The sequence below is a fragment of the Sparus aurata genome, chromosome 3 (assembly GCF_900880675.1).
Source record: "Sparus aurata chromosome 3, fSpaAur1.1, whole genome shotgun sequence".
Lineage (NCBI taxonomy): Eukaryota > Metazoa > Chordata > Actinopteri > Spariformes > Sparidae > Sparus > Sparus aurata.
This window is the reverse complement of record NC_044189.1, coordinates 20,076,579-20,215,111: the sequence shown is the minus strand read 5'-3', so window position 1 is coordinate 20,215,111 and position 138,533 is coordinate 20,076,579. Positions and strand designations below refer to the sequence as shown.

Sequence of the window (138,533 nt, the reverse complement as noted above, 5' to 3'; positions counted from 1 at the left end):
TGCTCCTTCTTCTCCCTGTTTTTGGAGGATGCATCGCTACGATCCTTCGTGGCCTCACATATCCCAAGATTCTTTGCGCGCCCTTAAAAGAAGAAAGAAAGAAAGAAAATGGCGACATCGCGTGGCGTAGATCGTCACTTTTTCGGATCTTATGCAGACTAGACACCAAAGCCACATGGCACCAGGTCAGCCCAACCAGGATTATATATTCCTTAAAGAAGGACATTGCTTCCGGGTTCACTTCCTGGTTCTGCTGGCTGGTAGAGTTTCTCCTGCAGACTGTCTGTTGAGTTCCTGCTCGACTCGTACGCACTTCACTTTGTGACGATGTCACAGATTCTTAAATCATTTTGTCAGCTCGGCAAAAAGTAAACAGAGTCCTTGTTGAGCTTGCTTGCAGCCTGTGACGTGGTCCTGATAATACATTTATGATTTTACTCCAAATGGGGCCATAACTTAACAAAATGAACATCATGCTTCATTGAAGAAGATTGCAGTTAGTGATGAGACCATAAACTCATTCTGAATCTTTTTATGAAGGTACTTTATCAAGTGAGAAGTAGATTTATTGTCTCGTGATCTTACAAACAGTCTGAATCTGGTTTGCCACATAAGCAGGTTCTGATTCACCGTGTCTCTCTCTCGTGTCCCTGCAGACAGACGCCGGCCTCCCGGATGACGCGGCAGCTTTAAGCTTCAGTTCTTTTGTTTTTCTTTTATGCACTACACAACATGCACACACACTATAATTACCATGCATGCACATCCTACACCACTGATTATACTGACTCTCACACCTCATGTTGTTATATCCTCTGATTTATCTTTATTGATTTAAATAAACATGTTTTTGTTATTCCTTTGAATCGGTGCGTCTCTTTTGTTTGTCCTGGCCTGAGGCAGCTGTGACATGTGATCAGAAAGCCTCACGCAGATCATCGACATCGGTGAGCTCTTCAGTCCGCCCAGGGCTTCAAACACATCTCAGCAGATAACCGTCCCAGTCATGTCTCACTAATAGCACTTGTTCCCTCATTATACACTAATGGGATTTATGAGGCGACTTATTAATTAGGAGAGCCCCCTGATAGACTGCACGCTGTGGGGTTGCAACCATTCGTCTCTTTCTGTATCTGGTGCTTTAACTTACATCTTGTTTTTCTTACCAGAGGACAGATTTCTTTTTAAGCACTCGAAACAGCAAGAATGTGATTATTCAGAGTTGAAATAATCTCTCATACGATGCCATTTTCAGCATCGTAGGGAGGCAGAACACATCAGTACACTTTTCCTCGTTAGCCTGCTCGTGTATCGACAGCGTTAGACAAATTCACACATTTACTCCTCGCTGACATTACTCAAGCTCTGATTAATCTGCATATTTTCCCTCTATCCTTAAATGGTCTTGAAATGCAGAAGCTCTCGCTCAGTGATGTGGAATGCTTCAGTATAAACATTTGTTGTACATTTACACAAACCAGGAGCCGAGCGTTCTGACATCTTTCATTAGGAGGAGTCCATTAAGAGGGTTTTCTTTAAGGATTGAGAACAATGTGATGTAAAATCAAACTGAGGGAAATCACACCTCCTGCTGAGAGTCTCCACAGAGGTGCTCTGAGCACATTCTTGCACAACATGGTCGATTGACGCCTATTTTACAGCAGGGTGTAACACTCAGACTGAATATCTGTGTGGGAAAACGTTCACTGAGCTGTTTCAGTCTCCTTTAACCTCTAATCCCAAACAGCTAAACTACAAGCATCCATTACCTTTGAGCCACAAGTTACGACATCTATGGTCGGGAAATACGGATACGAACCAGCGTCGTAAATCTTTGACCCGCAGGGCTTACAGTGACACGGCCGAAAAACCAAAGTGCTTAAAGTTAAAGGACCACGGAGCCTCGTTACACGGCGGGTAAACGGCCAAAGTTTCCCCTCCATCCGAGGCTGTGTGCTCGGATTTTCCACGGTACTCAGAGCATTTTATGAGGGGTCCCGGCACAGCGGGGGAAGCACTAACTTATTTCTTTTTACAATCCCTGTGGTGTGAATTCAGTACGGTTTGAAGAAATACAGCTTTGATAAGTGTCTGGAAATAAGAGGCATGCAAGTGATTTTCTTTGAGAAGTTGTTTGCTCTGGTGCTCTTCCGTAAGCTGCCATGAGAAAGTTGCAGGAGGTATGTAAAGGTGTGCATGCCTCGCAGGTGCAAACGAAAGGTTTTCACAACCTCTGTGTTACATGTGATTCAAACACACTCCGGTACGTACGTCCCTTTGGAACCACAACAGGATATTGTGATTGTGACTTTAGCAAGAATTCAAATCATCCAGACGACGCTAATATGAGCCTGCAGCCGTCTCAGTCACATGTTGGTTTTATTGCTGGTGTTTCGTCTGGGCACCAAACCTGAACACAAGTGCCAGAAGTTAACCGCAACACAACACTTAAACACTGTTGGTGGGAACACAAAGAGGGAATTTGTGACTTGGCTCGCTCAGACTGCTGAAGCCTCAGTTAAGCTTCCAGTTAAAGAGAGGAAGAACAAATGTGTTTGTATCTCTCATTTCTTAAACTGCTGGAAAATAAAACAGACTCTTACAGGAATGATTTGATTATTGAAGAATATGATTATTGAGTGAGAAGAGCCAGGCTGCCGTGAGCATGTCCGCGTGCTAAGAGCTAGCATTTTGTTAACTTAGCATTAAAACTGAATCAGAGGGAACCAGCTGGTCGAGCTATGACAAAATAACAAAATCCACCAATTAGTCCTTTTAAACTCAGTAAAAACATATTGACACAATTTAACGTGTCAGGTAGCGAGCTTAAGAGGTGCTGGCTTAGAAGGGGCTAGTTATGCTAAGCTAAGCTAATCACACGCTGGCTTTAGAGCTATATTTTGTGCTGTCTGACATAACAGATATATAATAATACATTTCATTTGATGGTGCTTTTCATGGCAGTCAAGGTCGCCTTACATCAAGTACAAACACAACCAATAAATAAGACATACTGAGAGTTGAGCTGCAGCTCTCTGGTCGACTGTCTGTCAGCGAGCTCCAGCCTGAAATTCAACAGCTAGATAAACATAGCAAGCCTGCAGACTGAGGGACAGCCGGGCAACATGGAGCGGTGCAGATCCCCGGAAAAAATGTGTTTCATCCCAGAGGAAAATTTTATTGCTCAAAGCTTGCTCAATTCATGGCTCAATGAGAGTTCTCATTTCAGTCTCGTTGTCGTCTTTTTTGGTCTCAAACATTTCTCATTTGTTTCTCCTAAAATTCCTTAGGAGCAACAGGTGAGACTTGAGACTTTACAGCTTAAACCTTGCTCCTTTCCAGCACTGGGGAGACATTCTAAAACTTCATTGAGAGCTTGATGAGATCTCCTTTTAAACTTACAGGAGCCCAAGTTGAGATTTTCTGCACCTGTTTCTCAGGAGAAAACAGCCACAGCCTCACTTTGGTCTCACATAGTCTCAACACTACTGAGATCTCTTTTCCAATTTTCATTTCCTCTGGGATGGCATGCAAGATCTGATTTTGTCTTTTTGCTATTGTTCCTACGGTAGTTGTTCCATTAACCTGAATAATAAAACTATGAAACGCTGTAACATGTTCCAAACAGGATACAAACCCAGAATCCATCCAGCCACGTCAGCTCGCTGTAGCTGTGGAAGCTTCTCGCTCTGTTGAAACAACACTGTCGATTCTGTTTTCTTATATTTGTATTTTCTGGGTTTTGTGGTGTTTTTGTATCCGGGGTTGCACCTGCACCTGCACACAATATGCAGGATCACCTCCTTTGTTAGCCGAGCCGGGTGTCTATCAGCTCCTCTATCAGCTGCGTCTTCACTCTTTGCCAAGTTCTCTATTGTGTTCTCCCATTTGTCAGTGTGCCGTTGTGTTTGCCAGCTCCTTGTGTGTCCATGATCCTGAATAAAACACTGTCCATCTTCTCTTCTCCGGTGTGATAAACACAAACACGCGTGCAGAACTATGACATCACATTGGTGGGAGTGGTCAACAGCAGTGATGGTCCTGGAACATTGTGAAGTACGTGGAACAACACGCCGACATCAGATACACATTACGAGTGCAGTGGTGCCGTTGTGTTGTGTCTGACGTATACACATACGTCTTTAGCTGCTATTAACTGTCCATTTACATTATATATCTATTAACACAGAGACAATAACTCTTGCAGCACACTGGCATGGGAGTCTTGTATCAACTCATCCTTTTAAACGCCTCTTAACTTGAACAAGCTGCCCTCCCAAAACATGCATTTTAACTTAGACCAGCCCAGCAGCCAGATGTGTGTGTGATATGCTCTATTAATAAATCTATCTGATAAATAATTGTGCATTTATGTGAGCGCTAATACATCTCATAGCTGCTTCACCATAAACAGCCCACACACTCAGATACTTCAAGGCACTTCATGTGCTCAGGCTGTATGTCACGCACTTAAAAGGAAGTGTGTGTTTCCCCCTCAGGGATAGAAACTGCAGCAGGTTACGAGGGGACAACGACACACTTTCCACCCCACAGACGTTGTTTAGCGTCAATCAGTGCTGCCTGCAACACCTATCAGGTTTAAATCAAGCCAAGAGGGCACTGATCCGTCTCACTCCAAAGATCGTCCAATGTGTGCTGGAGTGGAAGATGAACATCAGCGAGCGCCACACAAGCAAACAGCTAACGCTACCGTGGAAAGTGAAGCTGAGGCGAGACAGAGCGCAGCATCCTGAAACATTAGCACGGACGCTGGAGACAGGACTGTGTTCAGAGGAAGCCGTCCGACAGAGATAAAGCTCAGCAGGATTTCCTCGTATTCATGAAATCCTTCTCTTGTGTTTTTGTCTAAATAGTGTCATTGGCGGTGTGCATGCAAGCAATTTACTCACAGCGGCCCACGACAGAATAATAAATTATAATTCTGATGATGAATGACCGGAGGAGGCCGCTGAGACACACAGAGATAGAGCGGCAGGCTGAGCAGCAGAACTGAAGCTAAACACTGTTGCTTTGTTCTGCCCCTTGTTCCTCAGACGGAGGCTGCCACCATCGCTGATATTTTATTAATTGAGGTAAAATTCGAGCACATGCACGAGACAGCTGCATCATGCATCCACTTTAGAGAGTTCACACAACCTCAAGCTAATCCTGAATATAAGAGCCAATTTGAATATGTAAATGATGCCGGCTGAAGCCCCAGTGGATTGGATGTGATGATGTATCAGGGGCAGCTCTGTCTCCGCTTCCTGTCATCCTCTGGGTATCCATGAGAGGAGATCCACAAAACCCCGTCAGAACTCATTTAGCCTGCGCCAAGCTCAGCCCTACCAGTCTGCATATAAGCCTCATTCCCCGAGCACACACCTAAACCCTCAGGATTATCAACGGCAAGATCAAAAATAGAAAATCCTGAACGCAACATTACAGGGGCAATCAAGAGGGCTGATGGTCATCGTGTTCAAAGTGCTCCAAGCTGCTGTGAAGTCAGAAAAGGGCACAAAACTTCACGTCCTCCAAACGGACCGCAGTCAGAAAGTAAGATCGTCAAGAGCGCTGCTGCGTGTGTGTTTCCTATCTTCTGCTTTTCTTCTTCTCTATTATTAAAATGATGATTCTGTGTTAAATTCTGGATCCTTGACCTCTGAAACAGCATGTAGACCTCAAAGTCAACATGGAGGAGAATTTCTAGTGGTGTTCAGATTTAATGGAGACCTTCACCATCTGCACTTACGAGATCATTTAGACAACTGAAGACTCTTTGTGTCGAGATTCTTCACCATTTATAGCAAACATTTGCAGATAGAAATGTCTAAAAAAGGCTCGACTCGTTCTTCTTATCCCCTCTTAACAAACACACATCAACATTACAGCTTAGTTTAAACAGCAACACCAGAAATAACACATGAGGAGGCAGTATGCTTTGTATCAGTAACGAGGAGCCAGCGGTGGTAAAGCATGAATGAAACAACTGCTGCAGCTCCGGTGCTTTGCGTGAACTAACTCTATGTTTACATCTGTCTGTGTGATGGGTCCAGAGCTCCAGGGCCGCTGCTGAATGGATAAGCAGTAATAACTTTGTACTGACTTCATGCATAGCTGAAAAACACTGGTGCTATGAGGATCAAACAGGTGAGCCAAGAGAAGGATGAATGAAAGACAATAATATTACTATTTCATCATCACGCTGCTGCTCCACCACTCACCCATTAAAAGTTGTACTTTAAGAGTTCAGTGGGATTTACTCGACAACTTTGCGACTCCTCTGGCTGCCTCAGCTGAATTTTAAGCTCTGTGTTGTGGAGCCGACACATTTCGGTCTGCATACGAATAACACAACTTAAGAATCGCCCGCAGCACCAACACTAAAGGTCAATTTTGCACGCCGGTGATACGCTGATCCTTCCATCGAAGCATTTTAACAACAGCTGTATCCAAAAAGCAGACGACGGTACTGTTGTGTTTTCCACACGTTAACACACGTAATGTAACTTAAGGGTTCTGATCGAATTCACTGCACACAGAATGAGCGTGAACACAGGCTGCACGCAGAGCGAACGTGAACACAGGCTGCACGCAGAGCGAACGTGAACACAGGCTGCACTCTGAACGAACGTGAACACAGGCTGCACTCTGAACGAGCGTGAACACAGGCTGCACTCTGAACGAACGTGAACACAGGCTGCACTCTGAACGAACGTGAACACAGGCTGCACTCTGAACGAACGTGAACACAGGCTGCACTCTGAACGAGCATGAACACAGGCTGCACACTAAACGAGCGTGAACACAGGCTGCACTCTGAACGAGCATGAACACAGGCTGCACACTAAACGAGCGTGAACACAGGCTGCACTCTGGACGAGCATGAACACAGGCTGCACACTAAACGAGCGTGAACACAGGCTGCACGCAGAACGAGCATGAACACAGGCTGCACACAGAACGAGCGTGAACACAGGCTGCACTCTGAACGAGCATGAACACAGGCTGCACACTGAACGAGCGTGAACACAGGCTGCACACAGAACGAGCGTGAACACAGGCTGCACACAGAACGAGCGTGAACACAGGCTGCACTCTGAACGAGCATGAACACAGGCTGCACTCTGAACGAGCGTGAACACAGGCTGCACACTGAACGAGTGTGAACACAGGCTGCACACAGAACGAGTGTGAACACAGGCTGCACACAGAACGAGCGTGAACACAGGCTGCACACAGAACGAGTGTGAACACAGGCTGCACACTGAATTAATGTGAACACAGGCTGCACACAGAACGAGCGTGAACACAGGCTGCACGCAGAACGAGCGTGAACACAGGCTGCACGCAGAACGAGCGTGAACACAGGCTGCACGCAGAACGAGCGTGAACACAGGCTGCACGCAGAACGAGCGTGAACACAGGCTGCACGCTGAACGAGCGTGAACACAGGCTGCATGCTGAACGAGCGTGAACACAGGCTGCACACTGAACGAGCGTGAACACAGGCTGCACACTGAATTAATGTGAACACAGGCTGCACACAGAACGAGTGTGAACACAGGCTGCACACAGAACAAGCGTGAACACAGGCTGCACACTGAACGAGCGTGAACACAGGCTGCACACTGAACGAGCGTGAACACAGGCTGCACACTGAATTAATGTGAACACAGGCTGCACACAGAATGAGTGTGAACACAGGCTGCACACTGAATTAATGTGAACACAGGCTGCACACAGAACGAGCGTGAACACAGGCTGCACACTGAACGAGCGTGAACACAGGCTGCACACTGAACGAGCGTGAACACAGGCTGCACACTGAATTAATGTGAACACAGGCTGCACACAGAACGAGTGTGAACACAGGCTGCACACTGAATTAATGTCAACACAGGCTGCACACAGAACAAGCGTGTACACAGGCTGCACACTGAACGAGCGTGAACACAGGCTGCACACTGAATTAATGTGAACGCAGGCTGCACACAGAACGAGCGTGAACACAGGCTGCACGCTGAACGAGCGTGAACACAGGCTGCACACTGAACAAATGTGAACACAGACTGCACGCTGAACGAATGTGAACACAGGCTGCACGCAGAACAAGTGTGAACACAGGCTGCACGCTGAACGAATGTGAACACAGGCTGCACACTGAACTAATGTGAACACAGACTGCACGCTGAACGAATGTGAACACAGGCTGCACGCAGAACGAGCGTGAACACAGGCTGCACGCAGAACGAATGTGAACACAGGCTGCACGCAGAACGAGCGTGAACACAGGCTGCACGCAGAACGAATGTGAGCACAGGCTGCACACAGAATGAGTGTGAACACAGGCTGCACGCAGGACAAACGTGAACACAGGCTGCACGCTGAACGAGCTTGAACACAGGCTGCAGACAGAACGAGTGTGAACACAGGCTGCACACTGAACGAGCTTGAACACAGGCTGCAGACAAAACGAGCTTGAACACAGGCTGCAGACAGAATGAGTGTGAACACAGGCTGCAGACAGAACAAGCTTGAACACAGGCTGCAGACAGAATGAATGTGAACACAGGCTGCACACAGAACGAGCGTGAACACAGGCTGCACACAGGTGTATGAGACCAGGTTGGTTTTGGCTCCTGTCTGAACTTTAGCCCGTGCAGTTTTCCTGCAGTGACGGATCATTACTGCGGTGGTGTAGAGACGCCTGCTGAACCGTTGGCCGGTTTACAAACTGCACCTTCCTCAAGCACTCATGTCTGAGGCCCCATCACTGAAGACTGTGGTGAGTACACCCCATAGGAAGAATGACAAAACTATGAATATCCAGTTGAAACTCATTGGAACGTCCTTTAACGTCCCACTTTGGTCCGGCAACAATCAGACAGGGCAGCTGGAATAGAGTGTGTGTGCACCACACAGCCTCTATCATCTATGTTACGTAGCTGCACTATATAATACATTACAGGTCTATAGTGTGTATTTCTGTCTCAGAATCTCTCTAACACACATACTTACATGCTGTCAGTCAGGGGGCAGAGCGAAGACAGTGTGTAATTGCCATTTAAAGAAAAGCTGTCACGGTTTGAGGTTAGCTCAGGTCCTGTTAAACCTTCATTCGGACTTCTTTAACTCTCTGATCCACAGCCTGCAGCTTTCCTCTGGGTAATGAGAAGCAGGGAAAGGCAGGAGGAGTGTGCTGCTGGGCTCTATGATAACCAAATGATTGAAATAGAAAGTTCAGTATACAGATGCATTACTAACAGCAGCCGCCAACAAATTGCTGTGTGAAATATTGGTCTATATGGTGATGGCGGTGGTGAAACACATTTTCCGCAGAAGACAGAGAATGTTTCTCCCGGTGTGATGAGTCGCTCTCAATATTTCAGCAGTAATTCACTGAGATCACGTCCGGGTCACTGTGTGGACTTCTCCTGGCAGCAGCATCGTTTCTACGCTGGCAACGTCGCTGCTCTTTCATTATGATTGATTTCTCTTTTTATTGCTATCAAAGTTGTGGACCTCCTTTACCTGATGTGAATGACTCATTAATGCAACGATAAAAAGAAAACAGTGCGATCAAATGATGTTCTGTTCTGTTCTGTGTTATTCAAAGAGAGAAAATGATCAAAACCCTTATGATCTGAGCTCAGCGGTCAGTGTTTGCATGAAGTCAACAGTACAGTTAACACACATCCCTCCGTGAGCACGATGAGATGTGTGAGATGCTGCAACTGATGAGAAACAGACTCTCTCATGTGTTATCAGCATCACGACTCAGAAGTCCTTACTCTGCTCTGCAGCGCTGTCAAAGAGAAGACGCAAGAGCCGAAGAAATGAGGTGGAACGATCTCCTCAGCCTTTTGGTTTGTTTACCAGAATAAATACGAGCCTGTTGTGTGAGTCTCTCCTCCACTGTGTGTTTGTAGACCTCGTTCACGGCCAACTTATCAGATCGTGTGGATGTAAATTGTTATTGTTATCAGGGGTGTGAAATTATGCCCATGCGAGAATATTAAATTCCAATAAAGACTCTGTGCCTGGGGTCACTCCCTGTGGCCATCAGACAAATACATGAGAAAGAAGGAATAACAAGGACACAGACTGTCGTGATGCAGAGACGCAGAAGCATCAGTCGGTGCTGAGTTAGGTGGGAAGGCTGCCAAGCCAGTGACCACTGTCTGAGACTGAGTTTCAACATGTGTAGGTGTCAAACCACTGGCTGTTTCTAAGGAGACCTCAGGAACTTGGAAGAAGATATTTTAACCAAAAGATGATCTTTTCCAAACTCTAACCAAGTGGTTGTTGAGCCTGAGCCTAACCAGACCACGAGCACAGCGCTAACACAACATGGAAGAAATGTAAAGCTTGTTATTTAGTTTTCGCCAACATTTATTCTGCCACTGTTTTCGAGAAGCTGTTCAGATCTGCAGCGTCAGACGTGTTGATTTCATCAATCAGCATGAAAGTAGGACTTGCTGCAATTCCAACAACCACCAGCCAACAGTGAGGTTTTGTAAATAAAATGTATTATTATTATTATTATTATTATTATTATTATTATTAAATCTGTGACTGTACTGCTCAGCGAGGTCACTGTCAGCCTACTGGTTGATCAGCTGGTTGGTCAAACACTTTGGCCCTGAAGGAAATTGTTTGAGAAACTATTGTCTGAATCATGAGGAGTTTCTGGACGGATAAACTTCCCACAGGACAAAAGTTCAGGGAACAAATGAAGAGTCTTGTCTCATCTTGAGTGTAGAGTTTCAGTTTGTCCAATACGTCTAACACTTTTAACAGAACACCTGCTTAACATCAGCATCCCCACACTGTTGTTATAAGCCTATTGTATTATATTACCACTACATATATGGAGGAGTACAATGTTTACCTGCAGCACCAGCAGGTACCTCCTGCCCTCTGCCACTGCTCATGTGGGAGGACAACACACCTGATTCATCCACAGGGAAAGTACAGTTTGCAAAAAATACAAATAAGTCCTCAGCGAGGTGAAGTCATCTCTGTGAGGGCCTCGACACAGACGCAGTGACCATCAAGATACGTCATTCTTCAGTCTGCCCTCTGAATGAAAATGTCCCAGCAGCCATCACTGCATTAACAGGCCAGTGGCTCAGGACAGATTATAAAACACTGATAAGCACAGAATGTTTTTCCTGCCGCCAGCTAACTGGAATGAAACCGTATTTTCATCAAAGTCAAGCTTGAACACTTCTGTGGACAAAAGAAAGCCATCACCTTTTAAAACGAGCGTTCAGAGACACACGAGAAACTGTGAAAACCAGGAACTGACTCCAGAACACAAGTCCAGAGCAGAACAATCAGTCTCCATCCTCAGGGATGGAACAGACTTGAAGGTATTTCTGAGCACCTGAGAGTTCTGCTGATAAGACAGTTTATTATTACATAAGGTGAACTGGATGGAAGGTACAATATGGAAGAACTGACCTCCTGTTAAGTACATACTCAACATGTCACCACAGCAACTGCTAATTGCAGTTAACTGTTTTCTATTTTAGCCAGTTAGCTGAGTTAGCCGTGCAGCTAGAGGTCCAGACTGTGGCTGTGTGTCAGTTCAGGGTCTGCATCCTCTGAAGGACTCGGCCTTTGTGGTCTTTGAAGGCGAGTCCTTCAGAGAGACCTTGTTAACCTGGTCAGCCGTTGTTAAATGTGACGGTCTAGTCTTTGGAGCATTTCCTGGTTGCGTCACCAGATTTTTCACCCTTCTGTCACGATTTCTGCCGCCCAGGCCCGCGAAAGTGACGATCTACGTCGTACGCGATGTCGCCATTTTCTGTCTTTCTTTCTTCTTTCTCGGGCACGCAAAGAATCTTTGGACATGTGAGGCCACGAAGGATCGTAGCGGTGCATCCTCCAAGAAGAGGGAAAGAAGGAGCCTCTGGTGGAGCCTTCACATTGGGACAACCTTCACATGGTGTTGTGATGTTATTGGCCTTCAAATGCTCCTCTGAAGGATGCACACCTGAACTGAGACACAGCAGGTGAGCTCGGGGCTCCGGGGGAGTGTTGGTGCTCACACCGCTAACATGGACCGTTGTCAAAACTGATATTTCTTCACATTGCGTTGATAACTTTTGGACACTCTTATAAATTGCATTCTTTTATAATATGTGATTCATCAAGTGTCCAAGGAAGACTGTGCACAACTCTGTGTTTGACAGAAACACGTCTGCTTGAGTGGAAAAAGCAGATTCTAATGTGACAATGTTCATGTTTTGTACAGGTCACCGAGTTACCTATCCTTATTTACTGCTTCTTCACCTGAAACCAATTTAACTTCGAGTTGCACTTTGCATGGGTGCCGTTGTGCAGAGTACCAGCCTCTAATCCCTCCACTGTGCTGTGCAGCTCTGCTGTTCCTTGAGAGGTTTCCCTGCCCTGCTCATGTTTACGACCACACACAACATTTGTTTCGGCTCAAGCGCAGCTAGTCAAGCAACAAATTGGCAGCGACGGGTGGAACAAGATTCTCAGACGGCCGTCATGAAAGTTTATGCAGCGGAGTCTGACATCCAATTAGCCGCTTCAATCTGTAATGCCAGTCAATAAAAAAAGGAGAGAATTCTGGCATTATGTTTATTAAATACTGGAAAATAACTGAGCTTATTGAATTATTGCGCGCTTTGAATGAAATGTAAATGATCCTTTTAATGCTTTCTGCAAGATGTAAAACTATTTCCCAACACTAAAGAGCTCATATTTGCAGTTGGCTGATGCCATTTTGTTTCGGTGGCTTCAGTTACGACCTGGCTGAACACTTTCGTTAGCGTTACCAATTTGAGCCGCACGACATAAACATTAATGAACTCCTTCCTCTGCACGGACACATCTGCCGTCTCTAATGGAAGCAGACCTCTCTCGCTCCCTCGCAGGTTTGTTTGGTGATGGTGCTAAATCAATAATCCCGCTTTAATGAAAAGCTCAGTGAATACCCTCTGCTGTCATTATGAGGGAGGGAATAGGTTTGTCTAAACGGTGCACAGTTCCCCAGTTACAGTTTTCGATTTTCTGCTCTTACAGAGTGAGACGACAGGGATTAAAAGGTCGTCGTGTGTGTGTGTGTGTGTGGTGTGTGTGTGTGTGTGTGTGTGTGTGTGTGTGGAAAACAACCTGAATGTGTTTTCTACCCCTGATATCTCTCCAGAGATGAACCCTCGATCTTTCACTCTCTTCTCTGTCAGATAGGTGACAGCTGACCTGAGAGGGAGGAAAAGCTAATCAGCCTCCTCCAGCCTGTAGCGTCTTCATCATCTTCATCATCTTCATCGTCTTCGTTTGTTGTTTATGGCTGAAACCACTGAGAGTTCCAGTGTGGAGGACTGAGGATCTATTGAATAATGACTCAAATGCATGTTAATTGATTGCATGTATGATGAAGAATAAGAATTTTGTTTTGTTTTGTTTTTAGCCTTTTCACGTCATTAGCAGCCACATGCAGGAGGTGAGGGATATTCAGCTGGTCGCAATCTGCAACCTCACCACTAGAGGCCACTAAAGACCGCTCACTGGGCCTGAATTTAGGCTAACGCAGCTCATGTTAGCATAACCACAAAGTTAGCATTATGATATTACGGATGATAAATTAACAGCATTGCCTTGTGAGGGTGGCAGCCTGTCCTATACAGTGACTTACTGTATACGTGAGCGAAGGCATTGCTGCAGGCCTAGTACTGTGTACTGATAGCATGCTAACTCTTATGCTAGCTTTATCAACTGCATATAAGAAGCAAAGCAAGCATGTAGCATTAAACTAAACGGTGTAGTTTAGATTAACTCCAAACCTGTTTGGACTTTAACCTTTCGAAAGTTATTGTTCATGATTTATAAGAATTTGGATGATGGTTAAAACAACATTAGCATCAAACTAGCATGATCAGCTTGCAATGAACCTTTTTGCACTGGTAACACAAGCCAGAACCATGATTCAAAAGGTCGCCCCAGACATGACATGGTCAAAAAAAAATTCAATTGTGGTCACAATATAGCTAAAACGTGCGCACGAAATACTATTTAGTGGCCACAAAATACTAATTCGTGGCCACGAAGTAGGTATAATGTACCCACGAAATACAAATTAATAATATTATCATTCCTGGACAGCTCGCTAAGCAAATCCAGCGCACCTTCTCTAGAAACCGCAACAGCCTACGTGATGTCCTTAAGTTGAGCCACTTTTCTTATTCTGTTCTCGTCAATATCTTGTTATCCAGCATTCAGGCAGTTATTTTTCACTGATCATCTCCTTTGAAAGTAGCATCATGTGTGTCAGACTCTCAGCTGAGGGAATACAGACTCTATATGAGCCGCAGCGTTTAATGATGCCACTGAACGCAGCCGTGCAGTTACAGTAGCGCTCACTGTGTATCGCGTTGCCAAGGGAACCTATAGCCTATCAGTGATCAGAATCTAGTTTGTATTGATTTGCAGGTTGTTGTTGCTCTGACTGAACTACTGAAGGTGTCTGTAGTGCTCTCTGGACATTTGTCCTTCAATAAAATCACAGACGATAAAAAGTTCACTGTATTATAGGCCTACTGAAATAACTGCCTAAATGCGGGATAACAAGATATTGACTAGAACAGAATAAGAAAAGACACTCAACTAAATGACATCACGTAGGCTATTGCGGTTTCTAAGGAAGGTGCGCTGGATTTGCGTACCCAGCTGTCTAGGAATTATATTAATATCATTAATTAGTATTTCGTGCGCACATTGTCCTTATTTCGTGGCCACAAAATATTAAATTGTGGCCACGATTTAGTAATTCGTGGCCACGAAGTAGTATTTCGTGTGCACGCTATAGCTATATTGTGGCCACAATTAAAAAATGTTTTTACCATGTCATGTCTGGGGCTCCGTAGATTGTTGGCATTTAAAAGAAGCATCGACAAAACATTGTGAACATTGATATAATTTTCTGGATGCTGGACGAAAGAAGAAACAGAAGAAACAGAAGAAACTGTCCCTCGTCTGAGGCCACGAGTATCTCAGCATGTCGAGGTGAAACTCTTAAAAAAGAACGGATGTTTGAGATTCGTGTCCACAGTTGAGACAACATGAACGATTCTGAGCCTCCTGCGGTTCGTTAGCTTCAGTGAAGCTTCAGGTAGCTGCAGCTTTAATGCATACATGGAGTTTCATCTCTGTTAATTCTCAGCCTGCCGCTCGTTTCTGAACTTCTCCTTAATAATAATAAATTTAACATACAAGTCCAAATGTACTTTGGATACGTTTTATCAGTCGAGGAGAGTTTAAATTGGTATCTCACAGCTCAGGACCTCAGAGAGAAGTTGTTATCAACAGAACTTCTTCTTGGATGACACAGATAAAAATCAACTGATCTACAGACAGTTTTTACTAAATAAATACTGACTGCACTCCATGTGGGCAGAATCTCTCTGCTAATGTTTGAAACCATCGTCCACTGTCACAGTTTGCCTTGTCAATCATCCAGTGAAGTAAACAGTGCTAACAGACTCTGCCAGCTATTGTTCTCAGTTTCAGATTTATGAATAGACGTGAATTAAGTGTGTGTCAGTGCTTATCAGCGGACAGGGAGAGAATGGAGGCCATGTAGGTCAGTGATAGTGATTTGAATGGGCTTGGCTCGTAAAGTTCTGGCAGAGGGGCAGACATGCGGGAGCAAAGAGCGCCTGGTCTTTTATCTAAAGGGTAACTGGGCCACGGCCTCACAGGAGGGGTCCCATCCAACTGGGCAACCTAATGTGTCATGCGAGAACATCAGTGACAGTGGTGCTGGATCGGGAGTGTCTGAGGAACAGCTCTGCAGGAGAGGGCGACACCCAGAGACGTCATCCATCTGAGTCCTGCCACGTGAACCCCCTCAGTGCTGAACCAGCAGGGAGTGGATCCCACAGCTGGACGCCCTGATGGACCCGGCTGATGATGACAGCAGCACACGGAAACAGCAGAGACAGAAATGCATCCGTTTATGTGGAGCAATGAGCAGACTCACCCGAGTTATCATCCAGGACATGACGCCACTCGACCTCTGATCTTCTGGCTGGATGAGCTCATTGTCCTCGCTCCATTTACAAAACACTTCATGTGTTTATCTTCTGCAGCTCGGGCTGCAGAGTGCCGAGCAACTGAGGGACTCCAGTAATAAAATGTGTAAAGATAGAAGCAGCTGAATAATAACAAAGACAGAGTCTTTAAAATAAGTTTGAACATGTCAGGTCACAGTTTTTTGGCCAAGTGACTCTTTGGAAGCTCTGAGGGCTCCGAGTGTCATGAAACTGTTCCCTCGGCTGTTTCTGACCCGAGAACTGGTGAAAAAAGGTTTTTCCAGGATGATATTTCTAAATTCTGAGGGCCAGCGTGGATCCAGTCTTATATTTAAGCCGTCTTCCATCGATGAAACAGACACAAACTGGATGTTGAGGTCGAGGCCGTTGAGTTAAAAGGTTCACTTCGATTATATTACTAATGTGTAAAAGACCCAGCAGCAGTACATGGTCACTCAGGGTCCCTACGGAAGCCCAGAGGGCCCAGTGACAGAACTCTCCTCTCTTGTGATCCATTTTATACGTCTGGTCCAAAGTGTTTTCTCTTCAGTTTCCCTCTCGTGTGAAAAAGTGAAAACCAAAAAAAACAACAATTTATTTATTTTTCTCCTGTCAAAACTTTTTTTTCAAAAAGAAAATAATAAATAGATTTCACACATAATTGTTCCTACCCACTTCGTTTCACACCACGAAAACAATGTTTTTGAAACTGAAGAGAAACACTTTTGACCAGACGTATAAAATGGATCACAAGAGAAATACATTCTGTCACTGGGTCCTCTGGGCTTCCGTAGGGACCCTGAGTGACGATGTACTGCTGCTGGGTCTTTTACACATTTGCAATAAAACTCAAGTGAACCATTAAACAGAACAGCCTCGACCTCCACATCCAGTTTTGGATGACTGGATCCACACTCGACCTCTGATCACTGCTGGAGATGTTTGGTGGCTCAGTCCAAAAAAAGTTCTAGAAAACAGCGAGTCATCAAAGTTTTGAGTCCAACAGAGTCCTCTCAGCTCGTACTCAGGAAGTCTGAGGGCCGGTCACCACACAGGAGGCCACAGTAATTACTGACAGCATCGTTAGGACGGACGGCAGCACTGCTGAAAGCCAACACTCGTGAATTTGGATGAACGGCTGAAAGATTTGGATATGATTTATAGATTATGCAGTTTGTTTGTGGCACCGTTAGAGAGAACAGAGACAGTAAGAGTCCATTATTAGTGTGTTTATTATGTTAGAATCATTTTGGTTCAATCTACAGTTCCAACACTGATTACTGATTTTCCACTATAGTGCACTTGACCCTTAACATAACTGGACGATGTTTAAATATTTGTATTAGCTTCAGTAGATAAGCTACAAGATACTGAGAGGTGATCAATGACAGCACACATCCTGCAGTTATCATAGAAAAACCCCAAAATCCAGACACAAAGCCAGAAATAAATACAGACATCGTTCAAAACATTCACATTTACAGTATTCTTCTTGGAATAGATGCACACAAAATATGAAACTGTATGAAAACGTATTTCTTCATTGTTTTTTTTCCCCCTTTAACAGTAAATCAATCTGCGCTCTTCAGGTCAGGTTAAACTGATGGAGCTGAAGGAGCAGAGCTTTAAAGCTGCAGGGATGAACTCTCATAGCTGACACAGTTCAACTTCTAACTCATGAGACATCACACGATCAGCGCCTGACGCACCCAACAGGAAAAATACATTTCCCTCCTCGAGAGAATCACAACGTCTTGTAAAACCTCAGCGCAGCGCAATAAAATCACTTCCTCCTCAGATCTGACAAATGACAAACAATCAAATGCAGCTGGTGCAGATGTTCTACACTTTAACGCTAACTACAACAATTTATATTATTTTCAGATGATTATTATATTAGATTTATGTCAGTAATGGACAAAACAAACAAAACAGAGGAGCAGAACATCCAGTCAGGCACTGCAAATACCCTGAAGTCAAACAATACACAGACAACACACACACACACACACACACACACGGCTGGAATGATTCATAATGCTGCAACAAAAAACCCAAATCTCTCTGCATCTCATCAGGGGGCACATTCAATCATGAGACAAAGCTGATCCACCACAGACTGTTCTCGGATCAGTTACCACAAAACTTAACATGACAATCAAATTCAGCAGCTCGTAAATGTTCATTCTTTGTTTTCTTTTTATATTTTCAAGGTGGAAGTCGTATCAGAATCTGACCACACAGTCGCGGCTACACGTTACAGGGAGTTCCTGTATCTGAAGTCTGAAAGTTATACTCAACATCTGTCCCTCTAAAGCTGCTGAAGCTGCTGAAGCTACTGAAGCTACTGAAGCTACTGAAGCTGCTGAAGCTGCTGAAGCTGCTGAAGCTGCTGAAGCTACTGAAGCCTCTGAAGCTGCTGAAGCTACTGAAGCTGCTGAAGCTGCTGAAGCTGCTGAAGCTACTGAAGCTACTGAAGCTGCTGAAGCTGCTGAAGCTGCAGGAAAACTTCATAAGCGTCGTGTTTGTCCAGTGAAAATTTGACATGCGTTACATTTACTGTACAAGACGAGTAACTGCAGCATGCTCGCGTGAATGTTTTAGTATTTATGTCCATCAGCACGACACGAGGTGCAGTTTGTGTTTCTAACCACATGAGGAGTGTAGATTAACAGATAATTAGCATTTGGCTAACATATTAACTGATGGATACAGTTGCTCTACTTGTGTTTGTACTGTACAGCTCTGCGAACACACCACGACATGAACGCTGCACACTGGAAATGAAGACATTCTAACGCTGAGCTCCTCTGCTGGAGTGTCTCTGTGGCTGGCTGATGCGTTCAGGGTCTGCTCCGGTCATCAGTCTATCTCTTGGGTCTGTCGATGTCGTCGATGGCCGCCAGAAGTTTCTGACGAGCCTTCTTGTTTATATGGGAGCCCAGACAAACGTTCACCAAGTTGGCTAGCTGCTTCATGGAGTACTCCTGCACACAGACACAGCAAGCCAGTCGGTAAAACAAGAAATGCAGACAGAAACAAAACGGACGATAAAATAAAAGGTTCATTTCCGTGCGTCCTCGTCTCACCCTGTGATTCTTGATAAACTGCTCCATGTCATTCTCCGTCAGGTAGTACGCCTTGATGTAAGTCTCAACAAACTCTTTATCGGGGATGGGTCGAAGGTCCGTCAGCTTCTCCAGCTTCATGAGGAACTGTTGGAAGTCCAGCTGCATCAGAGCTCGACCCTCGTTGCTGCATTTCTTCACGTTAGCGTAGCTGCAGCAGAGGAACAGACGAGGTTAGTGCAAACTGAGACAGAAAACATGGTGAGTTTGTATTTCATGTAGCATGAAAATATCTTGTAATAATATTGTAAAAACATGTTGTAGCTGTCTGGAAGTTGAGCTTCAGATCAGCGTATGTTAATTATTAATCAACTTGTGAGTGAAAACAGGAGAAGTGTCAAAACTCCAGCAGACGAAGGGAAACTCCTGATCACCTCGCTTCTACAGACAAGGGATCAATGTTTTTATTGATAAAAATCAAAAGATTTATATTTCAATAAACGTACTATTTGTATGTTTGAAACCTATAATAGTGAAATTTGCGTATCACAAATATAAAATATGAACTAAAACTGAAAGAAGAAACTGTAGATATTTGTGAGTCCTTCAGTGTGTGTGTGTGTGTGTGTGTGTGCATGCGCATGTGTGTGTGTGCGCGTGTGTGTGTGTGTGCGTGTGCGTGTGTGTGTGTGTGTTCTATTAAACATGGTGTCACATCAGTCCACACAGCTGTCAGTACACGTGTGTGTGGGCCAGAGTACACATATATTTCAGTGTGTTTGTGTTTGTTATGATTGTGTTTGGCAGGGTCAGAGTGTGTGTGTGTGTGTGTGTGTGTGTGTGTGTGTGTGTGTGTGTGTGTGTGTGTGTGTGTGTGTGTGTGTGTGAGAGACGTCTCCCGTACATTAACACACCACACACACAGGTCTGCTCCTTGTAAACTGTCTCACACTTCAGCTTTTCTCTCCTCTGTTTCCATTTTCTGCCTCTCGCTCCCTCTCTCTTTCATCACCTCTGTCATCCTCCCCCTCCCTCTCTGGTCGGGCCGGCCCGGGTTCTGTTCTGTGTGTGCTGAGTGTTTGAGTTTGCCTCAGAATGCTAACAGAGCCATTTCTATGACTCTCTAAGGGAAGTCGAGCGCTGGACAGAGCAATTGAATAACAGGCTGAGCGAGTCGGAGTACAAACAAACAAATATGACCACTCCGTCTTGGCTCGGCCAGAGGGACGGGGGGAGATTTGTGTTTTTGGAGGGAGAGCAAAGAAGAAGTCTGCAACAGCGGCTTTAATTTGCACGGTGCTGCAGTCGTAAAGAGCCATTTGTGTGTTGGAGAGGTTTCAAAAGTTCTCTTACACAACGGGAAGAAAAGTGCTCAGCAAAAGTGTTGGGAGCTAAACTCTCTCCCTTCTCTCGGTGGGTGAGGGCGAGTCTCCCACCTCTGCTAAATGTCCAATGTTCTTAAAACACAAGAAACAAGCCACTTAACCAGCTTTTGTTTTTGTCCTTAATCGTTTCCTGCGTCTTAACAACCCCACCAACGCTCTGACATGGCCTCAACACAGAGACGACCGTCCGGCCGATCGTCCACATGGAAACGCTTCTTGTGTCTCGCCGATCGTCCACATGGATCCTGTAAACGCACTTTTTGGAAACCTGGTCTCGCCCTTGCGTTCCCGCATGGACGGCGAATCCACATACTTTGAGTATCGATGACGCCATCACTCCACCCCTCGACCTCTAGCCTTTGACCTCTTAACCCCCTGCCGCCTCATAACAACAACAACAACGGCGGACTACATGCTCGTGTTCTTGCTGCAGAAGATATTGAGCCTATCAGGGTAACTAGGGTAAAATATTCTGCTCCTCTGCCACTACGCTGAGTGAAAAAGCATCATCGACGTCTTCTTGTTGTGTTCGGCTTCTTCTTCTACTGTCTGTTCGTATACAGTGTGTAAGCTTTATGCACATGCTCCGTCTCTTCTTCTTTGTATTAGGTCAATTTAAAGCGCCACCTATAGGCCTGGAATATGAACTACAATGGATCCATTTGGACGCAAATCTTTTTGAAACAATGCCGAGGAAGACGGAGGGAACAAGATGGTTTTGGTACGCGTGGACGTGGCCTGAGCGTCGCTGTGCATCCTGTCCATCTGATTGGAGGTTTTTTTAAAATCACACCTTCCTTCTAAAAACCCATTTCACACATTCACTCAACATACTGAGTGAGGAGACGGCAGGGAGGCACTCTGTGGTTCTGTCACTTATCACGACCCATATCTCCCGCTTACAAGGGAGAAAGTGGAAAAATGCATTACAGTTGATGTGTCAAGAGCGTTTCATGGTTCGAACGAGGAGTGTGTCATGTGATTCCCTGATGGGGGTTCGGTTAAGCTGGAGAGATGCAACACCGACCGACTGCCAGCATGAGGAGAGATGGAGCTGGCAGGATTTTAGAGTGGTTTTCTCCAGGGATTACTCCAGAACCTGGCAACACAGTCTTCAGATCTCTCATGTACTGCAGGTTCATCATGCTCAGGAAAGAATCTTTCTTTTGTGAATTTATGATGTGCAGATGTCCACACTGAGGGATGAAAAGATTCCACCTGGCCGTGATCAGTGTGTTCTGAGAGGATGCGATGGATGAGATGGCGGCGGGGGCGCTCAGATCCCAGTGATGTCATAACTCACGCATGCTGGTTGGTACGTGTACGTGACACAAGCTCAGGGACGGCGTTCACAACTCTGGGAGACGTTTGTAGCCACAATAGCACCGTACCAGCGGCCGGCACCGCGTTTAGCTCGCTGTTGTTACTGCTGGAAATAATTCATGACTGTAAACTGATTCATTCCAGCAGTCTTTGTGTTCTGTGCACATTTCCTTTCTCCTTGCAGCACAATATCATGCAGCATCATCATGAGTCGTGTCAAACTGCTTCCTGAGTAGCTGCTAAAAGATATCCTAAATAAATATTTAATACACAAAGCTTCCTGCTGACGGAGCCTTTTACTACACTGGAACTATCAATAATTTATACTTCTATTCGATGGTTTTGGGTCTATATTCAAGAAAAAAAAGTAATGTAATCAGGTAGGAGCTGCCGTCACCCTCGATTCAAATATCTCAACACAGCACGGATGCATTAAAACATGTTGACAACATTTGACCTTTAGACCTTCAGACCTCTTACTGCCTGAATATCTGCTAAACATGAATATGAACATGTATTTGTAGATCTGAAGAGATGGATGCTGATTGCATGGGACAGCCTGGTGTGACAATATCAACCGAGGGCAAACTGGACGAGCCAGTCTGACACTAAGAGCTTTTAGCCGGAGCAAGAAGAAATAAACTAAACAAGACTGACACACAGCGTGCAGTCCGCCTCGCTCAGGTCAAACTACAGGAACTGAAATCCAACATGTTCCGACTCCTCCTGCTTCCAAGTCTCACTAAAATCTCATATCTAAAATCTTTTCATCAAATCTTACAGCGCAGACGTGCTCGACTGCGGAAATACATAGTTACTATTCAATATCACATCAAGGCCCTATCATCCGGCTGCACACATGTCGTGACGCTGAGGGGGTTTTATATGACTCCTTACCCCTCTACGAGAGTCCTGTTGGCCAGGCGGATGCAGTGCTCCCACAGGACGTTGGACACGGGCAGAGGGATGCGCACGTGTCTGGAAACGTCTCCCAGCCGCTTGTTAAATTGCTCAAACTCCTGGGAAGGTGGAGGACAAAGCACACGAGAACCCGTTCATGAGTTAACAGGAGGATGATAAAAAAAAAAGTGGCAGAAATAAATGATGCTCAAGAGATGGATTGCTTTAAAATGAAAAACTGTGAAGTTGCTGTGGAACTTGTTTTATTAAGACAAATCTGTAATATCTGAAGGTAAACACATTTATCAGCTGCAGGCAAAACTAGGAAACGAGTCACGCTGGGACCAGTTCTCAAGTCCTCATGAAACACAAATCTTTCCTCTGACGTGCTCTCAGCTGTGTGGCTGGATGATGCCCAACATCCCCACAACTACATGGAGAAGCTGAGTGAGGAGATAAAATACCTTCTACTGTGAACTGCACAGCCTGATCATGGACAGTCTGTCAGGTTTCTGACTGGTCCATACAGGACACACTCTACTGGTGATGTAAGTAAATCTGAAACTCCACTTTAACTAAAAGCTAAATGATTTTACAGTCTGGAGTGATGGACACAGCATCCTGATGGACTCAACAGACAGAGGAAGGAAATATGAATCCCCCAAACCACAAATCATCAGTTACAACAAATCAATTGAACGCTGCTGAATACTTTACTGGGAACATCCAGGACGGATTCATTCATTCACTTCTTCAGCTCTCACAGTCGTTCACACGGCCGCCGCTTCCTTATGACGCCTTCTGTCATGATTAATACACTCACTGTCCACCATTACATTAACTGACCACTATTTTAATAACTGATACGACTGAACAATATTATAAGAAAACAAAATGAGCTGATTCTGGCTTCTCAAATGTCGTAGTAGGAGGAGAGGAGGAGGACAAGGAGAAGAAGTAAGAAGAAGAAGGAGAAGAAGAAGAAGAAGAAAAAGAAGAAGGAGAAGAAAAAGAAAAGAAGAAGAAGATGAAGGAGAAGTAGAAGAAGAAGAAAAGAAGAAGAAGAAGAAGAAGAAGAAGAAGAAGAGGAAGAAGAAGAAGAAGAAGAAAAGAAAAGAAGAAGAAGATGAAGGAGAAGTAGAAGAAGAAGAAAAGAAGAAGAAGAAGAAGAAGAAGAAGAAGAAGAAGAAATCCATATTTCATGTCATGTTTTGATGCAACTTGCAGCCATAAAATGTCAACAAGGTTGTGAGTTGTGCAGAACATGTGACATGTCCTCACTGCACTCTGTTCAATTATGGATAATTTTATACCATTATGATATTATGTTGCTGTGTATAGTGAAATACATAAGGACTGTACAGAAACATGACGGATGGATCTCAGGAGGTGTGCTGGCTGCCATTAATTCTGCAGCCAAGAATGAAATGACGTTCATTCACAAACACGTCCCACGATTGTTTCTGACGGCAGCATTTTGTCAATGAAGTCATTCTGAGGCTGCTGCATTTCCTCTCCACTTTATATGCAAATCAATGCCATTGTTGAATGCCAGTGATCAACCTGAATTCATGAATAAAATATTCTCCTGACTGCAGCGCAACAATACGTAGCACAGCCTTTTCAATCAATGCACATAACACGATCCATATGCGTTATGAGCGTCTGGCAGCGGACGCCATTAGGGCCTGATGGGGGAAAGTACATGCTAGTTGTGATGCATCACGTCCGTCCATCGGCGGGAACCCTCTGACACGGCTCGCCATTTAAACCAGCAGGTGAGACGGACGCTTACAACTTTTAGAAGCTCAGAAGGTGAGTTTGGTTTCACTCTAACTGTGACCGGATGTGTACATATGTATTCATGTAATCCAGCAACATCTGTGATTTAAAGTGTGATGTAATTAACAGCTTACTAAGACATGCTGATGCATACATGAGGATTTGTTTTACTTTGCTGCCCGTCTGTTCAGGATTTCACGGAGCAGCGAGCACGTCAGACGTCTCTGCCTCCGTCCACTGCTGAGTGTTCAGTTCCAGCACATGCAGCATGTACGAGTGAATAAGTGGCCAGCGTGCATAAAGACGCACATTTAGTGGAGAACCTCCACTTCCAAAAATAAGTCTGCAACCAGCGAGCTCACATCTTCAACAAAGCTGAAACTTCAGGCGAGATCTGCATTCAACTCTTAACAGCTCAACTACTAAATTATTCAGCTCATCCCGAATAATTGATATTGAATCATGAATTTAAACTCAAGACAGGCAACAAAGAACTTTAAGTGGGCTAAAGGGGAATGTTTTATGAAGATGGCACGGTTGTTAAAACAATGCACAACAAAAAAAAAATGTGTGCTAGATTAAATTAAATCTATTTCAGCAGCTTTCTCTGTTTACTACTTTTTAATATTGTGGATGTTACAGGACACAAAGAGGCTGCAGGTGACGGGAGAGTTAGTATGTGATTGGGACAGTTCTGAACTTATATTCAACTGAGAAGAGTTTTAGTGCCATAAGTGATGCAACAGTCTAAATGAGGAGATGTTTTCATATTATCTCTACGAAACGTGAGAAAGAAATGTCCCAGTGAAGCTTCCATCTTCATCTTACCTTCAGCAAGACGTCCACATAAACGTTGTGCTGTGACATTATCTCCCTAATGTCCCACTTGACTCCAGCCATCAGGAGCAACATCTGTTCATAGTCGATGGCCTTGGCTGCAACAATCCAGTATATTGGTTTTCGTAGTTCACTGGCTGTGGACACCGTCTGAGAGAAGAAAGGCAGAAGAAGTGTTTGTATGTTCTGCAACGTTACATAAGCAGAAAACAGAAGTCTGGTCTCCTCTGATAAATGAACATGCTGTGCAGGTGACATGACGTAACTGCTTTCACAATATTTCCTGGAGTGAAATTAAAGGACGTGACATTCATTTGATGTTTTGTGAAAACAGAGTCGTCTGTGTAGCTAACATTTCAAATGTCAAGCTGACCGACACAAAAAAAAAGACAGAAAAGAAAACACTGGGAGAGAGCCGGCGTAGTTCTGTAGTTTAGTTTCTGAACAGGACTGAAAACTGGGTGCAGATATATTGTTATTCTGTCTTAGAGAGATCTTAACAGAAAAGTAAACTGCAGAGTGATGAACACCGAGTCACCGAGTCACCGAGTCACCAAGTCCAGACTGAACACAACGGGAGTGTTTTTTCAGAGCGCATCAGATGAAAGATACTGCTATCATCTCTCTGGATGTTTTATTTAATGCACAATGACTTTATGAGTGTTAGAATTGTAGGATTAAGTCTGAAACTTGATATTCAATTAAACATTGGTGATTAAACTCAACTGGGCAACAACAGTAGAAGTTCTACACAGTTTATTAACGGAGATTCGTAGAAACATTCTGACTGTGTGACACAGCGACCCTCGTCAGGTGTTTGGTACAACCCTTCCTCCAGCTGACAGTGATGACATGATTATCAGATCCTGTAATTACATAAACTTCAGAGAGAAGGTGTGATCATACCTGGGAATAAAACTGTTGCAGGAAAGGCTTCTTGGCTGCCGGCATCATGGTGTCCAGGTGGGACTGGAGGGATTCAAACTGCTCAGCCAGAAACACACTGAAACAAACAGCAGAAACAGCTTTTTAATAGAGAACGGAGCGAGCATGTTTCTGGTGCTGCACATGACAGTTAAACATCAGCTGTAGGTAATCACCACAGAAACACGGCGTGGTCACTCTGTCTTTGAGTTTGTGTGTGAGGTCTTTGAATTGGAGCAACTAACGATTAGAGATCGTCTTCATCACAGAACACCTCACATCTTTATGCCACACAGAACGTTTGATCCACTCAGCTTCTTTTATTACAGCTCAGAGATTACAGCAACATACTTGACAGGACAGAGAAACCACAACTGGAGACTTTGATTCCTTTAGATGTTTCCTATGTTAATGTGATTATGTGAACGGAGACGCGTCAGTACAGAAATCACCCTCTGGGCATTTTCTGTTGCACCTGTCACTTCTCAGTCGCTGCAGTCTAATTTCTCCCTCTTGTCCATTACAGTTTAATGCATTAAATAATGAATATAAACCCACTGCAGTGCTGTGACAACAGAAATGATCCTCTGGACACGGTGCACTTTGTCCAAACTAGAACGAGATCTTCAATTATCACCACTCAAGGCAAATTATCATTCATGTCCAATGAGTCAGGGAGCAGTTTTCAAAATAAATAGATTTCAATCATCTTTGAAGAACACAGAGGCCGAGTCCAAACAGCAGAAACATAAATACAAAACAAAAAAAAGGAAAAAAAATCAATGCTGACCAAAGTAAAAGCCCGCCTCCTCTGTGCATCCAGCTCTGACTAAATACTGACCTCCTGACAGCGGCTGATCGATGGCTCTCAAGTGTCGCACTAAATAACTAAATAAAGCGAGCGAGTCGGACTGAAGTTCAGGGTTGTGTCCGGAGTTTAACAAGCATGACTGCTGCAGCGCAGCACGGCTCACATACTGATTCTTCACTGGTCCAGGTCCAAAACAACACACACGATGAGATCTAACAGGACCAAACCTGGCGCTCCACATTCTGCACAGCCCCTTGAAACCAGATTACATTCGAGGTCAACAATAATCAGGTCAGTCGGGGTGAAAACGACCTGTCGCTCTGAGCATCGGACCTCCTGGTCCTGGATCAGCACCAACAACCTGGGAGTCCTGATGGTATCATCACATTTAACATGTAGAAAGAAACTGTGTGAACTGCATGTTTGTTCAGAAGTGATTGACCTTTTCTACAGATCAACGTAAATTCCACTTGTAAATTGACATCATGGCAGGAGAACAACGTTCAGCAGAATCAGATGTGATCAGCTTTGCTTTTTCCTCCACCAACTTGGTGCATGAGATCAGAGCATCTTTGTTCCTCCGCATGTGATTCTACATTTTCACATCAACCCAGTATTTTTACTTGTGAACTGAAATTGTAACCTGTAAAAATATAAAGACACATGTTTACATATCTAAATGAAAACATACAGTTTCATGTGTTCATGAGCAACATCGTATAATAACTATCATTAATAAATGTTAACTTATAGTTGGTTAAACTCTAGACTCTAAACTCTAGTTAATAGTTCACAATGTTCTGTAGATAATTAATAGAGCAACTTTTTACTGTAAAGTTACAACTAATGTTTATAATAAATGCAGATGTATGTAAACATTATTGGGACAGTTATGACTGATGTTTATAATCCTTTACAAATGCTTTAAAGATGGTTTATAAAGCTTTTTCTGGTCAACTTAGAAAAAATCTGAAAATCATGAGCCGTAGGTAAAGTGTGTGCAATTTCCAATCCCAGCACGGCTGATTTATCCAACACCAGTAATTAAGTTAATGAAGTTCAGGATCTGGTCACACTGCTGATCCACAAACAGGCATCTGTACTGATGCTGCACGGCAGAGAAACTCCAGCAGAAATCTGTATATTAAAAGCAGGACTGAATATTAATAAGAGCCGTCTGGTTAAAAGGAAAGCGAGAGCTCTGCACTAAACACAGCCGGCAGCCGCACGTACGAGCGCCCAGTGGACATTTGTTCTTTTCGCGGAGCAGAGAAAATCACATTAAGGTTTGCTGGAACAGCTTGTGTTTACCTCGGCAACATGCTGCAGTACGAGGGACACGAGCACATCCTGCAGTTCACACTTATCTGATCACACTTCTATAAATAAGAGAGCTGAACATCAGCGAGGGGAAAACAACAGCGAGGGGAACCTTAAACAGACCCCATCCATCCTTCTGATAGGATGATGTTAAACTGATATGTGCTGTAGAAGTCAGAAGTTCTCAGCATCCACACTGAGGTGAGCTGCCTCTTCTAACAACACCTTTCCAACAGGAACTCTTCTCATGCTGTTCTGCTCAGAATAAAGTCCGTCTCCTTCCACCCCGCTGAATCTTTCCTTTCAAACTGTACCCAAGAAATATCTTCACCTCCGCACTTTGGCTCTTTCTCTTTCTTTATTCTTCGGAGCTCGTCCTCGCGCATGATACATGAAAACTTTGTGTGAGAGAGAAAGTGAGCCGACTCAGCATCTTTGCAGCGGTGTCATCTGGGCCTTTACAGACCTTAATCATAAAGCTGATGTTCACTGCAGACTTTACAGGGAGCAAGAGATGTCAGCACTGACAGCCGTCTGGCTTCATTGTGTAATTATGGATGTTTGTCACAGACAAAGATAAAGTGGAAGAATAACCACACAGACGGGCCAAGAAATTCTATTTAGGGCTGAAAGTCTACTTTCTATTTCAACAATCCTTTTTCTAATCTTTCTTAATTCAAGCTTTATTGATGTGAACATTAAAAACAGAAATGAAGCCACACAAACACACGCTGCACGTAGCACAAATCTTTGATGGCCAGACTGCGTTTCGATGCCTGATGAGATTATGAGCACCTTGAGGCGACGCAGCGAGCCAGAACCACATCCTTAACTTGATCAGATTAAACGCTTTGATGAACATAACTGCCGAGTTACATCCCGCCGCCCGGACGCACGAGTGACGACATGAAACAAGCCGAGCTGTCATAATCTTTCCCCCACATCACACTGATAAACACCAACACCACTGCAGAAGTTCTGTGATCGCATGCTTTATGATTGTGTGATTATCTGTTTTCATTTAGTTTTTCCCTGGAGTGCAGAGAGACTCACAGAGACTCAGTGGCCACCACCCTCTGTGCCAGCCCGTACAGAGTCCCACTGTTGGTGAGGACCACCATCTGGCTGAGATGTGGGCTGGGCACCTTCTCCTTCCTGTCCTCCGCCGGGCCGTGGACGCCTGCGTTCTCCCCCGCCGCCTCCTGGAAGACAAAGAGGAGGACGGGAGTGTTATCATCAGCCTCACACACTCAGTGCACTCTTACCTTTTCAGTTTTCAGAGACAGTGACTTCACTTTTGATACCTGAGTGTGTGGGTGTCTCAGACTGTATCCAGGTTTAGTTATTATTATCATTACAAGCAATAGAGACGTGTTGAATAACCAGAGATCAGAGGTAGCAACTCTATGTATCATAAATATTACGTATAAAACTAATCATGAAACTGTGCTGCTGCTGTGAAGACCTCTGTCCTTCTGCTTCTCTAACAGTCAACCTCGCGTAACAAACATTTCACTCGCAAAATGGAGACAAATGTAGATGTATGCTGGAAGGTAAGCATAATCTAAAATCCAATCAACCTCCAGGAACTCGGGTTACATCTAAAGCACACACACTCTTAGATTCTGCTGACCCGACACTCCTCAGCACCAAACATTTATCTTCCTTTTCATATTTTCCTCTACACCTCTGCATCCAGCGGCCCTTTTATCCCTTCATTTGAAAAACAATTGAAACAGAAAAGACAGATTTCTACCTAAACCCCAGCGCATCAATCACACTAATCTGTATCATATACCTAGAGAGCCATTAAGATTCCAAACAGGAGGCAGATCATATTAGTTTCTGTAAGGCGTGTCTGCATGACATGATGTATCACACTGGCATGTAGAGCTCTGTGGCTGTAAAGCCTCCTGAAACAGCCTCAGGCAGATCAATAGCAATCACACAGGTAATGAACGAATAGGAGCTGCTAATGCCGTACCACATCATCCACTTACACACGGCGCTCCTGTGCACTCTGTGGCTAATATCGTCTACCAGCGCCATTATTCCACACGCCCAGCGGAGTGCTTTTAGTACCGGGACGGCACCAAGTACAGAGGAGCTCTTTCACAGTGAGAAAGTATGTAAATCAAAGCAAACGGTTACATCACTTGTAATTAATCTGAAGAACCGACAAGAACATTCATACAACATGAAACCTGCTGTGATAAAGGCTTTTATGTCTTCAGTTTATCTTCACAGAGAATGAGAGAGAAGGCTAAAAAGTGCCTGCTGCAGTGAGAAGATGACTTCTGACGCTCCTCTCACACCAATCTGTCCCCCAAAATAAGATATAAACACAGCATACAGAACAAAAATGCACAGTTTGCAGCCCAGCTGATAATTTATGGGTCGGACCTGCTCGACTGATGGCGCCTCCTCCTGTGTGAAAACTGCAACCTTTCCAAATCCGCCAACTTATCTCCCTGCATTCAATCAAACCTTCACTGTAGCAGAAACCATTAACAGTCTGAAATCAAATTGTATCACTTCCAGAAGACTAACGCTTGAATTATATTACGTTCAGTGAACAGCAGAGGGAATCTAACGGCTTCTCTGTGCTGGCTGCAATTCATCTCTCCCGGAGTGTAAATATGAACCCTGCTACTATTTAAATAATAATCATGAATACAATACACTATTGGATGAAGTGAAGCTCCTGAGTGCAGAAGATACAATCAAATATCATGAGCTTTAATTAATAAGCGTTTTTTTGTTGGTCCACTGCAGACACGAGGCTGCAGAGCCTCATCGCCACTGAAACATCTAAAAACAGCCGAAACTCCTGCAGGAAACTCAGGGAGAACAACTGGAGCTCCAAATCAAAAGAAAAAGAAAAAGCACTTTGTTGCTTTAATAAACATATTTATGTGATGATTAAAATGATAAACAAGGACAGCCCTCAACTTTTCAAACGCTTCCCCGCACATAAACATGACAAACATGCAGCAGTTGTGGACTCGATCCAGAGAAGCCATTAGTGCCCACGTGGTGACAAATCAGGAAAGATCTGGATCATGATTCAAATAAAAAACAGCTGGTAGAAATTCACTGACACACACAGACATGATGAGCACAGTGCAAGCAGGAAATGATCCTGTTTTTCTTTTTGTGTTATTCTAAAATAGTTTAGTTGAACATGTGAGACACTTTGGACAAACATTAAAGCTGCACGCGCAAATAAATCATTCTTCTACATTTCTGCTGGTGGACGATCAAACTGAAGCACGCTGAGAAATGCCTCTTCATTTGCGAGCCGGGCTACGAGTGCATCCCGAGGACGAGTTCTAATGTTCCATTTATATGTACACGGTCGCTCTGAGTGTTCTGTGTTTGAACACAGCTGACAGGTTATGAGAAAGTCATCTTCACCGAGCAGCGGCCGCGCTGCCGAGCACACGTCAGCTCTGTCGCTTCTCTTTCTAACATCACACCGCGTGCTTTCATTCTGCTGTATCACAGACTTATCGTGTCTGCTTTATGAAAGTCGTGCTTATAGCTGCAGATTCTGCTTTGACTTATTCAGAACAATTAAACTTTGGTTGTGTCAGTCTGACATTACAGCAGAGTTGGTCTGGTCTATTTTTAATGGCTCCACATGAGGCGTAACCTTTCAGTGACTGCGGCCCTGCAGCATAAACACCACGCAGAAAAACAAGAAAAACAGGGAAAGAAGGCTTCTGAGAGACTGTCAGGTTTCTTTTCCAACTGTGTACAACTCTGCAGGGATTCTTCAGGTAGAAGCAACGGAAAAAAACATCCATGACATTTAGGAGTTTACGTCATCTGGTTTCCAGCTCGGCGGTGCTGAGCTGAGCAGAACAATCTCAGACGTGCGACAAGCTTCAGCAGTTTGTGACGAGCTGGACAGGATTCATCAGCGTCTGTGGTGACGTGCACACTTCACATGTTCAGGACGGCAACTGATGAATATCTTCATTGTCAATTCATCCTTCAGTCTATTCAGTCCATCGCTTGGTTGTTTAGTCTGAACGTGTCAGAAACCAAGATGACGTCATACACTGTGTCAGCCCAAACACACACAGTTTATAGCAACAGCAGAAAAATATTCACAGTTATGAAGCTGAATATGAACATTTGTCTTCTACTCAAAATTATTTCAAGTATGAAAGCAGTGGGCCATTAATCTAAAATGACTAATCGATGAGCGGACTAATTGTTGCAGCTGTAATGTGATGCAGCCTTCAGCCATCACCTCGTGTTTATTGGTTTATTAGATGCTTGATCTACTTACACACTCAGAATGGAGGACACCATTTTGATGGAATCACATTAGCATAATTTCCCGTTGTTGTTGTTGCCCTTTGGTTCCCTGAATATTTAAATGATGTTTGGATGCAAATCACATCTGATACAGCCGGCGTCCAACATGTTAATGTATCGGGTACAAACAGAATCTGAGTGTTTGTCTGTTCTAATCTGCAAATAAACCTACAAAAGGCTCAAATTAGAAATGAATTCATTCCTACAAATGAGAGACTGAACTTCTCAGCTCAGTGACACAAGCAGTGATGTGAAACCTTCAACCTCTGATTCATCAGAAAACAGAATAAACGTCCTCACCTATAAAGACGACGACAGCTCCTCCATCATCAGTACAGTATCAACCTACTGTAATCAGCTGCACTGTAACATGCTGCTTATTTGACATCCTCAGAGATACGTCTGCAGAAACAGTTATGATTTCACTTTTTATGACGACACTCGATCAAAATGACGAACGACTCCGGGGAGATAAAAGAAAACTGCCTCCACGCGGCTGCTGCGGCGCCAAGTACGTGCAGAAGAAGAAGAAGACAGCCGTACTGGACAAATTAAGCATCAGTGATAGATTCTTCATAGTCATAAGAGAACCTGAAAAACGTTCCATATAGAATGATTCACGGCGAAGAGATCAGACATCTTTTGATTTACATCCTGCAGCTGCTAAAGATATTTAGAAGAGGCTCAAACCTGAGCAGCAGTTTCTCTGCTGTCCCACTGTGAGAAAGAGTGATACAGCTTTTCCATAGTGGAGTTCAGTAGATCTGTCATAACGACTGATGATTATTGTTCCGTGGTGACCACAACGTTTGTGACGATACGACAACTGCTGAATAATATCTGGCCTGCTGGGAGCGAGCAACATTTAAAAGTGCCTCTATGTTTGTATATGCAGTATTCATCTGCTATTATACTGTGTAATGTAGAAGCACATGCAAATATTCTAGTAAATTAAAGATTATAATTCACAGGAGCTTTGCAAATGGGAATATTGGAGCTAAAACTTTGTTTCCAGTCACTCTAAAAAGAGTTTCACCTTCTTCAAGGAGAGTTTTCTGCTCGTCTCTTAAATCTTTGGTTCAAGTAACACGACCTGTGAAGACGTCTTGAGGTCTTTTTACATTTCACAAACAAAAAATAGAAGAAAATAAAAGACAATTAATTCATAACAGAAATAACGCTTGTTGCAGTCCAAGAAAAATATCTGCCAACTGCTTTAATGTCACTAAATCAGTGACATACCTGCAGTCGTGCTCGTTAGCTTCAGACTGACACGCTGACATCAGCTGTGACATTAAGTCCCTCACAGAGTTCATGCATTGTTAATGCTTTCCTGGTCACGACATGGAAAAAGAAAATAGAGCAAAAGAAATGGAATATTTGGCAATCGCAAACTAAATATGAATCCTGTATCATCAGCTGCGAGACTCTGCAAACACCAAAACATTCCAGCGTGGTCGAACAGGATCAGAGCCGACACACTCCTCACTCAGCACAGATTCACAACACAGTCGGTCCTTTCTCTACCACTGACATCAATCTGGCAGGTTATGGGTCGGAAAATATTCTTGTTCCTATTTCTCACCGTGAAGAGATTCACCTCAGAGTGCTTTCTGTAAAAGATCATCAACTTCTGACAGTTGAACACACAGAGAAGCTGAGACGGGAGAACAGCGAGAGGAAACCACTGGAAGGAAAGTAACAAGACTCCATTTTGGCTCTATAACTTCATTAAGCGTGTCATCTACTATCAGGGGAATTAATCGCTCACTAACTCACGTCTCACAAACAGCGTGACTGCATGTTGCTGTATGAAAATCACATGATGAACAGAAGTTAAAGGTCATGACAATGAACTCAAATTAAACTTATAACTTGGTATGACAAAACTACCAAAAACCTACCAAAATAACTGACTTCAGAATATGATACAGTGAGCTTACACAACTAAAATTAAATACAAAGATTGTGGAAACTGTTTGAGTCTTTGGTCTCCGTCAGTTTGGTTGAGCAGACCCGAGGATGTGTGTGGTTCTGGGACGCGTCCAGGACTGTGAGGCCGATGCTTCAGTTTGTTTTATTGTTTGTAACTCTACACTTCTACGAAACAAATTACAACTGAACTAAAACTGAACCATATAAATACAAGAATAACAATTTAACTGAAACGAGCCATCGCACTCCTTAAACGGAATAAAACATAAAAAACCTAATTATAAACTAATGAAAAATACATAAATCTACGATAGATCTGGCCCCAAGAATTAAACATGCCATTACTTTTATTTTGAAATGTGATCAGCCTACTCAGACACAGTAGCACCAGCTGATGAGGCTGTTTCCATTCTGTGGTTTCTTAGGCGCAATTTAAATTCATTTAGTTATGGAATAACCAAAAATGTGAACTAAATGTTTTGGTTTTGGAAAAGGCTGATTATCCTAAAGTTCGACAGGACTGTTAGCAAGAGAGGCAGAAGTTGAACTCGAGCCCTGCAGGTAATAAACACGGCTGGCATCCTGTGAGGAGGATTCACTGCAGGGAACACAAATGTTGAACACCGGCAGCGAGGAACAGAAAGAGTCCACCGATGAAAGATCCCAAATCAAGTTACTGCCTGATAGAAGCCAGCAGGCCGCCTGAAACTGTGAAACATCAGTGGTTCTTAAAAAATGGCCCTAAAATTACAACAGTGTGGCTGATCATCCACATTCTCTCTCTAACTGCTTTATAAGAGAATAATTCAAGCGGCTTTATTCAAACGAGCTCTATTAAATGGTACAGGAGCAGATTGATGTTTAATTAGTGAATGCGAGGTATTTTCATCAAACACTTTGGGAGTAATCTACACAATTATGTAAATGATTTAATCAGGATGGAGGTAGGAGGAGGTCGTCAGTGATAACACCATAATTAAGATTTCTGTTGCATCGTTAGTTGAAGCAAATCTGCCCTCATTTAGATTATTTGTTTGAGACCAAAGTAATGAAATATGAATGTGTTACGTGTTTTAATCCAACACCAACACGAGGATGTATTCAATATATCTAAAGACTTAAAGATGAACTTTGCTGACATTACTGTAACATTTTAATATCTCAGGCAGTGCAGCTGTCCACACCGCCTCAAACTGTGAACATGATCATCTATTGAAAAACAAACATTAGAAACAACCGTTCTGAGCAGTGTGTGTATAGATCATGTTGTTATTTAGTAACATGAAGATATTTGGGGCGTTTTCTACACACAATGCTCAAAATGAATCTAGTGACTGGAAAGCAGCATTAGTTAGAGTCTATGAGGGACGATAAGAGAGAATATTTTTACAGGATATGAATGTGCAGATATCTTCAAAGATGATCATTAATAATCTCCTTGCAGAAAGACATGGAAATCATTTTTAGCCAGTAAAACTGCTCATGGCCCTTTAGCCTGTCTGAATGTTATTTTTATTTAATTCTTTGTTTTTCATTTTAAAATATGATTTGAACAAACGATCTGTGTTGTGCTGGAAGCTGGTGGTTAGCTCGTGTTAGCAGACTCATTCTGTCTAACATTAGCTACTGATGCTGTCTGTTAGCAAAGTGGAGAGAGGCACTGGGATGTGCTACGCTAAGCTAAGCTAAGCTAAGCTAAGCTAAGCTAACCACATCCTGACTCCAGCTCCATCTTAATGCAGAGAACATGAGCTTGTTAACCGCCTGTTGCTTTCCAGCCTGGATGCGATGCTAACCATTAGCCCTTTAACAGCGTGGTCAAGTAGCAGCTAACAAGCCTCGCATGCTAACGACTTCAAGGAAGTCCATATCAAAACACTCCACCTGCCAGTCTCCTCCATCTTATTGTACTTTGAATGCCTGATGTGAAAAATGATCTTCAAAAATAAACTTCACTCAGGAGGTTTAAACAAAACTTCTGCCCATTGTGTTAGAAAAAGGAACATCTGTGTGGGCGTCGAACAGCCTCAGTATAATCTGAACTGAGCTAACAAAAAGCACGACCGGAGGTGGAGAACAATCCTTTCCTTTGTGAGCTTGCCGTGTTTTAATTATGTGTCTACTGCCGGCACTCACACTGAAGTGGCCCCTGAGTTAATGAACCGTTCTGAGACCTTTGTACTAATGATGAGTCAAATCGAGACTGAAACGTCGCGGTGACGGACAGTTTTAGCGTTTTGTTATTCTTTGGAGAAACCTCTTCTTACACTTAAAGTAATTCAGACTTTGACACAAAGGTGTGTATACACATCTGTAAGGGCACTTTAATGACTGCAGTTACACTTCAGTGAAGAAGAAGACACCTACTCACAGATCAGTCTCTAACACTGTGTCTATACTGACATATGAACAATGATGCCCTGAATCTCCTGCGCTGACATTCAGCTTTGAGAAGATTCTGGCACTCATTGAACACATTAAGTGTGACTCTCACTTTTGTTCCTGACCTCTCTTTCTCTTGCTGTGAGTGACAGCAGAAGTTAAACCATCAATAAAGTAAGGCAGTTAGGATTTACACCAAGTTTAAAATGTAGGAGAAAAAGGAAATATGCTTCTCTGAGGCAACTATATTACAAGAAAGGAAACAAATGGATGGAAAACCGATGAATCACATCAACAGGTCACGTCATTTCTTGCTTTATTACCTTTTTGGACTTCGGCTTAAGCTCATATTATCTAAGCATAATACAGTGATACATACTTAAGGCCCTTGACCAAAGTTTGGCCTGTGTTGTTATTAATATTGGCAATATATTGGCCTCGGTCCTCAGACTTCAACAGATCTGAGAAGTTTATTTGTGCTTCTGGTTCTGCTTTTCATTTCTGACCCAAAACATCTTTCTTTCTGTCAGCTGAGGTCAAACTATTCTCCTCCAGTCTTTGCACTCTTGTCATCACTTTTGGAACTTGTAGTCCAGATACATCAGACTTCATCAGTGATCAATAATTCATTTGAATGGTACAAAAGAGAAGAGGGAGTGAGAATGTGGGAGTAGCGGCGCCGTTCAGCCAGAGCTACATACATTCATATATAACCCTAACCCTACATAAAAAGATATTCTCAGTGTTTATCTGGAATAAAACGCAGCTTTAAGGAAACCTGAATGGGAATGTCAGCGCTTCAGGAGACATTTCCTCACAACTGCAAGTATCTGAAGCCAAACTATAATTTGATTAAGTATTTTGGAGAGCAGCAGCATCCCGAAGCCTTTACTAAGAGTTTCTGTAGCTGATTCTGTCAGCTCCACTAACAGGCAGTCACTGAGAGAGAACAGCTTGCCTATCAGTGCAAACATCCACTCCAGCGTCTTTGTGCACGGCTGCATTGGGAAAACAAGCTCCGTTTCTGTGTGTGAGGTATTAACGCCAAAATGGTTTCCAGCGTTGTTAAGTATGAAGACATCAAGCATCAAAGCCAGGCAGCTAATTGACCCTGGTGTAATGATTAGAAATTAAGCCCTGGAATTCCCAATGAAAAGAAAACAGATAAAAATGAGCATCAGGGAGAGAACGCTTTGAATCAGACTGAACAACAGGGACAGAAGAAGCCTGATGAAATGAATCCCTGCTGTTTAACTCAGAACAAAGACGAGATGCTGCGATATAATCGGCTCTTCTTTAATGAGGATAGACAGATGTAAGTTCTATATATACAATCACTGTGTGTGTTCAGACTCTATAATGACATCATGCTATGCTTCACAGTATTCAGATGGGACATGCAGTCTCCATCACAGCCTTAAGGAGACGGGGGCACTTTGGTTCGGTATCAATCAGAATGAAGAATGCAGGATTCAGGGTCCAGAGGGACCAGGTCTCATCCCTCTGTAGTGCAGCCCAACTTAACATAACTTCTTCTTATTTAGACGAACACAAAACGCGCCAGCAGCTCAGACCCAGCGCTCCCTGCACAACACTCCTGCTCAAGCAGAGCAAACTAGTGTTTCTCATTCCACCTCAGCGACCACGGTCGCACTGCGGCCATCAGTTTCAATGCCTCGTACAAACTCTGTTTTTCTAAAGTGCTGAGTCAGGGCAACATCTGCTGGAGAATCTATTGTATCATTGGGTTTTCCCCACACGTCCGCTGGGTGATTTGTTGTGTGCAGCTCAGATTTAACAAAGAGCCTGAGGTAGTTCTGAGGTGGAGGTGGTGGGAGGCCCTGTCAGCAGCAGCAGACACCTGAGGAGAGACGGGAGCGCCCTCTCTGCATCATCTCTGCAGGATCCATCATTTGAGCTGTGTGAAGGAAGGTGATATGCACCTGGGGGGCAGCAGGAAGTCGACCTCATCACAAATGGTTTGCATTAAACAAATGATTAAGAACAGCTTTAATGTGAGAGGGTTCTGTGTTGAGCTTTTGTCTGTTGTTGTCTGGATCACTGTTGGATCAATACATGGTCCACAGTGGAAATCATTGGTTTGGTTTTGTGGGGATAAGTCAGACTGCATGTCACACTGGCTCTGGATTTTAAAGATGGTAGTCATCAGCTAGTAGTTGGTCCTTGGTCACGATAATCCCAGCTGTATCCACTGACTATAGCAAAGTAGTTCTTTGTTCTAGACCAGCAAAGTGTTGCTGCCGACCACAAACCAGTTTTCCCGGTCGAGAGCCCGTTCTTTGGTTGTTGAAATGCAATGACCTGGTTTGAGAATACACGCCGGCTCTGAACCAGCCCTCGAATGGCTTCGGTCGAAAAGAAAAGCCCTGAAAAGACCGAAAGGCAGCGGTGACCTTTTCTCAGCTGTCCCTGACAGAACCAGCTTCACTCTGTGTTAACATCTCCAGTTGTGCATGGAGAACTCTGTGCTCCTGTTTCACTGTGGAGGACAGAACATATCCAACACCTTTGTGAGTCTGTGTGAGGCAGGAAAGATGCACCATCGGTTCTCCACTACAATGCACCAGATAAAACGATCAATCGTCTTCCCCCATCCGTTTTTATTCCTGATCCAATACAGCTGTTACTGATACTGTGAAGCATGAATGCAGTATTATTTTGTTAGGGGTGTCAAATTGGTCCAAACTACACCGAACTTTAACTGTAATGAACATATCATGTTGGAAAGAAGCATTTTTGTTAAAATGGATGATTTCCTAAGCTTCAAACAACAAAAGGGTTAATCTATTAGCTGATTGATCGATCAACAGAAAATTAGTCTCCATAACTTTTGATAATTGATAATTTAAGAGATCAAGAGGGAAACAAATGGTTTCAGTTCACCAAATGTTCCTCCTCTTCTCCTTGAGGAGTAAATCGAGTGCTTGCTAATTTAAAAGTCTCAACAAACCAATTTGGTTCACAACCTCATAATAACAGCATGAGAGCTTCAACCTCTGAATCTGAGGTTTTTTTAGAAGCCAGAACGTGCAGGCAAAACTAAAAAAGCTTTCCAACATTACTCCCTGGCAGAACTGATCTCCCGTCGCCCCTCGTGGCTGCCAGCCTCCGTGAACCCGCCACGCTGCTGTTCCTGAGCTGTGGTGATGAATAATGACCCCAGAAATCTGTTTGCAGGACACGATGATGTCATGATGAGCTCGTTACTTCGTCATCCTATTGGACATTTCTGTGAAATGTCATCATTAGATATGAATTGAATTCTTGAGTTAATGCCAAAACTGTGTTTTCTGGGATCACAGTGACCTTGACTTTGACTACCACAATCTAATCAGTTCATCCTCGAGTCCAATTCAATCCTAAAATCTTAGAAATTCCCTCAAGGTGTTCCTGAGATATCACATTCACAAGAACGGGATGCCAAACTTAAATCAGATCATCCTTGAGACCAATCGGACTTCTCAATTCTTGAGATAATCCAATCACAAGAAGTGGGCGGACAGACAGAACATCCCGAAACAATCACTGCTGGGGAGGCATCAAAATAAAGTTCCTTAATTTGAAATCTTCAGTAAACTCTGACAGCTTAGTAATTCTGTAATCACCCTTGTCGTGAAGCGAGCGTCCAGCTGGGGGAATTGAAAAGTGATCTCTCAGCTGAAGTGTCTCAATCTATCGTGATTGACTGCTTACTCCTCTCCAGTCCGTTCCACAGAGATTTACAGCCAAGTTGAGTGGACTGGCTGCCAGGCAATTACCAGCAAGTGGATCCTATTGCACCTCTTTGTCACTTTAATACTAGAAATTTGGTTCTCATTAGATAAATGTCAGACAGAATTAGGGCCTTCATCTATTTTGTGTGACACCATCTGACACCTCTATGTCTATCTCTGGCTACTTGGTTTCCCAGGAGCGCTCGTCTGCTCACCTGCTTGACAAAACATGCCAAGACACAAGAAGGAGAAGGAAGTTAGGAGAGCCGAACACGAATACACCAACCTCCAGTGCACAGAGGAGAATGCAGAATACCAAATGAATGGATTTCAACTAAATGCACATAATTTTGCTTGTGGCCACATTTTGCCCGTCACACTGGGAGATGTGATGAGTCATCGGCAGGAATTGATGAGAAGCTGCAGACAGGAAGCAGGAGTTACTGTGTCCGCGGGGATCAACGGCCTCCTCGTCACAGCTGAGGAGCACAACCTGCAGCTCGGCCAATCGACGGAAGTTTGCGCGTGTGTTCATCGACACCCCGAGAAAACGTCAATACATGCGATACCCTGACGACCGCAGCATCAACAGTTACATGATGGAGCTTAATTATGATCTATAATCGCTGTCAAGCGGCTGCTCCCTCTGGCTGAGAGCAGCATTCACAGAGAGGCCACAACACAGAACCCAGTCTGGACAGTGATGTGCCCTCATGAGGGATGCAGAGCTAATGACTTGGTTCAGAGTGGAAGAAAATGTAGTGAGTGTGACACTGTGTGTGTGTGTGTGTGTGTGTGTGTGTGTGTGTGTGTGTGTGTGTGTGTGTGTGGCAGACCACAACCACAACACATGCTGAGGGATTATCACTCTGCCACTGGGAGGGAGACAGGGAAGAGAGCATGAAGAGTGTGTCAGAGAGCAAATGTTCACTGTGACGGTGACAGAGTGGGACTGCAGTTCAGCTTGTGTGTTCATTTGTGTAAATATGTGTGTCGTCCTGTGTTTGTGTAAGCACTGTGGTCTGCCAGATTACTGGTGCCAACACAGAAAATACCTTCTCATTCTCGCTTCAATGGCCGGTGTGAGAACGGCTCACTGAATCCTTCTCTACACTAAACACACGTCTTATCAGCTCACAACACAATTGTCGGGTGATTTCAGGATTGTAAGGCTCAATTCAAGAATCAGAATCATGCCTGGACAAATGGTGAACACTGGAGACAATACACACACAGAGGCACGGCGCTGTGAGCACCGTCGGAAGGGCCAATAAACTGGGAGGAAGGACACAAGCGGCTGTTTGTGCCGGCAGTCGAGAAGCATGTAATCACTGGCACACAGCTGCTAAAGAGAGGGAGGCGATAGGACAAACAGATAAAACAGAAGGAGGGAACAAATGCGAGGAATGAGAGAGAAAGTGTCAGAAAAACATGTGTGAAAAATGTGCTTGCTGACTGAAAGAGTAAATACTGCTGGTTTGAGTACTGAGAGCAGTAAAAGGGCCGTGAAGCGGAGGTGGCCGAACAGCGGCTTCACTTCACAACGTTGATGCAGCAAAGGCTCACAACAGCTGTCACAGCTGAACTTCCTGCCAGACACAATATGGCAACAGATGAGGTTCACAGCATTATTTTGATATGCTGCTGTCGTCTAACCCGCCCTGAGCAGTACCACCAGAGGATCAGAACTTCATCTAGCAGAGGACTGTGAGCCAGTCGTTATTTAACATGACAGCAGATTCCTTTAAATAAACCAATTCAGTTCAGAGCGTCACGTTCGCCGTCGCATTCGAACTCGTGAGCTGCTGCTGATGACAGCGCTTGTGATTAAACATGATGTCAGTGTTTTGTGGAGAAATGTTGAAGGCAATTACATCTCTGCCACTCTCAGAAGTTTCTCCCCAACCTCACCACCTTCTGAACAGTCGTGATGAAAAATTCAAAGTCATAAGTGAGTGAACTCTGAATGGAGGCCGTCAGACTCAGACGAGCAACGGAGGTTTCGGAGAGGTAATCAAGAATTACGGAGGCAGAGAAATAGAAAATCAACGGGCGGATGATCTTTTACTTTTATTCCCCAGTGGAGCTCCCAATTTGAGCTGAAGCCACTCAGCACCTGAGACGAGATGAGATGGAATCTCGCCGCCGCTCATATGGGACTCGAAGTCATTAGCAGCACATTGGTTTCAGGATCAAACAGTTGTGACGGCAAATCAGGGGAACAAAACCGCCAGGATTCGGCGGCTCAATTGAAATGCAGTGTGCAATTAACTTTATAATCTGTTTACAAATGAGGTCTACCCTGCTGCAATCTCTGGAGTGTGTGGGTGTGCATATTTGTATGCAGGTGGGGGGAATCCATGTGTGTACTCGACATGACTGCATGCACACTCTCGCTGTGGAGTGAAGTCACCTATATTAAAAAAAAGGAGGAGGTTCATAAGCCACATGCCTCCACATCTAATCAAACCCTGAAAACTGCATATAAATTGTTCTAAATATCCAAACAGCAAATTCTTCCTCTACATATTCAATATGTATCAACACTTTTAATGGAAGAGTGCGTTCTGGTGAGATTTCTGTGCGCCGATCATGATGCGAAACACAGAGCAGCAGAAAGAGAGCGAGACGGAGAGACGGAGAGACGGAGAGGGGAAAGAGGTGGGAGTGCTGCTTCAGTTTGGAAAAGAGGGCATCTTTCCAACATTGAATGATTTATCGAGATGAGCTAAAATAGTTTTGCATATGAGAAAGGGCAGACTAAAAGCATTTGCCAATACATTAGAGACAGGATATGTGTAGCTACAAAGCCAGAGTGTGAGGACACAGCATGCGGTGATATAATTATACTCGTGTGTGTGTGTGAGCATGCACGTGTTAAAGGTTTCACACACATCGCAGAGCGCTGCACTCTTCTGCTCCGTCCATTTGTCCGTCTGTGCCCATCCGAACAATTCAGAGGATGAAGACATAATTCTCCTCAGACGGCAGCCGAGCACCGAGCTCCTCTGACATCTGAAAACGGCTCACAACTTCAGAGGAAAATCACTGTGGTGTAAAAAGTTTCTATAGTTCCCGCTGAAGGAAGAAAACATGTCGCTGTATCACACTGCTTGATACAATTTAAAGTTTGGATCATTTGATTTTCTTTTATGGGTTTAAAACTTCTCCCTGTGTTCGTCTCTCTGCCTTCCTTCTCCTCAGTCTGACCCGTAAACATCACATCCAGGTAGCGAGCGACGCCATCACAGTCGATAAGACATCACGCTGTCAGATAAAGGTTTGTTTTTAAAAGGTGCTTCAGATTCTGTGAACAATTCACTCCATTCACATTCTGATGAGATACACAGTAAAGGAGACACTGGTGCTGATGGCTGAAATGGACGCTTGTCATTGGACGATTAGCCTTGACAGACCGATAATGCTCATTTCCACCTCAGTATTCTTGTTGTAGAACTCCACTAGAGAAGCTCTGTATGATTCAAACTGTTAAAAACAATCCTTGTCTCTGTTGTACTGACCGTTCATGCAGCCCCTCAGTTCTGATAAGTCAACCTTCCAGAACCCTGCTGAGGGGCAGGAAACAGTGCTTGTGAGTGGAGGGGAAACCAGGAAATACTTTGTCTATAACATACGATCCAGAGTCTTGGTCTGAGCTGCTGTAAATCACCTCAGTCTGAAGAGAAGGACTGAGCAGGTGGACAGGTGCCTCCTGTGCTCTGAGGCATGCTGTGTCTGCAGCAGATGAGCAATAAAGAAAGGTTTTGTGGTTCACAGGGCCTCATTTTATAGGTTCAATATACAAATCTAAGATTGTAACGTTAAATACATACGACAGAGAATAAGAGAAAGCCAAAGAGAAACACACATGTAATAGTTGTGGCCTGGTCTGTGGTGTTCTGTGATCTTACAGATGAAACGATGACTAATATTTGAGTCTGAGATACTGAGAGCTCCACAGAATCTCAGAAAATGAAAAATGGAATACATTAATCAGGCTATCAATGTGGGAAAACATATTCTTTTTCATTTTCACAGCTGGTGCATTATAGAGAGTCACAATTTATGACATAAAAATCTAATTAATCTATGCATCGGCAATATTTGCCTCGTTATTTTCCAATACAGGGTTTAATATTAGTCTGAAACCAGCTGAACCACTGCTGTTTGGTTTATGGATCTTCAGGACCAGACACTTCTGAACAGTAGTGTACACAACGGGGATACAGTAGAGTATAAAAAAGTACATTTCTAAATGAATAAAAGTTGAGTTTCCATATTTGAAGTCCAGGCAGAATGACTCAAATTCAGCAAGCATTCACTCGCACATCTACTATAATTAGACTCAAGAGACACAACTTGTTTTTTTGTTTTTTTTCCTGACTAAACAAGCCAAAAACATCAACAGAATTTCATATTCGCCTGCAGGGAAGCCAAACTTCTGTGGCACTGCAGATTAGGGCTGCATTAAAGTCCAAGCATGCTAAAAGACAGGCTGTCTGATAGGGAGACAAATGAAAGGCAGAGGAGAGATATGGCACTTGTATTACGGCGCAGCACACTGGGGACAGATACACTATCAGACAGAGGAGCAGAGTGTGTGGCCTGCAACGGACTAATTGTCACTATGTAGTATTACAGCAGAGAGTCGTGATTGAGGCTAATGGAATAACACACATCCAGCCTGGTGTGGCCACTTAAACAGAGGGAGGTGTGTACGTGTGAGTGAACACTGGCTGGATAATGATGACCCATAATGCATTTTGTGGTGACACGGGCTGTAGGCACACATGTGGTGGGGACAGATAAAGTGGACGGACAAAAAAAAAAAAATACAGAGGCATAAAGAGGAGAGAGGATGGAGGAGCCGGACGAGAGAGAGCGTGTTTGTGTCAGGGAATGAGACGCGATGAGGTAACGGGGGATGGTTAAAGAGAGAGAGAGAGAGAGAGAGGGAGACAGATGAGGAGAGAGAGAGACAGAGAGAGAGAGAGAGGGAGACAGATGAGGAGAGAGAGAGACAGAGAGAGAGAGAGAGGGAGACAGATGAGGAGAGAGAGAGACAGAGAGAGAGACAGAGGGAGACAGATGAGGAGAGAGAGAGACAGAGAGAGAGACAGAGGGAGACAGATGAGGAGAGAGAGAGACAGAGAGAGAGACAGAGGGAGACAGATGAGGAGAGAGAGAGACAGAGAGAGAGAGAGAGGGAGACAGATAAGGAGAGAGAGAGACAGAGAGAGAGACAGAGGGAGACAGATGAGGAGAGAGAGAGACAGAGAGAGAGACAGAGGGAGACGATGAGGAGAGAGAGAGACAGAGAGAGAGAGAGGAGACAAGATTATAGGAGAGGAGAGAGAGAGGAGAGAGAGAGACAGAGAGAGAGAGAGAGGGAGACAGGTGAGAGAGAGAGAGAGAGAGAGAGAGAGAGAGAGAGAGAGAGAGAGAGAGAGGGAGACAGATGAGGAGAGAGAGAGGTCCAGTCTTACCATGTCAATGAGACTCTCCTGGATCCGGTTCAGTGTGGTTCTCAGTCTGCTGCTGATAAGGCCCAGACCCGATGACTCATACTGTAGAGTACACACACACACACACACACACACACAGTTAAGTGTCTGCACCGTGCACAAAACGTTTCCTCTATAAGAACACACACTTCAGAGGAGTGTGAGAGCACACACACACACACACACACGGCAAACATCTGCTCTCGTCTCACGTAGTCGGAGACGGCAGGATTTTGACTTTACTGCTTCTAGTCAGTTGCTCTAATCCAAAAAAGGAGGAGGAACTGGGAGGAACAGACATCAAATATCAGACAATCACGCCGGCTACAGCTGATGACAGATGAGAGGTAGATGAGGAGGGCGGGGAGGTGAGAGCACAGCAAACTCAACATCCACATGATTCTGAAATCACTTTCAGATGCGCTTGATGTCACTTGAAAGAGTACATCACGCACACCTTGAAGGCTTCAAATCAACCACACCACGACAAGCGCTGACTATGTTTTGGTCTCACAAGGTGAGGACAACCTTGCATGTTAGTCATATTCATTCCAGGGATCTACTCTTACCAGGCAAGCAGGGCCAACCACCCTGGTAGTGCCCGCCTCTCTGCCACCATGAGCGGGCAAAGATGGGCTTGGGACGGGCTATGGATGACAGATGGACAGCAGAAAGGAAAAACAGGAAGCAAAAGTGAAAAAAAGACAGCACAAAGAAAGAAGCACACAAACAGGCTCAGATATAATGGAGGTAGTGGGCAGAACACTACAACTGCCTCATATTTAAATGGTCTTTAATTTGGGACTACTGCTCATCAGTATCTGATTACTGTCGACGGCTGTAAGCAGGATACTTTAAAGCTTTCTTCTTTGCGTCCACGTGAAAACTTTTTACATCTGTCACACGTGATGCTCATCAGGAGCTGTTTGAGAATTAAGTGTCATTTGTGTGTTTGTCCTTAATGCCTGTTTCAGACACTCAGACAGTAAAAGGCAGTGAGAGAGTTCAAAGCTCCTCAACATTCAGCTTCAAACATGTTCTAATGCTTTCAAGTTGGATCGACTATTTTTAGAAACTTTCGAATTAGCTCTTGAAACCTTTGATATAAATGAGGTCACACTCAGCTCAATGAGACATCTTATGCAGCGAAGGCCATTCAAACTGACATAAATAAGGACACGATACAATAGCTGTTTGTCTCCCACAATAGTACAGTTGCCATGGAGAAGTTCACTTATGTGCACCGTACAGATGTGCACATGGTAAAAGACCACTGTTACCAAATCAACACATTAAATCCCATCCCATAGATTCTGAACACAGAGTTCAGTTTAATCATTACCATCAGTACCTGACAGCCTTTGAAATAAGAGGTATAATTTATGCTGTGTGTGTCTAAAGCCTGATTTATGCTTCTGAGTCGCGGCGACGGCGTAGCTACGTCGTCGACGCAGACCCCTACGCGGACCCTACACCGTAGCCTGACGTGCGCCTCCAAAAAATCCTGACTACGCATCACGTCGACGCGTCGAGACGCGAACGGCAAGGACTGTGATTGGTCCGCTCAGAACATCATTTCCGGCAGTTGCTTTTCCGGTCAACAGTATCACAACACCGCCATTTTTAAAGTTTTTGTGGTACGTGTAATAACAGCATTTGTTGTTCAATATCCACAAGCTCCATCTCCAAAAACACCCGCTCCATCTCAGTTGCCATTGTTGACTGTCTGACCGGAAGAAAACCAAGGAATTGCGGTGAATTGCAGAACAACGCGTTCCCTCGACGCAGAACTTCGAATGCTCAATGACGGCGTAGGGTCGACGACGTAGCTACGCCGTCGCCGCGACGCAGAAGCATAAACCAGGCTTAAGAAGGGAGCTTTGTACAGTTTGTTAAAATGAGCCCAGCGATGTCGTCAGGTTAATCTGAGCGCGGCCATAAAGCAACAAGATGTAACGTCCTGGAGAGAGACTGTTGATGTCCTGACTCATCTCAAAGTTGTTACATACGGATCTCTGAGCTTGTTCCTGACTGGATCTGCCAACCCAACCTGTCAGTATTTGATGACCCGGGGGACTTTAAACAACAGGCAACATGTGAGACGCACCTCGTATGAGTTAATGCCAGCTGAAGGAGTCAGGGGTCGAACTCTGTGTGGTAGCTTCCTCAGATTCAGTATTGGTGGGAACCATCAGAAAGCATTATTAAGTAGAGAGTCTTAAATCTGTTGACGTCACGTGTGTGGTTGTGTGTTGTGGGGAGCGGCGATGCTGCGACATATCGAGCTTTTGTGTTGTGTTTACTTTTAGTTTGTGTTCTCACTGATATTGTACAGACTACTACCTCAGAAGTTGTTTGGAAAGACAAGGTTGGACATGTTGGGGGAAGGAAGCGTCCGTACTGAAATATGCCACTGAGGTGCATTATGGGAGATGTAGGATTTAGCGTTTTTGCCGCATTTTGCCTTGTACTTGAGACGAAAAAGTAAAATATCTCCACCTCTGCTGCTCCAGTTTTGACGATTCAATTCTAAATCTGTTTCTTTTGTGTTTGCAAACTTTTGGGAAGTGTGATACTAAATACTAAAATGCTGGAGCACCCCTTTAATTGCCCTCATCCTAAAGTGCATTTAATTACGAATCTCTCTCCATCTTGCTTTCGTTTTCTTATAAAGTCCTTCTACCGTCAATTTATCACTTTTCCCAGAAACTTCCGGTAAACCTGCCTCTGTCAGTCCGAGGAGCATAAAGGTTTGGTTATAAATGTTGATGGAGAATCCGTTTGCACGGCACATAATGAATCTCTAGCACGTGCGTGACAGAGTCAATAGTGCAGCTTGACTTGACAGGGCCAATATACACAGATAATGGGGTATTTATCCTTTTGAATATTAATGTCAGCCATTACTGTTCAAGCGTATAAGTTGCAGCTCTATCTTGATTCCAGCGGTGTAAAGAGAGCAGATCCTAGGTCAAAATACCAGCATATGTGCATAGCAATTTCCATCAGCTATTTAAAGATTCATGGGCACATTAGCATTTTTTTCTGTAGGTGCCTCTTTGAGCGAGACTGTTCATGAAACGGGTGGGTTCATGAAAGTACACTTAATGAGGTCTGGTGGAAAAAAGGGAAAGCGAGAGTTTAAGAGAGATGCAGACGGACAGATAAAGAGTGGCAGGGGAGTAATGAGAGGAGGAGAGAGGAGAGAGGAGGGATGAGACTCAAGCAGCGCTGCATGAACAGCACTGAGATTAGGGAAATTGTACGGCACAAAAGATGAGGAAAAAGAGGGTTTAAGAGCACGCTTGACTGAGAAAAATGACACACGGTAAATGTGTGATGTAGACGGTGATACAGAGAAAAGAGTGATGTGAGTAATGTCACAGAAACACTCTCTCATACTGTACGTGGACCCGCGGTGGCAGATTGAGATGAGAAAAGTGAACACTTGACAAGTTGTCAGCGCACCAGTGTGTCACCTTCTCACATCTCCCCATGACACACACACACACACACGCACGCACGCACGCACGCACGCACACACACACACACACACACACACACACACACACACACACACACACACACACACACACACGCACACACACACACACACACACACACACACACACACACACACACACCATGTGTAGCGGCGCGGCCCCCGCGGAGCGTTCAACCTCTCTATCTCTTCCACCTTGATGGGACAGAAGTCATTCTGCTGCCATCATTAGCTCTCCCCTGAGGGCGATACTGACACAAATGCTGTTTTTTCCCTCCTCAGCGAGGCGCAGTATAAATGACATGATAGTCTTCAGATGGAGTGGGGGCGACTGGGCTCACTGACTGTAATCATTCAGTTGAAATCTTTACTGAGGCAGACAGCAATGAGGAAAGATGGAGGCAGAGGTGATTCCCCGTCTCACTGTATATCATCTAATCAACATAAATTATTCAGAACTCTGGAGTCAGAAATAAACGCAGGCAGTTTGAAAGCACCAGAAGTAAAATATTATGTAACTGCAGCACCGCATTGAAAAAAAAAGTTTAAGATGACTTGTGGGGCACGGCTGACTCACTTCTTTATTTTTAGTCGCACTGTAAGAGACAAACACACTCTGACCTTTATTTCTGTCTTGTTTATCGTATTTTTGTTAAATATTTTATGGCTTTACTTAAAAAGACAACACAGATATGATCCATAACGAGGGGGCAGACAGATGTGAAGAGCTGGACGTTTAAACCTGGAGGTCAGCGGAGCTCTGCAGGTGTTTCCTGTGTCAGCCTGCACGAAGCAGCATCATAACGTCTACGGACACTTCAGGATGTGTCAGCTTCCTGTTTCCAGGCATCAATCTGTCAACGCTCCAGGAAAGTAAGAATTCTATCACCCTGGTTCACATTTATCAAGCAACTGTACAGGTTTATAAACATGAGTTGCGACTTAATAATAAAGAATGGCTTAATGAGAGTTAATAAAGCATTTCATTGATTATTTGTATTTTACAGATGTCAACAGATGTGTGTGAAATAACACGACACTGATGGACTGATACCTTGATTAAAGGTTATGAGTTGTGTCTGTTTTACAGTTTGATGACAGTCATGGATGTAAAAACTGACAAGAACATTTGATCAGCTGCAGCAGAAACAGCCGACACTGATTCAGTGATTCAGTGAATCTGTCTTTAAAGAGTCTGTTCAGCGTTTCTTGTGTAGTTATTTGTTTTACAATCTCTATATTTGGCGTAAGTTGTATTGTTCTCTCCTGCTGATTCAGTGTGATTTTGATTTGTACTTCTTTTATTTAGGAGGATTAACTCTAATCCAATCCAACTTTATTTGTTAAGCACTTTAAAACAACCAAAGTTGACCAAAGTGCTGCACAGAAGAATAAATAAGACATCATAACTAAAAGACATAACAGCTCACATTAAAGACTAATGAGGATCCTATTAAACAATAAATAGTGAGGCCAGAAGTGACAATATGCTTTTGGACAGCAGCGATGTACCACAGCAAGATAGCACTACGCAAAAATACTGTACCATGTCATTGCGTCCAAAGAAGGTGTAGACGGCGTACAGGTAGTAGTCAAAGAGCTGCGACACACAGTGGATGACGTCGAAGGCGATCGGCTTCAAAATGTTCATCATCTGCATGTACTTCCCTGTGAGGAGACGAGAAACATGTACGACCAACAAGAGGTTGGGAGGCGGTCGTGTAGAATACAGCACTATGAAGTGTTTCATAATGAGCAAAAAAGAGCAATTATGCTACTAATATGCCTTCTAATAAGCAACAGTTAATGGTTCATATGCGAATCCTGATAGAAAGTGTTAGCAACTACATTAATACAGTATTAATAATCATAATATGATGTAAAGGCAGGCAGAAGTTGGTGTTTGGTAGACGAGGGAAACCGGTCTTTCTGCGACAGAGAGAGGGAGTGTGAGGAGAGGGGATTCTTCGCCTCATTTTAATCACATCACATCTGTTCTTAAGTACATCTGGTAGGAGATTAAAAGAGTTAAACTACAGTTGGTTAATCGCGGTGGAACCACATGCTTTAGGGAAGAACTTTCGCAGGAACACATTGCATTTGCATACACTTGAGGGCAAGGATTTAATTTAGCAGCAAGGTAATAAAAGCAATGAGGAGAGAGTACAGGGCTGTAATAAGGTTATCATTGACTCAGAACTGATGAATGGAGGCAAGAAAAGGAGAAATAAACTCAATCTAGCTGGCTTTGCCACTGAGACAGCACTATTTCTCTCACACTCTCATTTTTCACGCCCCTTCGCTTGAATTCTGCACCATGAACTTGGGGAGCAATCTAATTCCATCGAAGGGCTGCAGAGACTGAATTAGAAGTGATTGCTTGGAATCAAACTTCTGGCTTTTCACACAGTTTTGCAACATGGCTTTAAATCTATATTACCAATGGTGTAAAGAGGAAAGAGAACAAGGATTCTACTTCATCCTGTTTGAGCAGGAACATTTTAAAGTGTGACTAAAAAATGCAGGAACAAGTTTTTTCTGTATTGTTTGAAATCTTAAGAATAGTAACAGCTCTGTATTAGCCTGACATATGAAACCAATCCACACTGCATTAGACTTATTCAGCCATACAACCCACACAGGACAGACGACTGCCTCGTCTAATCCCTTTTCACATATGAAAATCACATCATAAGAGCCACAGCGTGCCAGGGAAGGGCCACGACATTTTCATAGACACGTCAAAGAGACGTGTAAGCTCTCGGGAAGCGAAAGGTCAGCGCTCAAGGCAAAAGGCTAATTATTATGAGCATGGCTCAGTCACACAGGTTACCTGAGCGTGCTGATTGCGTCATGTGTGCATAAATTGTATTCTCAGCAGGCTAAAGAGCCGCCCGCTGAGGCCGCCACTCAGAGAGCTTAGTGTTGGAGGCGTGGAGGCGTGCAGGACTCACCGACGAGCCGGATGACGTTGAGGGTGGTGTTGGTGAGGATCGGTGCGTTGGTCTTATTTAAGTTGTAGTCAGACTTTTTCTTGCTTCTTATGGTCTCACGGGACACGCTGGGGAGAGAAAGTGGGGCAGAGTCATGAGAAACGAAGCGACTCAGTATGTTAACATCACTTATCCTCAGCAGCGATCGGCAGGTTCAGAACCTTAGTGCGGGTCAGAGGCTTGTAATTGATCAATCAGAACCCATTACACAATGCAGGAGACAAAGAAGGGCCCAGGTGGTGATGTCTTTGAACTGCTGATCCTGGAGCGCCAGACCGCCTGACTCTTACCGTCCAGCCATATTAGCCGGCAATCATTACGCGGGCCTTCTGATTTCTGGATGTGACCATGAGACCCATTCAGTAATTATCTATGAGTGATAGCTGCTTATAAGAATGGGAAATTAGCATTTAAGGGACTATAGGCTAATGTCAGGTTAATACACACGGCGAGCAGGAAGGTGAATGTGGCCAGAGCAGGAACAAAACATTCACGTTTGTCAGACCAGCGAGAAAATATGGCTCCACACTGAACAATGATCATAATACCAGCGATAAGACACTGGATGACAGGAAATGATTGTTTAACAATGTCTCTGTAGTGAAAAAGTAACTTTACTGTGTGTGTTGTTTTGAGGACAAATCCTCAGACATGCACTGACACAAGCACACACAAAACTGAACAAGGAGGATTATGAAATTCAAAAAATCTTTCATGCTGCATCAAATGCATTCATGTTCATGGCACAATATCTCTATTTTAGAGTACCAATAATAATGACCGAAAAATGTGTCAACTGCATATTTCTTTGACAAATGTTTGCTTTTCATATTTTTCCTTTTTTATATAATGTAGTTGGTTTATTTATTTATTTTCCTTTTGTCCTTGTATTGATTTGCTCTGTATCTGTTCATTAAAGCTCAGGCCTGTAACAAAAGATAGAAAAAATGATTAAAATGGTAAAAATATAATCATGAAAGAACCTTAAAACAACATTACAGCTCTAACGTGTTAATTTCGGCATTAATAACTGGATCTAATTCTAACTAAAAATACAACACTTTCCTCAACTGTATTAAAATTTCTGGTTGAATTGAAATGAATCCTTTTACACGCGGTGCAGAAGAGCATCACCTTTATTAAACTGCAGCTCACCTTCATTAGTCAGCCATTATGTAGGCGGAGGTGAGAAGAAAGAGAATTTTTTTATTGGCAGACAAAAAGCTTTGTAGGAGCTTCACGAGCCGAGGCAGAGGTGAGCTAAATGATCAAAGATGAATGAAACTATTAAAATGTGGGCAGATCATATTATATTGTGTCTGTTTACATGAGCTACATTTCTGTGTCGTTTCATGTTGTGTTTTTATAAAAGAGTGAAGGTGCAGGGATGAGGGACACCTGGATAAACTCTGTAGCCGTGTGTCTTCTGCATCTTGTAGAACGGTTGGACTCGTACTGACCTCTTGAGGGGGACGTCGCCCGTCTGCTCGTCAACAAAGTCCTGCTTCAGCTCCTCGGGGACGTCGCTGTCGCTGTCGTAGTCTTGATACACGCTCTTCTCCAGCTCGTCTGACTCATACTGGAGAAACAGGCAGAAGTAAGATCAGATGGAAGTCACGGGAGAGAGAGGCCAGAGAGAGACAGCACGGATGAGTCGAGTAAAAGTGACAAAACTGAGTCAAAGTCTCAAGTGTTGGAAACTGATGCTGTGGTGAAACCGTGTCACTGTTGTTAATCAGATAACATGTTTCAATGAAAAGTCCATGAAGGTTTTAAAATAACAGGAAATACAAACGTGTTTTCTGTTTCGAGAGCTGCGACTGAATCTTGTGACATTTTACTGAAAAGAAAGTGTCACATCTGCATCTTCCAGCACCAGTGGGCGCATTCACCATGAAACGACTCGCTTCAGGAGGAGAATGAGAGATTGGTCAAAGCTCCTCTGGAAGACAATATTGTCTTTGTCCTTTACTTCAAGCTCAGGCAACACAGCAGCCATATAGAGAGGATTACAAGCTTCAGAGCGATGCAGGCTCGGGCTCCTGCATGCCTAATAGGTTAGATATGTTAGATGCAATATTGTGTTTCATGCTGAGCCTGAAAGGAAAATATACTGGCATAAAAAAGAGAGGGTGGTGTGTTGGGCCTCCTTTGTTATCTCTTCTTTCCATTCTTGAAGAGAAATACTGTTTCAGAAATAAACCTTGATGGAAAAATGGATTTGGGACTTTTCTTAGTCGGAGGAGGAGCACATGGGTACAACACCCACAGTACAGGACAATACTGTGTGCATCACTGTAACCCCGCTGTGGCTAGATGAACCTACAGAAGCTTTAAAAGGATACGTTGGTTTGACAGTGGTTGGTTGGTGTGACAATTTGTCAGAAACTTACAAGTAATTCAACAGAAGTTTTTCATTTCAACCCTCGACTCAAGGCCATGAAGTCAGAGTAGTTGGTGCAACAGGTCAGACCCAAAATCTCCTTGAGGACCGAGAGGACCCAGACTTTAGACAACCGGAGATGCTAACAGGACCTTGCTAACACACAAACTGGGACGTTTATAATCCTCCTCAAGACAAGATCCCCTGTTGGTGTGTTGCTCAGTGTCATGGTTCCCACAATGCCCATTATGTTCTCACTAATAGATTTTGTCAGGCAAGCCAAAGTGCTTTTTACAGGTGTTGGATAAGACAAGAGGCTCACACTGCCTCCCAAAATCAAGCTCGCCTCGTCTCTTCTTGGTCTGAAGATGAAGTTGCACTAAGTATACTGATTAATGTGCAGTGAAACCTGCTCTGGGAGACAGTTATAGAATAGAGATTGCTCCTCTCTGTCAATTATATATGGTGCTAAAGTGGCAGGCCGAGCTGTTTGACTGGACTACATAGACTGGCTGTGAAAGTGAACGGCAGCAAACGTTTCTTTTAAGGTCAACTGCTGCCTTTTACATTTAACTCCTAACAGAGGAGAAAATGTGACTCTAAGAAATAAAAAAAATATTACAACTCTGGAGCGATGGTTATAAATACTCCACAGAAAGAGCATGCTGAAAAAAAAGACTACATGAATATGAAGCTGTGTATCACACACATCTCTCCTCTCAGGTCATCACTCATCCTGTTGCTTGATCTACACACAGCTTACATCTGCCATTTAACAGTTTATAATGCACGTCAGACAATGTGTCAAACTGCTATAATAATCATTTATGGTTCTGCACCGCTGGTCCTACAAGCTGTTACGGCCCTGGTGAGGCTCCTGTAACCCCATTAATGACCCACAGTTATAATGTCTCAATCCATCAACTCGTTTGGTGACAGCAGGCGACATGTAGCCCGGTAAATTAGAAGTACTTGTGCACAATGATGACATGATCTGTACACAGTCCACATAACATTACGTTGTATGTGATGAACAACAGTAAATCAACACAAATCCCTCTGTGCTTGAGCTTTCATATGTTTCTGCAGCTGTTTAAAGGGATATTCCGGGGCATCTAACCTCCGCTAGCTTAGCTGGATTTCTACTGAAAAGCTGACTAAATTTACCACTCTTCTGCAGCAGCTTCCTGTTGACGGGAAGTCCCGACGAGTCGATTACCGAGTGCAGTAGAGTTCCGCGGCTCATGGATGAAAATGTATGATTATGACTCCATGGAAAAGCAATCAAAGTTCATATGTGTCTTACCTGCCAGTTTATAACAGTTATTATAGAGAGCGGACAGGGAAAAGAACGGAATTGAGCATTTCTAACCGCACTCGGTAATCGTTGCGTCGGGACTTCCCCGACCCGGAAGCTGATGGAGGAGAGTTGAAATCTGTTTTTAGCTTCACAATAGAAATCCAGCTAAGCTAGCGGAGGTTAGATGCCCCGGACTATGTGCTGAGACCCTATTTGTACTGTTGCTGAAGTTTGGTGCTGTTCTGAGCATTATTTGTGGCTTTTTGGTGGCGGTTTATATTTGGATCCATTTACTGCAGTGTATTGTTGTCGTGCGGTTGTTTCTGAGGATGATAAAACTCCGTAAATTAGCGGTCTGCTAACTTGATCTCTGGAGAGGGAGTCTAACACAGTTTCACGGTGATTTAGACCATGGATTAAACTTACATCGGAATATCCCTTTAAGTGACTGGGCAGCACACATCCAACACTTCAACATCTCACCATCTCACACTAACACCAGTATAAAACTAGTTTTTTAGCAGTAATCAATCAGAAGCATGTTTCCTGTCTCTTACCCCGTTAGACGCCAGCACGTCCTCCGTTTCCTCCTCTCTGTGCTCGGCGGGCATCTCAAAGGGGTTTCCCTCCTGAAGGTACTGCTGGAACAGAGACAGCTGCTCCTGAGCCGGGCCGCTGGAGGACGCGGCCTGTCTGCTCGGGGAAACGGACGGAGAACGACACTGACCCATGAACTTAAACTCCTGGATCAGAGAAGATGGGAACAAAAAGTTGCACATTATTAATGGCCGCACTTGCAAATTAGCGATCGTGAATGAGGCAGAAAAAATTTTTTGCTTTTGGCTTAAAGTCAACAAATACAAGCAAACTGTTAATTTTTCTACTTGTTCCCTTTCAGGCCAGTGACCTTCAACAACGAGCTGTCCTTGAGTTTGTAAATGTGACGCTGTATCAAACCACCCTACATATTTTATTATTTATTGGAACATTTTCCAAGTTCATTACCAGAAAACACTTGAGATGGATCCTTCGTGCACTGTGATGAACAGACTGACAGACAACGACGCTGACAGGAGACGGACTCAGCAATCAAAATGCGAGCACGACTAACAATTCAGAACACAACAACATGATTACAATTCCAAAGCGGCAAGAACTGTATTGCTCTGATATCAGCACATTCTAACCCATTTTCAACACAGTGGGAATTGATGGGTTAGAGACCCAAATAACCAACGTCTCAGCTGGATATCTGAGTAAGCTTTGTGTTTTTCTGTTATTACATGTTTTTACAGGCCTGTATGTGCAGCGCCTATTTACCATCGAGTAATGCAGACCTACAAACTTCTGATGGCAGCAGGTTTTATCATGAAGATTCTCTGGCATGTGTGTTTGCTGCAAAATGTTTCCAAGCATGAAGGGAAAAACAAGACGTGTTTATCTTTTCTCCATTAATCTTTCTGACATTTCTTTCTTTCCATTTATCATTTCTGCCTCTAGGTGAACTGAGCATGAACATGTGGTGAGCACACTGATCTTCCTCTGAGCTGCTGAAGTACACATCCCAGGAATACCTACAATAATTTGGCTTGGATTTGCTGTATATCATCTATTTTAGGTTGTGATGTTCAAGGGTTTTATTTTTAACTGCTGCTCATCCGTGTGTGAAATACAATCCTCAAACATAGACGCCACGCGGGAAAAGAGCCGTGTTATCTTCTTCTGTGTTATATAACTTTCTATGAGCTTCCCTCCTCTCATGTTGATACGCAGGCTTGCACACAAACACTCCCACACTCACACACACAGACATCATTGATCAGGATTGCCTGCGCTTCATATCCTTATGCAAATGTCGAGGTGGCGGGGGTGGGTAATGAGTGACAGTGTAGAATAAATGAATGCTGGGGTGCTTCGCTCTCTCTCCTCAGTGATGTGGCTCTTACTCACATGGAGCTGGGCGATGTTAAAGTTAGACTTCACCGGGCACAGCTCCCATGTCTCGTTTTCTAGAAACATCCTCAGCTCTTCCAGTCGGGCCCTGAGAGGTTGAGAGGAGATGAAAGGGAATGGGGGATGACAGAGAAGAGCAAAGAGTCAGAACCAAGAACATGAGTCCATTCCTGACCCGGTGCCATTTCATATATTCAGCATCTCCTGTGTTCTGAGAGCCCTGATGAAATGTGCTGCAAAGGTCACTGATGCACAGCGAAAAGGAAGAAGTGTCTTTGTGGTGTGAGCGTGAGATGGATCACAGCTCGCGACAGACACCCTGGTCATAAACTGGGCCTTTCTGTGTGAAACGTCCAGGATGTGTTGACATCAAACACTGTGCTACTTCTTCCTACTTGTCTCAAAAGGTGCTTGAAAAATGAGGAGTGACCGAATGTGAAACAACACTGAGACAGAGCAGTCCTGTGGTGCAGACATGAAGAAGGGACATTAAAGGCTGAGCTCACTGCTGAACATAAGGCTCAGTGAACTTTAGTCACGCAGTCCATACTGCATCATTTCTCTGGAGTTATGTTGCTCCAATGTGATGCATCAACAATTAAAGGGACATTAAAACTTTGAAAACATTTCAATCACTCAGAGACAATGAGCATTGATGGCACAGCTCTTAGATATTTATCATATCTGAACCCTGACAATGTCATTATGTCCTTCACACCCGCAGGCCAACAATACACCCACTGCGATGACTGAGTGTGTAACTGCTGGCAGATGACAGACAAAGTTCACTGATGGGTAATCTCTTTGGGAGTGACACCCGGGTGGGAAATGAATCAAACGTAATGTAAAGATAATGCAGGCTGGAAGCCTCCTGGCCAACAGAGTGGCTGTGTGTGTGTGTGTGTGTGTGTGTGTGTGTGTGTGTGTGTGTGTGTGTGTGTGTGTGTGTGTGTGTGCCTTCATTATGTTATCTGGTGTAAACCGCCTCCTCTCCTCTCTGTCTGCCACCTCCTACTCTCTCCTTCACTTCTGATATCAATCTCACACAGAGATCACCTTTAATCTCAGTATGTATCCCATCATGCCTCTGTGTCCCCCTCCTTTGCCACTTTGTGTCACAGGCACAAAGCTTGTCAGAACTGTGATATTTAAGAATCTTATCAAAGCTATCTGACAGGCAATCACAACAGTGATCAAGAGCAAATCACCTCAGATGACGTGTCTGTGTGAAAGCACATGAATACATATTCATGTGCTTGGCAGGGGGTTATGTAATCAAGAGGTGATGTGCTCCCAGTTCAGTGAGGGTTACAGCATAATTACATGTCTTCTCAAAGAGGGCTACGCTGTGATCAGGGTACAATCAAGACAGACGGTGGTTGTGAATATGTGCAAAAGTGTACATCAAGTGATGACAACCTGCTGTAAAGGACTCAGCTTCATCCAGCACATGTCAGATCCATGTATCCCACATGTCAGCCAAGTGAGTGAACAGAACTGACATCTAATCGTCACATGACCTGGGTGAAGATCCAGGGGCAACACAAACATTTTACCTGTGATAGTTTTTAAAGTAGTTGACACTCTGGCGCTTGATGGACTCCTGCAGGACCTCTGACTTACTGCCGCAGAACTCCTCACCCACCTGCATTAACCTGGAAGAACGAGCATCAGCCAATTAGGCAACTGAGCAAAGAATGTGTCTTGGCATTTGCTGCACAACATGGAAAAATAAACATAAATAAATATCAAAATTTCACAGCAAATAGATAAAAACTGCATGTACTGAAAACAAAATCAATGAACCGAGAATGTGTGTGTGTGTGTGTGTGTGTGTGTGTGTGTGTGTGTGTGTGTGTGTATATAATTTGAGTCAGTGAGTGAAGGACTGAGAGAGAGTGTACTGTGAGAAACGAGAGGTGAGTATGAGCCTGCATGTGAAAGTAGATCCACCTGAAAATGAGAGCAAGAAAAGACAAGAAGAAGAAGAAGAGAGATGGCAGCAGCAAAGATAATGAAGACCAATTAACGGCTGAGGATGAGCTGGGTCCTGCGGCGTACCTGCTGATGACATCCAGCACCACTATGAAATCGTCGTATTTGAAGTTAGACATGTCGGTGCCCAGGATGTAGGCCTTCACCTTCAGCTGGACATCCTGGAGAGAGAACGGTGAAGCAGAGGAGGATTGAGGAGGAGAAACTGTGACTGAGTTGAACAGGAAACTAAAAAAAGAAAAACTGGCAGAGGCGGAAGAGACATGCTCAGACTAGAGAAGCCAGTGATTAGCTGACTGGTCGATTTATGGATTACACTGTGCTCAGGTTTGACTGTTTTCTGAGTCTAACTTTAAGATTACGTTTAAACAGCAGGACAGGTACTTGTTAGGAACATCTCTGGCTCAGACGGACCAGACACAGACACACAGAATTCTTTCTGACCTGCCAGATCCGCGTCAGTCCGTGCTCGAGCTTCTTTTTCACGTAGCTGCGGTCCACCACCGACTCATCAGACTCTGCAGCTGCTGCTTCACCTACGAAGACAGACGGATTAAAATCTAACAAGAAGAGTGGAGACCAACAGGCTGATGTGCCCTTAATCCCATATATATCCCTATATATCAAGATAAGTGTATATTATATCCACTATTGTGATATGAAAACTATTTTTCACAGATTACAATGTTGAAATAGTTTTGGTATAATATTAATATTAGTGTCAGCCCTGATCATCCAGTATCACTCAGGCAGTAAACAAGACCTGATAAAATCAAACATTTTCTCCCTCTATTGTTTGACAATTACATTTCAGCATTAGAGAAATTATTAAATGAACCCATTTCTGATGCATGAGCTGACTGCATCCAAATATGTACCGACGTCAAATTAGACAATTCTTATGTTTGATGAGGGAGAAAATGAAAAGTATCAGTTTGATAATGTAACTTGTGATTCCTCAGGTGTATTTTAATATGAATCGGGGGATGTGGAGTAGCTGACATGCAGATTTAAAACACTGGGACGTGTCAGAGACCAGCGCTGTTGATTTGACCGTTTAGACAGGCTGAGTGTAGCTGGAGACTCTATGAGACTTTCTGCTCAGGCAGCGTCGGACACGAGTGCAGGTCAAAGACTGACAGCGACCAGGAACACAATACCACAATACTGGAAGCCACTTTAAAAGGTATTATGGTCCTGTTCATGGTCAGGCAGCCAGAAATGAAACCAACATCTCCAAGTGAACGTGGTTCCTCCTCTAACATCACCTCACCATCCTCTCTTCTGTTAGTTTGGTTTGTTTCTTGTCAGCGGACAGATAGAATAGCTCACAGCACAGAGGCAGCAGAGGCTGCAGAGGCTACAGAGGCTGTAAAGTCACAGCAGCTTCAACACTTTCCCTCGGCAGAAAATTGCTTCAATCAGTCTCAGGCTGCTCGCTCTGTTTGAAGTGAATCTCGAGGAAAGCCGGCAGCAGTGAGCCTGCAACTAAACTAGCAGGTGGCTTTCAATCCAATATTACATTCCTTCAAGGTATTGAGAAGAAAGATACGGTGACTCAGCTCGGTCACATATCACCTCACTGGTTAATCTTGGTTTGTCGTTTGTTATTTGGTTTAATATGTCGAGAAAACCCCTTTTTTAAACGTGCCACAATTCCATCATCAACAGCACCACCATGTAACTTTCTGCTGGAGGATTTGAGTTTCTTATCATCCATCATCTGTAACCATTTATTCTTGGAGGGTCGCAGGAGGCTTGAGTGTATCCACGCTAACATTAGGCGGGTGGCGGGGTACGCCAGTCCTGTGCCCAGGTCGCTAAGCAATCAAATTTAAATACCAAATTTGGTCGTTGGCATAAGACCTGAAGCATTAACCCAAAGCATTGGTATTCAGATCTGGGAATTAGCCTCAATAACTAACTATCTTTCTTTTAAAGTTACATAGTGTTGCTTTAAATATCTGTTTTTTGACATCTATATACTTCCTCCTTGTTTATTTTCCTACAGGACATCAAGAACATCTTGGATGTAAAAATTAAATTACCTGTTCCATGAAAAAAACACTGACTCTTGTATAACGTGATGTTAATTTTGTTTGAGTTCAGGAAATTCAATTATTTTGAATTTCTCCGCTCTACAAGGAGGCAAGCTGCCAGGGTCAGCTGCAGGGCAACTGTCCTCTGAGGGGTCCAGAGTCTCCAGGACTGTTAGAGGACTCGATGCTCGCAGAAAGACCTTAATCCTGCTGTCTCTGTAGGAAGAAAGGCCTTCCTACCTGATAACGACCTCAATCTTTACTGAACCACATTCACTGCAGCTACTTGCATTATACCCCAAATGTCAAGTCAAAGTTAGGGCTGAATATCAAAAACAAATCATTTACATTGATTATTTTGACAGATATTTCTAAATGAGTCACAATCTTAGTGAGTCAAAGTCATTTTCACTGAGAAAATATCTAAAAGTGATGAAAATGTCACTTTTCCTGCATTCTATATCAAACCAGCACGTTGTTCTCAAGTCTTAAGAATCATTTCTATTGACATGCTGGGACACATTGTACCTTTATCAAAGCACTGCAGCTGCTGCCATTTGGTTATTGCAATTTCAATAACATTCATGACAAACTGCCATGATCATAACACATAATCATGCCTTTGTAAGCAGGAGGAAAAACTGTGTCTGTATCGACAGAAGCCTGAGCTACAAAATGCTTCACTTCTGCTGCAGCATCTGTTATTATTCGAGTTCTTCTTCACTTCAGGTGAAAAGACATTCTCTTCGAGTATGAGACAAAAATGTATATTTACAGGCAAACAAATATGTCAAATTCATCAAATCACAGACAGGGGAACAGACTATTGATGAGAAAGACATTCGAGCAGCAAAAATTTCCAGGATTCAGTCTTCAGCACAAAACATAAATGTGTCACTGACAGAATCTTTGTGGATCTCGTTGTGTTTGAGATCACACACGCTGCCCGTCATTAACCACTAAACCAGATGATGGTTAGACACATTAGTCAGAGAAAACAAGAGAGGCGGGCATGAATCACGGGCAGTGTTTTTCTTATTTTGAAGCAGCGGGATGGTTGAAAAACCAAAAGTCTTGAACACACAAACACATAATTTAACTCAGCGCGTCTCAGACGTCCCTGAGCTGCAGTCAAAACAGAGTCATCGTACACAGAACCTGCTGGGCCAGACGTGTGTTTTATGAGCGTTAGACATTTTGTCTGTTTAAAAGCACGTAAACTATTTAAATATGCCACATTTTCAGGAAAATAAAATGATTTTCGATCACAAGACTGCATGGCAAATCTTTAAATTTTTGGACCTGACAAACGATGGCAGTGAGGGTGTTCTCAGAGTCGCACACCACGGAGCAAAAACACACCCATTAAAAAAAGTACAAACATAAATTGTGCTGCTCCCACACGCTGTGTACTGTATATCTAATTACATAAATAGATGAGAGAGAGAAACGAGAGCGAGCCGCACCAGCTGGTCAGAGTTTCCAAAACTTAAAACTTAAAAAGAAAAAGAAAAGAAAAAAGAAAAGGAACATCCACAACCCAAGACTGCTGCACTCGTGTTCAGTGGGGATCAGTGAACCTGGATCAATCAAAGCTCTGCTGGAAGCGTTGAGTCTGCGCAGGGATTACTTTATGGTGATGAAGACGAAAAGGGACAAAAAGAGAAGCTTTGAAAGCAGCGGGGTGTTCAGGTGTGACACAACTATACAGGAGGGTAATCCCGGGATTACACAACCAGATGTTTGAGCCAATATTTCTGGAGGAACTACAACCTGGATTCCCATAAAGTTGTGACGCTGTGTAAAACGTTAATAAAACAGAACCAACCTGAGTCCAATTAGCAATATCCTTTATACAATCATGTGTTTTACAGGGTGGTAAATCCTCATCCTATCCTCGCTCGCCAATGTCTGAACCATTCAAGGATGCTGCTTTCATGCCAGCCATGATTCTATCAGCTGGTACCAATGAACCCGTTTACCTGTAGAATGTTCCAAACAGGGTTTTTGAGCATTTTATAACTTTCCCGGTCTTTTGTTGCCTCTTTAAAACATTTGATAAATTGTCTTTGTTCCTCTACCCAGCTTTTTGGAATCAGGATTGCACACGACGCTCTTGACATATGAATCATCTTTCACAGCATGCTCACAACACACAGGCTCCTATCACTGCTTATCACAGTGCAGTTATATCGACTGTATTCTATACAGGTGAAAGATGGAACAGACAGAAGTGTCCGTGGGTTGCTACCTTCATGTATTATCAAATCTGTATTCAATTGCATTCTGAAAGGGCTACTACACCCATCTAAGTGGATCCAACACTGTTCAAAGAACGCAATAATAACTTTGACGGAACAGTTTGTTGACTTCAGCTAAACATTAAAGACAATCTCATCCATTCAGTGAGAGATCTGCACAGAGCCCGAGGGATACTGAAAGGAAACACCGGACCACCAGGACCACCAGGACCACCAGGACCACCAATACCACCAGGACCACAAGGACCACCAAGACCACCAATACCACCAATACCACCAGGACCACCAGGACCACCAGGACCACCAGGACCACCAGGACCATCAGGACCACCAGGACCACAAGGACCACCAATACCACCAGGACCACCAGGACCACCTGGACCATTAGGACCACCAGGACCACCAGGATCACCAGGACCACCAATACCACCAATACCACCAATACCACCAGGACCACCAGGACCACCAATACCACCAGGACCATCAGGACCACCAATACCACCAGGACCACCAATACCACCAGGACTACGAGGACCACCAGGACCACCAATACCACCAGGACTACCAGGACCCCCAGGACCACCAATACCACCAGGACCACCAATACCACCAGGACCATCAGGACCACCAATACCACCAGGACCACCAATACCACCAGGACTACGAGGACCACCAGGACCACCAATACCACCAGGACTACCAGGACCCCCAGGACCACCAATACCACCAGGACCACCAATACCACCAGGACCATCAGGACCACCAGGACCACCAGGACCACCAGGACCACCAATACCACCAGGACCACCAATACCACCAGGACTACGAGGACCACCAGGACCACCAATACCACCAGGACCACCAGGACCACCAATACCACAAGGACCACCAATACCACCAGGACTACGAGGACCACCAGGACCACCAATACCACCAGGACTACCAGGACCCCCAGGACCACCAATACCACCAGGACCACCAATACCACCAGGACCATCAGGACCACCAGGACCACCAGGACCACCAATACCACCAGGACCACCAGGACCACCAATACCACCAGGACCACCAATACCACCAGGACTACCAGGACCCCCAGGACCACCAATACCACCAGGACCACCAGGACCACCAGGACCACCAGGACCACCAATACCACCAGGACCATCAGGACCACCAGGACCACCAATACCACCAGGACTACCAGGACCACCAGGACCACCAATACCACCAGGACCATCAGGACCACCAGGACCACAAATACCACCAGGACCATCAGGACCACCAGGACCACCAATACCACCAGGACCACCAATACCACCAGGACCACCAGGACCACCAGGACCACCAATACCACCAGGACCACCAGGACCACCAGGACCACCAATACCATCAGGACCACCAGGACTACCAGGACCACCAGGACCACCAATACCACCAGGACCACCAGGACCACCAGGACCACCAGGACCACTGAGCAGCATCTTTCCGGGGTAGCGTAACATTTGCTGCTAGTAGCATAAAACATTGCACTTGCATTGTGGGTAATGTAGGTTTTTACAAGGACAAATAATGTATGGAAGAAAACAAAGACTACATCTCTGGTTCGGTTTCACTGATTTTTTGATTTGTTTTTAAATGTCCATTCGATGCCCAGTAATGTGAAGCGAGTGTGATACTTACTGGAACACTTCTAGCGGTAGTTCACCGATCATCATTAGAACATTTACCTCACTCATCGCTGATCACCTTTGATAAGAAAGTCCTCTGCAGCACAGAACATCTTATTAGGTTCAACCTACTCTGTTGTTCTTTTTTAAAGCGTCTGCATGTAGTCCAGCACTTTACCCACAGGGTTTGTGCTAATCATACTGTGAGACAGACAATTAGCAGCAGAGAGGATCTGCTCAGCCTTACCATGGATCCTGACAGATGGCTCAATACACCGAAGAAGACAAAAATTCTCAAGAGGAACTCGTGTCAAGTTGTATTTGCTGCAACAGCTCGGAACAATGGGTTTCCCTTCCACATCATTAATGGGAAACCCCATGCTTCAGACTGTCCAACGTGTTTATTTAACACTAACTTTAGCTGAGCATAAGTCTAATCAATGCATCCTATTAAAAGTGAAAAGAAAACTGCTGACTGTGTCATTAAATCATCTATTTCAAGTCAACAAGCTGCTGAAGATGTTTTCTAGAATCAAGCACGTTTGACTCAGCAGCAACGTCTGCTAGTGTCGAACAGTTTCACGCCAACCTCAACCTCACAGATTCATACATTAATAATGAGATGGTCAAGTGTGTCTCATCCCGCTGAGGGGGGCGGCTCCTGTCCAGGAAAGGATAGTGGTCGTTTAGGAGCACCAGACCGCTGAGATTCTATAGCGGACAAAGAGATACCGCTTTCACAACAGCAGACTGAATTTCAATCCTGGCCAGCAAGAATATCTCTGGACCGGGACTTATCAAGGACGTTCATCTTCTCCTCCTACCGACTGATCGTTATCATCACACTCAGACATGGACGCGACAGTGAACGACACACCTCAGGCTTTCCCTTGGTGTTTGAAATATAAGGTGCTGTGGTTCATCTCAGATTCCTCCCTTCACCGGGACCGTCCTCATGACGCATTTTAAATCCTAGCTCTTCCCAGCTTTGTAATTATACCTCCACAGCCACTTGTGTCATATTATAGTCATTACTAGCCACGAGCAATAATTTCATGGTGGAAGGGTTTAATCAAACATGTGTGGGAAATTCACTCAATGCTTTAAACTGGTGTATTTCAAAACCCTGTCCTTGAACCCCAATAACACTGGTTGTAATTTGAATCATTGATAGGGACAGAACTGGTGCATAGAATTGCATCATTTGCTAAAAGACAAAAGAACAGAGGGTTTGGGAAACATTTTGAAAGCGTAACTTGACATATCTTTGTTCTATTTAATGAGCACGGGGGAAGCAGGACTGAGGGGGTGGGTGGACAAAAGAGTGAATACATTTAGATCAGGTAAAAAGGAGCTTGCGAAGCCTGGGAGCCCTGACGCAGCTGAGACAGTCATGACCGTGACCTCCGTATGGATACGTAAACAGGAACGAATTGAACACGTTTCAATACTAGAACATTAAAGCTGCTGTAAGCGTCTTTCTGTCCCTCCTGTCCGTTCTGCAGTTAGCATCCCCTCCCTCCGCTACCTCACAACACTCGCAAGACTATTTTTCTTTTCGTGGCAGCTCTTTGCCTCTTTCTCCTCCTCATGCATTTTTCATCACCTGGCCTGTTTGGTAGTAGAAGCTGTCAGCGTTCTCTTGGTATTCCCCGGGCAGACTGGACCGCCTTCTTTATGGAGTTCTCTGTCCTGATTGGATAAAGTGAGCTCGGATACCAGAAACCTTTTTTTCTCTGTCAGCACAGTTCTGGCATTTTAAGTCACATTCTTTAAACTATTATTTCTAAATGGTGGACAGTGGATCTAACGGCTTCCTCAGAAAGTAAGTCACACTGAATCTAAAAGTACAGAGAACAGTTCAGATTTAATTTCGGATCTTAATGGATGTAAAAAGTTAAATCTCATTGTGACGGCAACAGCCAACAACACACAGTCTGCCACTTAGAACACATGAACAATTCGGTGTATACTGATGCTTTACATGATATTTACTGAATTTATTTTCACCATTTGTTCTCTTTACCACCATATTTTTAAACGTTGTTTATTAATTCCTTCATCCTCTGCAGCTGCTGTCGGTGCTCCACTGTTGGACCTGTGCGGGTGCAGACAGCCTCCTCGGGTTTAATACTTAGAAATCCTCCATAATGTTACTAAAAAAGTGGTACTACAGAGAGGGAGGAAATAAAAAATGACACTCTGCCATCCGTAGGTGGTAACCAGTGTTGACCTTTGGTGGCATTGTATGCAACAGCCAGCTCAGTGACTCACCGGACAAACACACACAGAGGCCTTACTCCCCTGCTGGTTTCAAATTATGACTAATAAAAGAGCAGCATGCGCATGACTTTGAATAAATCTGTAAAGGGTTAGAACAGAAAAGCCAAAACACAGCTTGTAGTTTCAGGATGTTATAACACAATCTAAACAGGAGCGAACAGTCACAACAGTTTGGATAAATCACAGATTTTAGGGGGTTTGAGGGTCTAATTAAGTACACAACTCAACAAAACACAGCTTTAGTCTTTTATAGACATTTTAATACATTTATTTTATATATAATGTCTTTAACCTGTTCCTATTCCTCAGTCACAGTCATTCCTATCACAGTTTAGCCCAAAGCATGTCCAAAGTTCTGACGGTTCTGATGGTTTTGGGCTCATTGAAAGGTTATGAGATGAATTTTTCAAGCAGTCAAAAGCTCTGCGAGTGCGTCTGGTATTCTAAAGGAGATTTAAATTCTCTCAGCTAAATTTGTCAATGTAGAAAAATCCTGCAGATGACCTGTAACTGACTCCATTAGCTGCAAACACAAAGGGCCCACGTCATAAAGTCTTACATGGTCCAAGTTAGAGAACAATGCCACTGACGATCGACTGTTCATCTCTTTTTCTGAGCATATATCCACAAACCTGGCTGATTACATTTCATGACCTCAAAATACCCGTCTGAGAGCAACACGGGTAAAAACTCATTAAAGCTCTTTATTTTCTTTTATACACTATCTTTGCACAAATAAAATAAAACACGGGTTAATATATTACCGTATCTGAAATCTCATCGCTCCATAATACATCAATCATCATCGACAAATTCTGTTTTGTTTTCATTCACATGCTTCCCTTATTCTGCTGAAGGGCTTGCAAATAAATCGAATTACAGTTTACATGTTTTATGTAAGCAGACTGAAAACAATGAGGTCAAACCTGGATGAGAGTGGTGCTCACACAGACGCGGGGGAGAGGAGGAGGTACGCGTGTATAAAAAGTATGATTAACTGGGTCAATCAAAGAGGAAAAACTGCAATATGTACTTGGAGAGGGGCGATTTCACAGCTCGCTCTGCAGGTTACTTTATATGCTGTGTTACTGCTGAACATAATGAGGTGTGAAGGCCAATTCTCACCGCTGAAAACGGATTCTTTTCTTTATCATAGCAAAGCAGGCAGCCTCCACACAAGCTTAATATTAGTCTCTGTGGTTCATGTCCGTGTTCTGTATGAGCATGTTCCAGATACACAGACTGGCGGTGGTTATTCACCCCTGCGCCTGACAGCCGTCACCAATGATCAAACATTGGTGTGTGCTACGGTACAGCAGCAAATCTACTCTGGCTCTGGCCCGTATTACTTCCTAAAGCAACTCATCCTTTCATCAAGATTAACTACTGAAACAATACACTGACCAGCTCAATGTATGAAGCGGTCACGAGCTTAAATTCAAAGCGATGCTCTCTTTCTGCTGACTGGATGACGGGGAGGTGAGACTGTGTACGCTACAGAGAGAGAGGTGATCTTCATCGGGTGTCACCTGACCTCTGAAGTGAGACGGGGGTCACTGTTCGACAAATGAGACTAAGCCTGTGCAGTAAATCACTACTCTGAAGGACCCCCACCACACACACACACACACACACACACATTAGGATTAAGACAAAAAGGTGAGAAGTGGGACAAAGCCAGGGTCAGGGACACCTTTCCACAGAGGACAGAGGTGACAGCCAATCAAACAGTGGGATGATAGATGGGCATAATGAAAGGGAGTGTGGTGTGTGTCCTTTCCCCTGCCAGGAGGATGGTGTCTAATGAAGGATCCTGAGGATTTAGCATGTCACCAACCATTCAGGACACACTCGTGTCCTCATCCATTCCCCTAATGAATTCTCTGCAGAGCGGGAAATGGAAATGAGCTGTCTGTCGGTACGCAGTAGGATGGCAGCAGTTAATTTGACAGTTCTGTATTTGCAGTTAATATCTAACAAAGCTTTTGGCAAGATACATGATATAAACAGTGATGAGTTGAGAAGTGCTACAAACCGAATCCAGTATGGTTTCTCTTCTGACGCCAGTAAGACTTTCTAGTGGAGCTTACTGCTAAAACCACAAAGTATGTATCGCCTTGACAACTGAGCTTTCCGAGGCTGATGTTTTCACATCTGGTGGAGTGAGGGCAGGATGGAGAGACGCAGCGACACAGGCAAGATGTTTCTCTGTGGATCCAGACCTAAGCTTTGGCTTTGGACAGATGTGGTGTTCAGTCAGCTTGCTGTTCTTAATGGGCTGTAACTTAAGCGCGCCTATACTGAGTTTCCATTGGAGAGTCGGTGTGCTTTGAACTGTTATTGTCACAAAATGTACCAAATGTACAAAAAGAATGAATTTCAACATCTGTTCAACATCTTAAATGATCAAACATGTTCGGGACCAAATTATTTCAGAGGGTCAACAATGTGACTGAAGACAACATGAAGACATCCTACATGTCATCATCTTTAAAGTTCTATACACATGTGCACCACATGTAAACAGAACATACGCAGTAATCACAGCTGGATCTGAGAGTCTCGTCTGTATCAGGATGAAAACAGAGAACATTCAAAGTCATGGATGACACATTTCCATCAGAAAGAAATGCATCATTTATGGTTCACCAGCGCTGCATTTATTTATCCTTGAGACCGCATGACTGGGTCATATTAATTCAACAGTGTAATCTCAACATTGTGTACGTGTAATATATAATCATGCAATTACGGCAGACTGTCAATCCAATTAACACAATTTAACACAATATCCTTTTTTATAATTGCACCACAAGGCTGCAGTATTTGTTGCACTGAGGTTTTTATTTCTTTCTAATGACAGTAATTATTTTCCTGTTGACTCATTCAATGGCCCTTCAACCAAAGGGGACTCAGTAATGCTGAAAAAAATATTTGCCACTTCAGAACCACTTCAGTGGGCGCCGCGCTGACACACCGCGACACATTCAGTACTCTCATCTCCTTTCAGACACCGAGATGTAATCATTCCTTTCTTTGAGCTACAAAGCTTATAAACCTACTATAGGATGACAGTGAGGAGAAAGCCAGCCTGCTCATACAAAGTCTGTGGAAACTGAATATGTGACTCGCTTTTTCATCTGCGGGTATCTGGAGCAGATTTAGTGTTTTATGAGTAAATTTAAAGTCGAACCTTGGCCGAGGCAGCACGTGACACAGAGAGGTTTTTCACAGTTTAAATAAAAGTAGGATGAAGAGTTTGAAGCACCAAATACGAGTTTATGACTGTAAGAACGTACACAGTCACGGCTCCCTCTGTGGGTTGTGGTGCGTTCTGTAGCTGCACAGAGACAATGAATGTGTTTGTACAGGAAACTGCTCTTTCAGAACAAAAAGCATATTGTGTCTGAATATAAATAGATTCTGTCACACAGGTATAATCTCTTACCTGTGGGTGAGGCCTCCTGTTTGTCATGCTCCTCGTGCCACTGCATGGTGCGGTGATAGCTCAGCATCACCTCCCACAATGCCTTGCACAGGTCTGTCAGGCAGGGAATGTAGCTGTCCAGGGTGATGTGCTGCAAACAGGAGAGCGATGAAAACAAGGTCACTGCTGCTCTTTTCCACAGGGTATGAATTCTTTGTCATCTTGTATCTTTTGTATCTTTGTGTTCGTATTGCATCGTGTTACCCTGAAAGAAAAAAGGAATACTTCCAGAGTTATTGAACACACAGTTCTGGACTACTTTAAATAAATTACCAGATTCAGCAAGAGGAAAAAAATAAATAAAAAATCCGCTGTCGTCTATGATACATCCAATTAAAGTCTGCTTATACTTATCATTCAAGGACACCATGCTGGAAAAAAAATCCTTTTCTGTGTCAAAAGAGACGCTTTCATCTTATATAAGAGCTAATTAATGTGAGTGCTGATGAAAAACGGATGTCATTAAGATGATCTCTTAATAATACACAGGATATAAATGTAAAAATATCTCTGCCGTGCACATTAGGACGGCTATTACACCCTATTTTACCATCGCAACTTGAGTTTGAATAGTAACACGACAGTTGAGGATGATTTTCAGTTGTTAGAGCAGCATTTTAGTGACATTAGACTCAGTTTTTAGGTTATCTGTGAGGAAAGTTTCCTTTGAGGCAGTCATGTACAAAGCAAATGGATCTTTGTGTTTTTAGCTCTCAGGACATTAATGTACTGCATGGTTGTCGTGGTAACAGCAGCTGTGTCAAGTTCATATTTTCAATGTTTTCTCATATGAGATTTTTCATAAAGTAAAAGGTCACAACACCTGTTGGAAAAGTTCCATAAGGTAGTTACAACATGTATATTCAGGTGATTTTATGCAACATCAGCTGGGATTTAATGTTCAGATGCTTCAAGTGTCTTATTGTTTTTATAAAATGGTGACTTTATCATTTCTGCACATTATGAAACATCAACATAGAAAAGACATGTTAAGAGAACAAATCAATGATAATTCTGTCACTGACATGGTCGTATGTACGGATGACGTAATGTAAAGAACTCTGAGGATGCTCATGCATCCATCAGATGAACACATCTGATCTGAGCTCTGAGGAGTCCAGACAGCCTGGAAAAATCTGTGTCAAATTAAAATTTGGCTCGTCTATGAAAGGTGCATCTGGCACAATCGCAGCCCCTGACACAGTTCAAGGCTCCCCGGCTCAGCTCGCCTGTCAACATGTTCAGATACAAATTAATCTCTGGCACATGAAACAGTGCTGTGGACAGCAGCCGCACTTTGCTTCGGTTAAACCACTAAAATGAATAAGTGTTTTGTAGAACCGAGCTATCTTTCATGAAAGCATTGTAAATTACACACCGCCGGCCTCACACACTGATGGCTGCTGAGAAAGAAAACAGCGCGCTGGAATAAAGACCCCAAACTGTGCAAAGAACCAACATAAGTGAAATTCCACACTTTCTTCTGAGTCTCTGAGTGACAAACCACCAGGACAATCTCTCAACAGAACCTTTCTTACTGAGACATCTGAAGTAGGATCGCGACTGTAAGTCATCACTAAAAGATGTTAATGACCGCGCTGTTGCCAGAAGCAGCTCCACTGCACCACAGGCACCAATCACTGCCGTCACAGCCATGTTATGGATAGTGTGTCATTAATTCAGTGACCATTTTTCAGATATATATCATAGTCAACATAATCAAAGTAGAGAAATTGTTAATACATTATATTGTATAAAGGTGCAGCATAATAAAGGTAACGTGATGCTTTCACACACATACATCATCCGTCCAACGGCCTGCAAAACCTCCAAAGATGACAATTATACTTTCACTAATGTAACAGATGCTCATGAGGTTTATAATAACTTTGTTGCAGCGGACATTAATCACAGAGGATGTTTTTGCACACACTGTCAACTCAGCTGTAAATTAGCATCGCTACAAGAACTGAACAATCCTCTTCACCACTATGACCACAACTAACTGCTCATAGTGGTGAAATCAGTGGCAGTATTTATTGGTTATGGCTCCAGTAGTAAAAGGAGGATGTGCAGTCAGGTACGAACCACGAGGAGAAGTAGATCATCCTCAGAGTGACACACTGATACTGTCTGTCACTTCAGAGCTGTGTTTACAATAAAAACTGTGCATTACCTGTTACTGGTATCAGCCAGCCATTAGCTAAAACAGGGAACCAGGTTGCATCTCATCTGTACAGTGTTTTGCCCTCTGCTGGTTCAGCATAGAGCTAAACAGTTTGACTTCATATAGTAACTCTATACATCCGGATGCCTGAACAACAACGACATCATAACACTGGGCTGCTAGATAATTACACAGAGACAACCCCAATGTTTTTCAATATCAAAAGTACTTACAGAGAATAAATCTGTATCCATCTGTTGTGGAATCTCATTATCATCATCCAGACTTTAACGTGTGTACAAGGCACGTATGACCTCTTATTGTACAGAGACATAATGTCCAGGGAGAATTATATTATTTCCCCAACACCATCTGCCTTTACTTACTTTGCCTGTATCCATTAGAGAATATGACTGTTAATACTTGCACGAAGAGCCTAAGATGTGTATCTGTTTGAATAAAGTAAATCTTAATAAAAAGGCCATATGCACATGGACTGTAGGGGCAATCTAGGGTCAGTCTGGGATATTACAGGGTCACTAATCACAACAGCAGCAGCCATTTTTCCAGCCAAGTACAAGAAAACAAACTACTTCTGTACAGTATGCTTTTTAAAGTTAGTACTCATATGAGAAAAATGTTCACATACAGACACAGAAGATAACTGTGTTTCTGAGACCAACCTGAAATAAATATACATAAATAAATGTAGCTGCAGACAGACTTCAGCACCAGCGGTCACACAGGACAGCTAATGAACCGGCACAAACAAAACAAGGCTTACATTTGACATTCCATGTTCTCCACCAGCCAACTGGATCATAACAGCATGTTGCCAGGCAACCGGGGTGAGGCGAGGCGACATGGGGGTTGTGTGTGTGTGTGTGTGTATGTGTGTGTGATAGCATCTTTAATGGGTTTGATGAGAAGACGTAACCTCTGCTACCTTTACTACCTAAATATAAATCTTTTGCTGGAACCATTGTTGCAAAAATGACAACTCACAGGAGGCTCGGGATGTATTGTGGAACAGCCAGTCCTCTCCAGACAGACACCAATCTTTATGCACATAACGTCTGACGAGTTGTGTCAAAGTGGTGTCCACCGTGTGTGTGTGTGTGTGTGTGTGTGTGTGTGTGTGTGTGTGTGTGTGTGTGTGTGTAGAAGTATGCATGAAAAGAAACGTTTTGTAAACTAGATGTGGAGGAATGTGCAGGTACGCTTCATTCAGCTGTTTTGCATTCTAGGAGGAGACAATCAGATCCCCTCGTCTTTTAAACAAGAATAAACAAACAGATTAACTGCACGAGATCAGAAACGCATCAGCAGTCTGTGGACCTGCTGTGCCAGCACGGAAGCAGAGCACAGGGAACTCTGCGAAAGAAGACCTCATAACTCATTTTGTTAAAAAGTCATAAAGACGTCAACAGCTAAAAGCAACATGCGATTTATACGTTGGTTACATCTGCATCAAAGTGAAGAAGCCTTTTTCTCATGTTTAATGAGGATGAATACAGAACCCTGTGGCACACCCTCCCCTTCTGCTGGAGTTCAGACCACTTAATGATGCTACTAGCAAAACTACAGTACTTACAGTACAGTAGAATAATAACTGCTGACACTATGAAATAAAAGCAATACTTCTTTTCATCATCATCATCATCATCATCATCATATGCACTATGTCAAAGTGCTTTAAAGGTGCAGTGTGTAGTTTTGGTTGAAGAAAGAAGAGAAAAGATCTTCACTGACTGTTTTTTTATGCCTAAACAAATTAAATAAACAAACATTCTTCCTTTTCAATACAATTTCATATTGTCAAAGTGGCGGACCCTGCCTCGGGACCTGATCTTCCTCTGAGAACAGTTTGTTTGTCCAGGAAAAATATTAATATTTGCTTTTAGTGTTGGTTTTATTCAGTGAGTTTGTATAATCACCTTATTGACATTCTAAATGTTAAAATTCAGAGTTTGAATCTGTTCTTCAAAACGACGTAGTGCCCCTTTAATTAGCTTTACAACACACTCACACTACACCATCAGTACCGTGCCGGCCCGAGCACTGTGCGCCCCTAAAGTCCAGTTTGTTAACTAGTGTGAGTTTGAGCACGGAACACTTTCCTGGCTCTGGCAAAGTTGGAAGAGGAGTGCTTCGGCACGCTTAGGTCGCTCATGCACAAGCACGGGTGTGCAACGTGGACATGAAGCATAATCATGTGTATTACACCGTCTTGCATCATCAATAAATCCAGGAATGTGAGAGGGCCGTCCACGACCAAAACATCTAGTAATGTGAGTGCAGCTGAAGAGGAGTGAGTGCGCCCTGAAACCTCCGTCACACAGTAAAGAACCAGGTTGACATTTCGCACAGGAACATGTGTTCGACCATTTGTTCCCTTGTTCATGTTGTACTTCATATGCATCACCACAAAAACCTGCCATATTCAACCACAAGTTCCTCTGCACACGTACATTCTGAATAAGACACTGACGAAGGCTCTGTGGGATTCAGAGGGAGGCTTTTCTGCTGCTGTTCAAACCAGAGGCACAGAAGCATGATCCAAGAAACTAAAGGGATATTTTTAATGAACAACAAAACACTTCTCTGGGGGTGAGGAACAAACACTTGTCATGAGAAATAGCTGCAGTCTTCAGATGTCGAGCACTACAGTGGCAGAGCAATAACTACAAACTACACGAGACCAATTTCCATCCATAGGAGCTCGGATGATAATTCACAAACTGTTTGGCAACAAATTAGTTTCATTTTGTAATTAATCTATCTCCAACCGCAGTAAACAGCCTTGGATGAGGGAAGTGTTTAACATGAAGTGGCAGCAGTGACTGCATCCACTCCACAGCCTTACAAAATGTCCCGTCCTCTAGATATACAACTGAACTAAAGGTCAATCCATTTCAAAATGATGGGGCACTGAACAAAACAGGCTGGGATGGATCTCTGTGGGTTACTGATGAGCAGTTATTTCATATTGTCGGGGTGAGTTTTGTGCCATCAGTGGAGCTAATGGCTTCACATAACACAGCTACAAACACAAATAAAAGGGTAGAGCCTCACTAGCAGCACAACAATATTTCTATAAGCGTATTCCATAAACATCACAACTATAACTTCTGTGGGATATACAGGATGAAGTAGGAGTTCATCAACAGTGTTGGCAGGTTCAGTTTATCACCCAGCCTTCACAGTCACCTCCTCTTCTGTGAGAACTGGATTCTGGGAGTGAACCATCCTTTTTCCATCAGGAGAGAAGTCAGACAGACCAGGGGATGGATAAGAAGGGAGGCTGGCCAATAATGATGAGATGCTGATGTAAAATTAATAAGACCCCTCCACAATCAGAACTGACCTTTCTGAGTGTTCCCATTTCCCCTGAATTTTAAGTTTCATGACTAACAGACGAGGTCACAGGGTAGACGGTGCGTAACCTTTATTTATCAGGGGACCAGCAGCTGAATACGTGTCTCATCTCCACAAACACCACAGATACATCCGCCAACAGCAACACATTCTCTGCAGAGAGGCGGCACTGGAGCAGGTACTGTGAGGGTTCCATGCTCTGCTCAAGAGCAAATCCACCAGGTTTGTTCAAAGAGGAGAAAGTATTCAGTGTTTAGTTCAGTTGGTCTTGTGATTTGAACCAGGACTTGTCACTAGTTTATCTTTTATACCAATCAGAAACAGTCAGCGAGCGCCCCGCGCTGCAAAATCACAAGTAACCTCAGAGAGGGACACAGAAGGACACTTTGAATGGACATCTAAGAAAGAACATGTAAAGTGCATCTGGAGCTTTTTAGCTCTTCAAAACAACCCCACTCCAGCGAGGGTGCTCCACATAAAACAAGTCACTTATTTCAAATGATTTCTCTGGTTAGTTCCCCTTTTGATATTTTGAGTCTGGCACATGCCACAATAATCCACCATGTTGCCTAAAAGCAGGAAAAAAACACTTGATCTCCCCATAAAAGTGTCTGCACACAGCCACATAAATTACCTGCGTGTTCACATACCTCTTCATCTGCGTGAGCGTCTGTGTGTGTGTGTGTGCTGCTCTATCAATCATGATCACACAGCGGAAAGTCTAACAACAGTGTGTGTGTACAGACTACGTGTGCGTTTGTGGTGCACGTGGGATCATCCAGGCAACACTGCGTGCTGAGAGGGAATCCATCAGACACAAATAAACATTAGGATGTGTGTGTGACCACTGTACAGCTCATAAAAGTAAGGTCAACAGAAGTTACTTCAGCTTAAGTGAAGAATGTTTTGTTTCAATGAATACAGAATGTGCTGTATAAATATACCACTTATAACCACACAAAAGCATGTGAAGGAGAGCTAACATGTGAAAAGTTTTCCTCTGATTTACACACTAAAAACACTTCTAGAAAGACACAACAGCAGAATCTGTAGTGGAAACAATAAGCTGAAAGCTGACGGCAGACAGAATCCAGTGTGTGTGGGGATGTGTTGGTCTGATATCTTATCTTTTAAAGTGCATTGAAGGTGACAGATTTAAAACAAGCATGAGTTCTATATGGAGCAAAACTTTATTCTATATTAGATTTTTTTTCACCATAACTTCCATCTCAAGTTTTGATTGAGGAGAATTATTCCCACACATTCTCACATTACAGTCTATAATAAAGAAATGCCAATTTATTCAACATGAAAGGTCAGAAGATCTTTTTTTATCTAGACAAATATTTTTTTTACATAATACATCCACAGATATGTAGAAAGGTATTAAATGTTTCTTTCAGAACATTATTATGACTGTATCAATAATATAAAACATTTTCTCAGGTCAAAAACAGTAAATCTGTGTGTCTGTAAAAAAATCGGCATCATGAGTCTTTGTTGTTGCCAGTTTGTAGAGAAAAACATACAAAGGCTCATTTTCGCAGTATGCTTCCATTACTGCTCTAACGTTGGCAAAAAGCTCTTCTTACTGCAACTAAGTAATAAGTAACAGTTAATTAGCATCACTCAATCACATCCACAATCTAGTTGTGTTTTGTATCCCTATCCCTACACATTCTACCACCTACAGCTACGTACGAGCTTATCCTGGCCGGATATCAAATCTAAACTTTTAGAAGTCCCAACCTAATGTTTGATTCAGCTCTTGCAGTAAAAGAGTCGATTAGCATTAAACCCTCAGGATCCAAACCTAGGTCCACATAAAAGTAATCCTGACATGGAAATTCCAACTTCATGAATTGGATATTGCTCCTTCCAGGCCACTTACCAGCTGGGTTATGTAGGAGGAGAGGTAGCACCAAGGTAAGAGGTAAAGGGCAGGGCTTTGTGGATATGAGCACAGTGGGAAATGCCTCTGGTAAAAGCTGTGCAGTCAAACAGAAAGCACGGAACACGGAGGTAGAGGTCTGGGAGGAAAGGAACTATGACAGCTGACATATTGGGAGTGACTGCAAAGGAAACAAAGTGCCCCCTCTGTTCAGCCAGGTGTAACCTTTACCTATGCCTCCATATACCCCTCCACACTGTAGGTCGACTGTCACACAGCCCCTTGGGGGAGAACACTCATCCGCACCAAGTTCATGATGGATCGACTGTGTTATGGCTTGCTGGCTATGCAAATGTGATTTATTTTGATCTGAAGGGGAAAGAACAAGACGGAGAGGGACCCGGGGCGTGTGGGCCGGTCCGAAAGTGCTGCTGCTGCTGCGCTGCACTGGTTCTGTTACGTGAGCAAGATTAATTATCTCATAGTGAGGGGGCTACAATACACTTTCTTTTCCCCTTCTCTCAATCACTTTCTCCTCGCTTGACTCACCTCCTTCATTTCACCCTATTATGGAGAATCTGTAGAATCCCTTGTCGTGAAATAAAGTGTTTCTCACTTGGCTACAAGGCAATAAGAAACCTAGAGGGGTAACAGAGTGAGTGAGTGTGGGCACAGCAGTCCTCCCAACACGCTGCAGGTGCTGCTTTTATTAAGATTTCCACTGGACTGATGAAGTAAGTCTTCACACTGGCTTCTAACAGAGGACTGAACCTCTCCCGGTCAGAAAGCCGTTCCATGGCAGACCTGCTGTGTGAATACTGGTGGAATAAACTGACCAAGCTCTTCTCCTTACCGTGCACAAATCCTTGTACTGCATCTTCTGGAACTTGGTGTCAGCGTTGCCAGCACACAGCTCCACATATCCCAGCACCACTTGGAACACCGTGTTGTGGATGGCCTGGGTGAAGTGCATGTGCAGCTGGTCCATAGCAGTCTGTGGAGAGAGCCAAGCACATTGTTATTAAAACTATCACATCAGGATGTCGGCGATGTCTGCCAGCGTGGATCTGTGAAAAGGAAAACCACAGGGAATTTTTAAATTTAACTTCTTGGACGACACATGCTGTTCCTGATATTTTGAATGATTTGCATGCAGACGTGTTATAGTAGTTACACAAGGTGGCAGGATGGAAACAGAGGATCACCGTCTGCGCTGGGAAGAGCAGAATCCCAGAGAAAAAATGCATTTTGTATGATTCACACCTCTGAGCGGGTTTGGTTTGCTGTGGAACGTCCATTAATAAACCAATATGGGCACGAAACAAACAGAAGCACTGTGACAGAGACATATTAGTGACATGTGTGGTTATGTAGCGCAGCTAATTACCTTCTGCTCGGTTTACCTACAGCACCATTTATCTCACAAGGAACTCCAAAAGTCATTTAATCAAAATGAGTCATTGTCACCATGACTTAAAGGAAAATTCCCCCAATTACTCTTACACTGCTGAGCTTGGCATACTGAACATGGTATAATAGTGACCCAGCCAGATTCTTCCATTTCTACTTTGACTTTGTTTTATTTAAACTATTAACACAGAATTTCATTCCTTAGTTGTGGCAGCTTGGGGCATCACAGCCAGTTGTAATCACCACACTGACACATTATAAAGTGTCGTATGTTAGCAAGCAGCGGCTCTCTGAAACATCACATTTAAATACATTTAAATAAACTACTGACTAGGAAAGCTTTTAAAAATATCAAACATTACGAATAGCACGAGTTTCTATTTGACTTTATTTATGATGCAAAACACCCAAAAATGATGATGAAACAAGGATTTCACAAAACCCATCTGCAGTATGACCCTGCTACACGGCACTCTGCACTGTTTGTGCCATTTGGAGTCTGTTCTCTCTTATTCTCTCAAAGTTCACTTACATTTCCCATCATTTTGTGTATTGCAGCTCCCACCCACAGCCTCGCGATGGGACCCTGGTGAGTTGGGGACACGTGGGCGCAGCTTTGAGCAAAGCTCTATATGTAGGTAATGCATGTTGCAATGCAATTAGCTTCCGTTACCGCTAGCTCATGGCTACAAATGCTGCTCCCATTCATCCTGACAGCCTGCTGCCACAAAACTAATTTGAACATTTTCTTCCCTCCATTCTGAGTTTCACTGCATCTGCCCTGCAAACAGCAAGATGATTGCCTGCTGTACAAAGTACAGACAAGAAAAGGAGTCGACAATGAAAACAGACATCACAATTACCATCCTGCTCTCCAGCCACGAGTCTTCACACATAATTGTTGATCAATCAAAGGAAACATATTCACACTTCCGCAACTACGTAATTCAAACAAACTGATGTTTCAGACAGACAATTGTTGGAAAAGCAAACTTGATGTTAGGCTCATTAGGCTGTGAGCTACCAGCACATCTGAGACCGGTGAGAGAGCCAGAACCAAGAGATCAGTGTAAGGAGGAGTGGTCTGAGGCGCCGTGCTCACACTGCCTCCTGGATTAAAAGTGGGAACTGTGGAAGATGCTGTGACATAGAATGAAGGAAAAAACAACAAACACAAGAGTCCGTCAACAGCAACACAACCTGTAACTGCTCGTTACACAGAACATCACAGCTGGTAGAGAAGCATTGTTCATCCCACGATGGTCACACTGGGAACTATTAAAAAGGGCACAGCAGCAAATTCTTTCCTACAGTTTGAGAACTGTTTAGAATTCATGTTGACATTCTAGAAGAACAAAGTTTATTATGACTACTTTATTTGATGTTTTCATTATTTGCCTTCATTCATGTATACTACCCATGGAGCAGAAAGAAAGGAAGAACGTGCGTCTTAATTGGGTTTATTTTGTGTTTTGTGTTTCTGTATGTTGGATAATGTGTTCTGGATTTGCCTGCTTGGCTTTCTCTGTCTGACAACGTGGAGCGTATTCTCACGTCCTACATCCTGAAATCTTTCTTTAATGAAACACACTTGACAAACACCATGAACACCGGCTCCGGTGATGGCGTGCTCTGTTTGTTGTTGCACGAGTGACAGGATGAGGACGCGGCTCATTTGGTTGCTATGGTGATGTGGTGATTAACGACTACACTTCCAGCTTCTACTGTAACTTACACATGCCCTTCACACATGAGCACTGCGAGGTAATGTGGAGATATAATCTTATTCTTTAATGTCTATCCCTTTAATTAGCAGGATCTCACTGGCGCTGTAACAGCTGTATGGTTAAAATGCCATGCTTAAAGAACATAAATTCCCCCAATGTAAATCAATTTAAAAATGGCAAGTATCCACACAATGCTGAGTACAGTCTGGCCGGAGTCCAGCATCCACCATAAGCCCCGATCCTCACAGACTTTAATCACCGTCAGCAGGAGGCTCAGTGAAAAGCAGCGCAGCAGCAGTTGTGGAATCACAAAGGCAAAAGAAACTTGGAAGAAAGGTGTTAAAATCCATTTTTCACACAGCAGCCTCTTCACTGTTTATCATGATGCTGTACAGTCGGAAGGCGTCTCACTTCAGCACTGTCCCTACTTGTTGAAGTAGGAATGTAACAAATACTTCAATGATGACAATGATAATGTGAGCACAAAGAATATAATTCTCCATTACAACTCAAGCACTGACTGATGGTTATCCTTACCAGACAGCCCTGGTATAAAGGAGTGGAAGGGAGGAAAGAGAAAAAAACTGTTTTGCACCCAAGCAGTGAGCATAAAGTCAGGAGGGAGAGAAGAAGAGATGTCAGTGAAGATGTGAGAAGAGATCAGGGATGATGATGGAGTGCACGGGTTATGAAAGAGAGAGGCTGTAGCATCACGGATCAACGTTTCTTCACAACAAATAACACGCTGGGAGCCGGACATGTGGAGAAAAGTGTGAGACAGAGAGAAATAACATGCTTAAAATAAAATAAATTGGGGTCATTTGAGCTTACAGTCTATTATTTTTCTCTGCAGGTACTTTAAGAAATTACAGAATCTTCCTGTTGCTTCAATGAACTGCGAAGAAATGTCACATACAAACATGTTGTTGTGACAGAATGGTCTCGGCTGTTCTGATGTGCTGACAGCTTATTTCATATTATCCAGAGATTATTTTGGAAAATTGTTCTTTTTTGCTGGCACACTTGTTGGCATCAGTTGACTGACAGTAAGTGAGGAATAATCACAAATGATGATTTCCTACTGCCAAAGACCCTGAATTCACTCACTGGAGTGAAACAATCCACTCCGGCTGGGTGACAAAACACTAACCATATCTATCGCGATAGACACCTGATCAATAATATAAAAACACGTTCAATAGAACATACGATAGTTTCACTGAACTCCGTTAGAAACAGGTGATCTGCGAGCGGCGAAATACAGTGTGAGGCCCAGCTGCTGGACGAGAGGTTTATGCACGAAACTGTTTACTTTCAATCAAAACGAAACTTAACAATTTCAGACACAGACCGTAGAACCTCTGTATCCCTACGCGTTAGCACAACCGCCCAGTTGCGCTAACGCGTAGGGATACGGAGGTTCTACGGTTGAGAAAATGTAGTGCCAAAAGAAAAGCCGGTCTGACGGCGATGTAAAGCGATGTGAATTTTCTCAATATAACGTACACTTGCAATAATATAGTTTTTTAGGTAGGCCTTGTTCTAGTGATTTTATTTTTTGTTATATATAACAGAAAATGAAAATCGAATCATTTTTAAAATTTCGTTCATCCCTTTTTGACCATGAAAAAGAAAAACACCTTGTATTTCAATTTTTGTATTTTAAAACGAAATTCAAATAACCATTAGTTTTTTGTTTTTTAATACCCGTTTCTGAAAGGAAAATCAAATGACCAAAAGATACCCGGACCTTTAACCAGCCTGTCTGTGGAGGAACTTGTTCTAATGGGGGCGCCGTTAAGCTCAGTGGGCAGAGCAGCGTCCGTGTACAGAGGCTCTGTCCTCGCTGCAGCGGACCCGGGTCAGAGTCCGGCCTCGGACCATTTGCTGCGTGTCACTCCCTTTCTCTCTCACCCTGTTTCCTGTCACCTTCCTCAGCTGTACTGTCAATGAAGCCATAAAGCCCAAAAAAATACTTAAAAAAAATGTTTTTCTAATGAATGTGGTGAATCATCAGAGTCCGGAAACAACTCTGCTGACTGAATGCACACAGCACTGAAACACTGTTCAGGAGAGGAACAAATAAAGGACATATGAAGTGAGTACAGGCAACAAGCAGATCGTATGTTTGACCATTCCTCCCTGACCCTGCAGACGAGTCACACCACTCACCTGTGTCTTTCCCAGGAGCGTGTAGGCCAGCTGGACCTTGGTGTAGTGCGAAACATCAAAGTGCTTACAAGTCTTTGACAGGGCGACATCAAGCTGCTCCTGGAGCCAGAAATAGATGGATGACAAAGGAAAAAGGGAAGGAGAGGAGAAAAGAAAGGGATTATCAACGTTAAGACCAGGGATTTAGATATAGATGTGCAGATGTATAGCTTCCACACAAGTCCAAGGGCAGGTAATTAGATGTGGAAGTGGGTGTATAAATGGGAGTGTGTGTGTGTGTGAGGCTTTGGCCGAGATTAAAAGAAGACGGGTTAGAAAGTAAGACAAAGTTAGCAGAAAGTAAGGAAGCGTAACCCTGACACATAAGCCGACCTCGGAGAATAAAACTCTGGCAAAGGCTAAGTGATGAAACAGCTCGCTTCACCAGCTTCTTTATACACTAAAGCTACACGGGAACATAACTATGACTACCACTAACAACATGCTCCATTACTGAGGGATGACAGAGAGAAAACTTATTGGTCTGATTATATTATATGCTGTGGCATTTTAACAGTGCTATGTCACACAGAGTGATCGTTCACCTGATAATTAAATCCACCGCAGCGTAATACCCGCTCAAGCACACGGAGAATGAATGAGCAGCGCAGAGGCTGCACTACTTTTTAGTGGGGTGGTCTATTGTTCTGCAGTATTCATACAGAAATCCTACACATGTGTACATTCTGTTTAAACTATTTTACCCTCAAATAACAGCTTCAATAGTGCACACCGCACAACAGCAGCAACATGACTGACAACACGTCATCTGGATTTCTACTTTGACTTCTGATGCCAAGAGAGCGTTTGAGAAAAACAGCTTAACTCTGTTGTCTGGCTGGTTGCTTCTCTGTAGACCGTGCTGACAGTGGGGGACGGTAATGTTTATATTTCTGGTTTAAGTAAACTTATACGAGTGTGATTGTTTCTTAGCACTCTTAAGATGAAGGTGTTAGACTCCAAAATCCTTTGTGCAAGTGTTTACCTTTATGATTTTGAAAGATTTTGCTTTGCTTAATCACAAACTCATACTGACAGGAAAACAAACAGGCAGCTTGGCGCATGGCTGCGCGTGTGTGTGTGTGTGTGTGTGTGTGTGTGTGTGTGTGTGTGTGTGTGTGTGTGTGTGTGTGTGTATGCACGCCTGTTTCTTGTGTACAGACAAAACTGTAAGTAATTAATCAGCTGAGGCGCAGCAGCGGTGGCGGTGCAGAGAAAATTGCTTTGCATACCATTTATCACACACGAGTATCACGACTCAGCGAGAGATGAAACAGATATAATTTACTTTGCTTGTACACTCAGTGATGAATTTCTCAGAGTGTCAATATTTGGCAGACCAAGAATGAGAACGGCAAACTATCAAAATGTCAAAATGAAGTTTAAATTGCTTCTTTCAGACGGGGGCTTCTGGAAAATAACAGGGTTAGAACTAAATATTATTCACTGCTGAAGATCATTTAGCTTATATTGGTTTTGAACAATGGAATTTGAGATAAAGCAGGGAAGCACGTACCTCTATTTGCTCCAGAGTGTCTTGTAGTTTGGAATTTAATTCACTGTGGGAGACAGAGGAAGATGTCGAGGTTTATTTTTATCCATATATAAGCAGAAAATGAAATGCACATACATTTAATATCAGTTAATTGACTGTTTTTTTAAAGAAGACAAATGTGTTGTAAAAGTAAATTTAAACATTAATCTCAAAATTGACTCAGATGTTTAATGTCCCAAGTTTCTAGAGTTTGAGCAAATTCCTGAAGTTCATTGTTTGACTAACAGACAAAATTCTAAAAATGCTTCAGTGAAACAAAGAAAAACAGGAAAATCATCACGTTTGACAATTTGTGACCAGCAAGTGATTTGTATTTTTGGCAGGAGAAAGACTTACTGATAAATACTATCATTCAATAAAGAAAAGTGCCCAAATTGTTCTATGAACCAACTGAGTTTCTTTTATTTGACTCACAATATGGCGGCTTATATTTCCACATAAACACAGTTATCTGAAAGAGAACCGCTTCCTCGACAAGCTGTCGCCACGTGTCTTAGGATTCTCTGACTTCTTATCAACAGGACAAAAAAGGAGAAAGATTTATTTCCAAAAAATATTCTTGGAGGGCGATTTTTTTCCTCGTATGATTCAAATGTTTCAGTCTCTTAAAGTTGGACGGTGGAATCTGCTGCATAACAGACTGTCACAGATACAAAACGCCTCCACATCCTTGGAGCGTTTGCTTGGATTTCTGCCTCATCCTGGGAAATGCTTTCAACTGAAAAGCTGCAGAGGTAGCAACTGAAATCACAACTGTTGTGCGATCCCAAGACACCAGCGATTCCCTTGTGACTCCCTTCTGCACTGCACTCATTCATAATCAGCCTCTGTTCCACCGTTTTCCTTCCCTCTGCCCCTGCTCTGCTTGGGGTCTTTTTCAGGTCAGTCCCGCTCTTATGTTGTGCCTTGTGAGACCACAGTCGCCTAAGGGAGAGAGTGTCCTTAACAAATTGCTAATTAAGCATCTCGGCTTCAGTTGGGGATGGAGTGGGGAGGAGGGAGCAGAGGCACTGAGAGGAGACTGAGATGGCGTCCCACAGGTTGTTTGCAAAACAGGTAACTAAATAAGCGCACCATTTCAGAACTCGATGCACTATGACCCTTTTTTATCGGCCTGTGTGCCCATGTGTGACAAATAATATGGACAAGTAATAGACAGAAAGCCACACGATGGAAAACCGACAATTAAGAAGAAAGATGAAGAAGATGTGATGGAGTACAACCAAACTGTGACTGAATCCAGCACCACAGCAATGATAACACCATAAATTCACAAGCTTAGTGAGACAAGTCACAGCCAGTGTCCTCTATGGAAACCACAATCGGATGCCAATATAAAGAGAACACAAAGTAGTACGTGAGCTGGCTCAACTACAGACGGGTGGGCAGATCAATGTCAGGTCCTGGCTACTGAAGAAACACATCTTAACGCCCGTATGCAGCACCCAGGAGAGTGCTAACAAAGGCATACAACTCTGGCAGCCATACTGAGGAGATGCACCAGAGGAGCAGAGGCCAACAGGATAAATGCTCTGTTCACCGCAGATTGTTCTCGTATACTCCCCCGCTGCAGTGTCATCGAGTAACAGAAGCTAAACCACAAACTGAACAGCACTGGGAGAGCGTATGAGACAAGACACGCATCCCACAAGACCGGCGCTCAGGGGAAACACACCTGAGAGCACTACACTAGTTTAGCTTAGCATAAAGACCTGAAACAGAGAGAATCAGCGAGCGTTACAGTGGCACCAATCTTCTGTGTCACTCTTAGAAATCATGCAAATTAACCTATTAACCAAAATGTCAAACTCTTCTATTAACATCTGTAGATCAGTTTCTGGACCTCATGCCGACACAACACAGGTCAAAGTAGAACCATCGGGCTCCTTTTTCATATCGTTAAAGATGCTTTTGCCCAACATAACAACTGAGCTACACTGATTTACAACTGTGCACTAGTGAAGTCTAAAGTGGGACTGGAAAACCAACCAGAGCAATCAATGCTGGGCGTATTACAAGATGAAGAACCCACAAAGACCCTGGATCTGCTTCCAGACCTCCGGGCTTCTGGAGAACACTACAAGAGGTCAACTCATCCTAATAACGCAGGCGACTAATTCAGTCTTTCTGTCATTGTGTCTATATTACTATAAATATCCACTGAGTGTGGATGCACACGCTCCCTCCCACACACTGCCTCCCCCTCTATGATCAGATAGAATGCATAAATAACAGATGAGGGGGAAAAACTAATTAACAATCTGTTCCCTGCAGGGAACACAAGGATTTAAATAGATTTACGTGAAAATCAGGGTTTTCAATTACCACTGGCATTCAGTGTCCACAGGGCCTCGAGGCTCGTTCCTCCACAGTGACTGCTGACTTGCTAAAAAGGCAGTGTGTGGACTCGTGTGCTTTCGGGGTTTTGCCGGATGATCAGATTTTGTGAGAATGTCGTTTTTGCTGTCGTCATGTTAGCCACTGGTGCACGGGAGCCAGAGGGGCAGCAAAGTGCCGGGAGGAGGGCTTTCAAGAGTGAAACATGGTTAGCTAGAGGGCAGCGAGAAGAGGAGAGTTCAGATGCATGAGCACTCACTGTTCTTGTGTTGGGCTAATGCAAGGTTTGACAAAACACTCAGATATTTGGCTCTGGCTACGGTCATTCAACTCAAGATTACAGGGGCCTTTTCACAAACAGCTGATCTGAAGCTGGAACAGGAGGGACACTTTTATACCAATCCACCAGATTCCCGCGTCCCTCTGGCTTTTGTTTGGATGATGTAAAAGTTGGATACAGTTAAGAAAACTGGAATGGGTTTCACATGACTATAAGGGTCCATTGGCTCCATTGAGATTTACAGTAGCTATAAAAACATTCAGCTCAACAGTCCAGAAATAGAATATTCACACCTGTTTCTGAATGTAGGTAGGCACCAAATATCTTGCAATGCTTTAGTTGAAGCAGATTCTGTCAATGTTTTTGGTCCTAATAATAGAATAAGCAGGGTAATTACTCTGTCTGCTATACTGAGTATTAAGTCCAGCAGCTTATGTGAACATCCAATTAAATCCACACATTGAGAAAGTAGCAGATAACATGTCTGACTAAGGCGGGTTTGTTGGAGAATTAAATGCATGCAGGCACAACTGGAGCTCATCATGAAAAGGACTGTAGTTGCAAATAAACAAATATAAAAACCTTCCTGCTTCCAAGCAAACAAGCGGAACAGAAAAAGCCATGCTGACAAACAGAGAGACAGATAAATGCACTCCAACTGGTTCTCTATGTGTGAAACCAGAGAGGAAAAAACAACCTGGAAACATTCTTGTTGGGATCAAAGTAAGTGACCGGAGAGCTGAGGGGCTTTTAAAGCCAGCAAGTAAATACAAGTGACACACTACGGCAGCGTATACACATGGAGATCCTCTTAAAAATGTGCACTTCCACGCAATCGCACAGCCTCCAAAGAAACGCACAACAACCACAGAGGAGGCGCCGACATTCTGAATAAATCAAGCGCTTGTTGTGTCATTAGAGGCAGCCGGCACACAATTATCCTCGTATCTCAGAAACAGGAATTAATGTGTGAGCCCTCCGACCCTCCTACACTCTGCTCCTCTGGAACATGCAGCTGAGGTGCCCTGTCCTCGGCCTAGATTAGCACACCAAACCAAACCGTCTCCCTCAATGCCAACATGGCAATTAGCTGAAGTGGAGATTTAGCGGGGCTTCACCTAGAATGACCCACTGATCATTTTTATGACAACTGGTGCGGGACACCCAAAATTGTGTTGAAAATAAGATATTTACACCATTTCTGAGCCAAAATCATCACATGGTTTTACTCACAGCCCATCAGAAGTTAGTGCACAAGCTCAACTTCATACTTTTCACTTTGATATGGGACCTCAGGGACTCCGGAGACTTGGATCACTCCTGACTATCTGAGTTGACTTGTTTTTGTTTCAGTGCCCGTCCACTTCAGCTGCTTCAGAGAATACTGCAGCAGCGTTTAGCTGTGAAGCTCCAGAAACGTTTTGCGGACTGGACCTGACTTTCCATCAGTAGCTGGCTGATTAGATAATGACTGAATTTTCATTTTTGGGTGACCTGTTCCTTTAAGGCCTCTAAATTAGGATCCCGACTGGAAGCGATGAGGGAGTTAATGCATGTCTGGGTAGATGCCTCAAGTGTTCTGCAACAATACACTCACACTAGATAGCTGATTGCCTCCGTATCGGCTCTAACCACAGAGTATAACAACGAAAATTAAGTTCTATTAAGAAAAAACTCTCCTGCTGAGAACTTGGGCACTTCATTCTGCGAGCTGTGAGTCGTTTCTGTCTGACTTCTCACTGGAGGTTTAGTATTCTTATGTAGGTCATATAGAGGCCTTGGTATTAAATTGAGACGGTTTCATAACCAGTTACACATTCTGGTTAGCCATATGATACAAACATGTACTTATTTTCCAATTCTCTTGTAGTTCTGAGGCTAAACATACCACAGAGACACTCCGGGCTTCAGTAAATCTGTCTGTCTGAAGTCACAGTAGAGTCCACAGTTTATGAACACTGTGCTGTCATACAGGGAGTCTTACATCCCAACAGCTGCCCAAGTGGACTGCCTGATGAAAATGGACTGAGACGGAGCGCGAGGCTGATTAAGTGCCTTCCTGAGAAAACAGCATTGGCTTTGAAAAAGGGTTGGAGACGGGGACAAAGAAAGGTCAGGCATGAGGCGGTGCCTCATGTAGGACATCCAGCCGGGCACGGAGAAACATAGCTACAAGGTCGAATCAAAGAGCAGCGGACCGGCAACTGGCTGCTCAGGGAGGGCAATGCTGCAGTCAAGGTTTCAGCAAAAGTACTGAGTGCATGCTGATGCAACGTGTGACAGGTGTGTGATCACTGCACCAGTGTTAAAAACTACGACATTCAGGAAGTGCTATTTGCATATTGCAAAGGAAAGCACAGGTGACGAGGGCAATCGGATTTCTCTCCAGCTGCCACAGACACGTTTGAGAACACATCCGGTCTGTGCGGGTAAAGTGACGCTGACTGGTTTCAATATGTGGCATCATTGTAAACCACCATCCCAACACATTCAAATGACAGCAGCAACAGTAATGTTGGTGTTACGCTGGTGTGGGTCAGGGGCACCGTAACACGTTCATTCCCACACTACTTTTCATTACATACTCTTGAGTCTGTGCAAGTCACAGGAAGAGAGGGAGCCAGAAATGGTCTCTGATCAATCCTTAATCAATACACAGAAAGGAGCCCTTTGCCGCCCACCTACCTCCACAAATTGAGCACAATTACATAGGAAATCAAAGGGACAGAGATGATTGCACAATCTTCTACATGTCCTATACTTTCAATCTTCAATAGGGGAAGAGAGAGTAGAGAGAGGAGAGGGTTCATCGTGACGGTCATGTCAAAACATCCGCGGATGCTCTCACGTGTCTCATCGAGTTTATCTGTTCGATGAGGTGCTCGACTGCCCAGACGCCTGCCTGTCTCTCTGCGTCTTGTAGCTGGGTATCTTTCGATCCAAAAACAATTTTCAGCCTAAAGAACGAGTCATTATATGGTCAGAGCTGGCAGCTGCATTCCATACATGCCTCTTAAAGACAACAGTAGACGCAGCGAGCCTACACTCATATTACAGCCACGAGAGAAACACACTGAGCAAAACAAGACGAAGTAAACAGCCTCTTTATCCAACCCATCACCATTTTAAGGGAGACCACTTTCCTAGTTCCATTTGTTTAAGCAGGGTCGACTTCAGATTATTCTAGAACAACACTTCTCAGAATCATCATATTTATATCGTGTTTTATTCTACCATGATGGGAAAACTTCAACCTCAGAAAATAAAGTCCACGCCTGGTTCCATTTGGATACAACTAGATATGACTTCATCAGTGTGTTGGTACTGTACCTGATGCAGCTGTAGTGTTTGAAGGTGCTGGCAGCCTTTTGGCACTCCAGACAGAGCTGGATGGCACCTGGATAGTCTTCCTCCTGCAGGAACAGAGCAGTGACGACATGTCAAAACTATTACAAAGGTAACACGAGAGCTGGGATCAGTCTGTATGATGAAGCTTTATCGCCTCCATTTTGATCTCATCACATCACAAGGTTGTTACAGCAGTTACTCTGCAGAAACTGAGGATTACACTCAGTGGAAGTCAAATCTATTCAGTGTGCCACAGCTGACCTTCACAACAGACAGGCATTTGTCTCATGTTTGTGTGGGTTTGGCGGTCAAGGCAGAATCCCTGCTGATGTTTGACCTTTTGAGTCAATTATAAACATATCTCTGCATGTGTGTGTGTGTGTGTGTGTGTGTGTGTGTGTGTGTGTGTGTGTGTGTGTGTGCAGTGGATAACAATACCTCGAGCATCTCGCTGAGTCTTACATCTGTTCTTTGCTGTGAGGGAAAGAATGCCAAGAGGAAGAAATGAATACAGCGTAACGTCAATAACAGGACACAGTGTGCAGTGATAACCAGTTCAGCACTCATTACATGCTCTCCTGCTGCGACCACGGCGGGGAAATCTTTTAATGATCACGGTAGGAGCCAACGATCAAAGCACATTATTACAACAGAGTTTGTTAAATTAACTGTAGGCTACATAGATCCATGTCTCAACAGTGGCATGATTGGTTTGTTTAGCACTGCGTGACAGCTCACTGCGCATTAGAAATGGCCAAGTTTTACACAAGTAATCCCAAAGATTCCCGGCACAGCTGTCTGAGTTTTCATTAATTCAAACTGACATCTCGCTGGATGGTGCAGAGGGCACGGCTCTCATGCTGGCAGGTACTAATTTGGTCCTGAAAGTGAACTAAATCAGAATGACAATCCATGTAGGGGTCTAGCAAGGACCCAATACAAAAACATGCAATTACTTGGAAGAAGGGAGAATCTTTGATGGAAGGTCAGAGGCGGGACTTCCAATTGTGGACCAGATGGAGCGTGCTCAGGGTGGTAAGGCTGCAAGTGTCACTGCTGGAGCCTACACACACTTTACCTGTTTACATTTCAGCAGTTGGTGGCTTTTCAGGTCTCTTTAGAGGGAATCATGATGCAGCTCACGACTGGATTCCATCCAGAGGGCTGAACCAACATCTCTGACTCGTTTTTTTTAACTGTGTGACTAATTGCTACTGTTTAGATTTAGCATATGTGAAATGATCATAATCAAAACACTTCCTTTATCTTTGCTCACACTCAGCCATCTGCCCCACAAAGGTACAAGCATACACTAATCAAAGGGCCAATTAGCCTGCTACAGAATGATCTCAGGGCTGCAGTGAGGCTGTTAGAGGGACGCCCGCTGCATGGGGAATGCTTTCCACTATATGTTGATCCAGTCTAGGACAAAAACACAGTATATTGTGGGTAAACTTCACCAGCGTCTTGATGGTCCTCAGTGATTTAAGCAGGCCTGTCAGCAGTTGTCGTCTCCTCTGATTGGCCAATAAACCGAGGCTGGCTTCTGTGAATCCCTCCTTTGCCACGCTCAGTTGCCTTCACACAAGACGTGGCAGTAAAGAGACAACACAACATCAGTAATGTGCTATATGTGGTCTTGGATGTTTTTAACTTCGGTAATTATTGCAATTAATGAAGGAGTGGCAGCGTTATTGCAGAATCATGTATGACAGCACAGTTCTGACTTTATTTCAAGGTCAAACAAGACAGAATGATTATTATAACACTTGTCATTTGTGACCATATTAACAGGCTGAGAATATATGAGGGGAAGGAATGTTATCATATCTCAAGTTATGAAAAGAGCACTTAGTATGCAGATGCAATTTGAATGGGCTATTTCAGGAGCGACTTCATCCAGTGAACAGACAGCGTGCAGCAGAACACATTACCTCCTTGCGTTCGTGCAGATGACCGCTGCCAGCTGCAGGTTCGTCTGTAACGCCGTCACTCGCTCCAGTTCCTGTGAACAAGAAGCACGTTTAAATGACAGTATATATATAAAGCATCTACAAACACTGGAGCACTTCATCCAAGGAATTATCAACCACGCGAGGAAACATCCCTGTGATCTTATTCTAGAATGTTTAGAGCTTTTATGACACAAAGATGTTGTTAGACTGGATCATTTATGCTGCTGTCAGTGAAATATGCCTGAAATAATGTAATTTACCAAGAGAAACACACACACACACACACACACACAGTGTATGGGCTGCTCATCAGTAAGAAGTGTCCTGCTGTGAGCCTTTATGAAGACAGATTTTATAGATTATGCTATTTTGGCGTGAATCCTCCATGCCGATGCAAGAGGTAGTTCAAGATACGCAGATTTCAGAATATACAGAACACGACAGAAGCCCGTTCTTTCTTCAGAGCTTTGACATTCAGACAGGGATCATTGAGCACCCTGCTGTGAGAGATCAGTTATTAGGCCACCTCAACGACTTCTGTGAGCACAAACACTCCCCAGGCCAAAGTGCACCTCGGTCATATTTTCAACTTTTCTCTCTTTCACTCTTTGTTTTTGATTTTCTGGATCTGCCAGATGTCATGCCTGAGGTGGGACATGCTTGTTCTTTGATCTGATGTTTTTAATGTGGAATCTTCTGCTGCAAAAGAGGTCCAGTGTTCACAAAAAAGCCCTCGTAGCACTGTCAAATGACCTCTCACCAGCAGAATATAGTCTGGAGAAATCAATTTTCAACGGTAATAAAAAAAACAACAACACTATCAAAGTGCCACTTCAGCTGTGGTTATGTGATCAATGATCCTATTCAAACTAATCTGCCCTCATGATCTTGAGTGCTGACGAAGCCCTTGAGAAGTCCTTCTTGCAAGAGCCGATTCAAGTTTTCTGCGAAGAGACGTGCACCATGCGACTGTTCCGCTTTTCTGCTCAGAGCCTGGGAAATTTATGAAAACAAGGACGTGGACGTCTTTCAGAATGTTCCAGTTAATGTTAACACTTCATTGACAGAGAGATCAATATTCTACTTACACCTTCAATTAACCACGCTCATATACGTAGCTACTCTTGATATGAAGCTACAGCCAGATAGCTTCGCTGTTAGCTTGTGTTCTGTGTTTCAACAGAGACGGGTGAGCCGTGTTCACTTGATTCCAGACTTTGTGCAAACTTCAGCTAACCACCTAGCAGTAGCTTAGTTTTTAGCACAAAGATATGAGATTAGTACAAATGTTTCCTCCAACTCTTGATAAGAAAGCAAATAACAGACTGTCCCAAAATGAAAGGAGCTGATGTTGGTGCCAAATACCAGTAAATATTCTGAACAGCACCACAGTCAAGGAAAATACAGACATTATATTATTCATTCACACAAAATGCAAACCGCAACCAACTGAGCCCCCCTCGCCTCGTTCTCGCCTGCGGTGGCGGCTAAAGTCGCCCTCTCTAAAGCCTGCGCTCAGTTTGTCCATTCTGGGCTACAGTAGAAACAAAGCAGTACAACAGGACAGTCTCTGTGAAGGAGGACAAGCTCTATGATAACAAAAAGGCAGCGAATATGCCCTTGTGAAAACACAATTCTGAATAATAAATTCCATGTTTGGTAATATAACAGGTTCATTAGCACTGGTCAGAACAGTTTCCTAACACATGAAAGTGCCACCGGGGCCTTGGTACATTAAATGTGTCCTCAGAAAAAACGCCCTCTCACTCTAAGCAGCAGGAACTCGATGACACCGGGCCGACTCACCCGGACCGCTGAAGAATCATTTAGCATCCAGCAGATTGATTCACATAGTGAGAGCAAACAGCAGCAACTATATACTGTATAAAAGAATAAATTCACCAAAGCCAGACTCTTCAAAATGTTCACAGTGAAGGGGATCGAGCTGTACCGGCACATACAAATCTCCTATTTTCACCTGATTTCACCTTTATCATGAAAGTGATGGAAAGTCCTTAAATGAAATAATGACTGACAGGTTCAGAATATCAGGACATGGTTAGTAATAGTCTTCACAGGGCAAACGCAGAGAAGGAGGGAGCAGTTCTTATTTCCAGTGTCCAACAAAGATGGATCTTTCGCTTCACAAGATGAACACACACCAGCTGGCTCACACTCTGCAGCCCTCGTAAAGACGCCATCATCAACACACAGGTGGAACTGCAGAACTGCACACAGCAGGTGTACCTACAGATCCTCACACATCCAGTTACACTCTTAACAGAAAAAGACAAAAACCAGCTTGAATACACTCGAGCAGCTTCAAACAGATTTTCTCTCTACATCTCTTTCACTCACACACACACACACTCACACACACACACACACACACACACACACTCTCACTCAGGTGGTCAGTGCTCAGTATGTAGCCTGAGGCTCCAATTTGTTGTCCTCCCGCTGTTCTGAGCATCTCTCCTGCCTGTGAGCCACAGTTAACCTGACAGACAGAGGGCTCCATCAGCTGAGCAACATTCACTGGAGGGAAGAGGCTAGAAGGCTGGTATGCATGAAAAAAAGAAATAACTGGAATAAGTTCAAATGCAGAACATCTGAATTCCACCATACATGCAGATCTTCACTGCACACACAGAAAGGTAAGCCCACACAAGTCCAATTAAACTCTCCACAGCGACTCCTACAATGTCCACACACAAACAGCCTCTGTTGTGGGAAGTGAAGGTCAAGGAGGAGAAGATGTTTAGTCGTAGGGGAGATTTCATTCCAAACTGTTTTATTCATATATTCATAAGGGGTCCTTCATGTGACCCCCGAGCACATTGACTATGCACCAGCTCCATGTTCCCGTCCTGCCTACACACTGTAACCGTGCTCCTGTTTCAGCCCAGCCAGTCGCTCCTTTTGTACAAGTGAATGAAAAACAAAGTTGAGTGAATATTTACACCCAAGTGAAGAGATTCACAGTGAAGACATGCCAGCTCATTTTGTTCTTCACACATATTAACAACCCTGCTTCCTCTCAATCCTCCCAGATGAAACCACCTTGAGACCCTCGTGTAATTGGCAGGTAGGACCACAAAAGGTAGCACAGATTACCAGGAGCCCACTGGGGAGCACAAACAAAGGCACGAGCAGTGGCTGTGATGAATAAGTGTTTCCAGTGGAAAATAATTGAATACCAGTCCCAGACCGTTCCTGTACGCTGGTGCCGAGTGACCCAGTCAGGGCTACCTGCTGCAAATTCATTACAACTCCAACTCCCACAAGGCAATCCTTCTTCCTGACAAGTAAGAGTCGTGCAGCTCGCCACTCAATTTATAAACTGGCAGTTACTCACAGTTACGTTAAATCCTCACACTTCCTTACCTATTCATCGATCCAGCCATTTAACCGGGTCACGCCTTGAACTAATGGAAAATATGTCAACAGATTCAAATTGAGACGTAGACAAATAAAGCAAAGGGGCAGCAATATGGAGGCAACCGAAAAATACACATGAACAACTGTAAATCAGTCAGCGATTACGAATCTTCCACACGATAAAACGCAATCACACTTCTGACCCTTTCTAAGCGGAGGCCACGTGTCACTCGAGGGCGGCCACAGTGATCAGATACAGCTCCCAGCAGACGAGAGGTTAGTCACTACAGAGCTATGAATCACATCAAACGCTTACTGGGCCGTCCTTTCAAGCTCGGAGGCACGAGTGTACGTGTCTGCACAATTTATGTGTTCACCGATGTGTTTTACACAGCACGCGAGCACTCTGGGAGAAGTGGCGTTTTGCCCCAAGGCTGCGTTTGTGCAGCAGGATGTGTTTCTGCGTACGTGTTTGATGCAGCAACACTCAGCGGAGATAACGAATGAGGGGGAGAAAAGAATTGAGAAGAAAACCGATGAAACGCAAGAACACGGCAGAAAACACAGAACAGTGAGAGAAGCCACAAAGATGTTCCCATTTCTCAGCCGCCTCTCACAGTCGAAGGGAGTCGTGTTTACTCGGCTGTACGTGATAACAAATGTGACAATCAAGAAAAAAGTAGGGAAGGGCATTTCCATATGTGAGTACTCGCATTAAATCATTATTGAGTGCTACAAAAAATAGCTACTGCCTCAGGGTTGTGTCTGCCTGTCCAGACTCATAACAGGCATTCTCAAAGATCACGGTGACTTCTGACCACCATTTCTAACCACTTCATCCTCGAGTCCGAGTGGACATTTGTGCCAAATCTGAAGAGAATCCCTCGAGGCGTTCCTGAGATATCATGTTCACAACAATGGAAAGGATGGACGGGCACATGTGGACAGACAGAAAACCCAAAAACATCACCGACGAGGAAGCATAAAAATCTAATGAAGAACAGCCACATCCCGACATGTAAACTTTAATACAGAACCGGCTCATTTACATTCATATTTACTACATAATGTGAAGGTTTTTCTCTCTACTACTCGTCCTTAAACATAAGCACCTAGTGCAGCACTGGTCTCGGTTTCTTTAGGCCTCGAAGTCTTTCAGAATACGTAGGAACGATGCAGTCAAACTCTGCCCTCCTTCTCACTGTAACATTAATGCAGCAGAAGTAGAAACTGAAGAGCGCTCTGAACCCCACAGGGCATCTGCAGACCAAGTGAATGTGGGCCGGGAGGGGTCAGTCAAAGTGCCCCGAATCCCCAGCAACGCCTACTAATAAGCCCTGCTGTCATTCTGACTCTGCAGAGTCACACGGAGGGTCACGGAATAATGATCAATTTACTATTCATAGACCGACCTTCAGACGCTTTAACTACGATGGTAATTTCACTGCAATTTCACTTTATAGCAAATTAGATAAAGCCGTCAGTCATCTTCAGTGTCTTGCTGATAATAAAGCTTCACTGACGAAGCACAACTTTGACATCCTCTGCCAGGCTTCAGTGCTGATGTATCTGATGGGACGGCTGTCGTATGGTCGCTAAATAAAGTATGTCGAGAGAGACTTCCTGCCAAAATGTGCTTTCATCTCAGTTGTTACTGAGCTGCTGCTGCACCAGCATCTGCAGAATTTGACTTACTCACAAGCATTGATATCCAAGATCCTTTCTATGTAGCAGTGTGTTCAGTCGACTGCTCTACACATACCACATAATTACAGTTTGAAGGGCTGTGAGTGTTGCTCAGGCTGAAAGGTGCATGTTAAAACAAAGTGAGATGAATGAGACCTCAGTACTGTCAAATGAGTCAGATGAATAGAATCAGTTAAAAGAGTCATTCTGACTCATGACTATATGAATGGGATCTCTTGTAATCTAGTCGCTCCTGGATCTGATCAGAAACAGACTGAATGTCTTCTGGTTGATATGAAGACATCGTCGCTGATGCTGGTTCACTTCAGGTCACTTCAGGTCACTTCAGGTCACTTCAGGTCACTTCAGGTCACTGCAGCATCACCAGGATCAAAGAGGGAGTTCATGGACTGATGTCCTGAATGAAAACCAGATTATTGCCTTCTTTTCCTTCCACCCATGGAAGGACAGAAATTCTATTTTATACCGCTGCCTCCAATCATAACAGAAATCATGCCGACAAAAAAGAAAGCACCCAATATGATTCATGTGTTTTGGTGCTAAATCTTAGCAGTTGAACTGTTTCCTGGCTGGACCACGACGACACAGAAACAGCTGTTTAATGCAGTCGAGAGGTGACGCTGGGTGCTTACCTTCACATAGGAGGGCTGTTTCTCCAGAATGAGATCTGCAACCTTTTTAGAAACCTGCAGAGAGAGAGGGAGGGAGGGAGGAGAGGGGGAGAGAGAGGGGAGAGAGGGAGAGGGAGAGAGAGGGAGGGAGGAGAGAGAGGGAGGAGAGAGGAGGAGAGAGAGGAGAGAGAGGGAGAGAGAGAGGGAGAGAGAGGAGGGAGAGAGGAAGAGGGAGAGGAGAGAGAGAGAGAGAGAGAGGAGAGGGAGAGAGGAGGAGGGCGAGAGGGAGAGGGGGGAGAGATGGGGAGGGGGAAAGAGGGCGGAGAGAGAGGGAGAGAGGGAGAGAGAGGCGAGGGGGGGGGAGAGAGAGAGAGGGGGGGGAAAGAGAGAGAGAGAGGGAGGGAGAGAGGGAGAGAGGGGGAGAGAGCGGAGGAGAGGGAGGGAGAGGGAGAGAGGGGAGAGAGGGGGAGAGAGAGAGATGAGCGAGAGGGAGGTTGTTCTTTTATAAAAGCGTGAAACAACACTCTGATGTTCTTCCTAAATGTCACAGCACAGTTTGGGCATCGTCATCTTTCAATCTCAGATGGAGCAAGAATAACAATCACTGATGTCTGCGTCTGAAGTGCAGTTTGTAAAAGCCTCTCTCAGTTTCATTCGTTGTCCGTCTCAGCAGCTTCAGTCTGAAGTCTCCGTTCACTTTTTTAATATTATTTGTCCCTTTTATCAGTTTGACTCACAGCTGAGGTAAAATTTCTAATTTTCAAAAGAGTTTGTGTCCTCCTGACGGCGTTAAGCAGCGTCAGCAGGATCATGAGATGGTGTGACCCCCGGCTCTGAGTGGAGAGAGAAGCAGCTGAAGAACACTGATGGTTAATGGACATCATAGTCACGGTGAAGGACAGCACAGTGAAGGTTGGACAGGATGGAGGTCAACTCCTACGCGTTAGTCTCATTCAGTACCTAAAACACATTGTCCAGGAGGTCTGTGAGGACGGTAAGCTGTGTGGAGGATTGTTTTGTTTTTATTACATGAATGTCATTTTTCCTGAACACAGTCGAGCTGATAATCACTTTTGTGTTTACCTCCTATGGAGACATCTGTGTTATTTTTGCCATAATGACTTTAACACTCACAGACATTCAAGGGGTTCTCCAGTGAGTCAGGACTGGAATATATTTTGGTGGGAGACGTGTGAGAGACAGATGAAGACAAAAGAATGGCAGAATTAAGGCAGCATGAACTATCATGGATCTGTATAGTGTCAGAGCCCCACTCGTTCCTATGACAGCTGCTCAGCAGTGCATGAAGCCAAAGAGTTGGTATGGAATCACCCGCGTCTTCCACACGGCTGACACACTGTGCAGAGCTCAGAGAGCGTCACTGTACGGCACTCTGGACTCTGGCCAGACAGACTAACTAAAAACAATATCATCAGGCATCTTTTCAAATAGAATATCATAGAATTACTTTATTGATCCCAGACTGGGAAATTATTTTTCTTTTCTGGGAAATTATTTAATTTAATTATTTATTATTTACTATTTTCTAGACTTTGCAAAAGTTATTGGTCCAAAGGGATCAAATTCTGACAAAAAAAAATATTTCAAAGGGCTGTGACGCACAAACACATTTTCTCCCGGTGATTCTTTCTTTCACTTTTAGCTTTTGAGAAAAAAGCAACACTTTGCTTGTGATGTTGTTGCTTCAGTCTGTGCTTGCACTATCATCTGTTCTAGTTTTTTGTAGGTATTCATCTTTTTCCTGGTTTTACTGAATCTGACATGGCAACATCGTTGTTGTTGTTGTTGTTTTAAACTTTAAACCAGGCCAGGCACCTCAGATGAAAACCAGCTGTTTGGCTAATTCTGGCATATCTGCAGTGATATTAATGTGATGGTTCATGTGAGTCAAGCTCCAAAAATGCTGGAGCCTGCATTTCCCATAATGCAACTCCAAGTGTCATTCAACTCTACATTTCCAGGCAAAGAACACATCTTTCAAACTCAATGTGTCCAGTTTGTAATGCACACTTTCTGTTGTGAATAAATAGTCTCAAAAAGTGAAATGAATCCTGATGACATCATGTGACATCATCAGGGTCATTTTCATTGTTTTAAACTGGATTCCCAGTGAGAGAGGAACGGCTATTCCATCAAATATACACAGACTCATGTTATTGCTCATTTCTAGAACTTAAGGGTTGTATGAACTGGAAGAAAAAACAAGTAAATTAAACTAAGAGTGAGGGAAGATTCCTGTTTTTTTTGCTATTCCAAACACAAGTATCTTTCTCCCACTCACTCTCTTCTCCATTTCATTTACTGTTTAATGCACAGCAATGCATACACACAGCGAGTAGACTTGGTGATGTCGCCGTGTTTATTCAGAACAGCGAGGAGGTGTTCATGTCTGCTAGTATGCAGAAGACCAGGCTCGGGGCGGGGATGACATTTCAACATGTGTTAAGTATGCAGGGTGGCAGACTGGAGACCTGCACAGATGGCAAACGCAGCTCGGCTGAAACCGCTAAGATTCAAAGGAAACATATGCAGTGTTTGGAAGGAGTACAGGAAAATGGAAAGAAGCTCAAGACAGACACTCAACCATTCACAACAATGCTGCAAGATTAGTCCATAATGCCACCTATTGGCTACTCGCTGACTGTAACACAGAACATTTAGAAGGAGTGAAATAGTCTAAACACAGAGGGGAAACCCAGCAGAGAGCAGCTACACCCTCCTACCTGAGCCAAAAGGCCAAAGTCATTAGCTCTCAGCTCGCCCTCACATAAAAACATCAGGGATAATTGTGCAGTAGCTGAGTTGTAAAAGCAGCGCAGTGCAAGTTATACTTAGCAAAGTAAGTGTTTTCAAAAATGCAACAGAGAGTCATCAGCTCAGACACACAGTAAGACAATAAGACGAGTTCTTTCTCTGGGACTGTAACGTGCACTGAGGGAGGAAAAACAAGGAAAATTAGGAGTCACAGGAGAAGACAGATGCTATAATGAGCTCACAGACATCATCTTCCAGAATTAAAACAGATACAAGCATCGATAACAGAGACTGAACATGTCGGGAGCACTTGCTCTTAGTAAAAAGGTTGTAACCTATATAACCTGTATATGGTCTTATAATAAATGTGTACGAGTAGGAGCATGTTTGCTACTTCTGGCAAGTGTTCACTGAGTTGTATGAGGCAATTAAGGCTAAATTAGCTAGCACTAATTAGGGCTGGTAGCAGCTGAGCAGCCAAGTAATAGTGAAGGTCAGTGTTTCTGATTAAAAGCGCTCAGAGGCAAGACAGAGTGAAGTCAACAGTGAGCGTGTTACTGCGACTGCACTTGTAACAAGTGGTCAGTGAGAAAAACAAAAAGTAAAGAGTGCAAAATGAGAATAGAGCAGGAACATTTATTCTGAAGGTTCAGCCTCTCATGTCGACCTGACGTGTTGCATTCAGAAGCTGTGTGCGTTTCTCAGGCGGCGCTGTGATCTCCAGTGGAACATTTTCACTCACTCACACTCTACTGGAAGCTTCCTCTGCACAGCAGGACCACGTTTCAGCCTGATTTAAACACACCGAGAATTTCGGCAGCAAGGGAGGCAAAGGTTGCGTAAGCTTTACTAAAAAAGGAGCCGAGGGAGAGAATTCATTACTGCTGCAGGAGGAGCAGCCATTTCTAGCTTTCAAGTTTCATTAAATATTGAATATGTTCATCCACGTTATTATCGCTGCCTCCCATGACATCCCAGCAGCCAGCGTTCCTGTAAAGAAAGTCACTTTGAGGTAGACGGGATTTGGGAACTAAAAGGCCAAATGTTGTGCTACTGATCTCATGTTGTCCCTACAAAGGCATCAAGCACCAACCATGCATGCAGGAAGTACAGCTGGTGAGGGCAGTCCAGGTTTTGGAAGAGATGAGAGCTCAGATGACAAACTTTGTCACTTTGTCCAAATTAATAAAACCTTCTTCGCATTTTGTGTACGTAAGAGGTTTTGCTGCATGAAACAGCCGTTTGCCCCAAGATGAGCTGGTCCCAGGTGCAAGTCAGAGCTGCTGATAAAGCTTGGATACTGTGGTGAAGACATGAGGCAGTCGGTCTCTTCTCTTATATCAGAGAACATCTGTTCTATTCCAAAGCAAATGACTGAGGAGATGGGAAGAAAGAGAAGTGGGGAGATATTCATGTCCACGTGTGTCAGCGCAGCAGGAGTGAAGAAGGAGCGGCAAACAGCTGGTCAAGCACATCCAGTACGAAAGGTTACAGTCCTGGACCTTTTCTCTCTGTTCTGTCATGCACACACACCTCCCGCCAGTACACACATACCTGCTGTACGTCCACCTGCTTTACTAACGGCATCACAAACTGAGTGTGTGAGACCTTCTACACCTTCTGCTGGGAGGAAAACAGACACGCGACGGCGCCGTGGTGAGAAACTGAACGCACCATTATCATTTCTTCAGAGGGCTCTGCTCTATTTCACACACTGACGACTGTGTGTGTGTGTGTGTGTGTGTGTGTGTGTGTGTGTGTGTGTGTGTCAGTATGGACACGTATATATTACCTGTATGGACGTTGTTCCATCAGTGCAGCAGGAGTCTGGCATTAGTCATACTGCACACACGCGGTCTCACAATAAAGATTTTTAAAAAAGTGTGAATTGTCAAATTAATTCCGACTGAACATCTACACCTACTGTAAACATTCAGCAGCCTCTTGAGACCCTGCTAGCGTATTTTAAACGTACTGGTATCTCATTTGTGATGCAAACATTGATTTTGACCAGAGAGGAAGCATTAGAACTCTGCATATTGATCCAAATCCAAGCATGAAATCAATCACACAGGCTCCCTGTTAAGGAAACAGTGTTGTTTCACTAAAACACTTTATCTTTTGTAATAATCCATCGACAGAATTTGTAGAAACGTGCAGAATAAGTATCTCTGTTCCTTAAAATCATTATTCTGATTGTCAATTAATCAATTTTAAATGTTCGTCGAGTTCAATATGACTGTTTTGTTTATCTCTGTGTAAGAATTCTGACGGTTGGTTCCAGCTTCTAACGAGGTTTGTGAGCCGCTCCTATAACGGTGCTGGTACAACGTGGTATCACCTTCCCCAACAAGACAAATTCCTTGTTGGTGTAAAATCCTTCTTGGCTATAAATCTGATTCTGATTCTGATCTGTGTTTCGTCAGCGATCAGCGGTCCTGACAGACGCCAGTGTGTGTGGATGAAAATATAAAAAAGGCAGAGTGACAGTGTGTGCCTGCATACTGTCCTATCGTTAGCCAACTAGTGTTAGTAACACGTTAATGTAAGCTAGTGTTAGCAATGTCAACGTTATTAGCTTGAACATAACATGAACAGCAACACACACACACACACACACATCAGTGGCTGAATAATCAATAATACCTTTAAACATGTTAACTGTGAAATAAAACAAGGTAATTCTTCCTGAGTGCGACAGGTGTAATCTCCACCTGCTGATGATTATTCTGACAACGTCTGACTGATCAGTGGGATGGTGAGAAAACACAACACGCTTTACTGGTCGGTGTTTTCTGCTAAAATATGTTAATAAAATACACGATGCAGATCTGAGCTCATATCATTTTAGAGACAAGATGATGATTTGCAGAAAAAAGGCTTTAAAAAATGCATGTAAACAGATTAAACAAGGTTCTGTATATCTCACAGCAGCGAAGCCTCGAGGCGCTGAGGCAGACACACAGGTGGACGTTAGCTTTGTGGACGCACGCTGCAGGTTTGCATTGATGAGCTTTCTGAGAAACGTAGCTGTAGATATTCTGGTCTACAACACTCTGGACCAATTATCACAGCTATTTTAATGAGCCAGAGAGAGATAAGATATGAGTGAGCGTACCTTTGTGTACTAATAGGCTTTTATAACTTGTAGGTCTGACCGTGCTGGAGGCCACAAAGTCCTCTCAAATAAACAGACAGCTCTGTCTGCAAACTGCCACGAATGTCAGCAGAAGGGATGTGTGGCAGGGATGAAAAACTGAAAACTGTGGAGGGAATAGATGAAGCAAAGCACAAAGAAAAACAGAAGTAGAGCTCAGGAATGGACGGAGACAAACCGGTGCGCAAAACTACAGAAGCTTGTGAGATATCAGCGGTGGACCGGGGGGAATGAGGGATCAGGAAAGAGCTGCTTTCTCTCCCTGCGTGTTTCTAAAAATAGAATCTGTTGACAGACCAGCCTTCCAGCCTGAAGCTGCAGATACCTGACTAACCTCAGAACGACGGCCGTGCTGTGGCAAGAGTCTAACATCAAGGTTCAGGCGCAAACTGGCCACAGGGTGTAGGTCAGAATCAGTCATCTGTCTGCTCACATATCTCCATCTCCAGAGTTATAAATGTGTTCTGCACATCGCAACATTCAAAACACATTCAACACTTCATACTAAATCTGATAAATATGGAACTACGCAGGCTTTCTGTTGCCAACAAGAAGCTTCCAGCACGTCATAATTAGAGCAGTTTTATGTATTATTGTAAAATATGACATTCTGCATGCTGTGGCTCAGGAGGCTCAGGAGGCTCAGTGGATTTGCCATGGCGACATTTTTCATTCTCTACAACAAGCAACTAAGAGCATGTTGTCATTTTCTAGCTCGACTTTAGACACCATCAAAATCTTCAAATAGCCTGTGAAACAAACAGTTTTGACGCCTGTACACCGGTGACCATGGAGAGAATTCTCCCCGGGCACTCTCAACACGCTGCAGCCGACTGAGCTCAGACATTACCTGGAAGGATTTTTGAGGGCCGCCGAGCAAAATGTGATGCTTCAATGAAATAATGGAACCAAAGCAGATATTCGGAGCTCTTATCTTAATGAAAACAGGCTTTTAAGTATAATTTTCCAGATGTATTAGTGTTTCATACTGTCTGTCTGCAGTGTGTGCCAGTGTGTTTTCAATGCACTTTTTATTACTTTCATTTTCCAGAGAATCCACTAAATGGTCCTCGAGGTTTTCGAGCTGGGAATTAACTCTGAGGTTCAGTTTTTAACAGCATAAACAAAGTTTTTATAGGAATCCATCAATGTCAAACTGAAACGGTGGAGGACTATGACATCACTTATCACCCACCTACGATGCTGTGCTGCGGTCTCTCCCCGGACAGCCTGACAACCATTCACACCTGGGCTCACCTGGTGCTAACAACCGGTTATGAAGGCTGGTTAAGTCAATGACCAACAAGTGTCTCTAACGGCTCAGAAACTCAGAGCTCACACGTGTCCTCAACGACTCTGTAAGGACACTTAACATGCTGACTTCTTTGTGTCTGTGTTAACTTCTCTACATGCCTTCGACTGCCCCTCGGGGACAAATAAAGCTTTTTTTAATTGAATTGAACAGAATTCCCACACGGAAGTTTAAAAGCCTGCAACTCCTCCACCTCGTTAGAAATGAAGAAGCCTCCTGGATGCGAGTGAAAGAAATGAACAGCTACTTCACCCGAGCTAATAATAAAAAAAATGATATGCCAGTCTGAGCATCAGTGCATATGTTCTCCAACATAAGGTCCAACAGTGGCCCACCTGAAGGGACAGACCCCGTCTCTCTCAACCACACAGGTGAGAGCCTGTAGTGGAAGTGTTACTGAGGTCAGGATTCAACTTAATGACTCCAAAAATGTCTCTTGATTTTAACATCCATGAGCTGGAAATGACACTAAAATACACGTCTACTTACTGCTGCCTGCTGTCTCTTCAGCTTGTCTCTGTAGTCCTCCAGCTCCTGCAGGTTCAGCTCAGGTGGGAGTTTCTACACACACACACACACACACACACAGAAAAACACAGCCATATTGGTTGTTTACAACATATCATATATAAGATGTTTGCAGACACATCCACACAGATCGTCCGTGTGCCCCTCGTACTGCTGTACAGCTGCATGTCTGCTGCTCGGCGTCGTTCAGGTCACTGCTGAGTGTGTCACACAGGACAATAACCCGACCAGAACCAGAATGTATGCACGTTCTGGTGCTCAGGCCCACAGCAGAGGGTTCATTTATCTTGAGAGAGCTAATCTCCCCTCCTGAGCATCTTAATTTTGCAAAGAAATCTCATCAGGTATTTCAAAGGGCTTACGCTGGTTTAACTGGTGTGACTGAAGATAGCTGCAGCTCTTCCTCCACTCAAAGAAGCAAAAAGACTTTGCTGAATAAATACACTTTGCCAGATCATAAGTCAGATTAGTCAAGAAGGTGGAGGACGTTATTTAGCAAACAGCAAACAAACTCTGCAAGGGAAAGAAGATATTACAAATCCATGGCCCAAAGGATGATAGGTAATTACTTTCCCCTTGACTGAGAGTCTCATTTCAGATGGTGTAGCAATACCAAGATAAATCTAATGAGATTTCACACCCTCTCTCTGTTGAGCGCATGCAATCCATCAATTCGGGACGTCAGCGGCACGCATGCTGCTCTGCAGAAGTGTACGCGACAGCAGCTCAGGTGAGAGAGAGCTTTAAGTCTGCCAGTAGGACACGGTTCAAAGCGTAGGACGCCACATTAGTCCACAATAAAAATGGTTAATTACTGAAATTTGGTGGGTGTGATTAAATAATTATTTTACCAGAGAGGAGCGTGGGAACTCAGGAGTCTCTCATTCAGTCAAAAATGCATTCATACAGAGAGAATCTGACCTCCAGCTCGTGCTGCACCATGTCGAAGGAGTCGTTGGAGAAGTAAACCTCCTCGATGCTGTCGATGATCTCCTGCTCCGCCTGGGGGTCGATGGGCTGCTCCCTCAGCTCCCGCAACTCCTCCTAACAGAGACACGCAGACAGCGGCAGGAAACAGAGAGAGCATTAAAACATGTCCTTGAAGTAAGCACTTTAGAAAGTTCCAGACATGCTGGGACACAAACAGAAAAGGTCCAAAACACAGAATTACATCATTTCAGAATGAAAACAACAAACTAAATCTGTTCTATAAATGTCGAGGAAGGCACAATAAAACTGAGGAAGATAGAGAAAAGGCTAATACAGGGGGAAAAAAGAGGAAAGACGCCGGGGACGGAACAATAAAGGCAGAGAGATAGGATTAGAGGAACAAGAGGTGCAGAGGAGTTTAAGGAAAGGGTAAGAGTGAAGGACAAAGTGAAGACAGAAGAGAATAAAAATGAGGTCGTGAACAAGCGGCAAGAGAAAACGGAGGTGTGCAGCGGGAAAAACAGTGGGAAGAGAGAACATTCATGGCAGAGTTTGGGAGAAGATTGCAGCAGCCGTCACGAGAGACGTCAGGCAGCCCTGAGAGGAAAAGACGAAAAGAAAGGAATGACCCAAGAAATGAAAAGGAGATTCCCTTCAGAGGAACATCAGAGCATTATTGATTAACATGCGCTGCGTCCGTGGAGGCTTACTGCTGGAACGAGTCTTTCTGATGAAGGGTTTTTAACCCACAGTCCTAATGAGCCCACATATCATCAGCGCTCAATAACAGAGCGGTCGGTCGGATGACTTAGCGGTCTCAAACAAAGTTGAACAATACATGAAGAGAAGACGGCTGCAGCTGTGTCTGTAATCTCTGTTTTATTACTATTTACATTGAGTGTGTGGGGAAATGTACATAAACGCTCCGTCAGCAGGCTGCAGGGTGCCGCTGCACTGGTGATACGCCTAAAAACTCAAGTGCAACATTTTAATTTGTCGCTCCAGTCTGTCACATACTTTATAGAGATTATAGAATACTTTAAATACTTTCTAATGTGGACAATCATATGGCCATGTCTGTACGATTGTCCCTGAATACAACTTAAAACCTCATGAACAGAACAACTTCCCAACACATCGAAGGGCTCATCAGGAGCACAACACGGCGTCCTGTGTGTAGAAAACACTTCATGCTAAATGGCTTCACCTTTAATTCCTGAGTGGGAATCTTTTATCTGAAGCGATTGCTGCGTCCAACAGCTTCTTTGTGAGGAATCAATACATTCAGGCATTAGCACTAAAAATAGACAGCGGGCTTGGGAACGAGTCAAACCAGAAGAGATGTGGAATTAGCGGCAACATACGATCCATGTATGCATCCACAACCTATCAGTAAGATGTATATACAGATCTATTAAAGGTCTGCACACATCTTCTCATATAGACTTCATGGGAGAGCAGACGCTAATCAAGAAAACCTTGTTACACACCTGCCTAACCACCAATATTTTCCCGCTGCTATCAGGGAGAAGCGTGCAGCAGAGTGTGTCATCCAGCCGTGTAACTGAATCTGCTGCTGTGGGGGAGAGAGAGTCACATCAGGACCGCTGCTGTGAGTAAATTTAACATTCACAGCCAAATATAGCCTTGTTTAATTCTATTACATGAAAAGAATCACGTTTATAAACCATGTATAAATTGAAACGAGGCAAACAAAGAATCCAAATGTGCACACGGCTCGCTGTGGCGTGTGTTTGAATCAGGTGAAGAAGTGAGCAGGAGCCTTGTGGGGGAGCGCGTGGGCGAGTGCGTGACATTGCAAAGGAGGGGAGGTGGTAGGAGATCACGCTCTGCCATCACAAGGGTGGGTGGGAAAATCAGCTCAAATGAGAGGGAAAGCGAAGCGGGGAGGGAGGGAGGGAGGGAGGGGAGGCTGGATGACTCATTGATAGCGAAAGTTAGAGCAGAAAGAAGAAGACAATGATGTGGTCTCTCCAGTCCGGTGCGAGCAGTTCACCTCCCCTGTGTCTTTCTCTTTCCCCTCCATTTTCCTCAGTCTCCCACCTGCAGCACTGTGAAAAACCTCCCAGCGCCTCTAAATGAACACTTGAATGGAGAGGATGCCTGGGGTTAAATAATCCCTTCCTCTCCTGTCGCTGTGTGGGCACACAGCTCAGCAGACGCCCCCGCGTGCTGAGCCAACATCAGCTGCTGTGAGGCTTTGATCAGATTTCACTTTGCAGGACGAGGGACACAAAAAACAACCTCTGCTAATTAATCAAATTCTCGCCCTTGTTGCGGAAATTAGAAATCTATTTGTGTACGATGTGCGCTTTGGACGTTCAACAGGCCTTATCAAAAAAAAAAAAATCAAAGTGGATATTTATCTGTGGTGATGATTGAATTGAAAATCAGGCACAGAACAAAAGGGTGCTCAACAACATGGAGAGACTGAATGAACAACAGGAGCTTCATGGAAAACCCTGCGAGACGTTCAGAGAGAGAGACGACTGAGAGGACGGGCAATTATTTCCACCATGGAATCATTCATTATATGAACAAATCAAAACGCCCTCGTTGTAATCAGTGTTGAATATTTATGTAGAATATTTTTTCTAACTGTGTGTGCGGCCTCATGTGCTCCTCAACAAGGGTTTAACTCAGCCGTCCTGCGGGACATTAGGACATAATCACAATCTCCAGGCTGCCACGCTGCTGTCAGCTGCTGGGTTAACAGCTAATAATACTACTGAATCTTTTTCACTTGGAAGTATGTGATTATTTTTGTCCTCCACGGTCATTTTGCTCTGAATATCAATGAGCCGACAGGAAGCACTCTCTGTATCTGTGTTGTCGTGCAGTTGTTATCAGGCTTTTGGAAGATTAATTAGACAAAAGCTTATCTCTGACTGGGTCACCGCTGGCCACAGCACCTGTGAACCGTCAAAATGAGCTGTGTTCCCTCCAGATAGCCTGCGTGATCTAATGACAGCTTATCAAACATGCCATCTTCAGAAAATACATATTGCACAGGAGGAACTCAGCCTGTCACAGTCGTCCTGAACCTTTAAAACAAGTGACGAGTTCTGTCAGAAGACTTACAGGGTCTTGAGTAAACTGAGGGTGACCCCTGCTGTCGGAAAGTGGTAACTGCATGTATCAGTGGATACATTAGTGAAGAAATACCCAATGAGACAAAGGTGACATGTAAATATCTACACTATTCAATCAACTAGAAACTCAATCAACAATGATGTAGAAAAAAAAAAGTGAAAAAAAGCAATAAATCTTCACCCAGAGGCTGCAACAGGCACATTATTCACCATAGTCATTAATGAGGAATTACATATATTCAATTATATTATTGGCTATTTAATGGTACCAGTGAATAACAGCCAAATTAAAAAAAACGAAAAATACAAAGAAAAACTGCTTTCATCGACCCGGACAGGTACAGCATTTACACAGAGGGGGTGGAGGAGAAGGAGGAAGACCAGGACGAAGTAGAAGAAGAAGAAGAAGAAGGAGAAGGAGAAGAAGAAGAAGAAGAAGAAGACGAAGAAGAAGAAGAAGGAGAAGGAGAAGGAGAAGAAGAAGGAGAAGGAGAAGAAGAAGAAGAAGAAGGAGAAGGAGAAGAAGAAGGAGAAGAAGAAGAAGGAGAAGAAGAAGAAGAAGGAGAAGGAGAAGAAGAAGAAGAAGGAGAAGGAGAAGGAGAAGAAGAAGAAGAAGAAGAAGGAGAAGGAGAAGAAGAAGGAGAAGGAGAAGAAGAAGAAGAAGAAGAAGGAGAAGGAGAAGAAGAAGGAGAAGAAGAAGAAGGAGAAGGAGAAGAAGAAGAAGAAGAAGAAGAAGAAGAAGAAGAAGAAGAACTGTATCGGCTGGAAAACATCGACATCATGCATCCAAACATCACTGGGCATCATTTCTCTGAAAAATGACTGAAACTACTCGATTAATTAAGTGATTGCTCTCCTTGTATCAGTGAAACAATCAGGTCCAAGAAGCCGTTTTATTACAAATTACAACTGAGCCTCACTGGAAGTCAATACTGGACTTGATATTTATATGTTGAATTTCAGGATTTGAGGATTGAGCACAGCTTTAACACACAATGCCAGATAGTAATCGATGTATATCGAACCACAGAACCTGCTGAGAAAATCCTTAAAGTGATGAGGAGTGGGCCGACAGCTGTGAACAGAACGACTGAAGGGGAAGGCGTGTCTGTTTTCAGTGTGAACCCACAAAGCAGCTTAAACCACCTCAGAGATTAACACGAGCAACAAAACTTCAAAGTGAGCTAAAATACATCGGAGACATTCGGAGGAATTCAAATAGAAAATACATTTCTCCAGAATCTGCTGAGATTGTGGTTTATTTAAAGGTCGGCGTGCACATTGGCTTTTGTTAGACACGTGGAATGATAACACTTCTATTTGTTTCCCACAGGTTTCACTGCCGTAGACCTCGGGTTCATCATAATCTTTGAGACTGTATCAAAGTTAATTCTTGATTAAAGTCGTACTGTTAATAAATCTAGGTATCTGACTCGTCTTGTGATGTTCATGTACACTTGTAGAGAGCATCAGGTGCACAGCAGCAGCAGGAGGAACAGAGCATTCAGATCCACTTTGAGAGAATGTTTCACCTGAGGCTGAACTGCTGAGTCTGACTTCTGCACGCACACATGACCAGCCCGACATCTGTGAAAGGAAACTAATCAAATGCTCCACTTCACCACGAAACACGACATCACAGAAACCGTATTACATGTCTGCAGTCATATGAAGTTCATTAACTGCAGCAGTCGTCCAACAGGAGATTTAAAATGACTTCTTCAGTGAGACGACAGCTCTGCTACACTACAGACATGATGTGGAACGAAGCGACAGCTTCAGAAAATGTCAGTCACCACTTCCTGTTGCTGACTACAGTGAATCAAGAGAGGTGATGTCACATGTAGAGCAGAAAACAGGCTCACAAATTAATCAATAACCCATAATCAATCCACTGATGAGTCCCGTATTGATGGATGATTAATCATTGAATGATAATTCAAGACAAAATACCAGAAATCAACTGATTCCAGCTCTCAAATGTGAACAAGTTCCACCTTCCTTTGTCTTATATGATGCTAAACTGAATATTCACAAGTTATGACAGTTTGCATAGAAAGACATTTTGTTCCTTGAGCTGAGTGATTGTGATATCTTACAGGCCAAAGAATCAATTCAGATCTGCTGTCAGTGAAATATCGTCTGATGAATAAATAAGGAAACAAAATCATTAGTTGCAGCCCGAGTCACAAAGTATGTAGACTGTAATTGTCAGACTGCAACTGACACTTCTTTTCTCATTGATTAATATTTTGATAATTGTTTAGTTTATGAAATGTCAAATAAAGCGCAGAAAAAAAGCTTGTTTGACCAAAGAGTATCTTTGGCTTTTTGGACGGATTGTCTGACAAAAAATCTCTTTCACAAAGTCACACATCTTTACACCGACGCACCATTCCAGCAATGTTTCCTTGATAAATGAACTAAATTAAGACGTGTTTTCAGGGCGACAGTTTGGTCTATCACAGTAACTGCTCCTGTCCAGGTGTCCAGGTGTCCAGGTGTCCAGGTGTCCAGGTGTCCAGGTGTCCAGGTGTCCAGGTGTCCCACGCAAGACACTGAACCCCAAAACTGATGTGAACAGTGAGGCCAGCAGACTGCAGAGTGCGTCAGAGTGCCTGTGTGAACCAGTGAAAGACGGCTGCACGGTATGCTCAACAAGTGAGACTGCGGTCATCTGCAGCATTCAAACTCTGGTTTGTTTGGGACACATTTTACCTTTTATACAATAATTGCAGTTCTTTGTGATTTGGAGATTGCACTTAGTCATACTGCAATTTAGATCATTTTGCCACTAATTGTGCAGCCCTACTGTGAATGCACAAAAAAAATGCCAAGTGCTTTGAATAAAAGCAGAATATAAATGCAGCCGTCCCACTCACAGAATTCTCCTCCACACTTACAGGCTCACTAGCATATGTTTATGTATTCCCTGCTTATCACTCAAACTACATCAAACCTTCAGGTCATGTCCAGATAATGTCTTGACGGCATCATTTGTCAATCATCCCCCTCATCAGTCCTCCCTCCCTGCAGTGAGCCAGATGCTGCTGTCAGCTCCTGCATGGAGGATGATAAATGATGTGAGTCACGGCTGCCATGGTTGTAAACACAGCGATGGTTCCATCCAGTCAGCATCAGATGAAGTATCATGATGACACACACATGTAGTCAAGCACATTGGTCCCACTCTCCTCCACAGAGCAGCGTGTCAAGTAGTGCAGCGTCGTGGCATATTGAGAGGATTATTCAGAAAGGACCGGAGGTTTCAGTGGATATAAGGCCAGGCCGCGCGGCTCCCTTTTCATTTCCCTCAAAGCTGAAAGGCCCGGCAGCACGGTAAATAAAGACAGCGCATAATATCACCAAATAATAAACCCAGTGCACAAACCAGGTGTTTGCAGTACACACAGGAGACACAATTCATGGCTGACTGTCAGCAGGCTGAGGTGCATATGATCAACACAACCTGGACTGTGCTGCCTCACATCACATTAGCTGAATGCAGCACGTGTAATAAGATTAACAGTAATTCCTGGGGCTTTGATTCCAGATTGAACAAAGTCAAATATTCAGACAAGGGTGTCTGATGTCTTCATATCCATGTTTGGCTACAGGGGAGACATTCATCCTATGAAAAGAATCGTTTTAGAGACACTTCCTCTGCTTTCATTCAGGCTCTAATTACACCTGGCTGCTTATCTGATCGGACCCGTGTCATCGACCTGGTTTCTGCAATAACAGGTCCAACAGGAAGTGTGAAATGTCTACAAGGTATTAAGACAATATGTTACAATGATCTCAAATCATGAGATAATTAGATAAAATGCTTGTAGTCAATCATGAGTCTGTTACAATAACCGTAAGCACAAGTCCTGTCTGACAAAATAAGACTTGTTGTGTTTGAGCGTTTCAAAAGAGACAGCCTGTGTTTATCAGACACGGCTCCGTCTTTATCGTCTCTCACGATGACAGGACATGAAATAAACAGATCACAAGATATTTTTCAAAATTCTGTCCGCTTTCGCAAACCCTCAGGGATGAGTTGACAGAAAGTCACTTCCTGTTAGTCTTATATTTTGTTTTTCAACCTGGGTGCCGGCCACACCAGGAAGAGAACCCTCTCCCACGAAGGCCAAACAAGGGCGACAATCAAAACAATGTCAGCCGTTAAAAGCCGGGTTGTCCGGGGGAGAGAAATTAAACGTCTGGTTGAATCGACCTGGCTGATATCACCACGCACCGCCGAGAAATAGAGTTGGTCACCTTCCAAATTGTAGTCAGCCTCCGTAATGGAAGGTCATGACGACAACGCAAAGTCAAAGCAAAGGAGGCAACTAGCAGGACACTGAGGCTTAACTAAGTAAGTGGCTTTACATGATGAAGTGCCACGCTGCGACTTCACCCGTCCGCTCCACACAAATTGAACTTGTACCAGCAGATGATGACAAATGCTTCCTGTGATCAAGTTTGACGGATTGCATTTTCAAACGCTGCCATGCCAAAATGCTAAAACACTGAAAGAGCAGAGAGTGTAGCTCACACTCCTGGAGTACAGAGTGATGTGAAGGAGCTCCTTAAGTGAAATGAATGGGAGACTTCAGTTCTTATAATTTAGTCATTACAGTCCAGAACAGCCGGTTGGTGGGATTTAACTACGGTCATTTACAGGAGGAGGTTCAAAATGTTGTACAGTGCATTCAGGCTCTTATTTAATCCATCTTAAAGCATTCAACCATCACTACGACAGATATAACTTTGTCTAAAAGTGACTGAACTTCACTTCTTTCAACGATATCCTTGCTCAAACACTAGATGACAGGTCAGAGGCCCACACACACATAATCGTGAAGACTTTGATGAGTTTCACTGTGTTATCTCATCTCTTTCTTTCTTCCGCTTATCCCCTTTTTCAAGGGGAGCCTATCCCAGTTTCTCTACGGGCGAAGGCAGGGTTCACTGGATGAGTCGCCAGCTCATCGCAGGACCCTTACTGATGGCAGAGGCCGCCACACAAGGTGCAACATATAGCTCATATAGCTCAGTTCCGCCCCGGGGAGCCGGGATACGAACCAGCGACCTTCTGCTCACTAGTCAACCAGCTCTACCCACTGAGTTATACAAGGAATAAACAAAAAGCAGCAAAGATGTCAAACAAAACTGTTACAGGAAGCATCCACCTCCTCAGACAGCACTACAAAATAAAATAAAACTAAATTAAATCAACTGCAGTGAGGTGTAGTCAACGCTGATTTTGTGGAGTATGTATTGCAGCGCATCAGTCACACAGGTGTCACAGGTTACCTTGCTCGGGATCCTCAGGTTCTCCACTGGACTCAGGTCTGCCATGCTCTCCTGGGGGCTCTTCAGACCCTGTCAAAATAAGACTCAGCGTCAGACCCTCAGCTGTGAACTGTCCCCCCGCGCACAGCTCGCTTCAGTCCAGCTCACAGTGAAAAGGAGAAGCGGCAGGCAGATGTGTGAGAGCGATATGCTGTGTTGTGTCCATTGGTGGGTCTAACATTACTGCAGTGTAAGCTGAGAACTTCCCTAACCGCCCAGTTCTGTGTGTGGTTTCTGTTGTTGTGCTGGTGTGGTGCTGAACTCTGACAGCCAGGACGGAGGTGGACCTGCCCTACACCTGCCCTACACCTGTACTACACCTGTACTGTCTGCCATGTGGGGTGAAGAGGTCGTGGCTGTGATACAGTCGTTGAAAAGCAGCCGTTACTCGGCTGAATGTGCCCTTTAACGAGCCAGCAGCACGATGAGCTGTCAAATTAGCCAGTTAGCTTAGCATGCTAGCTACCAGCAGCTGTCAGAGACACCGGGCCAGCAGCTCCGTGTCTGCCGGCCTGCCGCGCTCACCTGCCGGGCCATCAGAGACTTGATCTTCTGCATCCTGAATCCGACTCGGGTCAGCAAGCAAAGTTACAGTTCTGTTTGTTGTCAACGATGCGCCTCCATCACTACGAGAAGGAAGCCATAGTTGACGGTCACGTGACTGGCACGGCGAGAACCGGAAGATTGCAAAGCATCCTGGGAAATGTAGTTTTATTCGGGGGCTGGCTTGTTTCTTGAAGTTACAGGTTTAAAAACTGGAAATAATATGATTGAAATGAAAACATACAGGTTGTTCTGAATTAAAAAAAGAATTATATTTAAAAGTGCTGTAAAGCATTAACAGTGTGCTACACTGTGTATTTCTGCCTCTCACCACTGGATGGTGGTAGTTTACCATCACATCTCAGAGTGCAGAGTCGAGCATGGTTATTTTACCTCCCTGCACACTGTTATTCTATTGATGTAGATCACAGGTGTAATCAATCAAACTGAAGATGTGTTGCTGTGACATCAGAGTCGTGATATGGTGCACACACACTTGGGTTAGAACGGATAATCAATATTATTAGCAGCATGCGTCCTGCTATGACAAGTCAACATGTCTGCTGTGAAAAAAAAGGCCCATGATGACCAATAGTGATATTAGAATTAACCTCAATTTTTTTCATTACAGAGCTGTATATAATCTGTGTTGATGACATTTGACTATCTTAGAAAATGTGATACATGACTATAAGTTAAATTTGCTGAGATGTAAGATGTAATGTGCCACCTGTTGAACTCACACTTTAAGGGTCATTCTACGAAAACGTGCCGTTTTGTGTCCCTGACACAAAATCTACCCCATTAAGCTGTATTAACATCAAAATATTTAAAATGTAGTTGGTATGATATGGTAAACAAACCATCTTCATTTTAAAAATCCATACATTGATATATTTTTTTTATTTTAAAGATTTTTGTATCGTATATGTTTTAAACATGGTAAAAATGGCTTGTCCCTCGGTAACGTTTTCTATTACAACAGGCTTTTAAAGAGGATAAAACCAAATTATGTGGAAAAAAACTCTAATTTATGAAAAGCCTCAATTGTTAGTTAACCTATGACGCATGTATTTTATTCTTGACCTTTTTGGAATATTGAAAAAAATAACATTTTAGTACTGTCCCTACGTTTTACGTCAAATGCGTTACTTTGGATAAACATGGCCCCTCAGGGACAATGAACATCCCAGAAGTGAATAATTTTGAGGAAGTGACATCATCTGCCTTTCATCAGGAAGCTGCCAAACAGACAAGTCAGTGCTCCTCTTTTAATGAATTTTCACTGAGTTGTGTTTAGTTTGACTGAAGGGGACGTTCATAGTGTGTCAACTCATGTTACCATAATACCATGTATTAAAAAGTTAAACATTTTAAATTAAGATGTACATATAAACAAGCATTTTAGCCTCTTTAGAATGCATATCATGTGGTGTCATGGTGTGAACCACATGGCTAGTAATGGCTGCCAAATCATAAATCGTCAAACCTGTTACTGTCAAACCTGTTACTATTAACCCTTTCCCTGCCATGTCCCAATATTCATTGTGTCCAAAACCAGAATTAATTATACAATACATCATTATTAATATCATTATATTATATTAATAATAGTATTATATTATTATTAATACTTCAGATACTTATTTGATACAATTTGGTGACGCAATTGACAAAACACACATGTGCATGGTGATTATTTATATTATTCTGACAGGTAAGGGTCTACTTACCCAAATAAGTCCTTAAACACAATAAAAATAATACTTTGAAAATCTGATTTTCAGAGTGGAAAATGGCACATTTTCGTAGAATGACCCTTAAACAAATAGCTGCAACATGTCACGAGAGTAGCTGACTGCTGCTAACTTTATTCTGTTCATGATTGCAGTGCCTGTTAGCTTGTTAGCTCAGTTAGCCATGCAGCTACCTGGAGAGTTGTTGTATACACCACAAGCACAGGTTTATGGCCTGGGGCTAGCTAGTTAGCATGCTAACTTCAGTAGATGTCAACATCAACATTATATTCTGTTGTTATTTTTTGAATGTTTGAAATTAAATTTCTTACATATTGCACGTTTAACTAGTATATAAAGAATAATCCTACAGCACTGAAATGTTCCTTTCATTTTAATCCGATGATATAATGTTATGTAGTGTATGTATTACACTGACAAGGGGCCTACTTAACCACCTGAGCAGCCTACTTCTTCCACTGTCTGTGTCTTTCTGTGTATTTTTAGCATGTATGATGTTTTGTTTACATACTGTTATTAAATACATATAACCTGGTGTAAAACAGGTCCGACAACTTTGTGTAATCGTTTGTGTGGCCTCATTATTTACTGAACTCTGCTTCTTTTTGTGAGCGGGAGTGATCATGTCATCACTTCATGCCACTCATGACTCGGTGCCATGTAGCTCCGTCTCTGCCAAGCAATCAGTCCTGGCTCTGCATTGTAAACTGTTCAGACTAATTACAAAACCGGTGCATGCAGACCCATTCAGCCTGCCATGTAATTGCCCCCTTGGGTGTTATTTGGAGCAGCTCTTGGTTAAAGGCACGCAGCGTGGACCAGACAGCAGGCACTGGGAGCTCTAGTTCCTGGTTAATGATGCCTCGGGCTATTTCCCAGTCAAATGAAGGTGAGGTCGATCTCCTTCGGTGAAGTTGCTCTGCTGTTGTTTGTTAGGCAGTCATCCACAGTGCGGAGCCTCCCTTAAAGCATACACTGAGACGGAACAGATGGCAGCCCCTACCCGGAGGTGCCACCACAAAGACACAGCACACTGAGCTGGTCAGTTTAGACGCTATAATTAGAGGTGGATTCAATAAACTGCTCGTTGTTATGCAGGGGAGCATCGTGATGAGCTTCATATCAGATCTCAACAATTCATCATTTAAAACCAAGTATGAGTGGAAGGATTTTTCTTGTTGTCATACATCAGCAATATTGTAAAGTAATACTTCCATCATAGTGTGGTTTGATTGTGAAAATCTTTAAAACTCTGTAGTTTCTGTTGAAAACAAGTGCCAAATAATTTCAAATGTTTATATTTGGATATTAGATGAACTGGGGCTCTCTGGCCTCTCTGGACGCGGTCAGCACAGGCGTGACGATGAGGACGGCACCGTGTTTTGGCGCTGAGCTGACTCACAGCAGGAAGCAGACTGCTGCCTCTTTCAAGGTGGGAAAACACAATAAACAAGCTCTGATGAATTTGTCTTCACTGCAAATATATTTTGACCTCTATTCTGGAGACAAAGCATTCTTGTGTGGTTCTCTCTGTGCTGTTTTCTTCTCCCTCCTCATCCCCCCTTCTCTCTCTCACACACACACACACACACACAGAGGGAGAAGCAAGCACACACACATTTGTATCTGCTCGTGACAAGGTGTCAGCAGGAGCAGGTGGAGGACACGCTGCCTCATGCTGAACCATCCGTCTGTTGCTGCCTGTCTCCGCACCACGCCAGGTACACGGCATACCAACACCACAACAAAGCCGGGACAAACAAGCACTCTGAGGCGATCTCAAGACGACGGGTCCAACTCAGACACTTTGTGAGAAGAGAGATCGCAGCCAAGGCATCAGACAAAGACTGGCTGTGAAGCAGCAGAACAACTGACATCTTTGCTGGCTTCAGCTTTTCATTTTTACAGAATCTGTGATTAGAGCTCATTTCAAGCCCAGGCTGCTGTTACTGCTCCAAGGAAAAGACACAGAGAAAGAAAAGGCAGAGTGAACGCCGTCCTCGTCTTGAAAAATGACCCAGAGTAGTAAACAGATATATCTTTAATAAAGTACAAAACAAACATGTGAATGCAAACTGTACAATAAATTATGAATCATTTTCCTTGTTTCAGCATTTCACTTTATCCATCTTGAGCAGAAGAAATGCTACATTTGAGGGAACAGGTGCGTCTACAGGAATAAATAGATTTCAGCAAAACATAGAAATAGAATTACAGGTATAAACAATCTGCAGTATAATCCATGTACAATATTTACATTCATATATATATAATTCATTCAAGAAAATGCATTCAGTATAACACTTGTTTTCATACAACGCAGACTCTGCTTGGTGGGAATGTTAAAGATATTAATCAAACGGCAAATAAACCCCCAGAATTTTAAATGAAGCATGTTTTAAATAGTAGTCAAGGTGTGGGCTGCAGCTAATGATTAGATTCAGTGGTTGATTAATCTATGGATTATTATCTTGATGAATAAATCTGTTGTCTGGACGATAAAATGTCAGAAAATGTTGAAAAATGTCGATCAGTGTTTCCTCAAGAGCCAGAATATTCACATTTTAGTATAAATCATTTTGACATTCGATTTTCTAAAGGAACTCAATTTAATCACTGATAGTTTACAACTAATGTATTAATCATTGCAGTCCTTCATGAGAATGTCGGCACCTTGTAGGTTCCTTATAAAATAATATAAATAACAAAAAGCTACTAACTCGCTTGGTTTCATGTGATCGTTGTGATTTTTTTGGAACAAAACAGGTAAAACAGACTCAACCTCAGTTTTACTCTCACATAAAAAAATAATAATTCAAGCCACACATACACTTTCATCTCACAATAATGTCAGCAAAACATTTAACATGTGTCCCAAACGGTGGACATCAACAGTGCATGATCAGGTTGTGTACTCACACAAGTCTCCTTCATCCTCTGTGCAAAAAAAGACGTGCAACCAGAACCAGCGTGTCGGCGGCTCAGAGAGAATAAAGCTACACACGAGTCTTCAAGTGGGATGGCTGTAAGTTTTATGGCATCTCTCCGATTCGAGGTCACTGCAGCAAACTGTGAGTCGGAGTTTCAGGGACGTGTCTGATCACATCGTAGATGGTGGTGTGCATGTCCTGAACCGACTCCAGGCGAGCCAGAGATCTGCACGACGCCTGCAGGACGGTCGCAGAGGAAACTTAGATAAACACTCAGCTGTTCGACATTATCTACTAATCATTCTGAGTTATCATAGACCAGATTCACACGGCGGCCATTTTCCTCTGATGTCATGCTCAGGGCGAGAAGCTAAAATAACATTACACTGTTGTGTCCAGGTTGTACATTAGTAACCACTTAATGATTGATCAGCTACTGAAAAGATGATGGACAGTGAGAATGCCTTTTACTTTCACTGCAGACCATCCTGTACGTCTCTACAGTATGTGCTGTTATTTCAGTCCTATCATATCGTACCTGTAGTATGATACTATATGATAGCTAGGAAGGGCTGATTGTGTTAGCTAATGAGTCGTGTTTGATCGATCAGAAAAAGATAACGAGATAAGAGTCGTAAATCTAACTTTGAAATAACAACACAAATCTTGTAGACATTTATTTAAGCCCGGTAGCAAGAAGCACTGAGTGTGATCAAACAGTCATGTTAGCTTGGAAGTGGTTGAATGCTAACGTTAGCTAATGGGTTATCAAATATGTTATTTGACCTAATTAAGTAAATATCCATCAATATTTCATTTCAGTTGGGTGGACGTGGTTCAGTGATCACAATCTGTCACATTACATGTGTTCAGGACAGAGAGTTCAGCGGCACAACAGTGTGATGTCAGAGGAAAATGGCCGCCATGTAAATATGGTCCATGTACAACACTACAATACCTGAGCAGATTCCATTTTCCCAGGTATGGAGACAAACTCATAGATGCCGAAGTCTTCTGTTGCATCCTCGTGACCTGTGGGTGGTTATAACATCAGGTTATAAAATGAATTCTGTGTCAAACTTTACGTCGAACAAGATGAACATGGACAGGCAGAACCACAAGACCTGCTTTTCAGTGTGTGTGTGTGTGTGTGTGTGTGTCTCTGTGTGTGTGTGTGTGTGTGTCTCTGTGTGTGTGTGTGTGTGTGTGTGTGTGTGTGATGTCGTTGATGGCCACAGTGTTAACTTACCTGAACGATGAGGTCGTTTCTGCTCTGTCAGAGGTCTGCCCAAAAACAGACCAGTAAAGCTGTTAGTTGCAGTGTTAGACACTTAATACATTCTACAGAATGGTTAATGACAGTATTGATTCCATATAAAAGGCTCTTACCTGTTGTAAATGCTCATTAGCACTATTGATAACAAAGAGAGAGAGAAATACAGGTTAATAATCACTGACAAAGAAATTACACGTTTAAATATTACCTTATCTTAACTTATTCAAATGCCGTCACTACGTTGCCCTGGTTATTCTATGCAACTGACATTTGCAAGTTATTTACATATATGACTAACTGCAACAGTGTAATATATCAGTGACATGTTGTCTACACATCTCAACATTGGCACACCTGGGTTTCAAACATGGAAGATGTTAAACAGGTTGCAGGACAGACTGTGAGGACTCAGATTATTTATTCTCTAACCTCTCTTAGGATGGCAGGTTCTCCTGATGAAGACCAGCAGCATGCAGCTGATGATGAACAAAGAGGAGACAGTAATGGCTGCCAGCGGGGACAGGGAGCTGCCCTCCTGGGTGTGCTTCTCCTTCCCTGTCAACAAACACACTCATGTTAACAGTCGTTGGTCCACCTGTGTGATCCACTGTGTACAGACTGTCTTTGTCCCCAGAGGATTCATCCTAATGACTGTGAAACTGACTGATGTAATATTGGATCTCTACCACAGAGAATACATGATATCCACTTAACTTAATTAGACAAAATGTAGATACTATGTGTCATAACCAAATACCTTGAAGTGAAACTCTCACCAAAATGCAACCGAGGGTCTTAGGAGAAACAATATTGACCTTGAAGTTGTCGAGCCTTCTTAGTGTTTTAAAAATAGATATTCTGATTTTGATACACTCCCATTGAAAATGAGTTTGACCTAAAAAAGAAGATATGGTAAATCTTGAAAGTGCCTCTTTCAATGTAATTATGCTTTAACACGAACATTTGACTTGGGTACATTTACAAAAAGACCTTAGGTTGCATTTTGGCGAGAGTTTCACTTTAAAGATCCCCGTTCTGGAGAAAGTGAGATTTCCTGTCTTATTTATCATAAAGTCAGACTGGGTGCTAATAAATACTGTGTAGGGATCAAAACAGCGACCACTGAGAAGTGCACACAGACCGTATCATGAAACTACGCCTTCAAACGAGCCGTCTGGACCGCCGTAAGCTTGTGATGTCACAACTATACAGTCCCCGCCCTCAGCCCCGCCCCCAGCACAGAGGTGACACGGGCAGAGGTGAGACAGCTGTTCAGACTGAGGGTGAATAGAGGTGCTGCAGCAATGGAAGGTATGAGATGCATTGTTCTACATTAGAGTGTGTGAACATAAAAATGAACCTTAAACTGAGCGTACTCTGGGACAGCTCCAGCTCTAGATTGCTAATTAGCAATCCTTGTGTTAGCATTTAGCTTAAAGCCCTGATGTGTGTGAGTGCAGCGCCACACAGCAGCTAGCTTCACTGAAAAGTTGGTCATCAAGAGGTTTTCGATGTCAATAAAAGTGGATGCTGTCATGACTCGTGTTGACTCATTAAACAGTATCAGCAGCACCATCAGTGAGCGTCACCAGGACAACATATCAACGCTGCATTCAGCACACAGAAACTCCACATGTAATAAAACTTAGTCAACACACACAGCAGCTGTTATCCACTGTTTACTTTCCCAGTCACTGAACTTTAATACAGGCTGCAGGCGCTGGAGCCTAGCAACAGAGATAAAGCATAAGGACATGTATATTATCATATTATATTCATAACCTGGTTTCACTTTGTACCTGTCGTGTACTCTCTCCTTCAACCGCTCTGTTCTACCCACTCACATGTTCCCAAAGCTGTCGTTGTCAAGATATATACCCTCTCATAGCTCATAAACCTTTTCTGTGCTGGCACCACTCTGTTTACAGAGTGTTTATCTCAGAGGATTCCCAAAATCTACCCACGCTCTGCTCCCTCCTGTCACGTTCCACCCTCTACCCACCTGTTCCTAAGCTGGCCACCACCAGAGTGAACTGGGCCTCGTCCTGCTTCTGCGTGACGTTGTTGAAGGCGCGACACAGGTACTCTTCGGCCTGAGCCAGTCTGTAGGAGCGCACCTCCAGCCGCGGGCCCTCCGTGATGACCTGGGTGGCGTTGCGGCTCTTGGAGATCCAGACGTAGCTGTTGGGCGGGTTGGAATCCGCCTGGCATTCGAAGAACACCAGCTCTCCGGGGTTGATGGTGAACACTTCTCCTGTCCGCAGGCCCTGGCCTGAGTTCACCTCCAGGTTGTACGGGCCATCTGCAAGGAAACGGGACAGTTTGCTGCTCATTATACAGAGAAGTTGCTTTGTTAAATGAACATTCTCATCTTAATGCATCAGCTAAAAGATTTGGACAGTGGTTTAGTTCACAGTCCAGCAGGATAAGTCCTGTATCACATGATGATCAGATTATATGAACCACCTCACATTCTTATCAGGAGGAGGGTTGGTGGTAATGTAACAACGAGACAGTGAGATAGTTGCTAAGCTCGACCGCCATTCACTTCCTGCTGTAACTGACAAAACTGTGTAAGCACCTAGATAGTTGGGACGTGTCACAGCTGTCTTTCCAGGAACAGAACAGCATATTTTTAGTGAGACATTCAGACATTTTGCAGCCTAGAAATAAGTATTTAAAGGAGAACTTCGGTCGATTTAAACATGCAGCTTCATTGCTCAAGCTACCCTTGACTTGCCAGTCCCGAAGACGCGAACACATTTGGTCCAACCATTACAGAGCTCCGTGAACGGAGACTTAGCATTGAACGCTAACAGCATGGGGTCAGAACTTTGCACTGTGTTTTAAGCGTGTTAACATGCTCCACATCTCACACCAAAAGTTATGCAACATCAGCAGACACCTTAGCACACAGCACTGTAGCGTGTATGACTCAAACTGAATAAAAAAGTAGTTAAAACAGTGTGTTTGTGCAAGCAGCTACTTACCTGTTTGTTGACATCCGTGTGTTCCGGTAGCTAGACCAAACTAGTCAATCCGTCGAGTGTGCACTTAACAGACTTAACAGACTTAACAGACTTAACAGGCTATTGTAAGGCTCATGGCTCATGACAGGCTGTAACATGGACATGTACATTATGAACATAAACACGAAAATGCTGGAATACGTTTCCGTCTCCGCCAGTGAGGGAGTAAGTGCACGCTCGATGGATATGCTAGTTTGGTCTAGCTACCGGAAGACGCGGATGTCAACAAACAGGTAAGTAGCTGCTTGCACAAACACACTGTTTTAACTACTTTTTTATTCATTGTGAGTCATACACGCTACAGTGCTGTGTGCTAAGGTGTCTGCTGATGTTGCATAACTTTTGGTGTGAGATGTGGAGCATGTTAAGACGCTTAAAACACAGTGTAAAGTTCTGACCCCATGCTGTTAGCGTTCAATGCTAAGTCTCCGTTCACGGAGCTCTGTAATGGTTAGACCAAATGTGTTCGCGTCTTCGGTACTGGCAAGTCAAGGGTAGCTTGAGCAATGAAGCTGCATGTTTAAATCGACCGAAGTTCTCCTTTAAGGGCCAAAACATGATCGTTTCCTCTCGTGACCTTCACCTGGTGGTTTTAGTGCCTGAACCCAACCAGACGTCAGTGTTTCACAGCATAGCAAGAACATTTAAACACATGCCAGCAAATAAGCTTCATAACAACATGGCAGTAACTGATTGCATCTACTAAAATAACTATAAATATGTCATTATTTGGATTCTTTCAAGTCCATAATTGTACTGTATGTAAGTAGGCATTACACCATGTAATCTACTTACTTACTTTTAAAACTGAGTACTCAGTATGATTTGAGTTAATATCTAAACCTTTCATCTACATTTGTAGCCAATAAAGCGATCTGTGTAAAGTAACTAATACTCTCAGTAGCGTTTGAGAGGAATACTTATTTCATTATTGTAACTGTACTCGTATTTCAGCACAGGTATTGAGTGGATGTGTTTGTAGTGGTGGCAGTTCTAAATGAATGTGTGACATCTGTGAGAAAAAGTCCCTGTCAGCCTGACGTTGACATTAACAGAGGCTGAAACAGAAAGTAAAAGTGAAGGAGGAACTTCGACCGAAAGTTCAACGGATGCCCGTCGATACTCACAAAGACATGTTGTGTGTCTGCAAACAGACATGACGACGACACTGCTGTTTGAACCACTGACTGGCGTGACGGGAGAAAAAGACCCGGACACATTACACGAGGTTCTATAGATAAATTCATGTCAGTTTCATAAACATCCGGCAAATTCATCAGTATGTCCAGACAAAACCCAGCAGGTTTATCAGTGCATCTACACGGTAAGGTAGAACAGAGGAGATCTGTGAGAAAGGTCTACTCCCATGCAAATATCATCAGCCACATGTTGTCGGTCGTCAGAAAGAAGTCTGATCTCATGGACATTTACATACTGCCTCACCTGCAGGAGCCCAGCGCAAAAACAGAAAGCACAGAGCTAAATATTGTGCATGAATTGGTATTAATGGAGGATCTTTGTGGCAAATACATCCTTCAACCAAATGTCTGTGAAACTGAACATCACAGGCTGTTCTGACCAGGACCGGTGCCCATGTGTGCCAAATAAATGAGACTTATGTGAAAGAAATCACAGCGGGAGCTGATTTTTGGCTGCATTGTCGACTTGATACCATTATGTGCTCGGTTCATTTGGGGTAAACAACAGCTTGGACATGAAGGTCACATTATACTGCCCTATTAGATTCCCAGGCAACCCAGGAAGTATCTGATTCAAGACTGCGTAATACGAGCCAGGCGTTATGTTGTCATTCATCATGAATACAATTTATCAAATCGAGCCGTATTTGTCGTTCTAACATCTATCTTCTTATACTGTAACATGTATGTGTGATGATTTCACTCTCACAGGAAATGAATCACACTTCAATGAACTAAGTGGGAAGAGACTAGACTTGTGATCTCAGGTGGGAAAGAGGAGAAAAGAAAAAGGAGAACAGATCTACTCACAGTAGACGTTGAGGTCCACGGCCCGGCTGGGTCGACCCCGGCTGACCGGGTTGCTGGCCACGCAGCGATACGTTCCCTTGTCTTCCTTTCTCACAGGACTGATGAACAGTGTGGAGTTGTCTTGGGAGAAGTGGTATCTGTCACTGGGAGCGAGTGCCATGTTGTCCCTCAGCCACTGGAACACAACTCTCGTTCCATTCTCGACAGAACAGCGCCAGGTTACGTTTGCCTTGTCCTCAACGACTGCAGATGTGGGGCTCTTCTCGATGACGGGAGAGGACACGGGGACTGAGGAGGAAACGGGACAGTCTGGTTGATTTAAGGCTGATTTCATCGACGACATCAAACTGGTCACCGAGATAGGAAAACACTCACCGTCCACTGTTACGTGCACTGTTCTCTCCTCCTTGATGACCCGTCCTGTCCTGTTATAAAACTCTATGTTGAGCTTCAGGTGGTAATCCCCCTCATCGTCCGGCATTAGTTCCCGGATTTGTAAAGACACATTGGGTTCTCTGAAGACGAGATGGTTGCGGTACATCATGTCAGTGATCGCGGCCGCTTTGGTAAACGTCACCAACGTGGACCTGGTGCCGCTCGGCCTGGTGAGGGACCACGTTCCCTGGATCTCAACTTCATCCAATGGGAAGCGGGTTTCAACAGACAGGAGCAGCGGCTTCCCTTCTACACCATGATGGACTAATGAAGGGATGTGGATGAACTCAGAGCTGGCTTCTGACACGGCAGGAGGAGAGGACGAGGATGAGGAAGGTGAGAGAGTGAGAGAGTTACAGTCGCTGTAGGATTTCTCCTGTCACAGACATCAGGTTTCATACATTTGATAAGATTGATTACCAATATCCAGTATTCCGTATCTGTAACGGTCCCACATTTTGCTCAATGTCATTATAAGGGTGCCTACTGAAAAGTTGTCCACATGCTTTAATGTTTAAAAAACACAGTCTGTTGCTGCAGCACCTCTATTCACCCTCTGTCACTTTCGGGACCCCCTCCCAGAGAAACCTTCTCTGCTGTGATTGGTCAGTTCTCACACGCCTGAACAGGCACCGCCCATGTGTTTTCCCGGGCGGTGACTGTGTCGTTGTGACGTCACAACCTCACAAAAGTTCTGGAAGGCCCGGTTTCTGAACGCAGGCTGTGTGTCTGTCCTTGTTTTGATGCTTTCACAGTATTTAAATGACCGCCCTAACATGAAACTCTCACTTGAGGATAAAGTCTTCAGTGTTTTTCATCAAACCAACACTAAATAATCCTTTTGTGTGAGCTGGCAGCTCATTGAGTCAAAGTGACCCACCTACACTTTCAGTTGTTCGGATACTAATAAAATGTGCAAAGACAAGCAAACATCTTCAGGAGAACTTCAGGATGGTGATCAAACACTTCCAGACTTTTAAAACTTGTAGTTATTATGTTTGGACTCAAGCTGTGAGCACAACACTGATTAATGTTGAAACGGCTAACGTGTTAGCAAACAGCAGACACAAAGCAATACTGTCATTCACTCGTCCTTCTGCCCTCCTCGTACATGTTACTACAATATTCACTCCCCTTTTAGCTCTGTTTTGGTCTCCACCAGCTTCTGAGGGAAGTCTAATCACATTAACTGTATCCGCGTCTTCACACTGTGCAGGTCCTGAAACCGCAGTGAGTTAATATTGACCCAGCTCACTACAGAGTGTCACTGTTGTCAGACAAGGACGAGGCCTGTCTGTCTGATCCTGACTCGTCCCAGAACAAACAACCTGAGCTGTCTGAAGTTACTAGAAGACGGTTCATCTGTTTGCGCTCTGCTGTCTGTCACCGTTGGCTGGTTGCCATGGCGGTTTGTTCCCTGGTGACCAACTGAAAACATGGAGGCCGGAGGAGCTGGGGATGTTCACAGCAGCTCGAGGTGCAGTGTGTGAGAATTATCCACCTCTCAAATACATTCTCAAAAACAAACAGGGGACATTATACTATCAGAGGAACTGCTAACTGCTGCTAACTGTAGCGCCACTTAGCTAGTTAGCTCTGGTAGCCTGGTAGCTAGCAGTATGGACTGGGAGCTCGAGGACCATGGGGACTTTGGACTGGGAGTGATGGGCTAGCTTGTTAGCATGCTAACATTAGCAGATATCTCTGCAACACAGACATGAAGTCAAACTGCTATTTATTAACATTCTGTTGATAATATAAGTTATTTTTACACTTTTAGTGTGTATTAATACACAGTAATAGTTCCTCTCATGCTGCTGAGTTGAAACGCTCCACTCTGTCTCTTCCACACCTCGTCTACTTCACTTCCCTCAGTTCAGGGGTCATAATAATATATCAGAGATTTGACCTGACGGTGTCATTTCACAGGAATTTTTTTTGACAGCTTCAAACTTGGTTGGCTGCATATTTCTGACAGTTTGAAGTTAAAAAGTGAGAGTGGGCCTGTGTCTGGGTGCCAGGTGGAGTGAAGCAGCAGCCTGTGAGTAGGCAGTGCTACTGTGAAACAAACTCACTACAGCCTCTCACTTTTCTTTTACTTGTGTCCTTTTGTCTCCCCTCTGAGTTCCCCGTGTCGGCTCTTTTTCCGTTCCCGCATCAGAGAAATGACTTTTGGGAAATGCAAAATATTTAATCTGAAGGCTGTAACTTGTAAAGCAATAGAACCTTCATATGAAAATAGGTGGAATATGGGTTTAGTTATCTGTCCTTCCCTTTGTCTCCCACTCCTCCACCCTCCCCTCTGACGCTCCATACTTCCTCCACAGGGACGTCCAGCTGGTGTCAGACAGGTCTCTGCTGACTGCTGCTCGTGTCGCTCATCACAATAGATCCTCTGTCTGTCTGGTGTCAAGTCCTAAATAATAAATGCAGCACAGACGTCCACTTTGACACGCTTACAAGCCTGCAGGCCAGTTTCTGTGTGTGTGTGTGTGTGTGTGTGTGTGTGTGTGTGTGTGTGTGTGTTGTCAGTTGCAGGAGTGTGCCTGTGTTTACACCAGCTGAGAGCCGGTGGAAAGGCCGAGCGAGGAGGAGTGTGCCGAGCCCGCTCCTCCACTGTTGTCCCCAAACAACACGCGTATTGTTGTGGTGATACGGAGGAGATTAAACTGACAATCGCCTCGGAGGTGAGAGGATATCTTTACGTAGTGGTCATGCACACACACACACACACACACACACACACACACACACACACAACCGTGTGTGGAGAGCCAAAAGCACCTGCCTCTTATCACCCTCACACACACACACACACACACACACACACACAGTTGTTTGGACACCAAATAAAACCTTGCGGTGCGTGTCCAGACGCCACCATCGCCTGTCCTCTGTCAGATAAGACAAATAGCGCTCCTTAAGAAAGGTTGATGATACAAACACCACAGCTGGCGGGAGGACAGGACAGCAGGGTGTTTTAGGGACTTCTTGCTGTCAGGTCTGCTGGTACGTGTGTGTTATCAGTGAGTCACACAGCTGTGGTCGAGGTCACTTCTTCTTTCTACTGACCGCTTCCTCCTCACTGTATTCCCCCTCAGTCAACAACATGAACTCCACATCATCTCACACACTGACAGTCTGCGGCTGGTTTCAGTGTTGTGAACAATATTTTCACCCTCTAATCACATTTTACATTAATATTCGGATGAAACAGACGAATGTTTGAAGTCAATGTCACTGAAATACTGATTTTATTTAAAGGAGCAATGTGAAGTTTTTAATCAGAAGACGATCTTCAGCGACTGAACAAACTGACATTACAGGATGACACAGTTTATACTGTTTCACTGTGTTTACATGTGGCGGACCCTGCCACCTGTCTAACCTCAAACAGCGTTCTGAGACCTTATTTTCCTTTAAGAGCAGCTGCTTTATTCAGTTATGGAAAAAAATAATATTTTGTTTGTATGATTGTACATTAACATTTCTTCCCACATTACTTCCCAAAACTGCACAGATCCTCTTTAATAATGTGTAAAGATGTATTATTGAATACATCCAATGACACATACACCAATATATATTATCAAAATGAACATTCATTACATTTTGTAATATATATACATATAATAACAGAATGACGATGTATAGGCATGTTTTGACAAATATATGTGGAGTCTCTTCATACATTCACATGTTGAACCTTTTGATCTCTTATTCTGCTCGTCAAAGTGAGATTGTGCTTTTAATCATTTACCCCAAACACTCAAACTCTCCCCAACTATCAGATTCGCCTGTTTTGTATCTATATTTCGTGGTATTTCTGTATTTTTGTGAAGCATCTTGAAAGTATTTTTTTTAAAAACTGCCATATTTATGAAGTTTATAACAATTATATTACAATGTGTTTTTATTATATTAACTTATATTTACAGTATATGTGGATATTTGCTTGCTCCATAAACTGACGCTGGTAGAAAAGCTGATGTTGTCACATGAAGTCAGCGGGCGAGGATGACTATGGAAAGGACATGCAAAACAAACCAAGACGACGCTAAAAGGATCATTTTGTGACTGAAGATGTGACGCTGACGTATTGAACAACCAATCATGCAACACAATGATTACAGCATTAAGAAGCCACATTCAACTTGTTCTGAATGTAAAACATACAGTGTTCATCCTCGAGTGTTAGTTTCTCACTCTATTGTTGTGTTTTTGAAATTTTGAAACCCAGTTTCATGACTGCTTCAGAACTCTTCACAGACAAAAGATTTCACAAGGCGTCAGTGAACATTTTGTTACAGCACACCACAAACTTCCTCAGCTCAGCCTCAGTTGTCCCCTGACAACCAGGCACACAGCAACCACCGTCACTGTGGAGCTGCACCAACACAACACTGACAACTCCAGCAAGGCAGCCCGCTAACGACACTCACCTGTGAGGATGAAGAGAAGTGAGCAGACGTAAAGCGCTGGTCCTCCTGTGGCCCCCATGGCATCTTATCCTCTCGGGATATGTGGGATTTGTGACAGGCAGGCAGGGAGTGAGGGATGAAGGAGGGAGGAGAGGAGTGGAAGAGATCGAGGTGGAGGAGGAGGAGGAGGAGAGAAATGTGACTGGTTGTGGTGACAACATTTGCCAGGGAAATAAGAGGAGCTAGTTTTAGCAGCCAGGCCCCTCCCATGTGACACCAGGAGGAAGAAGGATCCACCTGGCAGAGAGTGAGGTCCTCAGCGCTGCCCTGAGGCTGGGGTTTCACTCCGTCACAGAGAAACTGAGCCACCACAATGTAAAAGAATAGCGGAGAGCAGGATGGAGACTGTGTCTTTACATTATAATCCACCAGCTGGCTGCTGCTTCAGTCCCTCAGGCTGTGAGACAAAGAAAAAGCAGGCGGACTGAAAGCTTCTAACGGCCAACGACATACAGAGCTACAGAGCTCAGTGACGGTCAGCAGTCAGCTGCTGTGTGTGTGGAATGATTCTGTAGTCTGGAAATTAAAGAACTAAAAGTCAGAGAATCGAGAGTAAAACTCAGGAATGTGGTTGTGACACTGATACATGTACCACTGACCTTTCTAACACCTTCAGGACACAGACTCACATCCACAGAAAGACTTGTGTTGATAACGTTTTCTTATGTTTTTCAGCCCCCAGGGAGAAACTGTGGGGGGTGAAATGATTCCATGACAGACACAGAGAGGAAAATCTGTTAGTCATTCATGTCTGGCCAAACAACCCAACAAAGACCTGTTTGTGCCACAACCAGTGTGTGTCTTACTCTCAGGCAAAAGTCTGTATAGCAGACGTTTCAATTCATTTTCCTATGAGGAAGCTGGGATGTTTATTTCTGTTTCGACTGCCACAAAGTCCCGACAGTTCCTGAAATGATGGTCGGTCTGTCACATTTTCATAATTATTTAAAAGTGCAATTTGTAAGAATTGGCCACCTGTTACAGTCATATTCAAAACAAATAGGGGGCAGTATATCATCAGACTAAAAGCTAACTGTTGCTAACTGTAGCTGGCCTGAGCTACTTAGCTCAATTAGCCATGCAGCTAGAAATGGTGTTCACAGTTAGCACAGGAACTTTGGACCGGACTGGAGGGGCTAGCTTGTTAGCATGCTAACATCAGTAGATAACTCTGCAATACAAAACAAAGACATCATGACGTCAAAACTGCTTTTTCTTCCCATCCTGTTGATAACTTTAGTAAAACTGTGCAATGATTTCAACACAGGACTCACATATCACCCCTTGAATGTTAAAATCAAAGCTGGTGCAGTAGATGTGCTCAGTCCAGACACAAGAATACAATTTAGTCATTTCACGTTTGATCCCACAGATACACAATCTGTGTCATATCATTTTCACATTACTTGTATATGAACTGACTCTCACCTCCGATCGTGGTGATGGCTCAGTGAGAGAGTGTCCGAGCTGGAGTTTCAACATGTCCTCTATGCTGTTACATCGATTTGCATCTGAAAAAGTAAATACGTTCACCGACCTACACAACTAAAATAGGTCGTCTGTCAGCTCATAAAACGACATGACAGCGACACACTTACCGGAGCTTTGTCGTACGGTCACAGTTTGGTTAGGTTTAGGAGAACACTGTGGCTGAAATCACGTTGTTACCTGAGTTAATTACATTATATAAACTATAACCTCACTACATTATTAAAGTGAAACTCTCGCCAAAATGCAACCTCGTCCTTTATTGTGAATCTATATGAGTCAAACCTTCGTGTAAAAGCATAATTACGACGAAAGAGGCACTTTTAAGATTTACCGTATTTTTGTTTTCAGGTAATTTTCAATGGGAGTGCTACGGGCACTTTTACAATAGCATAGAAATCTCTATTTTTAAAACAGTAAGAAGTCTCGACACAACATGAAACTTTGCTGGTAGTATCACCAGGGTCTCTACACATGAACACGAGCATTGAGAACATTGTTTGTGTACACAGAGTTTACTAAAAAGAAGGTTTTTGAACAACTCATAACATAAAAAATAAAAATTAAAGCTAAATAAATGTAGAGTTTCCACATATCTGTGTTTTCCGTTGCCAGCATTCATTCTGCCGTCTGGCTCAGTCACAGTCACATTATTTCCGCCGTCTCCCCGTGCGTGGTCATCCTCTGTCAGGACGCTGAACTGAGCTGCACACTGAATGAATTAGACCATTGTAGGTCGTGTAAATGAGTGCCTAGTTTGGTGATGGCACCATAAATAAGCTGCTTATTTACTTCATGGAAGGCCCTTTCACCTCAGGACAACCACAAATGGTTTGTATCGCATCAATACAGTATCTGTTGTTCAGGACACATGATTCACAGTCATCTGTTCACGTTTTGAACTAATGTTGGTCTACATTTATCACAATTCAACTTGGATTTGAAAATGAATCCAAATGATCATATTTAAATGTGTCAAACACATGAGAATAGAGAAATGTAATGTTTAAAGATGAACTTTAAACTGCAGTTTTCTCTCGTGCCTTCAGTTAATGGAGCAGATTGTCTGCACTGAACCTGCAGGTTTCCTCTCCACCTCTAGATGGAGTCAGCGCGTCATCTATCAGACGAAGGCGGCCTCAGTCCTGCAGCAGGTTACAGGAAGTTTACAGGTTAATTACTGCTTGTTTATCATGACTATGTATGTGTAGTGATCCGTTCAGTCTCTGCGTGGCTCTCTGGCAGCGGTTCCCAACCTGTGCTCGGCCTCTGACTCTGTTCTTTCTATCCAGCCTTTACAACAACTGCACACAATGCAGTTTAGGAGAGATTCTGCAAACACAATTTTAAAGCAGTTTTTTTCCTTATATATCTTTTCAACTGATGCCTCAGCCATCTTTTCATTCAGGCTCCTGATTATTTACCTCGCACTTCTCTGTCCACTTTGGTCCGTTATATTTATATAGCAGCACATCATAACCTGAGACACAAGCAGCTCTACAGCATATTCATTAAAGGTGCAATGTGTACAATCACCTGTCGAATGTCACTCTGGACAAATAGAGGGCAGCATATGCTCAGTGAAGCTGGCAGCTACTGCTGACTGGAGCTGCTGCGTACCAGTTAGCTTAGTTAGCTCAGTTAGCCGTCCAGCTAGCGATCAAGACTGGAAGCTTGGAGTGGTATGAACAGAATGGATTGGCTGTGGCTAGTTGGTTAGCACGTGTATCTCTGCAGCACAAGACATTGACGTCCTTGTCAAAAACGTTTATTTCTTAACACTGATCATATCAATCTTTCAGTTGATATCTGTGTGTTGTGTCCTGCTCACACTTCCTCAGCTAACTAAAGAATGTATTGTTATTATCACAAAGTGCTTCTGGAGATACATGGTGTTCACAGGAGAGCAAGCACACGTCACATGACCAGAATATGAGTCCCTTCCCAGTGAATGTTAAACCGAGAACTTAACTTCATTATAAAAAGTTGGGTCACTCCGTTAAGAGTGCTGACTAATAGGAAAAGCATTACATGTCATGAGAAATGTCTTACTGTCATAAGACCGGGGATGTTGAGAAAGGCAAATAGGTTAGCTAATAGCTAGGTAAATATGTTATTGTGTACACTGTGACCTTTTCCCTTGACAACCACTGCCTGCTGCATGACGAGGGACAACAGCAGATCCACCCGTCAGCCAAGACATACATACAGTATTACAGAGGGGTCAAGATAATGTCAGAGTGCACAAATGTGCCCCACAGCAGATCATGATGACCAATCCCTGTCCATACTCTCTATTATGAATGAAACAACCAATAGGAGCTGCTGTATCCACTGCATATAAAGCTCTACAGTCTCCAAACTACCTCACATCTCCTCTTTCAGTTCAATCTCACTTAACCTCAGACATCTCTACTGACAGGTATTGACATTTGCATGGTGGCGACATTTTTCTAGCGTGAGTTACAAGCAGGAGACTTCCAAGTCAGTGACCACCGTTCAGGACTTTGTTTCGACATTTGTAAGCTTGACACCACTGGATATTTTTAAGGAGAATTCGGGGAAAATTTTTTGGCAAGATGGGCGTTCTGCAGGTGTGGCACCGCTGGATGTTTCCAGCTGTGCTGGTGGCGACCAAAACATATATTTTAAAACACTTTTTCTTAAACCTAACCGAGTGTTGTCTGTGCCTCAACCTAACCAGAGTGCATTATTGTGGAGAGAAAACCTGAACAAACGTGAAGTTAACTTATATGTGGTTTGGCAGAAACAGGCGAATTAGACTACCTGATTACATCACCGTCAAATCACTACAATAATACATTAGGTTACATCAGCAAATATGTTACAGTACGTGTGTGTGTGTGTGTGTGTGTGTGTGTGTCTGTATGTATATATGTATATATATATATATATATATATATATATATATATATATATATATATATATATATATACATATGGCCTTTTTGGACCGACCGCCCTACCAAAACCAGGACTCAGCAGCTGAGTGACACACCCACACACACACACACACACACACACACACACACACACTGGGGGCCCTCTTGCTGAGCTATAACATGTCACTTTTTCCATTTTCAGCCTCCCAGCCCATGTCTGTGACTGCTGCCGCACTTCACCACAGCTCTGCTCCTCCGGTCTGTTTGCCTCCCGTCGCCTCCTCCTGCTCCTCCACCTCAGCCTCTTTTCCTCTCCTCCTCTTGCATGCCTCCTCTCCTCTAGCAGCCTTGGCTTCCAGCTGCAGACACTCAGAGCAGACACAGCACAGCAGCCCA

At 43.6% G+C, this 138,533-nt stretch overlaps 2 protein-coding genes and 1 long non-coding RNA gene across 7 annotated transcripts; 1 reads left to right on the top strand and 2 right to left on the bottom strand.

Annotated features, from left to right (window-relative positions):
* Positions 1 to 18,719: 18,719 nt before the first annotated feature.
* Positions 18,720 to 117,957, bottom strand: vps50 (VPS50 subunit of EARP/GARPII complex). Of its 2 annotated transcripts, XM_030411202.1 has the most exons (29): positions 117,812 to 117,957; positions 117,248 to 117,316; positions 108,822 to 108,944; positions 107,862 to 107,933; positions 100,150 to 100,203; positions 94,409 to 94,479; positions 93,935 to 94,052; positions 92,913 to 92,948; positions 92,457 to 92,539; positions 86,471 to 86,513; positions 84,916 to 85,014; positions 80,460 to 80,600; positions 72,132 to 72,261; positions 60,875 to 60,966; positions 60,497 to 60,591; positions 59,992 to 60,090; positions 58,433 to 58,523; positions 57,040 to 57,225; positions 54,260 to 54,378; positions 52,761 to 52,867; positions 51,353 to 51,474; positions 46,874 to 46,951; positions 46,287 to 46,367; positions 29,474 to 29,622; positions 26,272 to 26,368; positions 25,357 to 25,515; positions 22,744 to 22,865; positions 19,160 to 19,349; positions 18,720 to 19,057 (listed from the first exon to the last, which is right to left on the bottom strand). In XM_030411202.1, exons 1-29 carry the CDS (start codon positions 117,842 to 117,844, stop codon positions 18,938 to 18,940), a joined length of 2,979 nt encoding a protein of 992 aa, XP_030267062.1. In that variant the 5' UTR covers positions 117,845 to 117,957; the 3' UTR covers positions 18,720 to 18,937. The 2 variants fall into 2 exon arrangements, with proteins under 2 accessions (XP_030267062.1, XP_030267063.1); XM_030411203.1 differs by lacking the exon at positions 46,874 to 46,951.
* Positions 117,339 to 121,685, top strand: LOC115578319 (uncharacterized). Of its 3 annotated transcripts, none has more exons than XR_003983421.1 (3): positions 117,339 to 117,454; positions 120,899 to 121,018; positions 121,183 to 121,685. It is a non-coding gene; the product is annotated as an uncharacterized LOC115578319 (long non-coding RNA). The 3 variants fall into 3 exon arrangements; XR_003983420.1 differs by lacking the exon at positions 117,339 to 117,454 and adding an exon at positions 119,039 to 119,085; XR_003983419.1 differs by lacking the exon at positions 117,339 to 117,454 and adding an exon at positions 120,486 to 120,740.
* Positions 121,610 to 134,449, bottom strand: hepacam2 (HEPACAM family member 2). 2 transcript variants are annotated; one of them, XM_030411207.1, is made up of 10 exons: positions 134,346 to 134,449; positions 133,708 to 134,143; positions 129,206 to 129,565; positions 128,831 to 129,118; positions 125,795 to 126,094; positions 124,222 to 124,347; positions 123,906 to 123,927; positions 123,766 to 123,800; positions 123,475 to 123,548; positions 121,610 to 122,753 (listed from the first exon to the last, which is right to left on the bottom strand). In XM_030411207.1, exons 2-10 carry the CDS (start codon positions 133,763 to 133,765, stop codon positions 122,643 to 122,645), a joined length of 1,374 nt encoding a protein of 457 aa, XP_030267067.1. In that variant the 5' UTR covers positions 133,766 to 134,143; positions 134,346 to 134,449; the 3' UTR covers positions 121,610 to 122,642. The 2 variants fall into 2 exon arrangements, with proteins under 2 accessions (XP_030267067.1, XP_030267068.1); XM_030411208.1 differs by lacking the exon at positions 134,346 to 134,449 and having other exon boundaries at positions 129,206 to 129,562; positions 133,708 to 133,904.
* Positions 134,450 to 138,533: the final 4,084 nt, after the last annotated feature.

What these genes read in the sequence shown, in the direction of transcription:
- vps50 (XM_030411202.1), bottom strand. Translation starts at nt 117,844, where the DNA reads ATGCAGAAGATCAAGTCTCTGATGGCCCGGCAG. An exon ending in TGGTTGGCCCTGCTTGCCTG is followed by an intron (nt 46,368 to 46,873) that starts GTAAGAGTAGAT and finishes TGTACTCTACAG; the next exon opens with TATGAGTCATCGGGTCTGGG. An exon ending in AGTTTATCAAGAATCACAGG is followed by an intron (nt 19,058 to 19,159) that starts GTGAGACGAGGA and finishes GTCTGTGTGCAG; the next exon opens with GAGTACTCCATGAAGCAGCT.
- hepacam2 (XM_030411207.1), bottom strand. Translation starts at nt 133,765, where the DNA reads ATGGGGGCCACAGGAGGACCAGCGCTTTACGTCTGCTCACTTCTCTTC. An exon ending in AGTGCACGTAACAGTGGACG is followed by an intron (nt 129,119 to 129,205) that starts GTGAGTGTTTTC and finishes TTTCCTCCTCAG; the next exon opens with TCCCCGTGTCCTCTCCCGTC. An exon ending in CGTGGACCTCAACGTCTACT is followed by an intron (nt 126,095 to 128,830) that starts GTGAGTAGATCT and finishes GTTTCCTTGCAG; the next exon opens with ATGGCCCGTACAACCTGGAG.